The sequence below is a fragment of the Atractosteus spatula genome, chromosome 14 (genome assembly GCF_055471065.1).
Source record: "Atractosteus spatula isolate fAtrSpa1 chromosome 14, fAtrSpa1.hap1, whole genome shotgun sequence".
Classification (NCBI taxonomy): domain Eukaryota; kingdom Metazoa; phylum Chordata; class Actinopteri; order Semionotiformes; family Lepisosteidae; genus Atractosteus; species Atractosteus spatula.
In genome coordinates this window covers 2,938,589-3,055,672 of record NC_142719.1, presented here as the reverse complement: position 1 = coordinate 3,055,672, position 117,084 = coordinate 2,938,589, and the positions used below count along the sequence as shown (strand labels likewise).

The window sequence follows — 117,084 nt, the reverse complement described above, 5'->3', positions numbered from 1 at the left end:
TCAGCGGTTGAAAGTGCAAATGTTTACCCAAACCACACCTATTCTATTTAGCTTAATTCTAATTGACTTTCAATAGCAATCTAGCCCTAGATATACTGGTCATCTTAGAACAAAATCAATCGGTTTTGATTTGAGACCCTGAGCTGCCCTCTAGACCATTTTCCTCTTACTTTATGAGATCCCTCTCAGAGTTCATCATATTGTGAGTTCAGACATTCGGAATGTCACCAAAAAATTAGTTTCTGGTTTTGCTTGTTAAGAGCTTTAGATGCCAGACTAACATTAAGGCTGTATTTGGGTCTAGTGATTGTGCTCCTGTTTCTGAAATGGCTTTTGGGATAAGGTTATGATTAAATTCATCTGGTTTGAACTTCTATTCTAGTCCAGTGGCTGATAAAGACAGATTGAGTAACAGGACTGGCGTAGCTTGAAATTTCCATGTTTTTTTTTTGCTAACAATATCAAAACCAAGTACAGTTAACCAAGCAAGCTAAAAATTAAGTTGAAGCTCTTTCAGTGAAATGTCCAGAAAGCACTATACAATATAAGTGTAATGAATTATTATTATTATTATTATTATTATTATAGAACTACATTGAAATAAGTCAGAAATCGAAATGGGGCTAAAACGTTCAGAATTATTTAAAAAATATGGAAATACTATTGTTTGATCAGGAAAATGTTTTAAGCGTGAAGTTAAGTGATTTATTTTCTCCGTCTGTTCTTCTTAAAACATCAAAAGAAAATCATCAGTAATCAATCCGTGACCACAGTTCGCTAGCAGGCCCGTGTGTATCTCACAAACACCGAAACGAGAGCAATACGTTGACTGCTCTATACGCCGTCTTCTGCTATTCATAAGAAACTTTAGCGACGTTGGATAAAAGGTCGCTGCGCTTGAAAAACAGCAGCGAATTCCGTTCCCGCAGCTCATGAGAAACGTCCAGCTCAAACTACTCGTAAATCAAAAATACAAGTTGTATCATCACACAATAGGCCTACACAATAGTATTTGAAAGAAATAGAAAGTGTAGGTGACTTCATGCCGCAATCCTTTTTAACCCTGATGAATTAGGCAGTCATTTCACAACTTGTTTACAGAAACACGGCACACGGCGAACTTTTGGAAGGCTTTGATAACACATTCGGGGAGCGGGGCTCCCTGACAGGCGTAGCCTGCATTAGGAACATCCTCTTTACCGGGAAAGAGAAACGCGCCCTCTTTCCGTCTATTTAATTTTGAGACCTGACGGACACTGCGACTGCTCACTTTCCACTACAATACAACAATTTAGTCAGCTCTGGCAGAGCTCTGCCGGGAGATGAAAGGAGACCCCCAGGTGCTCACAATTAAGCCAGGACCCCGCCGCTCTGGAGCAGTTTGGAGAGGAGGGGGACAACAGTTCACCCACAGGACATGGAGAGAAAAGGCTGGTTTGAATCAAATTTTGTGAGGTTTCCTGCACAAATCCTGCAGAAACCTTCAGAATTCCTTTATCCTTCCTGTGAAAGGAGTCCTGCAAGGCATTTCTGAGTGTAGCCTACAGGACCCTGTGCGAAACTGGACATTCTGGGATTTCGTTTCCCTTGCTGTTTTTGAGCAGTCGTGCACACTTTTGTATTTGTCGAAGATGTAAGCCGAGAAAGCTACTAATATATCTTACACAAAGAAAAAAAGAACTTTATGAAAAACATTGACATTTTTTGTTTTCCCAAATAAACACTCTTAACTAAAGTCTGTGATCCACTGAAAGTCCACATTGTTGACAAGATGATTAGTTGTTTGTCCGAAATAACTCTTGCTCAGCAGTATTTCAAGTGGCTTTAATGACTGTTTACAAAAATCAAAACGCAATTTGCAGAGAACAGAAGGAGTCTTTTTTTTTTCCCAGAGAGGCCGAGCTGTGCTGTTGTCAGCGCATTGGTGACAAATGGCACTCCTGCCTGCTTGATGGATTGACAAACGATTACCAGAGGACATCCACACAGGCAGGGAGGAAGGGGGCCTGTGCCCGATCAATCATGGAACCGACAGGTCTCATGGCTCGGAGAAGTCGCCACTGATCCAGGAGAAGTCACAGCACTGTTGCAACACGGAAGTCACAGCCGACAGCCTGTCAGGGATGAAGCGAAGTGCACTCAGCATTCGTGCCACTCCTAGACAAATCTTGAGCAACCATTAACCTCAGTGCTGAGTTTGCATGTACAGCATCTAGTACTTTCTTCTGAATCCATCCACTGCTGGTGTCAAGGAAGCAAAGTCTCAGGCATGTAGTACAGGATGTGTGCTGATGTCTCACTCGTGAGGTCTGAATTAAAGTGCGATGAATTTTGTATAGTGCCCTCCCAAAGCGCATTTGATTAATAATAATTGCTTATACTTATATAGTGCTTTTCCGGACACTCCTCTCAAAGCACTTTACAGGTAATGGAGACTCCCCTCCACCCCCACCAGTGTGCAGCCCCACCTGGATGATGCACCAGAACGCTCCCCACACACAAGCTCTCAGTGGGGAGGAGAACAGAGTGATAACGCCAGTTCAGAGATGGGGGTTATGAGGAGGCCATGACTGGTAAAGGCCAGGGGAAGAATTTGGCCAGGACACCGGGGTTACACCCCTACTCTTTTCGAGCAACACCCCAGGATTTTTAATGACCACAGAGAGTCAGGACCTCGGTTTTACGTCTCATCCGAAGGACTTCGTCTTCACGTGATTTCTACTGGTGTCCTCTGGCTAATTTTTCACTGTTCGTTCTGAAGCAAGCTGAAGGGTTGATTTCGTCAGCACCTTTGGGGATCTTAAATGCGTGTGTCAGTTGGCCTCTTCTCCCCTGAAGAAACGTGATCTCCAGTAGTCTCGTCTACATTAACGCTCAGGTGCTCTGCTTGATTCTGCAGGATCGTGCCTCTTGCCACCCTGAGACACTGGGACTGGGCGTCAGCTGGGCGGTCTGGCTATCACTGTGTGGCAAGTCGAGGCTGACGGGTAAAAGCTGAGGACCGTACCCGTCTTTGCCAGACTTCGCCTCCGCTGCCAGGAACTTGGATCTCACACACAATTCATTAACCAGGGGTTTAAAGATGCAAGATCACTAAGGCATCCAGAGAGAGAGGGTCGTGAAGATGGAGACCATCTGTTAAGGGGACTAGTAGAGCGTTCATGCTATATTAATACATGGGAAGGCAAGACTGGTACTACTGGTACTACAGCTGAAAATGGAAGAGGAATTCTTCGTGATATTTGAAATGGCCGGTTACTCATCGTGGAAGACAATTTGAGCCGAGCTGAAGCCTGTGTGTGAACTCTTCACATGTGGCTGCTCTGACTCGTTGTGTCATATTTTGCTGTGTCTTGTTATTTCTGCTGCGGTGGCTGCCCCTGCCCTCCCGGACTCCTGCCGTTGTTGAAACCTGGCGTGATGCACTCGCTGCCTCCAGTGCCAGTGTCCGGCTCTTCAGGAGAACTGAGGCAGCTGTTTGCTGCTGCAAAGAGAAAACCATCCAGACTGGGCCTGCGTTTTTTGTTCCTGCAGTATCTTAGAGGACAGTGGCTTCTTGATGTTGGGACAAAAGGCAGGCTCACGCATTTCAATACAGTTAATACATCTCTTTTAAAAAGGACGTAATTGGAGGCACCCCAGAGGTAAATCTGTTTCAGATTATCCCTTGAGGGGGGTGTATGTGGTGTGGGAGAATGGCGGGGGGGGGGCAGTCTTCATTGATGAAGGAGATTCTCTGAATGGCTCGAATTCCTGCAGTGATGCTGCTCTTCACCCCTGTGTCCTCAATGGGTGCCCAGGAGGGGTTTGGATGACGGAGTGGGTGTTAATATGTGATGCTTGACTTCTCTCCAAAGGTGCATCTGTCACCCCCACTGTTTCACAAACATATTCTCCCTGGACAATTGAAGGCAATTGAAGCTAAGCCTGAGTTGACCAGAAGAATAATCTCTTGAAAGGAGCCATTGTTGGTGTTGGCATTGTTGTGCGCGCAATACAATTAAAAAGGACAACTATTTTAGGAGCTCCACTGGGTGTGGGGGGAGGGCCTCAGCGCTTTCATTCCTTCTCAGACTAATGAATATTCCTGCGCTGCTCTCAGCATAAAATCAGCTGTGCAAGAATCGGAGCAGGAATCTTATTCAAAGTGATCTAAATGTATTGGAAGTGTTTGATTTTCTCTCTTAGAGAGTGTGCTGTCTGCAGACAAATAGATTACACATGTAAAAGCACAAACATGTCTAATCATTAAAGTGGGTTTCTAATCTGATGCATAAACTATTTGATTCTTTATCATTGGTCATTAAATTTGTGATTTTTATCTCATTTCTACAGAGACCTGCCAGGATACAGATTCAAACACTTCAATGATAGAGATCACAAATGTCACCTAAAACTGACACCGCAAACACTGATTTTTGCTATTTTAAGGGGGGGGTATGTTAAAGGAGAACAGCCAAAACAACTAGCCTCCCATTTCACTCACAGACAGTTGAAAGAAACTGGATGTCTTTAGTCTTGAACAGAGCATGTTGTGGGGTGATCAGCAGCAAATCAGGGATGCATGGGCACAAGTGAAATGGAGAGAAGGTGCGTTTAGTGCTGGAAAGTGACGCCACATCTTGTGCAGGAGGAGCTATGGGGTGTCTGGGACAAGCAGGCCAGCTCTGGGTTTCCATAACTAGGCTCCATTCCAGATTTTGGGACAGATTTGCAGAGCAATTTCATGATCTGTACATAGCACACATGTAGGGATGTGCAGAGCTTTCCTTAACCTGGATATTGCACAGACATGCTGCTTTTCACAGCCCTTTGTGCAAAAAGTGCCTTCTTTCCTGGTTTTAAATGTACTTCCCCTTAGCTCCTATTTACGGTTTGTGTTTTACATTAGACTCTGAAAACATTCACTGGGTGGACTCTGTCAGTGATTTTAATGATTTTGAATGCAGGTCCTCTCATACATAGTCTGCTCTGTATAAGATTAAAAAGATTCGATTTCCATCAGTGTAAGACATTCCTTTACAGCTTAGAAATACATCCAACAGATTCTAAAGCTGCAATGCCATTTTAAACTGCACGTAATTGTAGCCAGCAAAACTTCTTGTGAATGCCTTGCCCAATCTTAACACAAATTCCCTCAATTTTAATTCTACCTTTTAAGCTTCTGAAAGAAGTCTGGACGAGAGTGTCCATTAGCAGGGAACAGGCAGGTTGACATGAGAGGCGATGAGTTACACTTCACCGGATAGAGTTCCAAATTCCAAATTACTGCATAAGACTGGCACTGCATGAGAATGGAGAGGGCCTGTAAAACACTCTACCTGGCTGGGGCTTTTGTATTTATTCAGAGGATTACTTATCAGATCTGTGACTGGAATGGCAGCTCTGACCACCTGGTGCTTTGCGCACAATTAACACTCATTAAGATGCAAAGTAGATTGTTTCTCCTACAGCGAAGCCCCGCCTGCCCCCCCCGGCCCCTGTGTCTTACCCACAGACTGCGTCATCAAAGACAGGATTGCTTCAATTAAAAAGACAGTGCTCATCATATGATTCTCTGACTCTTGGTTTGCTTTGGAAAAGACTCCAGTGAAGAAGGGGTTGTCTCAATTACGATACCCACGCGTCATCACCTATCTGCAATGCCCCCCTCCGTTTCTCTCTTCATTCTTTCGCTTCCTTGGTTTTTGTAAATCTTTCTCTCCACATCTCTCCTCAAGATCCTTCCTTATTCTTTCTCACCCTTCTCTTCCTCTTTGTCCCCTTCACTGGCCCCCTTACCCCCAATTCTGTGCTTCTCCACACAGTGTCTGTAGACTGCAGGATTGTGATACTGGAATCATATACAGTTTTGGACTACAGGTTTATACACTATCACTGCAGAAAAGGTACTATAAATGACACATGCATCGTGTCTTTACTAAATACACAATACATGCGTGAAGGCATGTCTCTATATGTCTTTTGATGTTTGTGTACACATTTTGTACAGTGTTGTGCAGCACTCATCCCCACCCATCCATTAACAGAGAGAAGGGTTACAGTAACCTGGAAGCAATCCCAGAAGCAAAGGGTGCAAGACAGAAACACACCCTGTGCTGAATGCCAGCCTGTCACAGGGCACAAACACAAGGACAATTTAGAGACAGCATGTCTTCTGGAGGCACCTGGCGAGAACCCATGCGAGCATTGGCGAGAACATGCAAACTCCACACAGAAGGTACCCCAGGCTGGACTCAAACCCGGGGCCCAAGAGCCATGACTTAACAGCACTAACCACAACTCCATGTCCCCATGGCGGTTTTTCACATCTACGTATTTTTTTAAGAGTAAAAATAGTTTCCAGTTCCAGTTCTAATTACAGTGTTACCCTGGCTGTTCTCTCTGCCCCACAGTCCAGCCCTGTATCCATCCAGGCACTAGCAGTGGCTGTGGAGCCCCAGGGGCTGGCAGGCCTCCTTCCCACTGCGCTCTCCATACATTAACCTACAAACGCCTCCTCATGCATTATTTACAGCCACTCTGCCGGCTGCACTTTTTAGTGTGCTGCAACACAGAGGTGTGTGGAGGGGGTGGGGGGGAGGCTGAAAATGTATTATTAAAAGTTGGGTTTTGAAGTCTGGCGCTGGTGAAAGGCAGAGGACTGTGACAGCTCCCAGCGGAGACGTTTTCCTGTCATTCCTCGTGTCTGGGATTAAAAAGGAAGGGAAAAAAAAACAAGTTAAAGACTTGGGCGGATCTTGTTATGTGATGAGTCAGAACTGGGCTGTGCTGCAGTGATTCTCTGTGTCCTGGAAAATGATTACACCCATGCATGATCCACGGTTAAATTATTTAATGTAATGCCCTGCTCTGTGGATCTGTGTTGATCTCCTTTCAGGCGTCGGATGCATGAGCTTCAGGGATCGATTATCTACTAACAACCAAATGAGCAAGTGAACCAAAGAGCCCCTGTCCCCCATCACAGCCTCTTGTGTCCCTGTGAGCAATGGGAAAGAGACCACTAGGGGTCATGCACTCACAGGCTCCCTTGCAGGTAACTGTACAGTGAAGCCTATTTTGTGTATCATTACATTTTCGATCACCTAAGGAGCGAGCACTTCCCGGCAGCGTCTCAGTGCTCAGTGCACTCTGCAAAGGACTCTGTGTAAATGCAGAACGAATTGCTAATGAAGCCATTCCAAAGCACTTCTGTGTGAAGGCCAATCTACCTTCCAGTAATAACATGCAGCTCAGTGCTCAGAGAGTCCAGTGACCGGCGGGATCACGAGTCTGTTACTGCAGCCCAGGTAAGGGACGGATGTATGAAGGATGGTTGGGCCCGCCGAGGCTGTGCGGATTGGGAGCAGATGCACAGGAACTCACTCGCAAAAGCAGGGTGGCTGGTGCCCTCGAGAGGCAGGACGACTCGGACAGGGACTGCAGAGGCGACAGATGCTCGTAGTTCGGCAGCAGAGGATAAAAGGGCTCCATGGGGAAGAGCCGCCTGCAGGGCAGGAGCTGTTTACAGCACTTTCTGCTGCACAATCCGTGATACTGGCCCGTGAGTCACCACATCTCTCTTCCCTTATGAAAGCATGAGTGTGTCCCACTTTCTATCATAAGCTTTCCTTATGGTTAACCACACCTTCCACTGCCTTTCCTGCCGGAGCAGGCTGCTGTGAACTATCCCAGAAGACGTTCAGAATTGATGCACCTCAGTGATCTGATAAACGCCGACTATGATTAACAGGTGCAGTGTAGAAAGGTTATAAAGCGCGGTAAGACTGGGAAGACTAAGAAATAAGCACACTGAAAACAATCTTAATTAGTGGAAACATGCATATTACCCAGAGTAAAGCCTTTGGTAACACAGCAAATATCAGCAACTGATCTGTGTAACAGAAGCCTGGTGTTCGCACTGGTACTCACAAGCACAAAGCAGCACGGAGAAACACAGATCACACCCCATTCATGCTAGTCGGCTGCAACAGAAATTGTGGAGGCTTCATGAACAACTAAGCATTTGTATGTTCAGCCAAATGTCTGGGGGAAGGGCAACAACACATTGATTGAGCTCATTTTCAACAACCAGCTAGTTTAGCTCAAGACAGGGGTCAGAAGATTGATTCACTGACTAAATGATTGATTTATTGGTGGTTGGATCAATAGACTGATTTATAACAGTTTAACTTTTTTGCAATCAATGTGTTTTAGCTCTTTGCACAGTCTGTCATTACTATCCAAAATTGCAGCGTAAAAGCACTACATTAAACCCTGAAATACTGCAAAACAAAGACACATTGTGTCAAAGGTTTTAGAGATTTATTTTAGAGATTTAGAGTTTACATTATCATTCCATTAATTTAATTTCTTTTTACCATACTGTACCTGGAGGATTGGATTCTTACATTTTTTGTTTTGCTATTTTGTTCAATTTCTATGTTGTTCTATGCTGTAGGTTGGGCTTTAGCCAAACAAAAAGAAGGGTTTTTTGCTCTGTTCCATATCTTCCCACAAGAGGTCGCTATTTTAAAAGCCTCCAAGCAGCAGCTCTACAGCACCAGGTGAGAATTGTCACTTTTTTTAAACTCTTCAAAAGGAGACCTGCAACCTTTTCTAAATCTTCAGGTCTGTGTCCATGCGATTTAGGGCTTTAATCAATTACTCGAGTAATTAAAGAAACACAGAACTGAACAATGGCAATGATTAACAATGGATTATGTAATGATGTCACGGTGAAGAGGATGGCTACTTGTTGGCAGATGAAGGTCAGTTTCTGATTTGCAGGGCTCTGTCTCTAATGCCGATGATGAGGATGAGGATGAAGGCAGTGATGATGGTGCAACACATGTTTTTGTTCTCCAAGCTCACAGGGCAACACGAGGAAGGTAACATTAAAGTTCTTCTTTGTGTGGTAGGTGCAGCAGAGCCTGCCTGTGTTTTCTCCCTAATTACGGGCTCAATGTGCACTTACAACAAGAGCCTCTCCAAGCCTCTCTTTTCTCCCTCTCTGCCTGTGTGCCAGCCTCCCCTCCCCTGTTTGTTAGCAAGTGCCATTACCTCAGGAAGAAGAGCGGCTTCTTCCACACAAAGGCGAAGGTTTCATTAGGAGGAATGGCTGTTCCCTTCAAACTGCCACTGAAAACACAGCCTGCACCGGAGCGGCCAAAGAGACCTAACACGGAGAACAAATAACAGCAAGGAACTCGGGCATCTCACATCTGAACCGAATGGCTGCCTTGAAGGAAAAATCATTTTTTTACCCCTGGTCTGTTCAAGAAAACATCCACTCTTATCACCCCGAGAAAAGCATTTCTGCCCATATACATCCGTCTTTCATCATAAAAATTTGAAGTATTCCCATTAGGAGCCTGTGCCAGGACAGAGACATAAGATTATTACCTAACCTTCCCTGAACCTCACACACACTCACTCAAATTGATGCCAAGCGGCAGCAAGCAACAAGTACACTCTGTACCACAAGCTGAAGCCTTAAACTTACTGGAATTATTTTCCAGGAAATGTAACAGAAACAGTCAGAACATGACTAACTGCTGTCTGCCATTCCCACTGCAGAACATTGCAAAAATTCAGTGTTGGATTGTTGTTTTGGTCTGAGCACAGGCGACAGAAGGCACAACGCAAATGGATAGTTACCCTATACGTGCTGCAAACAACTTTTTCCTTTAATCCAAGGCAGCAAAAAAACTCAGAGATTTGTGAATTGTTAAGTGTGCTATAACACAAACCAACTGGGGCAGAAGAACTGTGTTTGTTAAAAAATGACCAGCATAACATTACACATTATTTCTACTTTTTCCCTCTTAGTTTACAGTTGAATAAATAACATGCAGTTGTGCAATGTCATAATCAATGCACAACGGCAAGAACATAACAAGTGAGGTTACAAACAAGCCCGTGCAGCTCATTTGGTTTTCCGTACTTCATTAAGCTTTAATAAAGCTAGGAATTCCTATTCTATAATTTTACCATTCCTAATTCATTTGGTTTAGCGAGCGCAAAGGGAACTATTAAATATTTACCATGACACTCCAGATGAGGCACCGCAAGAAAACCTTTGATGAAATCGAAATTGAGGTGTGTTTTAAGAGGCTCACAGCTCTGTGGAGCTATATTGTAGATGTATCGATCTCCTTCCTGTTTGCAGGCCCCTCACAATTAACGACCCATGAGGGCAGGACAATTACCCACTGTGTGGTTCCATCCACTCTCTTGTTTAATGAGTGGAACAGACGGTAGTGCAGCTCAAAGCATGCTTGCAAACACAATGGAAGGGTCCCAGTGAATGGACGGGGTCTTACTGATTGACCATTGGCTGATGCCGGCCAGGCACAAGCTGTGATTGGCCAGGACACATTCAAACTCCAGCCAATAAAGGCCTGGAAAAACAAAGGCAACTGGCCCGGGCAGGGTAACCCATGTCTTGTGTCCACTTGTGATCGCTTTTTTCTTGGTGAGTTTCTAATGATAATTAGATTACCCAGATTTCCCTTTGTGGGACTCGACTGGAACAGGAGCCCAGAAACACACTGGACAGAAAGGAATCCGTGCTTTGCTTTGGAAATGTTAGAAAAAATGCTCCCAAAAACTACAACTTCAATTGAAGAAGCTCCTCTTGAGGAGCCAAATCTACACTATTACTGCAGCTATGACTAGTACAACTATTTATTCTTATACTACCATTATTGACATCTGTTATACCAGCTCTATTCATAATAACAGCTATCATAATTGCTACTATAAGTAATGCTGCATTGATGCTCTGTACGGATTTATTATTCCCGACAAACAAAATAAGAGATGTACATGCAGTAGTTTTTGCAATTCTGTACAGTGTTAATTGACAGATATAACAGCACAAAATTGACAGTAAAGCCTCTCATTTAAGTTCCATTTGTGGGGTTAATAAATGCCACAGTGGGGAAGACTGTCTTGAGCTCAGCGATGTGTATCAAAACAGATGTAGAGCACAAATTGATTATATTATTAAGGATGCGTCTGTTCACGGTCATGGGGACACCACAGCTTGAAATATTCAATTAAGGGGAGTGCAACTTTGGAGTGGGGGAAGGGTGCCAGTGAGCTCATCACCACAGGTGCTGGCTGGGCAATCATGCGCCCCAGAATCAGAAAGGGGACAGACAGGTCAGCCCCCGTCGAAGGTGTTAACAACTGCTACACTTGTTTCTGCAGGGGTCAGCATGCACAGCCCTCTGTTAACTCTTCCTCTGCAGGAGTTCGGCTCCATCAGTAGCTTGCATCGACCTTTCCCAGCTCCCCAGATCCTGGAACGGTTTTCAGGAATGAGGTGCTAATTGCTAGCGAAGTGCTAGGCAATGATTTTCGGAAGCACGGAGGGAATGTGAAATGTGCAAATCTTTTGGGGCACGGGCAGTGGAAAGTCCAGGGACGGCCAGATTAGCCCAGCATCCACACCGCCAATGTCATGAACACAACTGGTGTCATTTACTTCAATTAAAAAGTTGTGACTTTGTTTCCTTTTTTTCAAATTGAGTTTATCTCATGCTTTGCCTCTGAGAGTATCTTTACATCCCTATTTCTCTTTTGTGCTGTTCTGCCCTGCCTTTCACGAGTTGTTTCCTTCACAGGTCAACGCTAAGTGGATTATAGTATTCGTTCTTGATCAGGAAAGTAAAGAGGTGTGGTTTGCTTGTGATAGATGTTATGGAAGGAGTGTCTTGGAATTTGAAATCCCTTCAGGGTATCATTTTTTTCCCCTTTTGTTTTTCTGGAGCACCTTTCCATTACAGATCCATTTAACCTTTGTTTCTGTTTAGTTTAAATCCAGACGAGTCCCTCAGTAAACAGCTGTTAGGGCAGATGTTTCTTGATTAACGCTGTCAGCACACAAACACTACAAATCCTCAGGTCCCTTTGTTATAGATGTGCCTTACAAGACCCTTTGTTATAGATGTGCTGTACCTATCATCCCTGGTAATGAAGACAGCTGAGAATTGCTTTGATTCTCTTTATGTTAAACCACAAAAAGTAGGGATATTATAGTCTATGGAATTGTTTCAGCCAATCCCATCACATTGGCATAGCCTTTAGTGTTATAATAAAAAGAATTTCATGATTGGTAATGTTTTGATATTACAGAAAATCAATATGGAAAATTAACAACAAGGTTGCCTTTAAGCCCTGTAAGAACCATATCAGACTGTATCATCATTAATATTTCATCACAAAATCTCACATTATTTTGTGAGAAACGTGTCCCTGATTCACCGACAATTTCCTCTCCCAAAAGAACATTTCAGCATTTATTTACTAGCGGATCTCATTCAACTATTTCTTCGCCAGCTTTGATAATGTAGCCGGGTAGCTTGTTCCAGACACCCACCAACTTCTGTGTAAAAATGTTCTCTGTTTTAAATTCACTTCCCTGCTGCCACTGGTATTGCTTGCTTTGTGTTTCACTGTGCATTCTAAAGACCTGATCAGGTCAGTTACTCTCCCATTGAGGACTGCAGTCAACCCTATTGAAGCTTCTGGGCTGAGACCACCACAGATTCCTGAAACCGTTGGTCTGTTGTGCACTTTGAACAGCACAATATCTTTCTAGTTTTCTATTATATTTTGCACACAAATTAGTCGGTTTCTCACGCAAGACTTGTTTATATCATCTGATATATATTTCATGCAGTAAAGGCCATAATGGTTAACATCAAAAACCTACAAGCACGGGAAGAATAATTGGTATTTGACATCCTCACATCTGTTAAAATCTTAAACAAGGCCTCAGCAGGCTGTTTCAAAGTCAGCAGTCGCTGTAGTTTTCTGTGTGAGCCGTGCTGCCTGACTGCACTGCGTGAAGACGGGCTGAGGAGCGGTCAGCGCTGGGCTTCTGCCTCAGCTCCTGGAGGATGCGGATTCCCAGCGGGATTTATGGATCGGAGAGGGTGAAGAATCCAGGAACGCAAATACTGCAGGTTGGGGAGGAAAACTTTGAAAGGAGCATCTGTTCTGAAAGAACATGTGGTGTGAGGATCACAGCTCCTGTTGAGGAAAGGTTCTAACGTACTGCCCAACAGCAAACACATCTCAAAGTTAACTGGCACCTTCTTCTGATGGAAATCTAAGGTGTTTCTTGGGAATTGTAGCCATCAGTGGCGTAAGCTGTGCCTACAGCAGTAAACGGCAGACAGGTACTAATAAGGCACTTGTCCAAGTCTGTCCACAACACAAAAATATTGATGACTGTGACTGTTGGTTGTTGTTTTGATTTTGTTTATGGAGGGTTTAGCATGTAAAAGCAAAACACTGCCTGGTGCTGGAGGATCTGAGATCCTTATCACCCTTTCCGTACAGCACTGTACTTTTGTGATTCTTTATTCTTTAATGACTACTTCATTACCAGATTTTGTTCACATCTGATTTGTCATCTTCGTAATCGTATTTAAGCCAATGTTGTTGTGAAATGTGCCTCTTCGGAGTTTGCAAAGTACTTTGAGTTGATCGGTTTGAAATAGCGGGTTAACACGTCGCCGTGACTTCCAAAAGCAGACATCGCAGATGCCTCCCAAGCCTCCCCAGTTTGTAACTGAGCGGACACTGTTGGTAAACATCGAGACAGATGTGCGCGTAAAACTTATAGCTTCGGGACACCATCAAAGCGACACCATCTCTCACCAGCCCGGTCAGGTCGTGCGATACCACGGTCCTGTAGCTTTAAGAGAGGCGTGGTCACAGACCCTATCACCCGCCTTTTATGCAAATCAGGCCTACTCCTTCCCGGATCCCGGCTAATATAGCGCCGCAGTCCTTTTCACAGCTCACAGCTCGCCCAAGCTGCTGCCTGCACGCAGACCACCTCTGTGCACCCCGAGCACAGCACCACCCAGGCTCATGCATCAAGTTTTAGGGCAAAGGACTGATTAACTTTCCAGAGGGGAGCTGTCGCACCACATACGCGCAAAAGGAGAGACAAAAAAAATCGGTTTGAGAAACGGGGCTGTGAAATCAGATGTAATGAAAAAAGACATACCAAACTTTTGTTTTTTTGCCTGCAGGAAGTGGACGCCTGATGCAAATATAATTTGCTAAGATAAAAAAAAGAAAGCATTCTTTAAAAAAAATATATATATACTTGATTTGGTGATCTTTTTTTAACGCTTATCCGAAGCGTTAAGGAAGAATTTCGGATTTATTTTTCTCACACTTGTCCGAGTGCCCGCAGGAGCTGAGATAATCACCCATCTGGTTCTCCGTGACTTGTTTTTTTTTTAACTCGCGTGTTTTTATTTTTTTTAACTTTTTTCTTTTGTTCGGGGTTTTGAACACTTTGGAACAGCTTCTCGAAGCCGGTGAGTGTTGGTTTAAACGTCTCAAGCCCCACGCTGCGGTCTGCGTTTGCCCTGAATGACATCGACGGTAAAATTACTTTCCTAAATCCGTGCTGGTTACTCATTGCAGAGGGAATCGAGCAGGGTCGGGTCCGGTTGTGCATTTATTTAAGACAGAAACCTTTCGCCGGGCATTGCAATGTGCAGCCTTATGTAATTCGTTGCGAAACCTGGAGATTTACACTAACTGCATGCGTACGCTATTTACACTACTCGGACATCTTGCGCCTTCACCACATTTCTACCCCCTGTTCCTGTAACCTAGATATGGCTAGTAAGTGTAATTAAAATCTCTAATCTCATCTAATCTGCCGTGCACCGCCGTGGATCTGTAGCTGCCTGGCATACTCCGGTGACATGGGTGGGTTTGTTAGGGACAGTTTGGCACCGGGGGGGATCGCTTTGTTATTTTTGTATAGTTTCACGAGTTCGCTTCAGTTCAGATCGCTACTACTTGTAGTGTCGCCTTTTTTTTTTCCACGCCTCGTTGCGGGCTTCAGGGTTTCCTCGGACATGTAGGGCGGTGGACGGCTATTTAAAAGCAAGCCGATGCTCTCCGGCCGCGTCCCCCCCCGTATGATTTTTTTTAGTTTATATTTTTTTTCCATCCGCGGTTCTTTTTTTTTATCCTCCTCCTAGATCGCCGGAGAAGCGTCGCCCCCACTCTGTCCGCCGCTCTCCCTCACCAATGCCCGGGATCCATTCAAACGCGCAGCGTTATGACAGCTGTGAGATGGAATACGATCGCTACCAGCACTATTTCTACGACGACCACGACCTGAAGGAGGATTTTTACAAGTCCACGGCGCCCAGCGAGGACATCTGGAAGAAGTTCGAGCTGGTCCCCACCCCGCCCATGTCGCCCTCCCGGTCCGCGGCGCCCACGGCCGGCGACACGCTGGAGTGGGTCTCGCAGTTCCTGGGGCAGGACGAGGAGCAGGAGGGGCACTGCAAGATCGGCGCCCCGGAGATCGTGGGCAACCTCAGCTCCATCATCATCCAGGACTGCATGTGGAGTGGGTTCTCGGCCAGCCAGCGCCTGGAGAAAGTGGTCAACGAGCGGCTGTCTGGGTCGGCGCCGGCCAAAATGGGCCACACGGGACACCCCGCCGCCGGGGGCGTCAGAGCCCAGCCCGCTCACCAGGACGCGTCGGTGCTGAGCAGCTCGCCGGCGGACTGCGTGGACCCGGCAGCGGTTCTGACCTACCCCTACAACCCGGCCTGCAAGAAACAGGCTTATTCGGGATCCGAGTCCCGCACGGACTCTGGTAAGACATCTTTCATTCACGTTTTCTCTTTTTTAAATGTTGTTGCCGCCGCACATATCGGGGGGAGTGGGGGGGGGGGTGCCAGCCGGCTCCGACTGCCCAGAGGGTCAACTGGGATCAGCGAGGTGCCCCATAGCCCATCACTCACAGCCTCGGGGGACGTGGGGCCAAGATGAGGGACAAAACATCGCGCCACTGCGGTTTGTGTTGATCGAGGCTGAAATTGGACTCTTTGCAATTGGAGGCGAGCGTGTGACGTCTGCCTGCGCCGCAGACCGGGCGGTTTTGCCACCCCGCCGGTCGCTCTCCCAACTTTCACTGCCGCTTTAGCGTGATGCGGGGTTGCTTTGCAGTTATGAGCTCCGCCTGAGCGTTTCTGGGTCGTGAGGAGAGACGGCTCTGGTGTCCGCTAACTTTAGGATAATCTCACTCCCGACAGCCCGGGCATGACTCGCGCGACACGATTCAGCAGCGGCTGCGAGTGACGAAATAGTTGTTGTTGGTGTGCTTTGTGTGATTGCTGTACCTGGCGTGCTGGATAGTGAGTACAGGTACACGATAACAGGACAGTAACCAGCATTTGCAGAGCCCATAAAAGAAAAAAAAAACTAGTGCAACGCCTGCAAACGGAAGTTGCATAAGTACTGTGATTCGGTTGGGGGCACACTGTGTAAACAAAGTATTGAGCTGCTTCAGACACAGGACCGCCCGTGTAACATCTTCAACTGTCTGAGCTTGAAGCCGCGCTCACGCCGAATGCCTGTACTTCGTAAGCAAACATAAACAATCTTTTATTGTGGTTTTGCGCTGTTAACGTGCATTTCGAAAGTATTAATGTGATTATTATTATAATTGCATCATGCACAGCGTTTCTTTTGATTATGCAATGTTCTGCTCTACTCGTTTGGTCAGGGACTACAGCCGCGTGTTTTTGTTTTTAGATAGCAGAAGGTGGCTGTGGTCCAACTGCAGGCTACGGAGGTTTTGAAATATATATTTTTTGCGCCTTGATGGTCTTTATCGCAACACCTGTTACGCTGCCGTTATTAAAATGATCCAGCTTTTCTTGTCGTTTGTGTCTTTCCTTTTTTCCTGCTGTGTGACGGTTCCTTTTCATTTGCTCTGTGCCTTGTTGCATATTTGTGAGCCGCCCTATACAAGGACATCTTCTCAGCAAGCAATAATAAACTGGCGCAACAATAGAGGATTGTTTAGCAGACGGGGCGGGGCTGTGGGTTTGATGACAAGATAGGCAGCCAATTGAAACGCAAGATTCGAGGATTGGAACGTGGAGACAGCCAATCGGGTGAGGGTGAAGGCGGGGCTACAATGGTGCGAACCGGAGGCTGGCAGGAATCGCACAGGAGGAACCACGTGGGGTCCTTATAGCCCATTGACTGAACGTGAACTGCTATTTTAACTGAAATCCACTATTCCGTGTTTTTTTTTTAAATGTGACCGACATTCTTGGCTGCCTGACTTTAATATAACGAAATCATTTCTTTTCTGAAATAAAAGTTACGTGGCATCTTGCATTTTTATTGCAGTGGCTTTGGAACGTTTTAAGATTTAACGTGGGGTTCCCTAAATGTAGTGACTGCTTCAGGAAGGGAGACAAAGGGAACTTGGGCAGTGAATTACAGGTGCTATAGAAACGGCGTGATTTAAAGCCTTCTGTTAACCAAGCCGCGGGCTGCTGCCTGTAGATACTGTGGGGGTTGGGTTTAATTCCGGTTATTTCGGGTGATTGAACCTTTGCAGCGAGCTCCCCTTGTTGGGGATGCGATGCCCGTTGGGTGGTTACTTTGCCGGCTCCTGCTCGCCCTCTTTCAAAGGGCCGGCCGTGATTGAAGCAGGAAAGCTCCTGGGCGGGGCCAGTGGCTCCTTTCTGATTGATAGCCCGTGAAAGTGGCGCGTCAGCCGGCGCGAAGGGAGCTATTCAGGTTTTGAACAAAAACGGTGCTCGCCTGCTCACGCCAGCCCCAATCCCCCCCCCCCCCCCCCACACACACCAGGAGCTCCGCTCATTTCACATTCAGATTAACCCCATCGGCGCCGAACAAAAGCCGGAATTCCACCGCGCGTTTCCCGAGAAACCGCTGGACCAGATTGGGCGTCGCAGACTCGTCCCCTCGGGCTCCGGGGATCCCGGAACCGCGTTTCTTTGTGGCTTGAAGAATGCGTGATCGAAACAAAAGAATTCCACAGCGGAGGGCAGCGAGAGCTGCGTGTTTAAAAAAAAATCCCCATGAATTAATTTAAAAGAAAAAGGCTTTTTGCATCACTGATAGAAACATTAACAAATCAAAAGTGAAGATCCTTTAATTACTGCCTGCGTGTATTCACTTAATGGCCGGGGTAGAAAAAGAGCTTGACAGGAAACACTTTGCTGCCTTTAGTGGAAAGAATGTTTCTTTAAAATGGAGTGTGAAGGTGTGCTGATGTGGGACATAATGGGTTTATTCCCTTGCTGAAAAGAGAAGAGAGAAAACGCAACGTTTCAGGCTGTGAAGCCTTCTTCAGGTGTGAGGTTTGAGATGTGCGTGACTGCACCTGCAGGGGCTCTTTGCTGGAATAGCCTGTCTGGTGCTTGCAGTTTTCGGGGGGGTGTTTCTGCCCCAGGGCTACCTGTGCAGGTGTGCTTGCAGAGTCGGTAGAAAGTGGAATCTGGCAGAGGGAACTGAGGTGGGAATGGGCCTCAGCTGACTGAAACTCGCTTTAGAAGAGGGAAGGAGTGGGGAAAAAAATTCTCTCGCCTGGACAAAACCACTGTGGACGTTGTGGTCATCGTGCTGCCGGAGTTGGTTTATTTAGAGGTGCTGGGGTCTAACAGTGATGTCCTACGACACAGTCCCTGGACAGCGACTGACAGGGGGCTGTTTCACACGGGCGGGCGTCTCTTGCCTGTGGTCACCCTGGTGTAACGCAGGCTGAGATCTGCAGGATCATCTTACTCAGGTGGGAGTGATGATATTAAACGGAGAGGGTGGACGTCCTGTTTGTAGCTGGATTTACACACTGGGGGCACAAAATCTGGGCAGGAGTTTTGGACTTGTGGGATTTCCCGTTAATTCATTGCGTTTCATAAAAAGCGGACTAACTCCACGCTCGTGCTTGGACACGCACGGCGACCGGGCCAGGCCGCTGAAGCCAAGGGGTTGGGCTGGGCCCCAGCTCTGTGCTGACCGCGGTGTCGCGTGCTTTGTGTTGCAGAGGACGAGGAGATCGACGTGGTGACGGTGGAGAGCAAGCAGAACCGGCAGCTGGCGAGCGGGCGCAAGCCGGTGACCATCACGGTGCGCGCCGACCCCCACGACCCCTGCATGAAGCGCTTCCACATCTCCATCCACCAGCAGCAGCACAACTACGCCGCGCCCTCGCCCGACAGCCTGCCCGCGCTCGAGCCGCCGCCCAAGAGGCTCCGGCAGGGGCCCCCGCCCGAGGAGCCCGCCTGCCCGCCCCAGGACAGCCCCCGGGCCCTCTCCAGCAGCCCGCCCAGCTCGGACGCCGAGGACACGGACAAGAGGAAGACCCACAACTACCTGGAGCGGAAGAGGCGCAACGACCTGCGCTCGCGCTTCCTGGCCCTGCGGGATGAGATCCCCGGCCTGGTGGACTGCCCCAAGACCCCCAAGGTGGTCATCCTGACCAAGGCCGCGGAGTACCTGCGGCTGCTGCACTCCAGCGACAAGCACAAGGCCCAGGAGAGGAGGCAGCTCAAGTCGCAGCAGCAGCAGCTGCTGAGGAAGCTGGCCGACCTCAAGCGGTCATAAACGGGGCGGGGGCGCCTGTCGCTCGCTCTTTGCACATCGAGTGGCCTCGGACCGGCGACAGGGCGGTCGCCTGGAGAGACGGGGAACGGCGGGACCGGGTGCTGGGGGGCGCGGCTCAATCACGCCATCGCAGCGCCCCTCCGGAAACGGGACCCTTAGCGAACAGCGAGAGCGGGTGGTGGCTCTGCTATTATTGTAGTATCTGGTGATGTTTGCATTATTTCCATTCCACGTTTGTTTTTTAGGGGGGATCTCCCGAGTATATCCTCGCATGCACGGGGTGCTGAAATCCATCTGGGGGAGATCCGGCGGGCTCTCTGTGGGGAGGCTGGGGTGCGTCTCCGTTGTCGGTTTAGCATGCTGTTAAGAAGCCTTCTGCTTCGTCGCCACACACACACACACACACACACACGTGACCGGAGACGGGAAAAGACGTTTCTGATATCGCTTTTTGGCTGGAAAGGGAAACTGGGAGTGTGTGCTGTAGCGAAATACACGCAGGTGTAATTAACAGTTCAGCCCACCTGCGATGCTCATCTTGTATCGGGGGTGCGATTTGGCTTTTTAAGTAGCTCCTTCTTCTTCGCTTCGATTTCTCGATCCCAAAACAAAGAGAGACTCCACGGGTGGGACATGCTCGGCGGGGCGCGATGGCGAGATGACAGAGACCTGAGTGGAAGTCGCATCCCCAGGGGGTGTTTCTCACATGCAGCGCATGCTGGTTTTATGCACATCCCACTTTCGAATTCTGATTTTATTCAAGGTAAATCGGCGATCAACAGTAGCATTTCCTGACTGTTGCATCCGTGGAACAGTGTTTGACTCAGCTTTGCAGTGTAAATAGTCATTGATATGTCCTTGAAACTTTGTACATAGCTGTGAATGATCCTGCTGTATAGATTCTTATCTGCTGTAAATAGTAATACTCTACTTCAAGAGCCAAAATCAAATGTTGAAGGACCTTTCTTTAAATTTCTTTATTTTCATTTGATTTGAGTGGTTTTTTCCTAATGTTCTCAGACTTGGGGCTGACCTAACAGGCTCTCTAAGGTTTACTTCAGAGCTTCTATTTTTGTTAAAAAATAATAAAATGAAATAAAATAACACTACTGTACTTTACTTTAACTACACTCGTCACTTTTACGATACTGTCCTCACTGCCTGTACTTTTTTTTTGTTGTTGTTGATTTCTATACAGTATCTGGAAAAAAGAAAAGCAAAAGTTTATACTATATTTTCCTACAACGTTACGTTTGTGAAAGCTGGAGACTTGTTTTTTTTTTTAAGGTCATGAATTGTACGAGTAACAGGTGGTATGTGCTGGGATTTCTGTCAGTTCTCTCAGCTTGCCCTCGGGGGAATCGGTCCTGCGGTGCTCTGTGGAAACTAAACACAGCAGAACGTTTGGACCTGCGGACAGAAAAACGAATGTTTATCCGAGTAGGCGTGGCGGATCGGAGATGGATTTCTTCCTGGCGCAATTTAATTACTGGCTGTGGAGAAGATGGATGCATTGGGGAACAAAGGCCCAGACCAGATGCCTCTCTGATTTTATATTTGGAATCAGCCATTTGCTGTTCAGAAAAAAAAAATGACAAGTAAATCAGAATTAAAACTTGGTATGCACCAATTAAGGTTTATTAATTTGTCCGTTAAAGCAAACCCTTTAAAGGTTGAGACTTTTTAAAATGCCATCTACACTGAGAGAACAAAAAAGTTCTCCGTAGCCCTGTCTGTGAAAGAGCCCCGTCCTCTCGTTGAACAACCAATGGAAATTGAGTTTTTTTTTTAGAAAAGCTGATCTATTCAGTCTTCTAGTTTAGCTGAATGGTGACAGAGGTCAAGACACTTAGGTTTTTAGCCTCTCTGTTCCTGGCCTATTGTGCTCCTCCTTGGATCGGTATTGGCTTCCCTTTGTGTGGGTGTAAGACTCCTTCCCTTTGGAATTTGAGACGCTGTTTGCTTTTTTTGCTGTTGCATTGTCCAGCACATACCACCTCACTTTCTCTTTTATATTATCTGGGGAAAAAATAGCTTTATGAATGACTGATCTACACCGATTTCGGTCTGTCGTTAATACGTGCTGTCAACTTGTTCCTATGTTTCATTTGGAATGCCGATTCGGTTCTAGAATGGAATAGAACCTCAGTTCTGTTTAGCACTTTGTGTTCAGTACCTCATGAGAATAAGAATTAAATCAAACAAAAATCATTTTTCTGTCTCTCCTTTTTTGTGCTGTGTGTGGTGTGTGTGTAGGGGGTGGAACAGAACCACATATGGTTGCTGGATTTTCCCAGCTTGCACAGGTGACAACTGTGTGCCATTTAACCTGATGCAGATAAGTGGCTGTAACTATCTGAAACGCAATGACATCTCTCAGCGTCTGGATTTGAAGAACGTTTGTTAAAGGTAACATGGTTTCAGAATTGAAATTTAAAAACACCCAGCAGCGGTCTTAAAGACACTGATCAGCACTAAAATTGATGGGGGTAAAAGACTCTGGGACTAGCATTAATCTTTTAAAATGGATTCCCCAAGGTTGTCCTGTCACTGAAACAGATGTTGTATTTCACAAGCCCAATGATGTCGGGGAGCTTGATCCCTGTGAACAGCTGAGGGAGGAGAAAGAAAGTGTTTTAACCTGTTCTCATTTTGCAACAGTAGGACATGTCTGCCTCTTCTGCACACACAGGCTATATACCCTTTGTTTTTTTTTAAAAAAGAAAATAGTTTTGCCTTCACTAAAACTTTGGTCACAGAAATATAATCTTCAGACGAAAAGACAGACAAAAGCAAAAGCTACAAGCGCGGAGAAAGAAACGCCAGTCACGCCCGCAGCGGTACTCGTGTGAGCAGCCTGTGGGAGATCGCTGTCAATCTGTCAATGTGCTGCTGTGGGAGATCGCTGTCAATCCAGATCTCTGGAGTTCACCTGGCAGTTGCGTTTATGTTCATATCTGCCACACCCTGTTCTCGTCTCGGAGTGCTCGGCCCTTCAATAGGGCCTTTCGGAGTCTCTGAAGGGGATGGTGAAAAAAAGTCCTGTCCCGGTTAAAAAATATTTCTAGCATTTCAAGGTAGGATTGTCTTTAGAACATACCTCGAAGCGATGTTCTGTTAGCCTGCTCGATACGATGTCTGCAGAAATTCCGTTTTCGGAAGACAACAAGTGCTCTGTCTTCCTTACTAATCGTTTTAATTCGAGTTTAAAGTTCACTCAAGACGTCGTAAGGCGAATTTATAAATTTGCTAAATCGGAGTTGTTGTTATTATGATGCATTTGGGTAACTGACTCACTTTGCTATACAAACGTAATTCAAGATTCATGCTTGAATATTGAACAAAACGTACTACAAATATACAGTTTTCTAAGTAAAAAAAAATCAGAATAATAGGTGAGTTAAAAAAGTTAGTGTAAATTAAGTTATATTGGAAGGTGAATCTTAAAGAGCCCAGAGGCAATTACTCATCCAGCAGGATGGATTCTCTTTCCTTTCTGAGAGACAAAAGCATTGGTTTATTGTGTAACCATCCGCTTCTCTGATCTGCAACAGAATGCCTCGCCAGTAATTAACATCTCAGGGGCGAAGGACACAGAAATCGCGCAGATTAATCACCGGAGATGGCGAGGAAAAAAAACAACTAGTGTCCCTATCCTGTGACGTCTGCTCCAAGCGTCAAACAAACAAAGTCCTGTGAGGGGCATGAACCCATCATTTGATCGATTTAGTACTTATCTTAGGTGTCATATAACGGCACCTTCTAAAGTACTTTAATGCAAAGAGAATAAAATGATCAGAATCAAGACTCGTGAGTCAGGCTGTGGCGGTTGTGGTGTGGTGGTGTCTTTCTGGGTGAATTTCTGGTTAGTGCTTTGAGATGCCTAATACATTTCACAAATTCCATATTGTGATAAATATATATATATACATTTAAATCCACACACCAGTCCAAGAGTTACTGTTACGTAACGATAGTGGTCCGATTTGTGAGATGAAAATGAATTGTTGTTTTGGGTTGAGGAGTCACTGTGTTCTCCGGCAACACCTGTGTGGGCAGGTGTGTGTGAGCTGGTGATGGCAGGCAGCCCTTTCTCTTCCGCGCGGCCGTTTCCACGGAGATGCATCGTAGCCTCTCTTCGCCATGGCAACACCATCTTCCAGTTCCAGGGCTCGGATCTGTCAGTTTCCATAGCAACCGAGCTATTCGCTTCTCCTGCCTTTCCGAAGGTGTTAAACGCCGTTCCGCGGTTTGACACGTTAGAGCTGGGTGTGCAATATATCTGGCGGCTCCGAAATCGAACGACATGTTCTTGTAATAATGACATTATTTCCAACGCCATTCGACGGCGAAATCTACAGCTGACACACGAATATCCCAAAGGATATGTCCTGTTAAAATTATTTTACTTCTATATTTGTATTTTTTATTTGGTAACGGCTGAACCAGAATTCAGGAAGTACAGAACCCCAGTTTGGAGATAAAACCAAGAGAACGGCGTGCATCACGCAATCCAGTCTTAGGCTAGTCATTATGCACATAGCTAACGACTCACAGAGCGCTGTCTGGCTTGACGGTTAACATTTACATTCTTGGAGGGGGAGATCAATGAAAACTCATTTATTGGCATTGAACCGGCGCTGACAGTTATCGAATTGCAACCTTGGCTGAAGGTTCAAGACCTTCTGTCCCTTTTAAGGGCTTCGTTTTCATAGACGTCTGACATTGTTCCCAGACATCAATCGATGCCCCGGCCCCCCCGAGTTCCCGAGGCAACCGTCCCCATTTCCACGGCAACTGCTTCCTGGTTGCCTAGTAACCGTACCGAAGCTCCCGTGTCTCCTTCCGCCTCGCTCCGCGTGCTTGCTGCCGGAGCCGTCATGATGGCCGCGGCCTCGCTCGCCCTGCAGAACACGCTGAGGAAGGGGGTCGTGCCTCCGCTGGTTGTGATTCTCGGGGCCACCGGCACCGGCAAGTCCAAACTGGCCATAGAGATCGGACGGCGGATGCAGGGCGAAATCATCAGCGCCGACTCGATGCAGGTGAGCGATGAGCGCAAGCGGACCTGCCCGACGCGTGAGAACGGGGAAGGCCTAGAAGCCTGGGACTCACTTAGCTGAGCTAACCGGGGCTTACATCGCACAACGAGGCGCATGGGACAGAAGGACGCCCGCAGGAATAAACTAAGTACCTGCGAACAGTTTAGCAGCTGTGTTGCTCTATGTACTGTTGATCATCGTTTTAATCTCTTGCTTAGCATTTATAATGAAGTATTGTTATTGTGGTTGTTGTTCCTTTATGTAATACCTTAATAATCATACGCCAATGTAAAATGTGCACCAGCAACTACAGTTTCTTAAAATGATCGAGCGTTTTTCATTCCAAATGGCTCACAGCATAAGCTCGGGTAAAACTCGGGTCCAAGACTACAGTGATATTTCGAGAAGTCAGTAAAGGCGCAGAAACGCCTCGTCATTCTTGTGCTTTGAACATCCGAATTATTTTTTTGTTTTTGTTTTTAAAGTATTGCGTTGATACACGGACAGTTAATCTGTAATTATCAGGAGAAGGTCGTTTTCTTTCTAGCTTTACAGAATATAAAAGTGAAGTTATGATAAACACGAACCACGGCTGTATCAGAGCACATGTTGCTTTCTGGAATCGTAAAGCTTTTAGTGTCCTCTGGTCAAATGAGGAGATGGCTTCCCCATTACTGACTGCAGCAGGGCTGTCCATCTTAATTCCTGCAGGGTCTAGTGTCCTCTGAGTTTTAAACAGTTAGTCTCATAATGTAACAAACTGCAGGAGTGTAATACGTCGAAATGGGCTCTGGGGAGTTGTATAGGTAACTTTACCTCAAATGAAGCGAATGGTTTAAGTCATCAATTGCAGAAGATCTTTTAAAAAAAACCCTAGATAGATCTGAGAAATTAATTACAATTAAATAGATGATTGTTAATTGGAGGACACAAGTCGGAACAAAGCCCAGAAAACACCAGTCTGACACCCCTGGACTACAAGCAGAACAGGGATGCTGGAATGCAGAGTGCAGGGTGGCACATGTTCAGATCGTGTGGCAGCTCCAGAACAGCTGACCAAGCCTGGGTCTAACCCGGGACTCAGGGGCTGCTGTCCAGCAGGGCTCACTGGCCTCTTTAAATCTCTAGCTTCTCCAGAAAAAGGACAGGCTCCTATTTGTCCAGTTAAGCAGATGATTAGCTCAATCAGGTAATTAAGGCATCAGGTGGAAGGAAAACCAGTCACCTTCTGACTGTGCAGTAGGAAGCTCTCTGCTTAGATAAGATAAGAGATAAGATCACTTTATTGGCCAGATACAATTTCTTGCGTAAGGAATTTGTCTTTTCGCATACCCCAGCTTGCTCTCCATGAGACACACAGACAGGTCAGAGTGTAGGGTCACCAATTTATATAATAATAATTGCTTACACTTAGTGCTTTTCTGGACACTCCACTCAAAGCGCTTTACAGGTAATGGGGACTCCCCTCCACCACCACCATTGCTCACCACACATCAGCTGGAGGAGAGCAGAGTGATGAAGCCAATTCATAGATGGGGATTATTAGGAGGCCATGATTGGTAAGGCTTAACCTGGCCAGGACGCCAGGGTCACACCCCTACTCTTTTCAAGTATTTAATGAGAGAGGACCTCAGAGAGTCAGGACTTCGGTTTTACATCTCATCCGAAGGACAGCGCCTTTTTACAGTATAGTGTCCCCGTCACTATAATGGGGCATTAGGACCCACATGGACCGCAGGGTGAGCGCCCCCTGCTGGCCCCACTAACACCTCTTCCAGCAGCAGCCTTAGTTTTTCCCAGGAGGTCTCCCCAGGCTCACACCTGCTGAGCTTCAGTGGGCTGCCAGCGGTGAGTTGCAGAGTGATATGGCTGCTGGCAATTTATATGGCACCCCTGGAGCAGTTGGGGTTAAGGACCTTGCTCAGGGGCTCAACATAGTAGGATTCCTCTGCCGGCCACGGGATTCGAACCTGCAACCTTCCAGCCACAGGAGCAGCTCCTTAGCCACAGAGCCCCCGCACCGCTTGGATGAATTAGCTCCAAGGAGGAGCAACAGACTTAAGATGTTGTGGAAAAACTTACCAAAACAATCAAACACAACTCATAGGAAATTATGAAAAAACGAGAGGAGGCCATTCAGCCCGTCGAGCCTGTTTGTTAGTAAATTAATATCTCATCCAGCCATTTCCTGAAAGAAGCCATGGTATCTGATTCAGCAGCACAGCTGGGTGGCTTGTTCCATGCTTCTGCCACCCTTTGGGTATAGAAATGCTACTGATCTTGGTTTTAGTTTCAGTGATTCTTTTCTTTCTTTCCCTTATGCAGCTCTGCTTTACTGCTGTGGGGGTATTTTAGGGTGCTTCCTAAAATTGACACCTAAAAGCACGTGAGGTCTCGGTACAAATGTCAAATTGCTTTTTGTGAACCAAGTAAGCTGATGTGCTTATTCTTTTTAACAGTCGACACCTGTCCATGGTGGGGTGGTGACTGAGGTCTTGCTCACATTGAATGAGAGGCAATTAAGTTATAGTTTAATTAATTCTAGTTTCACCTTTTGGAACATTTTTGTGGTTTTTAATACATGTATGGATATATTCTGCCTCTGTTTTTGCTCCGACTTTGTGCTTTCAAAAGCAGGCAGAATTTGGAAGGCAAAACTGGAATACCCGTCTGTGAGGATAAGCAGCATAAATGGGTGTTGAGCTGTGTATGATGTTCAGTTTAACTTGATTCGTAATGTTGTTGTGCTGAACCTGGAGAAGTGTCCTTATTTCACCTTTGAAGTGCTTTTCTTGATCTTGGAGTGGAAATACTGTACTTTTGTTGAACGAGATTAAGATAAAGAGGTGACTTCGTGAGGTTGATCTGTGGAATCCTGGCTGCCCCAGGTTTGCAGACTTCAAAGTCAGGATTCATGGCTTTTCTGTGTCCGCTCAAATGACCTTCTGGAATGTTTACGGGCCGAAGCTGCATTCCTGTTGCTGCTGAGTAGCTTTTGTGGGAGTCTGGATCCAGTTCACTGTCTCTTCTTGATTAAGTGTTTGAGGAGCAGAAGACTTGAAGGACCTGCGATCAGTGTTTGTGATGGGCGGTAACTTAGTAAAGGAATTATTTCTGTTCTGCTGAACAAGAATTTTGCCGTGTGGCATGCTACATAGGGATAGCAGGACCTACCGGGGCATCAATGGCCTCTTTCTGCTCTGTAGTGTGTCTGCAGTGGAACGTGGAAAAGAAAATTCCTGTCCTGTAGCAGTTTGAGTCATTCCAGGGTTTATTAGCTTAGACAAGTCTGATCGTGTTGGCTTTGGAGCTCAAGTATGTTTAAATTTGCTTAGAAAATAAATACACAGAAGAAACAGACTCCCAGCAAAGAGAGTTTCCATCTCTTTTTTGTATTTGCCTCCAGTGTGAACTTAAAGAGTCTGGGGTGCTTATTTCTCTGAAGGGAGAACTGGGACCCCAAAGAAATGGCTCTTCCCTGGGTTTGTGCTGGAGGCTGTTATATAGAGAGGTGGGTGGCTTTGTGAGAGAGGACTGTGTTGTTTTCACTTGGTGTTCTCACACCGTGCACGCATGGTAAAGACATCTAGCATCCCCAGTGCCTTAATTCATCAGGAGCGCATTCATCAGAAAGGAAAGGCAGCAGGAAACTTCTTGTTACTTTTCAGTCAGAACTTCCGGAACTGACTGTGGAACCGGGAGCTGTGGACTGAAGTACAAAGAGACTGCTCGAGTCTTTCAAGCTGAAGAGGTTTTGGCTAGGCTGAGCCAAGACAAAAGGTTTTACAGCTCTGAACTGCAAACCCCTTTCTTAGCTAAGGAAGGAAATCCGAATTCCGCAGGTTATTTTGTGTTTTCAGCCCGTCCAGTCCAGTCAAGGTGAGAAGCGAGAGGCGGGGGTTTTGTGCCGGATGATTGCTGGTGCGCGACCCCGTGAGGGTGTGAAAGAGTCTCTGGCTGCACCGCCTCTGTTGTGAGCTCATTGCCCTCCCTCAGCTCTGCACCGTTCCCAGCTCCCTCCGGCGCGGAGATCAGGGATCAAAGCCCCTTCCCCTGCCCTTTGTCCCGCAGCCAGGCTGGGGCTCGGCAGGGCTGGAGGAGTTAACAGAAGGACACAAGAGAAACAAGACGAGTGGAAGAGCGTGTGTTTTCGTGATCGGCAAAGAAAAATGGGTTGCTAATCGGTAATAACGAGCAGGTAGTGGTTTAGATATCTTGCAGCATGTTAGTGGTGTATTTTATTGTCACTGAAAGGTCTTTAAGTAATTAAAACAGGGCCTTTACTTGGTGGACAGTAGACATGGGATGTGACAGACTCTGACAGAAAGAAATGTTTTGGGGCATGAAGTGACAGGTGATGAAGGCAGCTGCGGTAGTGCAAAAGTGTCTTTCCTAATTTCTGAGACGCCAGCCTACTGTTACAGGTTATGAAAACAAGCAACCACATGTATTTTGACAGCTGTTCTTTTCCTGTAGAACAGGCCTAACATTTGTTGTAGGACTGTAACACATTGATCACAAAAGGAAAAAGAGAAAAGAAATCTTGCACCTGGAGAAGCAATATTCTACATGCAAGCCCTTGAGTTGTTTTATACGTCAGTCAGCGGACTAGGGGAGGTAGATCAAAAGACAGAAACTGATATCGACAGACTCTCGTTCTTCGGAATCAACAATGAAGCCTGAGCCAGAGGACACAAGCGGAAGCAACACGCAAGAGCATTTAAAATTGAGAGCACCAGGCTCTTCTTTACATAAAGGGTTGTGGGAGTGTGGAACAAGCTGGCAACCTTTTTTTTTAAGCTGATTCCTTGGGTTCTTTTGAGATCCATTTGGATGAGATCCTCAAATTAATTACTGCCGAATTGTCTGGATGGGCTGAATGGCCTTCTCTTGTTAGTTATTTTCTCTTCTCTCTCTGTTGTTCCTTCCTGGAGATAGTTTGTCCTGGGAAGAGTTTCCTTAAAGATGTTGGCCTCGCCTGCGGCAGCAAACTAGGGTGCGCCAATCAAACTTAGGGGGGTGGGCGCTGTAGCGGCCTGTCTCTGGAGTCAGCTCGGCTCCTTTCCTTGGCTCTTGGCTGGGTGGGGGAATGGTGCAGCGCCTCTGGAGGAGAGGATGCATCCAGAGGGGGGCGTTGCTGCGCGCCCCGTCAGATTTCCCACGCCACTCTCCAAAGAACCGACAGGCCCTGCCCTGCCCCCCCCCCCCCGCCACACCCCGTCATTCCCAGGATCAGTGGGAGTCGGGAAAGGCTGGGAGAGGCCGCAGGGCTCGGGACAGGCTAGCAGAAGAACAGGCCGTGTGTGTCACCCTGTTGCGTGGGGTCTTCCCTCTAACTTTCTCAGAGGCCATTTAATGGGTCAGGAGGCAGGAATAATGGCAGGAGCTGAGAGCAGCTTAAACCGGCAGAGGAATTAGTTGGAACCTGGTGAAGGGGAACAGTGCTCATCCTGTGACTGCAGGGTCTCTTTAATTTCAGCTTTACGCCTTAAAAGTCACAGGCAGGTTTCCTGTCGAGGGCAGTCCATTTCTTTTTTTACAGATGGGAATTTGTTTTTACATCATGAGGAGGCTACAAGCTAGGAGCCACAGGTGAGACTGATCAAAATGCACCTTGGTTGCCTTCACACAACATGCCTTTCACATGTAGAACTTCCCTGCAAATGCCTTGAAGTCTTTAGGTGGGGAGCACCAGCTGCACTCTGTATTGCTGTATTGCATGGGCACACACAAAGGAGTGAATGCGCTTGTGGGATCCGTCTTGCATATGAGGCTGTGCCTTTCAGATCAGCTCTCTGTTTGTGGCCGTGGTGTAACATTATCTTTCTTTTTACTGTCCTCATGCTCTGTCTGTGTGTAGGTCGTGGCAGCTGAGGATTAACAACTGAGGATAAGTCTGGTTGCTTATTGTCAGGCAGTGGCTGCCCCCCTGCCCTGTGCCCTGAATGGAAGCATTCACAGGAGATTTTGGTATTTCCTCAGAAAGCCCAACAATACATGTAATTTACATGGGCAGCTGTTAAGCAAGTGGCCAGCGAACAGTCCTTTTGGGATGAGCACAGAAGTACAGTTGTGACGCACATGGCTGTCTTTGTTGTGTAGTCACAGCCTGTGTGTGTTTTACTCTTGCATGAAAGGATTTATTCGTTTTAAAAAGAATTCTAAAAAATGTGTTTTTTGTGTAATTGTGTAAAACCATCGGGCTGGTGACTCACTTACGCTACTCTCTCTGAATTCCTGGTTGCAGTAACGTCGTAACTGCACTGAAGTAGGCAGGAACTGCTTAATAAAGTCAACACTTTATCAATACATACTGGAACCAACATAGATCAGAGGAGCAGAAGCAACTGGTGGCTGAATGGGTACAGGAAAGCTGTGTTATTGCTGCTTTGCGTGACAGTTGGTTTATTTTTTGTGTTTTGGCCTAGATTTCATACACCTTCTTCCTGTACGGGTTTAAATTTTCCCTTCATCTGTCATCTGCAGACTCACGGCTCACAGTTAGCTGGCAGATATTAAAATGCGGATTAGGTGTTATTGAGTTGCAGGTGGTATCTGCTGCAGCAAGGGTATTGTCTAGGGTTAAAGCGTTTCCAGACAGCTCTCCTGATTTGAAATCGCAAAGCCGCGTCTGGATGACAAATTTGGAATGCATCACTTCTCTGACGAAGCGGGTGCATAGTTACCTCTCGTAAAAAAAAAAAAAAGAGAAGGTGGATTTCTTTCTCTTCCTGTTTATGAAACGGGACCTGATGAAGAATCTGGAATTGTGCTTTCTCGACTCGAGAAGACAGACTGAGCACCGTTTTCAGGGACCCGGGCGCCTCGCCACCACGCGGTGCGTGATTTGTCCGGTTCAGAGAGGGATTGCGTCTCATTTCAAGGCGAGCGCGCTGAGAATAATTCTAGTGAGGATCTAGCCTTTGGAGGGCCGGGTTCAAGAAAAAAAGCAAATTTAGACGCAAAGATGTTCCCCCGACAGTCCAGATTCCTCTGAGCTCCTGAGTCTCACATGAGGCCCCCCGAGCATCACCTCGAAACCATGTGAAGGTAAGAGTTCAGACTGGGGGGGGGGCCTGGCTGTCTGAAGTTTGTCCTGTAAATGCGTGCGAAAAGCTTGGGCGACTGCAAAAAGACAAGCCAGGTTCGTGCTGATTTACTAGACTTGCTTGACGGGGGGACTCCCACAGGAGGGCAGGACAGGAGACGAGGGTGGGGAGGTTCTGTCGCCCCTCCTGAGCGGCTCTGCTGAGCGGGCCAGGGTGTTGATTCCTGAGTGGGGCCGTGGGTCACGGTGAGGGCAGGCCGGCTCCTGGCGGTGGCGGCGGCGGCGGTGGCGGCGGCAGCTGTCTTGCGCAGAGCCCGAGGTCCAGTGTCTTTCAGGCGGGCGGGCGGGTGCTGTGGCGAGCACAGAGCTCTATTGTTCGGCCGGCTGTCTGGGGTGCTGCCCAAGCAGAGCTAGCGCAGCTCCTGGGTCCGCGAGCGAGCGGCTCTGGAGTCACAAAGAGAAGGGCAGAGGGGCGGCACAGCAGAGCTAATTCATCAGTCTGCTGTGCTCTTCTCAAGCGTGTGTGTGCGTGTGAAATGGAACGGAAACAAAGCCAGGCCCAGCTTAGGATTTTCCACACATACCCTGAGAGGCATGAAACACGCCACAGACGAATACTGGAAACAGTCGCATTTGTTTGCATTTTTAATGCTTCTCGTTATAGGTATATTTTAAATGCCTGCCTCGGGGCAAATAATCTTGAGAAATAAAAGGAAAATTCATCCACATCTTCCTACAGTTTGAATCGTTTTTTCCTTTGGCAAGCGTTTCGATTTCTGTCTTCCTCTGGGAGAGGTGGGAGGAGAGCTTGAGGACGGCCTGCTAGGACATTTCGTTTTTTAAAACAGCCAGAAGAAACTTACACTGTAAGTTTTAAAACCGCGAGGAGAGTAAATAATCCATTTTTTAATGTTTATAAAAAGATCAACTTTTTTGGTAGGAAAACCTTGTGGAGATGATATCCAAGGAAACAGAGAGGAATCGCAGCTGGTATTGTTTTTTAGTTTTTGCAGATTTTTTCAGAATAGGGCAGAAGGCCTGATGTATCCACCGCCTGCTGGTGCTGCAGTTTGTAGGATATGACCTGCTGTGCTGTTGGAGTTCAGTGGATATAGAGAAATGAGATCTGTCTGCTGAAGTTGCCTCATTGCAGCGCCTGTTTTCTCCATGGGGCTGCGCTCTCGGCAGGACATCAGAGTGCACCACCTGGCTGACAGTCTGTTACCCCACCTATGCACCCCGTCTCAGCGTTGCTCGTTTTCCCCTCCCTCCACTCCCCTCTCTCTTACACCCTGAGCGCGCGGTGTCATGGACTGGCGTGGCACTCAGTAGTGTGAGATCCCATCCGCGGCTGTGCTGGCACCCTGGCACCCCAGCCGCTCCTCCCGCACACATGCCCGCTGCGCCGCCGGCAGCCCGGGGTCGTTAGGTGGTCGTTTTCTTTCTCGTATGAAAGCAAAAACTGAGGGAGGAGATGGAGAGGGGCTGCTGCGGTTTCCCAGGTAAGTGTAGAACCGGAAGTCAGTGGGTTTTGGAACGCCAGGAGCAAAGGGAGCGAGCGTCCTGGGACTCTGCCTTCCTAAGTCTGGGAGCTCCCAGTCAGGGCACTCTGCCACCCAGTGGGTTTTCTGCATGTCTTTACCAGCGAGCGGCTGGTGTGAGGGAGTTAACCCCATCCCTCTACGTTGGAGCACTCCTCCTCAGTCGTTGGTGGCGCGGGAGGCTGAGACACGCCCCCTGTGTCTCTCTGAGGAGCAGAGCTGGGCCACCTGTGTGGTCACGGGTTCAGACTGGCGACGTGGGAATAACGACCCTGCAGAGCCTCTCTGTCTCTCCTCTTCTCTCCTCGGACACGCGGTTTGTTCCGAACGGGCGAGCTCTCCACCCGATAGTCCTTTTCTGCACAGGGCAGGTCCCAAACAAGAGGCCACTCTGCTCAGCTTGGTTTTTAGTAGCGAAGTGATGTGAGGATCTCAGCCGGTCTTTTCTTGAAACAAGCCAGGGTATTGGCTTCAGCAGCATGGCCTGTTCCACAATCCCACGACTCTCTGGGTAAAGACTTGCCTTCTGTTCTCAGATTTGATTTAGTTTCCACTTGGATCCTCTGGTTTATTGAATCCACCGATGAATCTGAAGAAGTCTGCTGTGTTGACTTGGTCAGTGTCTTTGAGGCTTCTGAACACTTGGATAGTGTTAATCAAGCAGACTGCGGTTTTAGTGCTCGTGTTTTGCTGTTAGTGGCTGTGGAGGATGCAGTTTTTCTTCAGCGCTTCAGTTAATGCTTAAATGCATAATTGCTAAAGTTCTACAAGAATTCATATTGCAAGTGAGGAGTCTGAGAGCTACTTTAATGATACGCCTTCTTCCTCTGCTGGATTTACCGCCCCTTTAAGTGCTTAAATCCTGCACAGGCTTTCTTGAATTTTTTTTGCTGATCCCACCGCTGCCCCCCCCCCCCCCCCCCCTCCCGGCTCCTCCCGGCTCCTCCCGGCTCCTCCCGCCTTTGGGTTTCTCTGTAATGATACCCCAGCTGCGGAGGAGGCTGTCTGTTGTTCTGGCGGACCTGGCGCGGGTCACCTTCAGAAAGGCTGAGTGTGTCCCTCCGGCTGAGAGTCTTTGCCATCCAGCAGAGGCAAAGTGTCGTGCAAGTTTTAGGAGGGTATTTTTTGGGCTTTGAACTGTAAGACCCAAGATTTGCTCCCCCTCAAAGTGCTTTCCTCTTCTGACTCCCGGAGGTTGTGTGCCAGTCGGAAGCACTCCTTGATGCTGGTTCTCCTGCGAGGTGGAGGCATGAAGCCTGTGAGTGCTGGGTTTGTGGTTGCCAGATCTATTCAGTTGTTGACTGTAATCTGGGTTTCAGTCCGAGTAAAGGAGCCTGCAGTTCCCGAAACCTGTAACGGCTCCAGGTGCTAAGGATTGGGAATCTTCTTTCCATTGCCCGTGGGCCTGCTGAACCGCTGTGTGTCCCGGCAGGTGTACAGAGGCCTGGACATCATTACCAACAAGGTGACGGCGGAGGAGCAGGAGCTGTGCCCCCATCACATGATCAGCTTCGTGGACCCCCTGGTCAGCAGCTTCACTGTGGTGGACTTCAGGAACAGGGCTCTGCCCCTCATATCCTCTCCGCCCGGGTGGGCTGTTGTCGGAGGCACAGCAGATGCCTGCTGGGGATTTATTCGCTCGCAGAGAGAGGGTGGCAAAGCTTTGCAACAGTACAAAAGCATGTAAACCCCAGGTAAAAGTGCAGGTGGACATGCGGGTGTATTTTCATAATCTTGCTCCCGATTTTGGCCTTTTTTCTTTTTTTTGTTTTTTTTGGGGGGTCCTTTTTGACGGATTGCGTTGGTTATATTCAATTTCGCCAGTCAAGCGAATTTCCGAGTGATGTTGCAGCACACACTGCTCCATTATGAGCCAGTGTATACACCCGCGTGTGTCAGTGTGAGAGGATGTGTCCTTATTTTTGTGTGGCCTGAGGCGTTGTGTTTTCCACTGCGCCGTGTGGAGTTAGATGCCACAGTCCTGTGCTTCTGTTTAGCTCTTACTGCTCTTACTGCCGTGCGTGCCTTACCTGATGCCCCTGGGCTGGCTGAATTATTCAGGGTATGGCTGCGTTATTGTCCAGGCTCAGAAACGGGTACAATGCTCGCTGCTCCTGCCCTTCCTTTTTAAAACCCTGCGTGCAAATCTGCTCCTCTCCCCTTGGTGCGGGTTTTTATTTTGCAGTGCATTATATTTGTTGGGCAAATTTTACATTAATTCCAGATACATTGAAGAGAAAACATTGTCAGTTATGTGGTCCCTTACAGGGGTTTGCATGAAAGCATGTGTGAATATATGAAATGGTAGATGCTGTCTAGGTGGTTATGCTATGAGGCTGCGTTGGGGATTGACTTGCACTCCAGATATGTGCTGTGCTAGCCTGCACATTGCTTGGATTTTGGTGTTAGCTGTTAACAAGGGACACTGAAGGTCTAGATATGTTTAAATCTTGCAGGAGCCTTATATAAGTGCTTCTAGGGGGAGCAATGTGGAAGATGATGATGGAGCATCCTTATTTTTAGGGAGCTGCAGAGGTGGGAGTATGCGTCTGAGCCGAACAGCACAGAGCGATATTAATAGACAGGGGAGGCTGCTACTGTAATAGCAGGGTGCTGAGCACGCAATCCGTCTGACAGGGCTGCAGCTGTGCACAGCCTTGGAACGGCACTAGAGGAGTGTAAATAACAGGACACCAGCCACTCGCGGTAACTGGAGCAGAAGGCAGGCTAAGAATAGGAACAGGCCTCCACTGCATTTCTGTGGGTGGCAAGGTATGACAGTCGCTGACAGGTAGTCAGTGGACAGGCTAGCGCAGGGATCAGGAGGACAGATGCGTCAGGGGATATTAGCACTCCCTCTTATTCTGTTGTTGCATTTAAGACGTGCGGCAGAGAGCGGTGTTTCACAGTGATCTAGAGCACTTGTCAGGATAAAACTTGAGTTGAGAATATCAGGGCTATTACACTCAGTTGCGCCACGTTTTGATTTCAGTGGCATCCTACAGAAGAGGACACACAGCTGTTCATAACCAGAATAACAGAGTGCATTTTGTAAGAGAGAATCCATGTCAGTGTGCAGCTACCAAGTCTGTTTCCTTCCATGTTTGGTAATCTGCTTCTAAATAAAATAGTTATTTTTTGTGAAATTGCATGAATGCAGCTCTGCTCTTGTGGAGTCAGAGGAACAGTTGGACTTATTGATCTTGGACTTTGGGGGTTTTTGATTCTTGGTTTAAGTGTTCTCTAACTTCTCTGTCTGTGAGGTTGCAAAGGGTAAGAAAAACTGGGCTGCATTCTAAGAGGTATAATTTCAAACCCTTCCTGTTTTTCACAACCAGCCCTTGATAAGGTGTATGCGTGTGTGATGGTGTGGGTCTTTCTGTAGAATCTAAGGAAAGTGTTGCATGCATGCCATGCCAGTTCACCAGCTTCAAAATTCAGAGATGGCAAATTAAAATGTTACTTTGGGGTTTTCAGTATCCTGCCTAGTCTATCTGTAAAAAAACAAGGTGTGAATACAGAACAAGGGGCCAGCAAACAGGGCAGTCCAGTCCCACTCCTGGAAGGCCCAGTACGTCTGCAGACTTTCATTCCTCCTCAGCTGTTAACAACTTAACTCAGCTCATTACTGGCTGAATCGGACCAGTTTAACAACTTCTGCCATCTGTTCCTCTATTAACTGTTCACTGGTACTTTAAAGAGACCTAAAATCTTGCAGAGATACCAGGATGAAGAACGTACGTATTCCAAAATACTCTAAGTTTTCCAATTTTGCTCATCATTAATTATAAGCAGCTACACCAGTAGTGGCCTTTGCTGTTTCCTTCTGTATTAAACCCAGAATGTTTTATGCATCTCTTATATATATATCTTATATATGCTCTCGATGCACCAGTAGACATTGCTCCTGTATGTTTTCTGTCTTTCAAAACCCCCTGTGTAGTGAGTGAAAGCTGTCCTTTTCACATGTCATGCATATTGATTTTCCTTAATGAGACACATTGAAGACATGCACCAGAGGGAGAAGATGCCCATAATTGTAGGAGGCACCAACTACTACATCGAATCCATACTGTGGAAAGTGCTCTTGGACACCAAGGTAAGGAGTACCACTAAGCAGTACTACCCAGCTTTTATCCAAGCCTGACTTTTGCACCCATTTATAGAGCTGGGCATTTACTGCATCGGTCTGACGGAGATGCCTTGCTCAAGGGTACAACAGTAGCCGGCTAGTCCCAGGCTACCAGGGCTCACCTTAGGAGGGTTATCTACTGAACGGTAGAGGAATTCAGTAATTTAAATTTAAATTTAAAGTAATTTAAAAAAATAGGCAATTGGGAAAATGTTGTTTTATCTGGGAGTGGGGCTTGATGTTTTCACGAATGGGCAAGACTCGAAGAACTGAGAATTGAGAGATGGGCTGCAGGGGTGTAACACGCAGAGGGCTCTGATGTGTGCAGAGGTGCAGAGGGGGATGGGGGGCTGGAATCTCTAACGCAAGATTAAACTGGGAGGGGAGGGGGGAGGGCTCTGCTGGTGGTGTTAGCGAACAGGAATGATGGAAGTGGGAAGAGGAAAGCAGAGGTGTGTGAGGAATGTAAAAAGCATCAGGGTGTGGATTAGCAGCGCAGTGAGAGAGGCTCTTGTAGGTGAGTGAGGCTGACGGCTGGGAGCTGCTGTGCTGAGGTGCAAGGGATAGGAATCTAGACCGCCAGTCAACTCAACTCCAGCTCAGAACGAGCTTTATTGGCGTTGCATATTGCACACAGGCCACCAGAGCATCATATAATACAGCAGTTATGTCCCTTCGTAACAAGCAAAAAGAATTCACCAGGCAAGTGAGCACTCTGGTATCTTATTGTAGTGTTTGTGCAGCGCTGTTAGTGGAGTTTGGGGACGATCCATGCAAAACGTTTCCTGCCTCAGTGTTACCTTTCCCTGCTTCAGTGTTGCCATTCCCCTTATGGAATTGTTTGTGGTGCAGGCCATGGTAAACATCAGCTGCGCATGGTAAAGCTTAGTGAAGCTGTATTAAAAAGGTTTGCCATGGAGAGCCATGGAAACATTTAATTAAAACATTGCTGTTTGACAAGTGGTGTTTCAGTGACACACATGGTGCAAAGACCTGTCATGTTAAAAGAGCATAAATCTCCTTTCTGCGTGAGCACCTGCATCAGGTCCTGCATTTTTCCCAATGCAGGCTGTAGGATGTTGCTGAACAGGGTATCTGCTCATGCCGGTGATGGCTGGGTCTCCGAGTCAGCTGTGTGCTGCTGTCTTCCCCCAGCAGGACGACGGACAGGGGAACGGGGCGGGTGACTCACCCTGCAGGAGAGCGGAGCTGGAGAAGCTAGGGGGCCCAGAGCTGCACCGGAGACTGGCGGAGGTGGACCCAGACATGGCGTCCATGCTGCACCCCCACAACACTCGCAAGATCGCCAGGTACTGCACCTCGGCGGGACACGCGTACCGAGGTCCTGAGAAACCGACTCACTCTACCGTCTATAATCCTTTTTAACTGTGGGTAAACCAGGTTTTCAGTAGTCTTAAGATCAGAACCGTGGAAAAATGTGTGTTCATCTTGCATCTCTAGGCGATAGAGTCAAGTTATGAATTAATTGATGCTTCGTGACCTCAAACCTGTTCCTTGTCTTGATCCTGCGACCAGTATGTCTCCTTTTCTGTCTTGATTTAGAAGCACCCTGTCTTCTTTTTTTTTTTGTCCGATCTGCAGCTGTAATGCCTAGATGTCTGGGATTTGCTCAGAACTGCTGGACTCATTAGAATTTCACTCACTGCCTCTCTTTGTGTTATAACCATGGCTCCTGGCATTTTGCTTAGACTTCACAATCCTGCTTAACGACCCTTTGATGTGCATCAGACACCTTTCTTTTGATAATTTCTTTTTATTGCACTGTTTTCCAGCCGCCCCACTCACACACAATCCCCCCTTCCCTGTTTAGGGCATTGGTCCTGCCAGTGTCTGACTGAGGGACCCGGAATATAGATTGCGTGGCAATGCGTGCAGCGAGCTAACGTTCTGTTCGATTTGAAAAAGTGAGAAATTTGCATCTGTTACACTGTTGCACACAATGCAAAGCAGCTAGGATTTTAAATTACACGTTGATGTGATGTTCTAGTCATGTTAAAAACCTGGTGGGGGTAGATGGGTGGGGGGGGCGGTTCAGGACCTGCAGTGCTTGTGCTTATGAAACAACACGGCAGGTGATCAGAGCACAGCATGTGCACGTGGCTCGCGGTTAATTGAGTGCATTGGGATCGTCTCCCTCAGAGCCGTTTTAACCAGGTGCTTGCCCAGTCCTTCGGGGAGGGCCACAGCCCAGCAGGTCGGGGTCCTGTAATTAGCTGTCAGGTGACCCCGGGTTCGTGTGCAGGAGCCTGCAGGTCCTCCAGGAGATGGGGATTCCCCACAGCCGGCTGCTGCAGGAGCAGAGGGAGCAGGAGGGGGCGGACGGCCTCGGGGGGCCCCTGCGGTTCGAAGGCCCCTGCATCTTCTGGCTGCACGCCGAGCTGCCAGGTGAGCACCCCCCTCTCCCCCTGGCGGGCTCCCCCCCATCCGGCAGGAGCCAGTGCACCTCCACCTGGGCCGCTGGGGAACTTCAGTGTCCTCTTCGTGTCTCAGCTGTGAAAGAGGTGCTTTAGAGCAGCGTTGTTCCTCAGCGCTGGTTCTGAATGCACTCTCAGTTAAAGTCATTCTGAGTGTCACCTCTGCGCCTGCCCTAAAGTGTCCTGGAACACGCGCTGCATTGTGGCTCCCGAGAGCCCCTGTCCTCATATTTCTTTTTATTTTCAGAAGCAGCTTTTATAACACCCCTGTGTAGCATGTAGGAAGTTTCAGCTTTTTTATTTTAGAATTTGATTATTTTTCTTAAAAGCATGATAAGCCACATTTAGTATGAAAGGGGGAGAAGGCATCAGCTTAGCTGTTTCTCAGAAATTGATGGGGTGTGTACTTTTTGAAAGTTTTTTTTTCCTACAGTCAGGCGTGTGATTCCTGGGACAGGAGGTTTTCCTAAGCCTTTCCCAATGTGCTTTTCCTAGAGGACTCTTCCAGCCGCATTTAGAGCAGCGTAGAACAACTCCTGCATGTAAAAATCAGATATTTCATGCCGTTAGTGCGCTGTTTAATATTTGAGATTAGTTTGCTTCTCACCACTATGCTCCTGCCTTCCGTCTAGTCAAGTCTGTTTAGAGCTAAAGTTGTAATTCGTGCCCGATTACACGATTGCGATAACTTAGAAGGTAATGGATGGCGATATCAAAGCTCCAAGTTTCTCATACTGAATTGACGTGTCGTTTCTGTCCCCTCTGAGGGGATCGGGGTGTTGCTGAGGTGTCCGTTTCCTGTCTGTCCTTGCAGCCCTGGACGCGAGGCTGGAGGAGCGCGTGAACGACATGCTGTCTGCAGGCCTGCTCGAGGAGCTGAAGGACTTCCACCAGCGGTACAACGAGCGGAAAGTCCAGGACAGCGGGTGAGAAAGCCGGGCCGGGAGCTGGGGCGGGCGAGATCCTCATTCCCACACGGCTGGATCGCATCCCGGAATGCCAAACAGGTGTGAAAAGGAGGAGAGGGTGAAACGCAGCTCACGGGACAGGGATGTTGTAAGAAAGTGCTTATGGGAAGAGAAGAGCAGAAAAAACAGAGCAAAACCTGTTCTGAAACAGCAGTTAGTGCATTTGTCAAGCGTGCTCCAACAAGATTTGAACAGGATGTTCAAAAAACCGCCAGAGGGGATTACTAATGAAAATCAGTTAACAGATACCGGTTAGGCAGTCCTGTTTAATGCTGAGGTGAGGCGTATCATTCATTTATTCATTTTCTGGGCTCTTCTGTTTAGCAACGAAGAGAAAACTGAAGCCGCTTCGACTCTGAAAGTCACTGTAACTTTGCTGTAGATCGCGGCGATCAAGAAAAACGTGATGTTCCTGCGTGTCAGTGGCGACCTTAAACTAAAAAGATTCAGAAAAAGACATCGGAACTGCGATACCATCTAGAAAAAGTTGATCTTTGTAAAGCCCCAAGTGTTTCGGGCTAGATCAGGCGGCAGTTGTGCTGATATTTCTCTTTTAGTCAGCCTTGGTGAATAATGACACACAGCTCTTCAGTATAGGAAGTGTGTGGTCATCAGGGGGTTCCTGAGAGAAAAAAAGAAATCTACTCTACTTGTAAACCTATGAGAAATAAACACATCAGCTTGCATTTCTTAATTCAGTATCAGAACGCCCAAGACCATAATTGCACGAGTGTTTCGGTCCCTTTATGAACAATATTTTGCATCTGATCAAGATTCATGTTCCTTAAATTCTAGAAAGTAAGAATTGATTCTGTGCTGCAGATGCGAAAAGTAAGGATTTCTTTTGCATAGATGAAAAGGCCATTCCAAACACCGAACCATCAAATCTGATGTTGTTAGGTTTCAGGAATACATGGTTTTCCTGAGGGAATTTTTGCTTAATTATGCGGTAGGAAAATGTGAACAAATAGATTTCTAAGCTGCTGGAGGCCTTTGTTTCATGAACTCCTATAGCCTTTATCACTATATGGAAAAAAACTGGTAAATTTCCAGTGCTTTATGCTTTGCGTGGACAGCTGTTAAACTCTCCATGGTGAGGTAATTGTTACAATAGCCGGTTTACAGGTGATGGTTGTCAGCATGATTGTGTACCCTGAACAAGAAAAGCCAGTTTGCAGTTCCAAGCAGCCTGTCTAACGAGAATAGATACATTATGTCATGTCAGGTATCTTAACCGTTGTGCAGAACTGTGATGTGTAAACAGTACCACTGCTGTCTTCTGCAGTTCATATCAGCAAATCGGTTACTTCTTAAAAGATGTTAATCTCCTCGGGCTTGAGCAGAAAGAACATCTGAGGGCACGTAATGCATAGAATCAGAATGGCGAAAAGTTGTGAAAAAAGGTTAATCCGGTGGATTACTTCCGGATCATTAAGAAATGGATTGAGAAGAGGAGTCGTGTCTTGCCATAGAGGGTTGGTCAGTGTGTGGAAGAGGCTGTGTTGTTGAAGCTGATTCCATTGTGTCTTTTCATCGAACAGGGGCGATTCACACATCATTTACCTTCTAGTATCTATGCAAGCGAGGTAGGCCTCTCCTTCAGACCCTCAGACTCTGTCGCCAGTAGAGTTAACACTATTTATTAATTAACCAGAACATCTTAACTGCCTCTTGCTAAGATGGTCCCAGGGGTTTGATGATGCTAGAAGGGGTGCCACTCTCCTATAAGAGCTGCCACATCTGTTACACATACCAAAGGCAAGAAATGACTGAGCTGCTTCAAGCACAGGATGGAGAGAGTATCATTGAGCTCTCATTCATTCTTACAAGTGGCTGTTAAGAGATTCTAGACTCGCTGGGTTTAGGTTGAAGGGAATAAATACCAATGGAGCTGTACACGCACACACCCATCTGTATGCATTGCTTCTGAATCCGGCTGAGGGATTTCTCTCGCTGTGGACATGGAGTGCAGATGTGCTGGTGGCTCCGTGCCTGGCTCTTGCCCTTCCTTCAGACAGTGTGATCGATCCTCTGTCAGCAGCACGCACCAGGAAAAGTTCTGACACAGCTTTTCTGTAGTCTTCTCTCCCCCCACCGAATGCAACAACCTCTCGCCACCGAGCAGCAAGGTCACGCCGCAACCCCCCCACTGTCTGTGTAGCGCCATGAGCGTTCGTTCGGCGGGGACAGGAGTGGGCGTCACTCTGCAAGACTGAATCTCATCCTCCCCTCTCCCCAGAGACTGCCCCTCCCCCCGAACTGAACGACACAGACTTGCTGCCACAGCGGTTTTAAATGTATTCTCCTCTCCTGAGCTGAAGCGCGGACATGGGCCCTCACTCACCCTGTCTGACCTGTCGATGTGCTGTCAGTGTCCTGCATCGGGGCTGCTTGTTGAGGCAGGGCTGACCGGCAGTACGGACACCTGCGCATTTGTAGGCCACGGACTCTGTTACTGAAAATCAGAAGCTCAGTGCTGCTGTTCACATGCTGCAAAACTCTAGTATGGTTCAGAATGAGAGGAGGACATTTGTCCTGTCTTGAGCTTTTGACTGTTATGAGCTGATATATCAAGGGTCTGGTCCTGTTGCATCTAGGACATCAGCTTATAAAACATGGCTGGGCAGCTGGGTCATGACACCCAGGGTCCTCCAGTTCTCAGGCCTAAATACTCTTCCCTGTCAACGTCTGTCTCGGCTCTTGTGCGCTTGTTTCGTCACTGAGCTTCGAGCAGTCCAGTCGGAATGACTGTCGGTACCTTTACATTTTTTTAAACATTTCCCTCTTGATTCCAGTGAAGCCCCTTTCTTGAAAGATGTGTGGTGTTTCTATTCAGGGCGGAACAGCGGCTCTGTGGTTTCATGTCAGGCAGGAAGAGGCAATGGCTTTTCCACCTGCTGGGGCAGATTCAGGATAAAGGAACAAGCGCTGCACGTTCGCGAGGCTTGCAGAGCCTGGATCCTGGGGCAGTTGAGCTTGTTGCCCCAGCTCCAGCCCCTTGTTATCCCGACGAACACTCACACAAAACTGGGCTTGTGAGTTAGTTTTCAGTCCAGGGATCTCATCTCATCCTCTTAAAAGAAGCCAAGTTATCGGCTGTGTAAAGATGGCTGGGTAGCTTGTTCCATGTTGCCTCATCTCTTTGTGTTACCCTCTGGGAATGGTATAAGAGGTTGAGGCTGTTGCACCTCTGTTCACAGATTCCTGACCACCGCAGCAGCGCAACTTCACAAACTGGTAGAGCTAGCTAAGGAGTTCACATGGACGCCCTTAACCTTTCTCGCAAACACGCCAGGCAGCTCAGGAGAAGCCGAAAGAATGTTCCTTGTAAACGTTCCTCTTGTTCTTTGTCATATTTTCACCTTTTTCTTTTTTTCCTTTTTCCTGATCGATTGTGAGTAATAATTCTGTGTGTGTTTTGTGTCCAACATGCAGCCAAGACTACCAGCATGGTATCTTCCAGTCTATCGGCTTCAAAGAGTTTCACGAGTACCTGACAGCTGGCACAGACTGCAGTGAGGAGGAGCGACAGAAGCTGATGAGCAAAGGTAGGCAGGGCACAGGCACATTCCCATGATGCCCCTGTGATTAGCCTGCGCTAGAAGGAGAGGCAGTTCTGCATTGATCCTCCTCCTTCAGAAATCTACAGAGCCCCATCGCATCCCCCCAGATGCGTCTTGTGTTTCTGTGCAGGAAAAAGAAATGTTCGGCTTCATTTATTCGTATCTGTGCGACAGTACTGGTGGGAAGCAGGGAATGAAGGGAACGGACCCCTCCTATATGTCTCGGGTGAATGCCGTGCTGCATGTTCACAGGGTGTCGCACCATTCAGGTGTGCTGTGTCATTTGGATCCAGGGCTCCTTAACCTAGTCCTCAAGGGCCACAGAGCAGTGTGTCTTATAGCTCTCTCTAAAGCTACTGCCAGCACTCGTTTAATCCTTCATTGGGCTAGTATAACCCTCCTTCACAGGGCTTAAGATGCGGGTGATCCAAACTGAAAAAGCCCGTCGGGTTCTGGACCGTGGAGGCTCGAGCTGGGCAAGCCTGTTTTGGTTGGACTAGCAGCTGAGATCTCTTGGGCTACTGGGATAAGAAAAAAAAAAGTGATGAAATGCGCAGACAGTCATAGCCTGGGCCTGAGGGACAGCTCAGGCTTTTGCTACATTTCAGGAATTTCAATGAGATCGGATTGATTTTTTTTTTTTGTAGAGGAGTGAAGAAGAATGGATGCTTGCTTGCTTTGATAATCTTCAATACTTCCCTGAAAGGAGGGTACAGGCTCAGCAAATCTAGTTCCCACTGGGGTTCTGCAGTAGGGCTGCCATTAGAGGTTTTTCTTGGAAGTCGTTAGGTAACACTTTTGATTTTCAGGGTGAACCGATCTGGCTGTATTTTTTATGTTTACAAAAAGGGAAGGGGGTGGAATGCAGGTTGTTCGCAAAACAGGCCCTTGCTTTTAGGTTTTCATTTTGCGGTCTAATCCTGTCGACCACAGCTTTGCCACCTTGAAGTCTGGTCTCTCCAGGTCTCAGAAACCCAGCAAGGGTGGGCCTGGTCAGCACTGCGATGGGAGACTTCTAAGGAAAACCAGGTTGCTGTTGTAAAAGGTGTTTGTGAACCAGTAGGTGGCGCTCTTCTTGGCCCAAGAATGTGTAGCCCAGTGCCTCAGTATTGCAATGAAGAAGGCAGGAAGTGGCACCCATGGGGCGAGATGTAAATCCCCGGATCCTGAGTACTTGATCATTAAAGATCCCCAGACTTTATTTCTAATAGTGGTGTTAACCGTAGTCTCCTGGCTAGATTCCACTCTGGTCTCATAAAATCTGGCCACCCTCAAGTTCCCCCTTAATGCAGTGGGTCAAGCTGTTTCTCACTCCCCCATCTGGTCTGCTGCTGGCTGATCATGGCTGCCACACGTCACCCAGCAGGGAACAAAGTGGGTCCCCTCCGTTATGTAAAGCACTTGATAAATTTAAAGAAAGTACTGCCTCTTTTTTTTTGTTATTGGCAGCAGTACACCATGAAAGAACCTGTCAGTTTCAACTGGCTGCCAAGACCTTTGTGTGCAGTATGGTCACCCAGTAAATATATTCACAGTCAAGTGAAGAAGCGACATTGATACTGTCTGCTGCCGGGTCACGCGCTGCACCGATGCCGCATCCGTATTGACAGGGCTCTAGGAAAAGTACAAGTTCTGAATGCAATACTGAATGTGCACTAAGGGTCTTCTTTATATTTCCTTAAGTGCAACTTTCTGAGCCTCGTGTGCAGTATCCTTAAAAGATGCCCCCCCCATTATGAGAATCCCCACCCTGCAATTTTTCTCATTACCATTTTCTTTTGAGCACATCTGCAACGTGAGAACAGAAAATTAGAGTGTGCTGCTTTAAACGGAGCTGCTGTAAAAAGCCGCAGCACGATTCTGCTCGAGCAGGATTCTCCGAGGTCCAGCAGAATGTGGCAGAGGGGTGAGCTACTGGCCGCCAGCCTGGCATGGTGGGGCTGCAGCCCTTCCTCGTGTCACCTGCTCGTTGATGACGGCCCCCAGCCCCATTCTGACCACAGACTCCAGCTCGATTTCCTCTGGAAGACTGTTTCGAGGGTAATGAAGTGCTTGGGGAAGCATCTCGGTGTTGCGCAGATTCCTCATGCGGTGGGCTTCGGTGTTGTGGGGCGCTGTTCAAGAACGTTGAAGCAGCTGCAACGTGGCAGAGGGCCGAGGAACAGGGAGCCGGAGAGCAAGCAGGGATGTGGAGGCAGCAGGATAAAAACGGACTCTGTGAAGCGGTTTTGGCAGATCTTCCAGTTTGTAATAACAGGACTGGCCCTGTCTGTTACAGCTTTATCTCACAAGATAGGAGGTTCAGTGAGCAGCAATAAAAAGTGATAAAAAAGCTGTCAAACTAAAAAGTAACCCTCCCCTCTTTTCTCTGATATAGGCATCGAAGCTTTGAAACAGGCGACCAAGCGCTACGCCAGGAAGCAGAACAAATGGGTCCGAAACCGCTTTCTCAAACGTAAGTTGGATTTTTTTTGTCATTTGTTCTCCATCTGTTTTTAGCAGTTTAAAGGTTCTCACAGGTTGTACAGCCTTCCAGGGAGCTGTGAGGCAGAGGTTTGAGTCTTTCATTCTCCCCTCTACTTCTGGGTGTAAAACAGCTTGTGGGGTCCTTCATGGTGGGGTCCCAGCAGCTAAAAGCAGGGTGCCCACGACGATGTTTTCGGAAGACAGCTGACTGGTTATTGCTGCGAGTCACGTGCATGTCAGCTTCCAGGTCACTGCGGATCTGCCTCCCAATCATATGTCCGCCAGCAAACGCATGTGCATTCTCATTTCCTTGCAGTTTTAGGCGGTGAATGCGTTTTTTTTTCTTGCATTTGACGAGACGTTTATGGCCGCGACGGCGTTTGCAAAGACAAAGAAAAGCAGGGGAACAAATCGGGCTGCAGACTCCTGTCGGCCAGCACCCAGATCAATAAATTGACCCTCCTGTTTTCCTGTTCTTGTAAACGAGAAGGTACATAAAATGTTACTGCAGTTTGGAGCCCTGTTCCATAGCGTCCTGGGCTTCTCTCAGCTTTAGTGACATGAATAACCTCCTCAATAAACCCTGCATTGTGGGAACAGCTCGTTAGGGGCTTTTAGTCCTGCACACCATTTCTGTCTCCCAGCGTCTATGTGTGAATTGACAGTTTGTTCCTCGGGGAGGGGCCGAAAAACAGGAGGTGATCGCAGTTCGGGGGTGGAGAGGGCTCGGTTGTAAACTAAAACCTGCTAATTACTTTTCCTGGGGGGTTGTGGAATGGGGGGAACGGGGGTGGGGATGGGTGCGGGTGCTGTGGCCTCTGTTGTGAAATGTCCTGGTTTTCTCCAACAGCTCATTGTGTAGTGGTCTGGACGGGCCCCCCCAGCGTAAGCCTTTGAAGTTCCTTTGGCCCCCCTGAGGGTGTGTCTTCAGCCCCTCTGCCCAGTTTTTCCCTGCTCAGCTCCCAGAACACTCTGCCTCTTCAGAGCGAGCCTCCCCTTGTTCTGCCTCTGCCTTCCAGAACCACACGCTTTTTAAAAGGTTCCGGTGCCAAGTCTTTATTAACCCCAACACGAGGTAGAATCATCCACGCCTTCAGCTGAGTCTTTCTGAAGGCATCCCAGAATGGACTGAGGTTTGGCGTGAGTATTTTTTAATCCTGCCCTATGATTGGTACAAGTATGAGCGCAGGTACGTCTACATCGGTGAGGACCTCACAAAGACAGGATCTCCTGAGAAACAGGCCTTTGTGAGGTATCTGTGGGGCAGCGCTCACGAGGCAGATGAATTTAAAAAAAATTAGAAGCCAAATGAAACCTTCTCATAAAATTCACAAGCCCCAGTGCGATTTTGTTTGATTTCCTTTCACCCCTTGTTAAGTCACCATTTCAACAGAGTAGAGAAAAATTGTTAAAAATACAATCGGATGTAATGGGAGTTCTTTACAGGTATAGAATTACAAATATGTTTGTCATTTTCTCTTCGCGTGGCAAGGATAAGTCTCAAACTTGCGTACTGTGATACTGGCAAAACTTTTCCTACTGATTATATAAGGATATCTGTTTTTAAGGATTTTGTAAGTGAATGAAGATTAATGTTGGCTCTTGCCATGGGAGAAATCTCAGAAAAGCAGAACACTCTGGCTTGGGCTGTGTTAGAAAGTAGTTTTGCAAGCAGATGGGGTTGGAAGTTTGGGACTTGAGTTGGGGGCGGACAGACTGTTTCAAGGCTTTAACTCCAGATCCACAAAGTAAAGGTTTTCAAAATCAGAATCTTGCATTACCAGCTGATGATTTGATTATAACTGCAGCAAGGAGGCTTTTATCAGTGAATCGATTAATCATTCAGTCAGTCTTTTATTTGTTGTTCACCACAGTTTGCCACAGAGTGCCATACAGATTTCTGTAGCAGTTCCATTTTAACCATGTGGGCGCAGAGGAGAGGAGATTCTAGAGTAGTAGAGGAGTTTATTGGCATGTGTACACGTACAGTGGAATTCTTTCCCATGCTGATCTCTCGAGACATACACAGTACAGCACACAATGTAGACAGCCCATTAAAAACATAATCAATAATACAGCCAGAACAATAAATATGTTGTGGGAAACAGTACATTTTTAGCACTGGAAAAGAAAACATGGAAACATGGTAGAACATGTAAAGTGCCCAGTGCAGACGTGCCTTGAGTCTGAGGCTTTGCAGTTAGCTGTTAAGGATGCGCACTGCAGCAGGGTCGAAAATGCTCAATACGAGTTTTTTGTTTCCTTCTGTGCTTTAGCTCTCTTCCCCCTAGTTGTTGAGGTTGCCGCCTCTCTGCTGTGTTTGCAGAGCCGGCGCCTCCCTCCACCCTGACCCCAGAGTGCCCTGCTCCGCCGCCGAGGTCACGTCAGGCCCCCCTCCTGCTGCTGCCCCTCTGGCCTGTCGGCTCCCCTCTGACCCCGGTAATCCTCGGTGGAGTGAGCCGCTGGGAATCTTTCCCGCGCGTCTGACCTGCGAGAGCGACAGAACCGGCAGCAAGGGAAGCACGAGTTTCCCGGAGATTCCCGGGCTCTTGAGTGTTCTCTCCCCTCTCCCTCCCGCATACCGATTCAGGGTGCCGATGACGTGAGCTGAGCCGGCAGTTCGGTCAGATGTGTAGTGAGTTCCCGCAGCGTGGAGCAGAGATATCCGGACCACATTCCAGCGTCCTGCAGCTCCGCACTGTGCCCCACCCGGCGTGCCCGCCAGGCAACACGCTCACAGCGAGCTGAAGCGGCACCCTCTGGTGTTCGCGGTCGTTGTCCGTCCAGCTCCAGAGAGCACCAAGCAGGGCCTGTGCTTGCAGCGGATGTTTAAGCCCTGTTTTCCATTTTCAGAAAAAAACCCAGAATCGGTGTGAATTGACAGTTTGGTCCTGTCATTGCTGCACAGCTTGGGAGTGAATCGGTCAACCAATCAGTCAGGTTATTTGCTGTAGTGCTCTTGGCAACAGTTTGCCACAGGGCGCCTTGCAAATTTCTGTCAGAGTTTAACAATGTAGCAACGGTTTGGCCACATGGGCACAGAGGAGAGGAAAGCAAATACTCTCACTGGGAGAAATTAAAACTCTGGGGGCCTCAAGCCCGATGGCTGTCCTCCCCGCAGGCAATGGGTCTGTGGTCCAGTTATGATAATAAATCTTGGACGATTGTTATTGTGCAGGTGTTATCCAGCTGTCCTGGGTTCTGTGGTCAGGGAGTGAAGTAGCTGAGGTTCCCCTCTCAGGTCTAAGGGTCCATGTTCGGAGGTCATGAAACGTCAGGACATCCAGGAATCGGAGTAGGAGCCCGGCGCCGCGCTCCATGCAGTGGGGAAAAGCAAAAGATTAGACAGCGGGTTCCAGTAGCTGGCTGGAAGGTCAGGGCTTTAGGCACGTAACCTCACGAAACACCCCCTGAACATGAGCAGCTGTTTCTAGGATGATGTTCACTGTCTCCACCCTGCTGTGGGTTTTTCCACAGATGAGCAGGCTACTTCTTCGGCCCCCATTCCCCCCTTGTGGCTGTTTGCTCAGCGGTGCAGAAGTCTACAGTCCGTTTGTCCCCCAACATCTTGAGAATACATGTCACTGACTGGACCCGCATGAAATCGAAGGGCGCATTATATCACCCTGGTGCCTTGTGTCTTTATCGTAGGCGAAGGAAGAAGCAAACATTTTGTTTTTGCATCACAAGGCGTATTGATTTTATTGTGGAGTACACAGATTAAAGATCAAACTGCCATTGCAATTAGAAACACAAAACAGCTTCCTGGCTTCAGTCCTGTGCAGCTGCAGCTGCCTCTTCGCTCTGGGGCTGAATCGCAGTGTCCTTCCCTGCTGTACTGTGTCTTTGGGATCTGCAGTCCCTGCTGCTTTGACACCAGTGAGTTAAGATGTGAAAAACCTAGCCCTCCCTATTGAGTTACAGGGCTAATGCTCTGTGTCCTACAGCCGCGGTCTTTCGCCTTATTGAATTTCCATGTCTGAAAAGGCTCCTGGTACGGCGCTTCGCAGAGTGAATTTTAATTTTTTTGAAGTCCCTCTGCTGCAGTGCCTAGCGCACGCGTGTCCGGTCGCAGCCCTGGGCTAACGCCACACATATCGAATGCCCCATCCTGCCTGGTGCCGGCTCCAGTATTGTACCTTTTGTTACATGTGGGAGACCCGTTACAGAATACCCAGCTTGTTCCTCTGCCAGCTCCAGCCACTTCGCCCCAGCCAGCTTTAAATAGTTTCTCTCCCAGCTGCAGCAGTGGGGGGACAAAAGGCTCTGTTATTCTGATACAGTTTCACCAATTAGATTTACTGCTTCTTCCGAGGAAACAAAAACCGTTTTTCTCTTTAGAAGGACGAAAATGTCCTCTCCTGATTTCTTACCGCGGTCTCACAAGCTCATTTTCACACCCCTGAGGGTACAGTGGTCTCCCGTGGCTCGTCCTTGCTCGCTTTCTTTGCAGTTCTGCTTTGGCTGGTGCTGTTTTGTGCTTTACTTATGGGGGCCACTAGCTCCAGTCTTGTCCCCCAAAGTTGGGAGGTGTTAATCAGTTCAGCATGTAATTTGCTCAGTTAAGAGAGCTCTGGTACTTGAGGGCTGAAGAGGATTCCTGTTTTGTTCCAAAGTGATCTCTAAATTGCTTAATTTCACATATTACCCACTGTGTTGCTCATGGTAAACTTTAATCCAATTCTTTAGGAGTTAATGATTTAATGGTTAGCTTGGAAACGTGCTGGGTTGGGGCTTTCTAGTAAAGCAGTATTTGCATAACCCGCTTCAAAGAAAAATAAGCTGTTAATTGGCTGAGTTTTAAGTAACGCACTCTGGATCTTCAGACGGCAGGAAGTAACATGATACTCTCAGGCGACAGGTGTGAGTAAGCGAGCTGTGACACAGAAGTGTCCTCTTACACCAACTTCTGCTTTGAACCTTTTGTGGAGATTTCCAAAAGCGTTAAAAAGTATGCAAAGAAGGGGGAAACTGTCATGAAACGTGTAATGCAGGCCAGGTGGAGCGGTTCAACTCCTGTTGACCCTGCATTTGGAGAGAGTGGGAACCCCCGTGCGCCCGCCATAGGAGCCCGGGGGGATGGCTCGTCTACCCTGGCCTCGGGTGCGATTTGCACCCGTTGGGGGCAGGAGAGGAAGTGCTGAGCCCTGGAACCGGGCCAGCCAGGCACAAGGCACCTTTTCAGAGGGGAGGAAAGGGCAGGGAAGGAGATAAGGGGGGGCGTGCCACGCCCCGGCAGGTGTGCGGCGTGCTGTGGGACAGGTGTGCACTGGCTGTGCCGCCCGCTCCGCTTTCCCAGAGCGCGCACACACAGACACGCTCGCGCGCGTGCGGGCTGTGTGTCTCGCCTCCCCGCCCGCAGCCGCGGACAGCAGCAGGTGCGAGGCAGGTGCGAGCTGGGGCCCCCGCGCCCCCGGAGGAGATGATGAAATTGCAGCTGGCCGGGACGTCTGCCCCTAGGGGCGGCTCGGCTTGCGCGCCGCGGGGGCGACCTTTCATCCTGTTCGTCCAGCGGGGCAGGAATCCGGCGGGATAAAGGCAGCAGTGTTTCTGGCTTCTGTCGCGGGGCCACTCGTCTGCTGTGTCATGGGCCGGGCGACTGGAAAGACTCTTAAACACCCCCCCCCCCGGAAAGCCCTGTGGGGTTTTTTTTCTACAGAAGCTGGGATTATTTACCAAGATTTCAAATTGCTCCCGTTCCACATCTGTCTGCCCTGGGGCCTCCCGTTTCTCTGTAGTGTAGATTTCTTTTCAGGGGCGTCTGATAGGGTCCCACTTACTGCGAACAGAGCCCACCACGGCGCATATGGCCCCAGCACACACGTTTTCACACTCCTGTCTCGGAACAGAGGAATAACAGTTGTAACGCCAAGGGCAGGAAATTCCGGGCACGTTAATCGCAGGCAGGGGATTGGGCATTGGAATGCGTCTCCTCAGATCTGTAGTGCTACATAAGCCCCATGCGGATAGTCTTGGATATTTGTAGTATTGTAAAAGAGAAATGTTTTTTTGTTCAGGTGGATTTTCAGAGCCTTCCCAGGCAAAAGGTGTTCCTTGTTTTCTTAAAGTAATTTGTGAGGTTTAAGGATGAAACGTTTATCGCAAGACAGTGTAAAGCAGGGCTCTCCAGCCCGGGTCCTGGGGAGCCCCCTGTCCAGCTAGTCCCGTAGGTCACCCTAAAATCACCTGGATTTCACGATGAGCAGGACCCGGAACTATAGAGCATGCTTGAAACCGAAGGAGGGTTTCTTTTCAAAACTCTTTAATTGTCAGTTTGGAAAATTATCCGAAGTGTATTTAAAATCCGTAAAAAAGGAAAGCAACTCCCTACACTGCAGGGAAAAAAACATCTGGAAGTTCATCCTGTTACTATGTGTTAGGGGAGGGATGATAGAATTAAAAACATGCGCCACAGTATCTCAGATGTTCCAGATTTGATGTATTCCAGTAATGGACCATTTTGATCCGTGTTTTTCATTATTTTTACCTTTGACTTTTTTGTTACCAGGTTTGTAGTTTGTAGAGGACAGCCAGAGCTTGTGACACTTGTGGTCAGCTTTCTTGGGGTGGGCAGTATCCCTCAAAGTATTCATAAGGAGGTGGTCGCTGATTGGATGTAATAAGATCAAATTCTCTTTCAGCTGTCCACCACGTCGGGGTCAGCTGGTTCTGGTGTTAGAGCAAGGGCGGTGTACAGAAGGATCACTGTATGTTGCGAGCAGACTCCTTGCCAAGGAAGACGGGCTGTATCTGAAAAAGGGAAAGGGCATTATAAAGGGTGGCAAATGTGCTTGCTCTGATTTGAGCATTCTAGCTCGCAGAATTTTATCTTATAAAGGCTGTTCTTGCGATTAAGACATAACATTAATGGAACAGAGGAATGTAAATGATAATGCAGAACAGATGGTAAATCTCAATAAAAATATTTTTTGTCAGGAAACCGCTCATAGGCAGTACAGTTCAAAGCACAGTATTTTACAACCTTAGCAGTTACACAAGGCTTTTTGAGGAGCTGAAACTTTCTGAGGTCTTAACACAACACACACACCAGAATTGGAAATTACCCAAAGTGAAGGGAGATCTCGAATAGCCAATGAAAGAATTAAAAATAATGACACTTAAGTCACAAGCGTACAATATCATGACAGTTTGACCCACTTCGTTAATGTCATCAAGGGAAATATCACAAGGAGTGAGGAAGCAGTGCATCGCCCTGCCCTGCCATGTGTGTAGCATTTTCAGCTGCTTGTGTGTCAGCTGTGGTTTCAGTCTGGGGCACGTCTCGGGGGAGGTTGGAAGTCTGCCACCCCTCTTGTTGGCAGTAGTGCCTGCAGATAAAGACGGACCAGGTGATCTGGCAGGCTTCGTCAGATGTGGTGTCGTAACATGCCATAGCTGTGGCCGTGCCCAGTGCGTTGCCCCACTGCACCCTGAGGCTGGCTCCTTCGCCCTACGATCGCAGAACGATCTGGCGCCTTCAAGCCTCACTTCGTCAGATCGCGGAAGCTACGCGAGGCTGGGCCTGATCAGGGACGACCCGGCCTTTAAAGGTCCAACGACACTTTTCCAAGAGAGTATGAACCCTGGAGCCCTAGTGGAATCCCATCTTGAGCTTGCTCCGTCCGCACGCCCTCAAATCCGCCCTTAATTTAACTGGTGAAACAGAGTCTCGCTCCTCCTCCCCGGTCTGCTCAGTGGAGTGCAGTGGGGCCATGTCACCCAGATGGAAGTTGCTCTGAGAACCTTGATTGATGTAGAGCACTATATAAATACAGTGAATCTATAAGTGCAAGGCACCAGATGCTCTGACTGGTTCCTTGCTGTGGAGACCAGGAATATAGATTCCAATCCACTGGCTTGGCTCACCGCGCTGATGGCACATGTTTCAAAACAACAAAGTACATCTAAAAAATAATTTACAACCACAGACTTGAGTGTTTTAGTTGCATGGCACTGAACTGTGGACTGTTGATGATCCAGATGTTGTGAGCTATAGGATGCCTACGTGGCGAAGGGTTCAGAAGACTGTATTGATTCAGTGTCATACTGAGCAAATTACTGAACCTGCTCATGCTCTGCTTCTTGTGATGGGGAGACTGAGACCCTGTTTAAAGTGATTCTGCAGCAGCCGTTAACGAATTTCTCCCGCCCAAAGCATCTGTCATTCGCTTTGAATAGCAGTGTCAGCTGAATGACGTGATGATAATGATTCATGATACTCTTGAGCTTTAAAACTGCTTCTCTGCTTTTGTCTTAGCATTGCAGTAGAGGATTGTACCCGGTGTGGACAAGCGCCTGTGTGTCTGTGCCTGTGTGTGTGTGTGAGTGTGTGTGTCTCTGTCTGTGCCTTTCCGAACGAATTGATACCCAGGCAGCACAGCTCAGCTCAGTGCGGGCAGGCAGGCTGGCCAGGACTGCTGACAGTGTCAGAACGGGGAGATTATCGAGCGTCTGTGAGTCAGCAGCTTTGCAGTTCCGCAGGGACCCTCCACTCTGCTCGCCACTTAACCCTCGCTCCGCCACGACACAGAGCTCTTCCCCGTCCCCAGCGGGGCTGCACTGGATGTCTGAGAAACTAGCGGTGCTCTCTGTCTCCATTATCCCCTTCTGACGTTTGCAATAGTACCTGTAAGTTGACCTGTGAAATACCTTATGTATTTTGTACGGCTCAGAGAAATTGACTGGAGGTTGTTGTTAACGCTTCCTTCCCAACTGTCCTTTATGTGTGGCTCCGTGGCCCTTAAACAAATTGTATTGCGTGTTGGGCTTTGCATGGAGACATAAACAGAAAAAAAAGGAAATGCAAAAAACTGAAACTGGACTGGAAAGCTACGGATTGTTGTTTATGAAGAAAATCAAAATTGGTGTAAAGTTTTTGTTCTTAGATATTGTGTTGGTGCCAGAGACACAAAATCTGAAGTGCTACGCCGTATAAAAATGGGTGCTCTTCTTCCCAAACCAGTGAAATTGCTCAGTTTTCCTGCCGCGCTGCTGTATATGTTCTGTCTGGCTTTCTGCTTCAGGCTCTGCTTGCCCAGCAAGGTTCAGCTGTAGCAGTGTTTGTGTCCACTGTTTTGTGCTTTTTTTGCAGTTTTGTGGGTTGTTTTACCTAATGTTGAGGCTGCACGCTTTATCACAGTAAAAGGCCTGCTCGCTGAACGGAGCCACAGGGACTCCTCAGATGAGACCGTGTGCTGGTTATCAGGGCTGTCAGGGTTTAACGTGTCGCATTAACAAGTGGGGAGCATATTTTCACCCTGTCCTGCTCTTTTCGCCGTGCAGTGTGGCAGCAGAAGCAGTGCAGGCCGGCTGGCTGGCGTGGCTGGCTTGACGTGATCGTGTATGTGTGTTTGCAGGGCCGGGGGCCAACGCGCCTCCTGTGTATGGGCTGGATGTCACCGATGTGTCTCACTGGGACGAGACGGTCCTCGCGCCGGCCCTGCAGATTCTGGACAGCCTGCGCAAGGTATCAGCGGTGATCAGGCCCTAGCAGCCCCACCTCCCCACAAGCAGCTCTATCCCCAGGGGTGAACCGATCGAGCGGGCCAGCCAAGCCTACTCTGAGCAGTACGTTAGTGGATAAATTGTAGAGCTGAATCTCCCAGCTGTGCAGACAGGCAACATGGAATAGAGTGGCATGTTCTCACTTGGGAAGGGGGTCTGTCAGCACAATGCAGGAGTTCACTGGAGTATGCGCTAGTGTAGAGTTCTCTAGCTGTACTCTTTATAGCCCAGGAAGGAGGTTAAATGATCAAATGCCATTTTCATTGTTCTTCCTGTAAACCAGCTGTGTCTGCTATTGCATGTGTTTCTGCACAAGCTAATGCCTTTTTTTAAGAACATAGATGCGTATACCTAATATACATGTATTTTTAGCCCTGTTGTCTGTTTTTAACATTGTTTTATATTCCAAAAAGCTTTAAACAAGGACACACAAAAACAGCAGGAGCTTCAGCACAAGAACGAAGGAAAGGGCAGGAGGTTACGCAGGCCTAAGATGAGAGCAGGCTGGTGCAGCTTGCACATGTACCCAGCCAAGCGCAGTTCTCACAGGGGCAGGCTCTGTGCACGCAGCTGAGCGCTTCAGGGACTTGTAGGGACCAGTGATGAGGTCCTCCCTGCGATCTGTAGAAAAGCCGAGGAAATGAACGGAATTAAAAAATGAAACGGTTCCCCGGTCGGCGTGGGGAGATATGTGACGCTCTGGGTGAGCGTGCACAGGCTGGTTTTTGTTTTGCTTTGCCCTCCCGATGGCTCAGCGCTGCTTTGCCCTCCTCTCCCCGCAGGGGCAGCGGCCGGCCGCCCAGCCTCTCGCGCCCGGGGCCGAGGAGCGGGGCAGCAAGCGCCGCCGGCACGCCTGCGAGCTGTGTGAGCGGGTCATCATCGGAGACCTGGAGTGGACAGGTGGGCGGCGGCTCTCGGCTTTGTTTTTCCTCCTCTTCCTCGGGGGGGTTTCTTTCGCACTTTCCGCCATCTGACCCGTTTTTTATTTATTTATGTTTTTGAAACCTGACGGAAGCCGCCGTCGTCTGAAATGCATGCTGGCGGGGTGGTGGAGTGTGGTCTGTGGTTTGCACTTTTTTTTGCAGCTGAAATACCTGACGCTGCAGCATTTTAAATGAAAGTCGGTCTTGCTCTTTCACGCGCACGGCGACGGCGCGCCTCGGTGCAGGGACAGAACGTGGTTGCCGCCGTGGAGCGAAAGCTAAGAACTTGTCTTTGTCTTTTTAAAGCCCACTTGAAGTCCAAGAGCCACCTGCACCAGGTGAGGAAGAAGAAGAAGCTGGAATCGGCTTCGGGCTCCCAGGGGTCCTCCTGTGTCTCTCCTCGCCAGGCTGGTGTCGCTAACGTACACCCAGGTTCTGACCCGGCCTGCCGGACGGACAGCGCGGCTGGCACCGCGGTGTGACTGGCGGGACTCTCCTGAAATTGCCTGGGCCGTGGCCGCGGGGGGCCCTAGGTCAGTCAGTGTTTGTCTCGCCTGCGTTCGCGGCGGAGAAGCAGAGCCGGGCACTGACCCGTCCCGGGCCCCTCCTTCTGAAAGTGCCCCGGACTGGATTGCCGTTCCTCTGCACCATCCCAGGTCGAGCGGTTCGCAAGCCGGCTCGCAGGAAGTCTCATGGGAGGAGGCTGACGTCCCGGCTCAGCGTAGCGGAATTTCCCAAGAGAGGGCAGTAGCCGGGGGTTGAGTCTGACAGCCCGCTCTCGTGCCGCGAGAGGTTAGAGGTGTTTTTTCAACTGAATCAGGTATTCTGTGGGATTCTTCTCGCAGTGGATTCTGGGGAATCCCCTTCTGCAGAAGCAGCTGTGTGTCATGAAAGTCACAAATCAGGGGGGAAACACTGGGGAATCCACAGTGGGTGGCAGTGGATGGGTTTTCACCGGCAAGGCGGGGCCGAATCCACTGTAACTCAGCCCTAGAACCCTCTTTCTCCTGGCCTGGGATTCCCGCAGTGACATGACACAGTATTTGTATGACCTGGCCCCAAAAACCACCCGTGACAGCATCCACCGCCAGGACAGCCAGCACCTTCCCCTGCCCTGGGGGACCTCTCAGTGACCTCTGAGGATACAGGGATCCCTACAGCTGAGCCTGAAAACCTCTGCCTGGACCAGCAAAATCTGATTTTCAGATAGTGCCATGGATTTACTGAAGAAACTGTTCTGATTATGATTGCGCCTTCTGTTTTTTCGCTTTACCCTGGACCCCTTGACAGAGGAAAGTGGTTGTATTAGGCTGTTTCCTATTGCCTGGCCTCTCCTGTAAACCTATTCTATACAAAGCATAGCACTCAGCTCCCCTGTACACATACCTCACTCCATTATTTGGTGCCTTAAAACATACCTGTCAGTTGGAGTAGAAGCTCCTGTCTGTACTGGGACCCGCACTGCTGCAGGATCTGGATGAAGTGTGCTGTTGTTCTGTGAAGGGAATACCAGGCACTGTATTAAAGTCAAGAAATTGATCCTGGCTTTTTTAAATATGACTGTGTGGAGTTAACGGACTATCATGAAGCACAGCTGGACAGAGAAACCGAAGCCTCGAGAACTTTTAAGAGAGATAAATACGTTTTTAATAGAGCACATGGACTGTGCCATATCTTATTTGGGGGTTGTTTGAAATGATTTAATTTCTGTTGTTTGAACATTAATACACATGTCTTATTTTCATTTCTGTGAGAAAGGGATTCTTAATTGTTAATTCTTTAACCAAAAATGATTAAAAAAATGATTAAATGATTAAGTGAAATTATGATTTCACTTCAGCATGGTTTTAATAGTTCCAGACAAAGGCATACCTGTTCTAAATGTCAGTACACAAGGATGGGAGTTTAATGGAAATGATTTTAATTCACTTTCCTCCCACGTTCTGGTAGGCGGTACTTGAGGGAAGCACACATCTTGAACAGTGCTTTCTATCTATGAACTCCTGGTTTTCCTCTTCAGGTGCAAATCCCTGCTTTCTCAGAACAAACTATAAATTGAAACAGACCATTCTCAGAGCAGTGACGAGCTTTAAGTAAAAAAAATCATTATTGTAGTTGTGCTGTTTTTCATCAGTATGCTTCCAAATTATAGCATGCCAAGCACAAGAGTGCATAGTTAAACCTTCAGAAATGCATCTTTTTTAAATAAAAATTGTTTAACACTTTGATTTCTGCTAGCTGCCAGACTCCTGGTTTTAAAAAATTCAAAATTGAAAAGTAAAATTTTTGTCCGTCTTTGTCATCTTATTTCTAAGAGCTCTCTCTCTCTGCCTAGGGGCAGGCAGCTGAGAGCTCAGTGTGTTGGGTATGCTTATAGAGGAAACTCGCACAATTCTTGAAAATAGCAGCCTATAAATCAAACGTGGGCAACGCTGCTGTTGTTTGGGTAAGTTCAGCAAAGGCAAAGCCGCTGTAGTAACACGCCAATTGATCATCTATTTATAGCCCCAGAACTTTGGTAAATTGCTGCTATGGAAGAAAACGCAAATAGGAAAACAGGAGTGATGAACCAGCGTTGTTTCTGTGGAGAAAAGGAAGTAAAGACACGTGTTCGCAGTTCTGTCTGTTGCCTTGCGGATTAAAGTGCACAGGCCAGAGCTCGTCAGGGGGCAGCGCAGGAGCTGGCCAGCTTCGTCCCACTGTTAGAAAAACCAGTGCCCCAGGCTGTCTTCTGAACCGTGGGGCTCCGTGTTTGACTCGCTGCCTGCTAACCGGGTGCTGTGTGCCGGTACTCAGTCTGAGATTTAATGTAACGGGTTTTGAGGCCCGACTTTAGTGACGATGAATATGAGCAACAGCACTTGTTGTGTCACTAGCAAAAAAAAGGACATCTGTGCTAAAGCTTTCTTCAGGTGTTTTCCTGGTGTGTGTGTGTGTGTGTGAGTGCATGGATTATCAGGAAGTAGGTCACTGTAACCATGGCTAACCCTGTGCTAGTTTGGGTCCTGGATTACACGACGTGAGCAATTCGGATTATATTCTCTTTCCTATTGTCGGCTAACCAGACAGCTCAGCAGGGGGTAGTTAGCATCAACAGTGAAGATCAGCCCCTGCTTTCCCCTGTCAAAGGAGTGCTAGTCGAGCGCTGGAGCTCTTAATTGTTATCAGTATTTATAATGCATAAATCCCTGCTCTTGATATGGAAAGCGGAGTGTACTGTGCAGTCGGTGGTTTTGAGTATCAAAACGTGTTCAGTAGCTTCACTTGGAGGAATTAAAAGCTGCCCCTGTACACCCTTGTAAAGAAGAGCTCTTATTTGGTTTGCTCCTGTGTGTTTTCGCCAGCAAGGATGGTGTTTTCTTTTCGAACTGGTTACCTTCTTTTTTTTATTTAAGACTAGATCCCCTGGAAATATATAGAAAAGACAGAAATTTCATACAGTAGGTTTCACAGAAGCATTTAAAATGAACAAATCTTCAGGCGCTGATGGTGTTCCAGTCACACTATGGGAAGGGAGTGGTTATTTATAGACCAGTGGCTCTCTGTCCTGGTCCTGAAGAACTGTGTCCTCTGGTCTCTGCTCCAGCTGAGTTTTTAATCGCAGGATAATTAATTTTGTTTTAGATTTCAGAAGCTGAATGGGGTTGGTAGTTAGTATCGGCCGTGTGCTAGTTTGGGAGTTTCAGAACTGCCCTCGTTCCGGTTCGTCAGCTTCAGGGAGACCAGCTGGACTTGGTTGGTGTGTCTGATATTGTGTCGTTTCCACTCATTAGGAGCATTTTAATCAGAAATAAAGGAGAAAATTCTGCCAGCCAAATGCTGGTGATGAAGGGCTCAGGTGAAACAAAAACCTGCAGGTACCGGCGTCCTCCGTGTTGAGAACCACCGTTATAGACCATAAACAAAACCGTTTCAGCTGTTCAATACACACATCAGATGTAATGAAGCATAAGCAGAGTGTTAAAAGCATGGCAGAAAAAACATAAACTATCAGAACGTAAGGGTAGTTTCAGTCGAGACCGGGCCATTTGGCCCATCATCTTTACCCGGAGGGTTGTGGGAGAAGGGAGAAGACTGCACAGCCATGTTGTTGAAGCTGACACATGGCTTTCTGCAAGAAACAGATGGGTGAGACTCCTGGATCCGTTAGCAACTAACATCCAGAACGGGCCAAACGGTCTCCTCTGATTTGTGCCTCTTCTTATGTTCTTGCGTAATGATAAATACTTGCTAAAGCATGCAGTGCACAGCCCCACCCACTGCAGGATTCTCAGCAGGCCCAGCGCACTTATCTGCGTGCCTTTAAATGAAACGCTTCTGGTAAAGAGGTTTTGTTGGCCACCTGTGATCCGCGTGTGTTTGCACGTATATATGCCCACTTGTAGCAGGAGGTCGCTGCACGGATTGCGATGGCAAGGCTAACGAGCTCATTGTATCTTCCTATCCCGACTCTCGCGGAGAGCTGGAGTGAACCATACAACGAAGGCTGTGGGGGGCAGGGAGGGGCGTGTGTGTGTGTGTGTGTGTGTGTGTGTTGGGGGGGGGGGGGGCCTTAAACTCATCTGTCGAATCTGCAGATAATCCTAATCCTGTTTGACAAAACACTGAAGCCATCTGTGCCTGGCGGGATGGGAGTGCTGTTGAGAGGCTAATCAAGCCCCGGGCAGCTCCCCCCACTCGTCTTAATGGACCCCGTCTCCCACGACTTCACTCCCCCTGACACGTTTGTCGGCCGGAGCGCAAGCCCTTCTGCGGCGCCAAACTGGGAGATTCCGAGTGAGCAGGTCGATGTTAATCCAATAGAGAGAGCGTGGAGCGGATTTGATCTTCTCTGAAAATAATTAATTCCAACTAATGAATAACTGTTATAAGGATAACATTATTATTTACATATAGGGCGCTTTATCCACAGCTCCTTACATTTGCATCTCTTTATCCAGTATTTACTGCGGTATTTTACTGCTGCAGTTTTTACTGGGGGCTGGCTTCCTGGGAGCCCCACCTGGGATTTCAACTCACAACCTTCCAGGTATGAGTCCAGAGCTGTAGCCTCTCCTCATGGGGCAGAGGAGTGTTTTTAGTACTGGAACCCTGTCTACACAGTGGTCAGCCTGGCCAGTCCATAGTAAAGTAATTACTTTTACTTTAGTAAGGGGATTAAAGAGATTTATGCCGTTACTGTCCTTATTGTTATGACCTATTTTGTATAGTAGTACACCTTATAATAATGTCATTTAAATAATTTCCATATTAAACTGGTAATGTAATAAATGACCTGAAGGCTTTTGGAGCACAAATGTAGAACAGGAATATAAAGCAAATTGAATGATTATTAGATGATAGTGCTGACAGTCATAAAAGAGTAATAAAAGGGGGGGACATTTCCAGTGAATAGAGACAGATGCTGGGTGGCTGAGACCTGGAAGTTTCTTTCTTGTCCGAATGTGGAACAGGAGAGTTGGTAAAAGGAAGTATTCCTCTGAATTCAGGAACAGGTGGTCAGAGTGGCCACACTCACTCAGGAAACTGGAACTGCGTGAGCAGCGTCAGTGTTCCTTCTGCGCTCCGAGCAAAGCTGAACGGCCGCATTTCTTTTGTTTTTTCAGGTTTATTAGTAGTGTTATTGAGGTGTCTTTCCCCCTTGGGGTGTATTCATTGTAAAGCAGCAGAGGATGAGCGAGAATGAGGATCTGAGTCTATCACCCAGCAGGCCCCTCTATTCTTGACCACTTACACCACCTCCAGGAGAAGCCCAGCTCCTCGACCTCAGGTTTCACTTTCAGTCCATGTGTCTCCACGCGGTTGACTTGTTGCAATGTCACGGCTCGTGTTTTACGTCTCTCTCTCTCTCTCAGGCGCCAGAATGAGAGCAGTGTTCGTGAATGGAAGGGGCCCGCCCGCTTTCTCAGAACTCTCGCGCGACACCTCCGAGGGGCTCGGGCCTTGTGGGCTGTTACAGCGGCGCCCTCGCCCTGCAGCACAAAGCGTGCGGCTTCCTGCCTGACACCTCTCACAGCTCCTTTCTTGTCCTGAAGTGACTGATGAGGTCCTGGCGCCATCTTTTTACATTTAAAGAATTCACATTGTATTTTACGTCCTGAGAAAAACACAGGCTAGCTGGCCTAGAGTTTCAGGAAAGGGTCTCGCTGTGAGGACACTCCTGGATCAAGCCTCAGTGTGGACAGTCAGTGTTTGTGACCCCGAGGCAGTTGCCTGACCTCTTTGTTCTCCGTCTTTTAGATGAGATAAGATGGAGCAGAGCTGTCCGTGACTGGACAGTGGCAGTTGTCGATGCATAGGTCTCTGTCTCTTGCTGTCTGCAGAAGATGGATAAAGGCTTCTGCTACATAATCCAACACAATAATGCACAAATGCACCTAATGCACAAAATAAAGGCTGATGCTGCCTGCACTTGTGCCTTTTTTTAAAAAAAAAAGCATGTGTCCTAGTGCAGAGGACTGTTTATCCACACAGATAGAAGGAGCCTTGTAACCTCTCACCTTTCTGGCTGATGCAGAATTCAGAATTCTACCAGAGCAGATGCCACAGGGCCAGTTTGCTCTTTGCCTTTGATAACGCGACTGACAAACACTTGCAACAGTTTCTAATTAGGGGATCCTGTTTCGCATGTGAATGGCTCCTATTGTCCCCTGCTCTATGTGTGCGTACACGTGTTTGCTGTGCTGATTGTCATAGGCGCGTCACAACAGGAAAAAAAAAAGAAGCTCCAGTTAGTTTTAAAGATGCCTAAAAAGGCCAACATGTCTCCTACTAAGTGAGGAATTCATATTTAAATTGACACTACATTCTGCTGGAGCCCAGTGCTGCGAGTCTGTATCTAAGCCCGAAAGCTGGAACTTAAGACCGTACGTTTGCAATCCGATAGGAGGCCATTTGGCCCATCTTGCTTGCTTGGTTGGTGATAGCTAATCAATCCCATAACGTCAGCCAGCTGTTCCTTGAAAGCTCCCAGCGAGCGCAAACGGATCAGGCTAGCATCAAAGCCCAAGACCCCAAGGGGGCTGAAAGCTTTTATCTCTTTCGGGACTTTTTTTTTTTTAGGTGGCGTTGTTGTCTTTCAGCTTCATCTGCTTGGAAAAATAAGGTTTTGGTGCTCACGTTTCTGGGAAAGAAAAGCGATGCGGAAAGCTTGCTGTCGACAGGCCGCAGCTATGGACAGATCAGTCACCGCAAAACGCTCCTCCGTCTCCGGGGCCTGGTGTAGTGTGTGCTGTTTGTTTTTGCATGTGATGGGAGACCGTGAGAGTGCGGGATCTTTGCCCAGCAGATTCCTGCCTTTTCCTCTCGGGACGCAGCGGGGCGCTTGCAGTGGGAATGTGTGGCTGACGAGCCTCCTGGCAGCTCAGCGGCCTGCCGTTGGCTGTTATCAGCCACAGGCCCTTCAGGCAGAGTCGGAACACGTTGTTCCCTCACTGTCATTTCCACTGCCTGGTGCTGGAAATGCAAAGATGGGTGTCGCTGTTTGCATATCCCTGATAAGAGCAGCGAAAAAGCCCTTTCTCCTGTCTGACAGGAGTGGAGGAGACACGAGGCCAGTAACGCTCCGGAGAGGCTGGTGGTCTCTGATGCTACACAGTTGTTACCCCAGGTTCCTACTGCCCCTGGGCTGATCTCAGTGGCTCTAGTCACATGGACATTCCCCACCTTTTTTTATCATGCAGGGTGTGAGTGATGGAGTGGGGGATTGAAAGGGGGCTGAGGAGGTCTCCGCGTGTGGATTCAGCTCTTCTCTTCCATGCTTGTTATGTACGTTGTTTAATACGTTTTCAGTACACTTCATCGCAAAAGAAACCCCACAGACATTCCCCATAGTTCCTGGTGTATCGGTCATAGTATTTTAACAATCATCTTTGCATATTTACATGCCTGGAATTCGTTCCTGTTAATGGATCAAATTCTAAATTAATTTTTGCCCTTTTTTTATTTTTGTAGCACTACAGTTTGAAATACTTTCAATTTAATCAAACTGACATAGGAGCTCAGCAAGATATTGTGGAAGAGATGCTTGTAATGAATGTCTCTTTGTAAGCTGTTTTTAGAAATTAAAAATGCAGGTTATTAATAATATTTCTAGTAATGGTATAGTTGAACTATTGATGTTTTTACCTGTGTTAAAGTCATATTTGCACTACCACAGGGTGGCGCTCCAGAACACTCGAGGACATTGTTTCACAACCCTGGTACTGAAATGCCTCTATGCCTCTGGTATTCAGTCCAGTTGAGATTGTAATTAATTAATTTAAAAAAAGGCTAATTGATGCCTTTGATTGATTTGATTGTGTCTGTGCACTGTACCTGATTTAACAAATACACGTCTTCGGCTTTTTGTTCCATTTCAGCCATTACAGAACATTAACAAGCCTGTCCTCAAGGTGTTAATCAGCAAGCTTATTGAAAAGACGTTGCTCTCTTCTTTCTGTCTAAACAGCTTGTAATAGGTGATAGCTTTAATGTGAGCTTTCTCACGTGGCAACCACAGGGTTTCAAACACTCTCACAGTCAGCTTTTGTTCTTCCTGAAGAGGTCCAGTTGGTTGCATTCCGGCTAAAATGTCAAATCGAGTTCTTTCTGAAGCTCAGAAGCTCTGGTTCAGGCTGATATTGGTTATAAAACCCATTCACCTTCTTAGGAGCTAAAAGCAAGTATAAAAATGTGACTCAAATAGAAGATTGAAATTGGGAACCCCTGTGATTAAGAACCCGGCAGGGACAAAACCCAGAATAGACAGGGGTCCCCCAGGGGTCCCCCCGGACCACAGCCGCTCTCCTAGGACAGAATAAAAACCGTGCACTTCCCCGTGGCACTCCTTTCCTTGTCCCAGTGCTGAGTTTTAAAAAGAGCTTGCAGGTTTATTTCCAACTCGGAGAAGCTGCTGGGGAATGCTGTCGGTTGAGTTTCTGCGGCTCAGCCTGTTATCTGAGTCTCTCACATCTGCGGAGGAGAAAAATGCTGCTTCCCTGGACTTCCTGACACCTCTCTGAGCTGGAGCTGGGAGTGGGGGGGGGGGGTGAGAATAGCGCTGCTGGAGTAACGCTGTGTTGCTTCGTATGACGTCACCCTGCTGGAGTCATGGCCTTGACCTGCAGCGAGACGCTGGCCACAGAGTGGGGAGGGCACAGGCACGTCCGAATCCTGTAGCAGGGCCTTGTGTGAGAGGCTGATGTGGAGAATGGGAACCAAGAAAGATTATGAAAGCCAGGCAGCCGTTCCGCGCAGCCTGGGTGGACGTTAGCAGCTAGTTGAAGAGAGGATCTCTCCCAGTCTTCTCTGGACAGCTGGGCAGCTTGTCCCAGACTCCCCTGTTTGAGCTCCTTTCCTGGGGAAGAAGGCTAAGGTGGATCAAATCTAGAACAGACTGGCTCCGCCTGCCCTGAAGCTATCCGGTCTCTTAACAGTGTTACAAAAGTATTGATACATTTGTGTATTCTGTCTTCACTGTAATGCAGCATCATTGCCACATGATACAAGGTAATGCTATCTTGCGTCTGTTATGTGAATGTTTTTTAGGATTTTTTTATCTTTTTTTATCTGTTGTTTCAAACCCACCACAAAAAAATCAAGACAGCCTGAAGGGTTGATTTAACAATAATGTTCACTTTAACTTTGACAGCCCTCTGAAACCAATAATGCCGGCAGCGAAGTATGCCAGCATTGGATAATTCCCCCCTTTTCCTGATTTTTGTTTTTTGTGCTTTGTTTTGGAAGGGGTCGATGTGGAGAGACCTGTGCGACTCCTTTAAACTCCCCATGATTAATGCGGTGCTGTTTAATAAAGGCGGGGATGTCCACCGTGGAGGTGCTTGTCCCCTTTCCTCAGCTTGGAGGCCGTGCTGGGATACTTTATTCCAAGCTGACAGGCGGTGTAATTGCCTGAGAGAGAAGCTCTCCGTTCCTGTGCCCGGACTGAGAAGCACAAGGTCATCCGTCTTATTTGTTTTTCCGAGGATACTGTCTGCTCGTGACATGTTGCCTGCCAGCGCCTGTGGACAGTTCCTGCTCATTAAGAAAAGGGGCTTGAACCTACAGGTCACCAGTGCCGTACCGAAATTAAAACACTGCTTTCATCTCCAGAAACAGGACAGGAGGGGATTTTTTTTCTTCCTTCTCCCTATAAGTACGAGATCACCAGGGCAAGATTGTTAATCCAGCAGTTCCTGAGTTTGTGATATTAAGATCCCTTCTCCTTGGAAGACTTTTAAGTTTTTAAAAGACAGGGAAAGATTTGCACATTGTTATTTTAGGATTTAAGTTCCTGGACAATAAAATACTGGTGTGCCAATGAACCGCCTTTAAACACCAGTTTCATCAGCAGTGAGGGTTCATCATTATTCCGGATCTGTATACGGCTTTTGCACTGTTTTCTCTTCTCTATGATTTCCACCTCTGTGCTGTAACTCTACAGGTAAAGTCTGTCGTTGTGTGCCAGCATGAGCTTTGCAGGGCTTTCATTAGGACATCCTCCAGGTATAGCCACCAAGATACCCAGCTCCCACAGCAAGAACCCGGAGCTCCCAGACCAAAGCTTCAGACCTTGGTCCTGCAGGGCCTTCTGAGGTAAGAACATGAGAAAGGATACAGATGAGAGGAGGCCATGCGGCCCATCTAACTCATTTATTAGTTAAAGGTTCATTGATCTAGGGGTCTTATCCCAATGTTTTGTGAATGTTGCCAGGGTATGCACTTCAACAGCAGGGCTGGGTTGTTCACGGATGTCCCACAATCCTTTCCAGCTGTCAGTTTTCAGCGCCCGTCAGTGTGGTTTCCACTGGTGTCCTCTTGTCCACTGTGGACACTGGACACTCCACCGTGTAGGTTGTCTGTGGGTCTCAACAGCGGAGCTAAGGAAACGCAAGCTATGTCTGTGTGGCCGTGCTGTGGGCTGGGTCTGCTGGCCAGGGAGGGACACGCTGTGGTTGATCTGTCCGCGACACCTCGGAGGGCACAGCGGAAATCCCCTCCAGGCCAGCTTCCACGAGCATGGGGAAAAATGCAGAGAGCTTCCCAGCAAAGCGTGGAGCGGATGTCTGGCCCTTTGTTCAGTGGTGCGGGTGCGCTTGGCCTGTGTGCAGCCGGCCGGCGTGTGAGCGCTTTGTCAGAGACTGCCGTTTCTCTCCTGCTGGTTTCCTGTCATGTTATGTAACAGTGCATTTAGCCTTTTCTTCCTATGCTGCTGCTGTTTGTAATCAGCTTCTTTAACCCTTACTGGATGAGCTTTGTGATATTTTTTCTCCAGGACTGTACATTTTCATGTGAGGCACATAGAGTAGAACAGTGGAGGCAACAGGTCATGAATGCTTGAATACTACAGTGTTGCATTAAAAAAGTGTTCAGTTTGACTGATTAAGCAAAACACTTTTGTTTACAGAAAACTGTGCAAAAAGCTCTCTGCGTCTGGAATGGCTTTCCACTGACCTCTGGAACAGCCCAGCCTCACAGTGCACACATACCTGCACAGCGTGCCTCACCACTGTGCCGTTGACAGACACATTTAATTAAAGCTGAAACAAACAGGAAAAGGTCACGCCAGCTGAAGACCACACCTGAATAATTGTGGAGTGAGCTAATTGAGAGCTTGCAGCTCAGGGATTTTAAAACTATCCCTCTAGGGACTGTCAGCACTTGCTGCTTCTCTGTGAAACAGTCGGATCACAGAGGGGGTGGGAAAAAAAAGCCTGCATTACATTCCTCCTGTGAGTATCCTCTGTGGTGCACTGTGATTGGGGCTAAAACATTGTCCTTTTGTGCGCTGGTTTGTTTGAGGTTTTGTTTTTACTGATGGCTTTATTATGACCCCCAAAAGGCATATGTTGCAGATTCTCGTGTTGTGCCTTGTTAAAAAAAAACCTAATCAAGTTATCTGGGACAAGATCTAATTGCAGCAGGCTGGCTGAAGCTGATGCTCACATGCTGGGGGGTGGATCAGTAACCTGTTTTGTCAACAACCCACACACCTTTTGCCCCCCTTTCACGCAACCCCCCCCCCCCCCCACAGAATGGCTCAATAGTGTTCATTCAGCAACATGTCTTTCAGCGAAGCGAGGAAGCCCAGGCACCGTGCTCTGACTGCGCGTGAGAGTGTGAGAGCTAATGGCATTGAATCCTTACAGCCTGTTACCGGTCAATCCAGCGGACTTCTTCAGTATCCGCAGGGAAACACAAACCGGAGGACGCAAGTGACACAGGTGGGAACCAGGAGCCACCTCTCTGCACCGAGGGTGGTGGGAGGCTGGAACAAGCTAAGAAGCCATGTTGTTCGAAGCCCAGACCCTGGCTTCGTTCTGGCGAGATCTTCGGATCGATTGTCAGCCCCCCAGTGGGGTAGGTGGGCAAACAGCCTCCCCTGTACTGTAACCTTTCTCATGTTCTTGCGTTCTTGTGTTCTCCGCTAGTTGCTAAGCAACAGTGCCTGGCAGAGGGCCCGCTGATGTCTGGCTGTGCTGATAAAAGCAGGAAGCGGAGACAGAGAGGAGAGCGCTGCAGCTCTCGCAGTGAGAGAGAGAGAGAGCCTAGTCAAGTATCATTTCCCGCCATTCGAGCAGCGCGAGGAGGGCGGGGGGGCTGACTCAGTCCGCACAAAGAAAAGAGGCTTCCCGCCAAACGGCAGAAATTATGCAAACTGCCTGCTGGGAGGGGCCAGCCGGCCCCTTGAGCTGCTGTTAACCGTTTCACTGCCGGTGGGAGGGCGGCTGCTCTGGTCCTGCCAGGGCACTCCGACACGGGTCCAAAGACAAACCTTGCCACTGCAGGAAGCGGGTCTTCAGAGGATTTTAGCCATGTGGGCTGTTTCCGTGAATGAATGAGGTTTTATCAAGATCAGGACCGAGTTCAACAGATACACGAGATGTGAAGCGGTCCTACAGAATGGCCCAAAATCTTTTATAAGTTGATTATTATGATCATTTGTTAGTATTAGTTTATTAGTTAGCTTCTAAAAATTGACATTCAGACTAAGAATTTGGCCTTCATCAGCAGTGGAAAACTAATATTTGTTTCCAATAAGCACGTTTTTTAATCGTTTTAAAGGGTGAAATATGTCAGATTAAAAAATGTGCAGCTATCAAAGTTTGTATTTATGTATTTTAGTGTTGTGTTGCTTTGCCTAGACATGAATTAAGACCTGCGATTTTTTTTTTAACTTATAAACTGTTTTCTTTTTGAGTGTCTTCCGGCCTTAAAGAGCAGATTCCGAGATGGACCTGTGACTCCACGGAGACTGTCCTACACTGCCGTGAATCCGCAGGCTAGGGTCTTGTCCCTGTTGTCCCACTCTGAGGTCCTGAATTGGGCTCAGGAGGGACAAAGGATGTAGGCGGTTCTGTCTCTGAGATTGGGTTTTGTGAGGAGCTCAGGAGCTGTGCAGTGGGTGTCCCAGCTTTGGATTCTGCTGGGACAAAAAATAGGATTTCCCCAATATCATTTCCTCAAGGATTTGTATCTTTTTTCTTGGATGCAAAAGAAGTTCCTCTGTAACAGTTTCCTTCCTGAAACGTTAATGCCCCCTGTCAGATTTAACTCCGTGGGTTTTTCAGTTGGTGCAGGGTTGGATCTTCAGGCTAGAGCAAGGCTGGTTCAGTCTCGGCGTACTGCTGCCTTAAGAACCTGTGAGGTTAATAGGTGCTTTTTAATTCATAAGCTCGCTGCTTGCCTGGTACAGAGGGCTGCGGTGCCCAGCCAGGACCTGTGAGCTCAGAGATTGTTTGTTCAGGTGCCGAGCCCAGCCCTCCCTGGCCTTGGCTGTGGTCTGTTTCACCTCGAGTTGGCAGCAAGGTGCCGGTTTTTCCTGTGGTTTTCCTTGTGTTCTTTTCTGTCGTTCACTACGTAAAGAACAGAGCTCCTCAGCTCAAGAGGAGACAATCCAGCCCACCAAGCTTCTTTCTCCCTAGAAGGCATGTGGCCCTAGATCTCATCCAGTCGAAGGATCTCAGGGATTCGGCTTCAAGAGCAAAGCTGGACGGCCTGTTCCATTCTCCCACTGCCCTTTGTGTAAAGAAGTACCTCCTGTTTTCAGATCTAAATGCACTTCCTTGTAACTTCATCTTCCATTTTCACTTTCTTGCTGGTTTTCCTGCTGAGCACATGGTAATCCCTTGAGCTGGCTTTGTCAGTATCTTTCCCCTGGAATCCTGTGACGTCACTCCGATGAGCAACGTCAGTTCTATAAAAAGCGATGTACTGTACTTCAACTTCAACACTGACATTTCTTACGCTGACACATTAATCAGCCTTGCCTACCCAGTAATTTGCCCTTGCCCGCTCAGAGGCCTTCACAAGTCCAGTTGTCTCTTATATATAGATGGCCGTGGTAAATTAGCCTGCTGCATCCCTTGCCTGTGCGGACATTTGAGTGGGGCAGATTCATTCTTTCTAACAATCGCCACCCGGGGGAGTATTTGGTAGCTGCTTGCAGAACTGGAGTGAAAGCCATTTGTCCAGGAACATAAGGGCAATGGGCCCAGACCCTGTTCAGTGCCGGTCGCCCTGTACACTCAAGTTTTTGCTGGGAGGTGTGTCCGATACCTGCTGCTCTCGGAGGGCCTGCCGCTCGCCCGCTCGGCCGCTCAGGCTCCTGTTGAAGTTGAGGTGGGAGGGGCTGTCGGAGCTGTGTGCAACAGGACGGCCGTTAGTAAACCGCACTTCAATGTGGAAGTTAAGGTTTATCGCTGACTCTTGCCGGGGGGGGAGGAGGAGGGAAGTTTAGGAAAAGTGAAGTCGCTGCACAAGTGGGACTGCGGGGTCCCGCGCTGTTCGAGTGTCTTTGTTAGCAGAGGGTGTGTGTGGGCATTCACCTGACAAACGAGCCTCACCTGCTTTATTCAAATGAGCCTGGCCGCTCTCCACAGGCTCACAGTTTACATCGACCTCTGGGGGACATCGAAAAAATGAAATGGTAAATTGGAGAAAACACCGCAGCACCTACAGGAGAGCACGCAACTCACAGCTCTCCAAAAACGGACGGGGTGTGATTTGTTCACCTCGAGGTGCCAGCCAGCACGTAACTTTCACGCTCAGGAAAATGAAAGAAATAAAAAAACCCACTAAAACAGAACTGAGGGGGGAGGCTATTTCTTCACCACCCCCTCAAAGCTGTTAAGTACGTTCTTATTCCACGGCTGTGGAATTAAACATTTTGGGTCAAGGAAACGCCTAATTACTGCGATTACTGAATTGCTTTGCTCTTCATCATTCCTGAGGTGCCGTTTAGATGGTGTGCGGCTCCGGCGACTCATTCGCCGGGTAATTCGCCTGCGGTGCGGCCGAGCCGAGCGGCGCACGCCGGCAGCAGCTGTCGGTGCCGACCGCGGCGTGATCGAACCGGCCGCCGACGGCAGGCGGCACGTTGTGTGGACACCGTGCTGCGATTGAGTGAAAGGGGTTCAATAGCAACGTTAAAATACTCATTTAAAGAACGCTAAGGACGAGTTCAACACTAAAGGAGGCGGACTAATGCTTATACAGGCGTGAGAGGTGTCCAGAGTGTCTGCACATGAAGGTGACCAGTTTCACACCGGCCTGACACCAGTTTGGCTACTAGGCAAAGAAGTCACGGCGGAAGACTTGATTCAGCACCCCAGCATTTCTTTTTTTTTTAGTCTTTAGAAAACAAGCTCGTTTTTTTTAACTGTTCTTCTGCTTTTACCATTCGATTGCGTGATTAGCAGTTCTTGGTCAAGCGCGGAAAGGCTTGTCCAGAATGAACAGGATGTCAGTTCAGAGGAACGCTGGCTGAGGAGGTTATATATTTTACATGGAACTTTTTTTTTTAAACCGTCGATCTTAAGTGCCAGCAAATCTTCTGCATTTCAGAAAAAAAAAAACAATCAGGAAAATCCCTTGAAATAGTGTGTGTTAAGGGATTCTAATAAGCGGTGTAGTGAGGAACAGGTTCAAGTAGTCCAAACTCTTAAAGGTACACAGTCTATTCAGAGGGCTCCCTGAGGACTGAAGACACAGATGGAAGAGTATGTGCACATCAAACTGAAAACAGGAGCACAAGGGGTTGTGGTTGTTTGTACCAGTTACAGTCCTTTATGAAACAGAGGGATTTGACGTCTGAACCTTTCTTAGCTTTGTGTGCACAGGCCTGCAGATCGGTCACTTTTACTGTTCACTCCGGAGGCGCGGCTCCTCACTGAAATGTCTGACGCCCCTTCTTGGTCTTGCGTATTCCCTGCTCTGCGGCGAGCGGGGCGCGTTTGGCCCCAGCCCGCGGTAACGTGTGCTTCTCCAAACAAACAGGAGGAGAAGGAAAGAGCTGCCCGTTCGCGCCTTGTGCCGACTCCCGCCAGCATTCCTGCGCTGGCGGCGGGCTCGGACAACGGCTGCCTTTCATCTCCAGCACAAAGGAGCCCAGAGCACTGTGCTGAGTGGGAGTGGGAGTGGGGGAGCCGGTTCTGCAAACAAGCGCTGCGGCTTTATCAACCGCGGCTCAAGCGTGCGCGCCGATCTCCCGTGTGTTCTTGCGCTGTTCCCGGGGAAAAGTCCTGCCTGAATGTGTGCAATCCCTGTTTCTGGATGGGGACACTTTTCCAAGACCTGGCCAGTATAACGTAGTCCTCACATTAGGGACAGCTTATCTGTTGTAAGTAAATTCCTTACGCCTTTATATATATACAGTTCCACTTTTCTGGACCCTCCTCAGCCACCAGTGTGCGGCCCCACCTGGATGATGCGCCAGTCCGCTCCCCACACACCAGCTCTCAGTGGGGAGGAGAGCAGTGATGAAGCCAGTTCAGAGAGGGGGGTTATTAGGAGGCCATGATTGGTAAAGCCAATGGGAAATTCAGCCAGCGCACTGTGATAACACCTTTACTCTTTTTGAGAAATGCCCTGGAATTTTTAATGACCACAGAGGTCAGACTTTTACGTCTCATCTGAAGGACGGCACTCGATACTGGTCTCTCTAACACCTCTTCCAGCAGCAGCCTCAGCTTTCCCAGGAGTCTCCCATCCAGGTCATGACCAGGTTCACACCTGCTGAGCTCCAGTGTGTTGCCAGTTTTCAGTTGCAGGGTGATATATCTGATGAAAGTGTTCACATTTGATCAGATAGATTTCTGAGGAGTGTTCCAAGTGTTGATTTAGAGAGCTCCTAGTGCAGCCTTATAGTCAAGCCAGCTGCCCTTGTACACCCTGACCCTCAAAGCTGTGCTACAAAGGACCTTTAAATTATGATGTCAAAATACAAATGAAATCCAGTTTGAGGCTTGTCCTTCATGTTAACGGGCCTATTGAACCTGGTGATGTGGGTGACAGCCCTTTTAAAAATCACGTTTGGTACAAGTTGTGATATTTCAGTAATAATAATAATAATATTCTAAAACTTTATTTACATGGAACTTTTCCAACAAGGAAAAATGAAATCATCGTGAACTATTCAAGCCCTGGCGTATTGAGTGTTATTTAGACACATTTTTACAGAATCTAACATTAGACACTTTAGTCACTTTAAACTCTCATGCAACGACTGAATAGTTTCATTACCCTACAAATTTCACAAAATTGCAGTCTAATACTGCCACCTGCTGGTCTAAGCTGTTAAATCTAACAGAATCGATGCTTTACCGTGCATGGAATGCCTTTACTGAAAAGATGCCGGTATATGTTTAACACACAAGAACTCTTGCTGTAACTGGGATCAAGGCAAACAGCAGCCCATGTTTGCCAGTTCCCCTGGTCTTGAGGTTACTATGCCAATAACATTCTGAAGCACATCAGAGGTGTGCATCTCTAGGAAGAATATTTCTCTCTGAACCAGAGACACCAGGGCAGTATTTCACAAGGAGGGAATACTCAGTTAACCGGGATTACTTTAGTAAATATGTAGACAATATTTGGGTTTTTCCCCAAATATTCCCCTTCATGTAGGAAGATCATATTGTATCCTGTTAATTGTATGTGTGCGGTAGCAACACCTTCCCTACTCCTAACCTGTTCCGTGCAGGATTGTTCAAATGTAGCCTGGCAGTGTGGTTAAGAGCAGGACACCAGCCAATCAGACCTCCACACAACAATGACATCACCTTTCTTAATGGAGCTAGTCGACATTGAAGCAAATATCACAACAGTTTTGTGGCGAGATCCCATGGCTAATTTTTAATTTGAAAGATAGTCTGAATAGACTGGGTATAATTTACATTCACAATCCATTTAGCCTGTACACTGTTAATACTGCTTGTCGTAGCTCAGCTCTGTGATGTACGCTGAGATTCCTTGCGACTGGTTCAGTTTTTTTAAGTGTGATGTGACCTGGAGCGCTTCAGCCAAGTGCCAGTGTGCCATGCAATAGGGGAGTGATTTTTGAACTACAACAGTATTTGTAGGTATTCATAAGCCTTAGATCCAGGCTATGCTTTAGTCACAACCCTGAAAGAGGGGTTTGATGTAATACAATGAAGCTTCTGTTCTCTGTAGCTATGCACCAAGATCTCTTGCAGGAATTTTTACTTTAATAGGTGTTCTGGGTGGCACCGACATTAAAAGTCCCAACAGGGTCAAATGAGGCTGATTTTGTTAACAGAAAATCAGTTTGCAGAATTAATGGACCGTTGGAAAAATCATTTTTAATTAAAAAAAATATGAACTACACAAACATTAGTTACACAAAAGAAACAATAAAAAGTGTAAGTCATTTCCATCAAAAGACGTTTTTGAATGTGTGTGCCTACTTTAGGTGTTACCCATCACCACAATGTTCCCTATGTTCTCAGATGATCTGCAACACATAGTTTCACATCAGCAACATGTACACGGCCCTCGGATATCCACAGAGTCCTCATTGTGATATACATTCGATCACGGTATTGAACACAATCAGTTCAAGTAGGTGGCGGTGTCAGCATGTGTAGGCTGCAAAAGGTTTATTCCCTGCCGAAAAAAGAAGAAAGAAAACACAACGTTTCGGCCGTGGAGCCTTCTTGGGGTGGCTGACACAAACATTGAGTTTCCTTTCTTCTCTTTTCAGCAGAGAATAAACCTTTTGCTTGTTCCTTGAACACAAGCAGGCATTGATCTCAAATACAACGTGTTGTGAAGCAGTTACGTTCTGCTTCATTCATCTGTGCTGCAGGTCACTTTGACAGAGAGAGATGGAGTCAGCATTTCCTCGTCTCACTGGTCTAAGGGTGTCTCCCGATGGGACACGTGACGTCGTTGTCGCTGGGGCTGCGCTGCACAACGTCTCCACCCTCGGGAAGCAGAGAGCTTCTCCGCACCACCTGGGCCCTACGATGCCCTTCCTCCCCAGCATCCGGATCGACTGAAAGGCAGAGCCGTGACGGACATCAGAGCAGAACACTGTTCTAGTGTGAATGCTGATCAGCTTCTTTTAGGATATATTTCATTTGAGAGATATTACGTTTTTTTCCTCATTGTGTTTAGGTTACAATTCTTCCAGTTATATTTAGGTCACATTTTAGTGACCTTGAGGGGGAAAGAGCTTTGCCTGTGCTAGACGTATCTCTAGTACACATGAGCACTCTGTTTGAACCCTTAATAACTCTGCACCTGAACTCCTCGAACGCTACAGCGCTTTGTGTTCCACTCTTAAAACACACAGGAGGTTCACTGCTGCGCTTCTTAAGTAACATGAAGTCAGTGAAAATTTCCCAGGCTCTTCCTGCAGAAAAAGGAACTGTGAAGCCAGGGCTCTGACTTAACTCCTTGCTGGTTCAGTCAAAGAGCCCTTTTAGTAAGGAGCTCTGCTGCAAGAGAAACCAGCAGGTGTGTGGGGGAACCCTAGAGCAGACTGGGAACCCCTGATTTACAGCACCCTCCCCCCCAGCTCCCGTTGGAGCCGAAAACACAGGGCGTATTATTATTAATTCATAGTTTGGTAACTGTAATGCAAACGTGTCTTTGAACTCCATTTATATGGCTGGGCCTTTTACTGGAGCAAGAAAGAGCTGTCTGGTCTTCATTAAGATGCTTAGTTTCCATCTGGGCCAGAAGATGGCGCTATGGCATCACAAGTACTAGGTTCTGGGCAGCAATAGGAACAATAATTGCAATAGGAGATTTCTGAACCCACAGAATGACAGCATGACATCTACTGTGTCAACTAGAAAGACTTGCTCTCTATTCCATTCCTTGTAAATAAAAAACATATTTTGCCCCCAAATTAGGTTGCACTGAATAAGGCAAAGGGTGATGCAATATTGCATTTGCACTTGTATGTAATTTTACTGGTGATGGAGATTTATTCATTTTGGCCAAAGTTGGTTGGGAGAGGGATGGTGCAGAGAGCTGAAAAGGGATACAAATTCAGCCATTTGCTGAAAAGGGAGTGCTTTAATCAGATTGGGAATTTACTTTGCTCTGAAGAGCTGATGAGCTCCTGAGATCCCTGGACACATGAGGGTTTTTCAGTTTTGTCGCAGAGAAATACGGGCAAGACTGAATCCCTAACGTCGTGTTAGCTGCTCATATATCACAGTTATTTGTTTCCTCTTTCCTTTCTGGTGTCTTGATCCAAAGCAACATACACATTTATACAGCTGGGCATTTTACTGAAGCGATGTGAGTGTTGCTCAAGGGTACAACAGCTGTACCACAGTTGGGATCTGAACCTGCAAACTGCCACTCCTGAGTCCAGAACTCCATCGGCTGCTCCACACTCCTGCTCTGCATCTGTGTGCCAGGCGGCAGTGTTGGCACGTCACGTCAGTCAAACACAGGGAGCCAGGGTTGAATGTATTAAATGACAAGTTTATTGTTGCACAGAATGTACAAAATAACAAGCAAATGGACACTTTTCTCTGTTCTGTCATCAATTATGATTAGAAATCTAAAACCCTATGACTAAAGACTGTGATCAGAGGTCCAAGGCAATCCATGAGTTAGAAAGACAATACCTACTCCATCCAGATTTACTTGAACAATAAAAATGAATAAAAACACATTATTTACAAGATCTGCCAGGACTTTTACAACATGCCATCTATATATTTATACAGTATATGAATGTACACATATACGTGTATATAAAATATATTATAAGATCAATTTAAACTTTCTAGGGCTATGCACATCCACGGTACAGTACTGCTTCATCTCCTTCGATTTTTTTCCAGTTAATCTTTGCCTCTGCTGTTTTGCAATCTCATAAGCATGCTTTTAATTGCAGTCAGAGCCTTGGTCTTGAGCTTTTTTTTTTTCAACAGATTGTGTAAACAGTTTGTGGAATAATGTCAAGCCTGAGAGTCTGCTCTCTCTACTCACACCAGTCATGTCCTGTGAAAGGACTGGCGTGGAGGTCAGGGGTCAGGGAAGTTGTGCTGATATTGGTAGAAAACCTGTTGTCAATTTGCCATCTTGGCACGCTGGAACTTATTCAACTCTCCTGATTGAAGAAATAACCTGCCTGCTTCTATATTAGCAGTTCCACATGACTGCTTCTATATTATTGTTGTTTCAAATGCCTTTACTTCTATGAGGTAAAAGTTTGATGGATTTAATGGTTTGGATTTGGGTGTGCTCTATGCCATGACTGCTTCATACCAGGGCAGTGACCCTAGGTTTCCCTATGAATGCCCCTCAGAGGTGAGAGGCACGGCCCACACAGGTCTCTAGCTATTAAGTGATCAGAACTGCTAGCACCCGTTCAGAAAGGGCTCCCAACACTCCTGCACCTTGTAATACTGTAGCCCCACTAAGGCCTAACTCAGACCATTTCTGGTCTCAAACTGAGCAGGTCAGGACATTCCAGCAACAATAATCTAGCGATAAAGTAAATGAGCTCTTAACAGAAACCTCTAATTTTAGTCTTTCTGCAGTATATTGATCACATCTGTTGCATTTATAATGAGGTCATTTTTCTATTTGTAATTGTTCTTCTGTCCCCAAATTCTCCATTGCATTGCATCACTCTACAGCCTCTTCTTAGGGCCTACAGTTACATCACTTAGCTAACAGTGCCAAAACCAGGAACGTCTGTACTGAAAGCCAGAGACAATGAAGTGTGATCCCCAAGGGCTTGCTCTGATAACCTCTTTTTTTTGTCTTAAATCAAAAGCTCTTAACAATATTCCAGTACATTTCGAAGACTTTTAAACCGTTTCATAGCCTTACCAGCAGAATGCACATTATTAAAAAGCCTGATTGCTCTACAAGTGTTTTTCTTGGTGAGAATGTAGTGGTGTACCTGTCTTAAGGGAAACTGGGGGCCTGTGGGCTTGTGGGCAGGGCTGGAGGGCCAGGTCTCTCACCTGCGCAATCTGCACTGAACAGTGACCAGTGGAGGCTGCAGGGCTTCCTAAATGAGGCAATGGCTCGAAATCAAAAGGATTAAATGCAGTTGTGTTGAGACTGACTGTACACTTCCTTCTAGCTCTTCACAGCGAGATCAGGCGATGGCATTTCCACTGAGTGCAAAAATACTCTTCACGCTTACCTATCATACTGATGCAGGAACCAAGTATATGGACTTTTTAAAAAGTTTAAACTTTTAATATACTTTAATTTCTCTTATCTATTTTCATTTTGTACCTTTTTTTAATTATTTTGTTTTTTACAAAATGAGAGACATGGAGATGAGCAATACACAATATACTGTTTTTCTTCTTCTTCCTTTTCAGGTTATTGACATTGAAATTATCTTGCATTTAAATTTATGTAAACAAACACGCTTGTGAGGTCGGGGTGCAGAGACCTGCCGCGCTGCTTGTCCCCTGGCGGTCTCCCAGGAACCTCTCTCCTGTCGTTTCTTCCTCCCTCTCCTCCTCCCTCCCCCTCACTGCAGCATGGCCCTTATTTGTTTGGAGGTGCTGTCGTCGTTTAGATGCCGTGTGGTGTACCTGCAGGAAGGAGAGCTGCAGCTGTTAATGCTGTGAACAAAAGGTTATCAGTGGCTGCCAGACAAGCATGAGCCTTTCCAGACAAAATGCAAAAACCAGCTGGCATTCTGACAGATGAGCGTGTGATCTTATTTACACCACTGGAGACAGTCCTGTTTATATACAAGCACACTTCCAGCCTGTTAGGTGCTTAGTAGTTAAATGATTCAAGAATCTCATCCAGCTGTTCCTTGAAAGAATCCAGAGTATCAGCTTCCACTTAATTGCCACTTGTGCCTTGTGGTTTGTGTTTCATGAACAAACCAGTTGCAGTTTTACAGGGGTTTCGTCGGACACATCCAGTGTGAGGTTTGTTGATCTGTCGGGTTGGCGCTGCCGACAGCTTGTCCCAAGGCAGGAATGACTGGCATTGCATGACCGATGACTGCGGAGAGATAGAGTCAAGGGCTTGGGTGGGCTGTAGAAGGCTGGAGGGGGGGATTTATTCCCTGGTGAAGGCTATTTTGTCCTTGGCAGAGCGGAGGGGAGATTCTGTGCGAGGAGGCACTGAGGTGTGCTGCACGCTGCTCGAGGCAGCCAGCGACGCAGTGTGAGGGCGATGACGAGGACAGGAATCTCCTCCAGCACAGTGCCGCCTCGGGCGCAGACTGAGGGCAAACCCGCCCGCTCAGCAGCACATGCAAGAAGCACCAACGGTTTTCCCAGTCCAGCAAAACTTACATTTTCCAGCAGGAAGAGCGAATGTGCGAATATAAATATGTATTGCCTCAAAGTTCTACTCTAATTCCTCCATCCATTTTCTAAACTGCTTCTTCCAGTACAAGGTCATGGCAGAGCAGCAGCATATCCCAGCAAGCAATGGGCACAAGGCAGATACAGTACAGCCTGGACAGGACACCAGTCCATCACAGGACACACACAGACACTGACTCGAACACACTCACACCAGGCCAGTCTTCCCAGAAGCCAATTAACCTAGCTTTATGGTTTTGGACTGTGGGAGGAAACCCACACAGACATGGGGAGAACATACAAACTCCACACAGACAGCACCCCATGTTTGGAATTGAGCCCCAGGGCCCCGGGGCTGCAATACAGCACCATAAATCTCATTAAGTATGTGTGGGCTCTCCTTGGCCAGTCCCTGCCATGTGTCCAAGCAAACCCACTCTGGATATTCAGGTAGGGATCTTGTCCCTCAGGGTGACACCTTGAGGTTTTAATTTTTTAATCAGGAGGATGAAACCTGCTCAGTCATGAGGATGGTTTCAGCTTTGGGCTTTGGGTGTTTGCAGATGTTGTGCATGTTTCCAGATCCAGCAGGTGTTGCTTACATCAGCTGTACACCTGGCCCCTAACGGCCTGCTCTGTTTTTTGTTTTTCAATTGAGCTTCTGCTCAAGCTCAAAACCTAAAAGCCTGCCGCCCCATTCCAGCCCTCCCCCGTCCGCACAGCCTCCCCCAGAGCGACCAGCGTGCACCCCATGCCCCCCAGCACCCACCTCAGGGCATTCAGCAGTCCCTCCACGCTGTTTGAAGGTTGCTCTTTCAGCACCTTGATGCAGCCTTTCATCTGCAGAGAACAGAGGCACAGACAGGGCTCTTCAGAGTAAAGGTCAGCCATGCCCGACTCCCGCCCCCTCACCGCGCTCATCAAAAGCACAGCACAGTGGCACAGTCATATACACCGGCAATTTGCTTTGAATAGACATTTATCTATAGAACTATAGGTCACCAGCACCTCAGTTTCATACCTGATGCATATAAAGGGTTGAGGCTCTGAGGCTTAAAGCCTTATTTTGCTCACATTAATTAAATCAGACCCATTATTGCCTAAACTGTGACACAACGTAATAGCCAGTACAGCATGATGCCAACTTCTTTTCCCCCTTTAAAGCTGTGTGATCATGTCATGGTGTAGCTGTCTTTTGACTCATGACATGACACATTAGTGTGCAATGGCTGCCATGTTCCATTCCGGTTCAACATGACAAGCTTTATTTTTCAACACGAGGCAATCTCAAGCTTGGCCGGAATTCATTTTCAGATCATTTTTTAGTTCTGGAAGCCCAGTTCACACTACTTTGGAGTTTAAAAACATTGTCTGACCAGTCAAGGTCACATGATTCACGTCACTCTGTGGATTGACCATGATTGGGCTGGCTCGAACGTTTTTGGGTGTTTCTCTTTTGGAAGATTAGGTCTTCCACAGTTCTTAAAATACTTTGCTCATTCTTTCTGAAGGCTAGTCTCATCAGGCAGCAAGCCTGAAAGCTCTGCGGGAGCCGGACTTGAAGTGCAGTGGGGGGCGAATGCAGGGAGAGGCAGGAGGAGGACTCACGTCGATCTTTGAGGTCTTGGCGAAGGCGCCCACAGGATGGACGTGGTCGTACAGGATGATGACTCCCACCATGACCCGCATGCAGAACAGCATGGTGTCCGTGTTGGTGAAACGGCATCTGTACTCCCTGGCGGAAACACAGGAGCCCTATCGGATCAGCACTGATATCACAGCTCACAGCTACCACATGTCCACTGCTGCTACCACCACATCACTGGGACACTACCGTGACCTCTCAGGTAGGAAACATGCCAACCCTGCTAAGAAGACATAAATAAAAGCACTGGCATAGCTGATGACTTCTTTCTGTTTTCTTCTAGCTCATCTGCATTGAAAAAAGCACTGGGTTTCTGCAGTTAATTACAAACGAGTCCAGGATTAACAAGCTGGAGTGCTGCAGTTTCCCCAGAAGTCTCCCTGATTCCACAGTTTGTTGGCTTAACTGGACAAACTGAACCACCTTCCCTCAGTTCTTCTGGTCCTGGTGACTGACGAGACCGGACTGCAGACGCCCCCCCGAGACAGGAGCTGGACTAAAGAAGTGAGTAAACGTGCGTCGAGACGGACTGAACGGGCAGGTCGGGCAAAGGTAACTCACGGAGTCTCCAGCATGACTCGGCACACACACGCCATGGTACTCAAGCAGTCCGTCGTGTCCTCGATGGGCAGGGTTTTGTTCTGCAACGACACCCAAAGGCTACCAGGTCAGCCTCTCAGTAACACCGGAACCGAACCCTCAGGAGGAGGGTCATGCAGCTGCAAGACAGGCGCTTTCAACACTCCTGGCAAGAGGTGGCAGAGACCCCAACCTGTGCCATCAGTTGATTGAATTAGGTGATTATACAACTTTTATCACTGACAGGGAAAAGCGATTTTAAAAACTAGCTCGCCTCACTGAGAGACAAACAAGGACACTGTATCTCTCTCACAGAGCAGCACGCGAACAGTCATGGAGTGGAGGTTTTTTTTCCTTCAGAACAGCAGGCCGCGGGACGTGTGGGGTCGCACCTCAGACACGAACTTGGTGGTCGCGTTGCTAAGCGTCTTCAGCATGGGCGTGGCCTCCGCGTAGAACAGCGACATCCGATTGGCCATCTCGTTGTTGACCTCATTCTCCGCGTCCAGCTGGAGGAAGAGAGGAGAAAGAACGGGGGCCCGGTCAGTCAGCCGACAAGGCACCTTAGCAGTAATGCAGGAAGCAGAAGAACCACTGCCAGATCAGAGTTCATCGTCTTCCACTCCAGTAGTCCAACTTACCTGCTGGTTGTTTAGTCGGTTTCTGCTGATGGTCCTCCTGTAGTAGCTGAAATCATTCTGAATGGCTGGGTTTGTCATCTGAAGGACAAATTAAAAAGAGTTAGAGTCAATGTTTTGTTTTGAGGGCGTGGACGCCTCTGAATGAGCTAACAGAAAGACCAGGGCCCATTAAGAACAGTATTCACTTACTTAAGACGAGTGTTTGGCGGTGATCTGTGTTGCTCGTGAGTCCTGTGTTTTAGGGGTGATCTGTGTTGCTCGTGAGTCCTGTTTTAGGGGTGATCTGTGTTGCTCGTGAGTCCTGTGTTTTAGGGGTGATCTGTGTTGCTCATGAGTCCTGTGTTTTAGGGGTGATCTGTGTTGCTCGAGAGTCCTGTGTTTTAGGGGTGATCTGTGTTGCTCGTGAGTCCTGTGTTTTAGGGGTGATCTGTGTTGCTCATGAATCCTGTGTTTGGGGGTGATCATAGTTCTGCTCACAAGCCCTGTTTTGGGGGTGCTGCTGCGGTACCTTGAGCTCATCGAAGCTGAGTGTGAAGTGAAGGATCTCGGCGAACTGCTTGGCCAGGGCCTGCTCTCGCTCCAGGTGCTGCATGGGCGCATAAGGTGGGCTCGTCAGCGCCTCCAACAGGCTGCGCAGGGCATTCTCTGAAAAAAGAGCACCCCACCCAGCTTGTAAGTGTGGGTTTCAATAAGGCACAATTGTTGAACTGTGGTTTGCTCTAATCTGACTCTTGTAAAGTGCATTGAGGTGGCTCCCAGTGTAAAATCAGACACCAAAAGAAAAGAAAAATCAAAAATCAAATTAATTTTTGGGTGGCAAGGTCGCTAGTGCTGTTCCCTCACAGCTCTTGGGTCATTAGTTTGTGTAATTAGTTTGTGTAAATAAAACCTTGCACAGTTTTGTGTAGTAAAACTTGCTTTCTATTCATTTTCAACCTTTTTTCTCCCAGGGTTCTCACACTAAGGGTTATCCTCAACACTGCTGTGTCTGTTATCAGTTACTTCATATGGGAACGCTGTTTCATTAATCCCGGAATAAAGAACCACGCACTGTACAGCATTCTGTCTGGATAATTATAGGCTAGTAAGTAGAAGACTCATCACGAAGGAGTGTCATTATTCTTGCACTAACAAATGCATGTCATGCAGATGTTTATACTTTCATAGTCCCTTTTTCTTGGCACAGTCCCGTATTTAAGGTCTCCTTAAAATAGCATTCTAACTTTAAAAATAAATTCAGTATGGATCCTGTATTTTGAAACGCAAAAAAAAGGAGCAAGATGAAGAAAAAATCTTTCCTAAAATATGAAGGTATCCTACTATACATTTCTAAATCTTCTATTTTAATTTCCAGGATTGCATCTTCTCATTTTTTCTTTCGTATCGGGAGGACTGGGCGTATGGAGGACTGCTATGAGAGAGTTCGCTGTGATATTCTTCACTGGGTCAGGGAATTGGGAATCCCCTCTCCAGCTGTTTTGTAGAAAAGTATGTGGCTGATCTTTTCACATGAAGTGTAGCACCAGCAACCTGATTCCTTGTGACTATCAGGGTACCAAGCTGACTAAAAAAATATTCAGAAAGTAGGCTTCTTTAAAAATGGTGGTGTTTTTCTTCCTCTACGATGGGTGCTTATTTTATTGCCAGCATTCAGCATGCCCATTAGGAAGTAATCGGTTCTCCCTGGGTAGCACAGCAGGGCAGGTATAGGTGTGACAGAGGGACACAAGCAGGTATCATCATTATTCCGAACTCCACTGGGCCCTGGAGGAGGGAACAGGCATGTGCCACATCTGAGAACAGCAGCTCAGCTGTCGCCATGGGAACGGTGCAGCGAGGGCTGATGAGCAGAGAGGCCAGGCCCAGCAGCTCCTTACAGAGAACATACCCAGCCGGAGAGAGAACTCGTAGAAGCGCTTCAGCTTCGCCACAAGGGGGCAGACTGCATTCCAGGCCTTCTCCTGGAGCTGGAGGTCATTGGGATTTTGTATGGCCTGTGAATGAGCAGTGCAGTGAATGAGTGTCATTGATGCAGCATGACAATACTGGTATCAGTAAGATACTGGTCACAAAGAGACGAGGCTGAACCTGTCTAAATTCAACACGACTCAGCACTTGAACAAGAAACACAATGAGCTTCACAATGCCATTTCAAAGAAGACTCCAGCTCCAGGTTATCTCATTAACTCACAGTGCGTTGAGCCCAACTAACACAGCTTTTCAAAAAATATTTTCAAATGCCAGCTAAGAAGACTTGGTCCTAAAATTAATCTTTTTTTTTTTTTTGAGCAGCAGAGGACCGAAACTACAACTTTGATAAAGGTTTCAGCACACCATCAAACTGCCATTTAGATGACATTTCAAAGCACATCCTTTAGAGCAGCGCAATGTCTAAAACACTGTTAGAAAAAGCTTCCAAAAGATATCCTTGAGGTCTTGTGGGGTTTTTATCTGTGATAGGGATACTTCTATCTCAGCAGACGCTCAATGCAGATCTAATCTCTCCCAGTGATTACCGGTCCCCTTATTCAGTGTTAGCAGTTTGGTGTTTAATAGTTCAGAAACGAACGGCTCAGCGGTGGCAGGGCGGGGCGCTCTCACCTCTCTTATCTCCTGTCCCGCTCCGTTGTACGACTGCAGCTCCGCCAGTATCCCATGAGCCTCCTCCAGCACCGCGCTCACCTGGTTCCACACGGCGGTCTCCGCCTCGGTGGGCTGGGCGTCTGCATGGACGGGAGTGGGGATGAGGCTGGGTGAGTGGGAGGTGGTATCTGAACAATCCCAGCAGTGGGAGTGAGCTGAAGGCCTTTTTGTGTTTTTGTAAGGATGGGACGACCCCTGCAGCTGGGTGCTGACCGAAAGGCAGAGTATTGGGAAGTATTGGGAAGGCAGAGAGTACCGTGGGCGTCTGAAACTCTGCCATTTATTATAGAGGCGACTGCAGTGGGGAATATGTTGTCGGCTGAGCTCAGATCAGCTTTTCTCATACAGATTCACTGCAGTTGAGTTGCAAATATGAAGCAAGATTGGTCCAGAGATGCAGGGGGAATTTCGCTGCTTCTTCAAAACGGAGCACGTCCTCTACTGGAAAGACACACCAGCCTGCAAGACCGGGAGATGTGTGCTGTATGGGATATGCATGCCGGCTACATGGTAGATTGTGTCTTAAGACTCTCCCAGTCTCGTCAGACAAGAACACACAGCTGTTGGCCTGCGTGCCTTGAGCCTCCTTCTATTAACAATCAGTCGTGCCCAAACGTGTCAGAAGGAGACGAATGTGAGAAAAGTCACACTTAACTCCCATACCAGCACTGTGCTTGGACAACTGGAGAGCGTGATCCTGCATTTCTGACACTCAGTTCTGTCTGTGAGTCTCACATGACATGAATGAGATGTGGACTCATAGACCTCTGTACTTGTGGACTCATGGACCTCTGTACTTGTGGACTCATGGACCTCTGTACTTGTGGACTCACCAGATACAGAAAAGGCACACAATTTAGTAGTAGAAGTAGTAGAAAACTACTCATCTGCGTAATAGGATCCCAGTGTGACTGAACTGATGTTCATTGAGAGTGTTGTATAAAGTAATTTATTGATGATTTTTAGCTTTGATTGGAGTTTCCCTTTGTGTGATGTATCAGTTAGGGGGTGCATGATTGTAGAGCAATGTTCCAGCATTAGTCCTGATTACTCTGTGCCTATTAATGTGAATTAATAAATCATTAAGTCTTCACTCCTGACGGCTGTTGTTTAGCCAGCTGAGCAAGCAGAGATCTCTCTAGACTGTGCTGTGCACAGTCAATTAGTCAACAATTAATGAATTAATGCAGCCCAGCCATAACAGTGCTTTCCTTGTGCCTTGGCAGTTCCTGAAAGACTAGCCAGGCCCCTGGACTCCTGCGATAACCAGGAAGGGTTAACAAGGTGGATTCTCCGAAACCGGGAAAGGATAACCCCGAGGAGTGAAACAGGCTAAACCGGCTTGTCTTCCTGTTTTTTTAACAGGCTGCTGCCTGTTTTCAACCGACTCTACTGGAAAAAAAAACGACTGAAAGACAGGAAAATGTTTTGCATAAAAGATGTTCAGTCCTCTTTCCCATCTTCTGACCTGGATTATATTCCGCAAAGCAGTGTCTGATGTTTTTAACTACTTTGGGAGTCCTGGGAAGAGAGTTATTTCTCTATCTATTTGCCTTTCCCGTCTCTGCTCACTCCAGCTCTCTCTGACGGCTCTTACTTGATTGGATTTGGTTATTCTGACAACTTGCATTCCCCTTAGACTGTTTCTGGGGGGGTTGTGATTTCGATTGCCGTGATCTCCACTACGTGGACTTTCCCACAGAGCTACTCATCTCCCACAGACCCTGCAGATCGTGCTGCAGATCAGCCCGTCTCTGCTGGTCCAAGGCTCCCGGAGATGAACTGGCAGTGCTCAGCAATCTCAGTCTTAGTACTGGGGCGCAGGCCAGTCCACCAGGAAAATAAAAATGTGGGCGAATTAACTGCGCTTATTACTTCAAAATTGCTAGGCCATATTTTTAACATTTGTCATTTGTGCATGTGGTTTGCTGGGAAGACGTGTGAGTGAATAAGTAAAACAGCGAAGTTCTATTTACTAATGCAGTCGGGTCTTCACACCCCTGTGGGCAACGGAACAGCCTGTTTTATCTTGGTGTCACTCAGGTCTCCGCCAGCCTATCCTGGGTGGGAGGAGGGCTCTTGGAGTCCTCAGCTGGGAAGTTTGGTGCCTTCTGGGCCTGGCTGGCACACTGGGGACCTCATCTGGAGTCTAAACAGTGTGTTAACCTGAGCGTGAGAGGCTGTGTGGGAGGAGACAGCTGTCCTGCACAGCATGATGATGACACAAGGACAGTCAGCAAACCAGGGGAAGCATCGCCCAAAAGTGAAGAACTGAAAACCACTGTGAAGGGTTCCGAAAGGAGAAAGGGTTAGCAGATTAGGCGAGAGTGACAGAAACACAGTAGTGTGGTTTAAGACGAGGAAAATCAGAATAATTACTCAGGGATAGTAGCAGCAATGTTATTTCAAACCAGTGGCTCCAGAATTCAAAAGCTTCTCTAGCACAAACACAGAAAAAAAATGCATGACAAGCAAAAGAGCACAAACTATGAGCAGTTTGCAAATAATTAAAAATATAGCTCTAGCGTCATGATGGTTAGAATTTTAACAAACCCCTTCGCAACATGAAAAACAGCAATTGCACAGCAAAAACAGGCATGTCATTCAAAAATGAATGAGGAAAAAAAAAACTTCACACCTGGAAATAAGTGTCAGGATTTCGTGCCGCAGAGTTTGCTAGACTATAAAAATGCCATATCGAGAGAAGATATGGTCTCGGGCCCTATGGAGCCCATGCCTGTAGGAGTGGAAAACTGAAGTGCTGATCGCTCCAGGCGGGAAGGCTGACACTTATCTACAAGGGTGTTGAGCTGTGTCATCCAGCGCATTTATCCCAGCTGTGAGTTTGCATCAGATTTTCATTTTGAGACGATTCAGTAATGATGCTTTGCATGCCAGAAATGAAACATTGGAGTCACCTTCATAGTCCACTCACCACTCTTTGGTGGGATTCAGACTGTGGCAGTAAAATTTACCAACACTGTCGTACATAATTCTTAGACAGCTTCTAAACAGGCTGGACTTACTGTATCCATATGCTGAGAGAATCAACAGTTTACTCAGAGCCAGCTATTAGAATAACTGTGGCTGTTAGCTTACAAATGGCTGAAAGACAGCACAGAATTGGGTTTCTGTATATAGAAGAAAGAAAATCAATAAAAAAAGAAGTATATACATGTCTAAGACATTTGCCCAGTAATGTACATCTATAATTACATCAGTGTTGTGTTCTATAACTACACAATTAGATAAATTATACAATAATGCAGTTCTATAAAGATACTCAAACATGTTTATAATGTACACATACAAGTGATGTAGAGTGACCTCCACATCTTTCTAAAGAAGCAATAAATAGTGCAATTTTTTTAAATTTGAAAAGAAAATATGATTCCTCTAGACATGATAAATATTCCAATAATGGAGGCAAAAAACCGTTCAAGATCAGGGTGAAAATCTGGTGCAAAGTGGAGACTAAATGCTTCTGAAATGCTGGATCAAAACGAACCAAAAGAAAAAAAAAGAAAAAATAAGAAGCCAATGGTCTCACGTTCAAAGTCAAGGAAAAATATTTGGCCATGCTCAAGTTCGGTGCAAGCCAGCACTTTCAGGAGATTCCCCATGAGCGCCCTGGAACAGAAGAAGGAGAAGCGTGTGGGTGATGGAATGGGCGTGTGGGCAGGGCGGATGGCAGGGGTGGCTGTGGCAGCGGGCCGAGGGCTGGGGGCGTGCCCTGGATGATGCAGACGGAGCGACACAGACACACAGACGCTCTCCCTCTCCCCTCTCTCGGCGTCCCACGAGCCTCTCCGTCCCGCTGCCCTCCCAGGCAAAGCCACCACAGAGCCAGGGTCGGGGGGAGCAGGGGTGGGCATTGGCGTGGTATTCTCACACAGCCCCCCGAGGTGAGGACAGACGTCCCAGCGGGTGCTCCTCGCCTGCAGGAGACGAGGGCTGGGTAATGAGGGGGCGAGGCTGGACACAAAGTCAGAGTGGACCAACCAAGGTGTGCGGAGAACTGGGACGAACGCCGGGTCATAACGAAATCCGTGTGGCTTTGATCAAGGCCTGTGCAGTGGGCAGAGCCATTTTACAGGCACACATCTACATGGGCCACAGCTGGGGCTAGGAAGAACTTTAAAATTCTGAATTTGTCTCAAATCATGTTCTTGAATGGGTATATATACACCTGAGATTGAGCAAATGTGCCCTTGATTTGTGTGGAGAGTAGAGTCTGCTCTGCTAGAGATTCTGTAGAGGTCCAGGGTGGAGAGGGATGGGATGGGTTCGAGAAGGACAGGAGAGCGTCTGAAGAACCGCACCACAACATCAACACCCCCCTCCCACCCTCACACTGCACAGTCCTCTGCCCCACCCCCCTCACATACAGACTTACTTTCGAAGTCCAGGAAAAAATGTGGACAGTTCTCTAAATCCTTGCCAAGGACCTTAATGAGGTTCCCCATGACCAGCACACCTGGGCAGGAGAAACAACAGACACATACAGTACACCACCACAGCAGACCTGGCCTCTCCCCTGCTGCGTGGGAGCTGCCAGTGTTGGCCACGCAAGCACAGTCAGCTCTGAGTGCTGCTTTATAATACCTGGCAATATCTTTTAAAAGAGAGCTTTAAACGAGTCACAGCCAACAACGTTTTGGTTTTCAAACTTCATGGAGTCAGGATATTTGCAAGCTCTAAAATGAATGACTTTGGGAGGACTGTCTACCCTCTACAGTCCCGGTCTCATTGGCATGGTATTGTGAAGGCTTCTTGGAAACGGCAACCAGAGACCTAAAGTGGACCTGATCCATCAAAATGAGCTGGTTTAGGTCCTTAGGAGCAGATAAGGTTAAAAAACCTGCAGATACACCGATTCTCCAGGACTAGCATTGTGCCACCCTGGTGAAGACAACAGGTTCCAATTAAATCAAAGCATCCAGCCTCTTGCCTCCTGGTGTGACACCAAGCCAGGACCTGATGGGGGCTTCTAGACCTGGCCGCCAAGTTCTGGGGGTGTAATTTGCCGTTAAAGAGTTGGTCTCAGCCTTCAATTGCTTCGCTTCTCACCTGGTATGATTACTGCAGAGAGAACTGAAGCACTGAAGGAGGCCTTAAACCAGGACTCAGCTGAGGGGCAGGGAGGGCTTCGGTGAGGTTTTCAGTGGGATTGCAGTTAAGTGTTCAAGCTCCATCAGTCTTAAAAACAAAGAAGCTGCTGCTCCTCTAAAATGGCAAAACCGAAAAGACAGTTTGGTAGATCACAGGACGAGAGAAGCCAGTTGCTCTCCTCAAGCAGTGCCCTACGAACCTCGAGCAAAACTGGCAAATGCAGAATCCCTCCCTTCAACATTCGTCAGGGCGGATGATCATTATTCAGTTGAAGCCGCACCAGTCATATAAATGCTCACTGTGTTAAATTTGAACAGTACATTCATGGTTTGTGCTTTTTCTCACAAATTTACACTCCATGTTTGTTTTCTCGTGATTCATCTTGGTGCTTTACTCTGTTTTACTCTGTTCCCTGCTGCTCCTCTAATGGATTCCATGATGTCAGCGTGCTGTGTATTTACCGGGGTACAGCGCACGGCACTGGCACGAGGGAAGTGTGCTGTTCTTCTCGGAGACCTTAAAGACACAGGTGACAGCAGCGCGGCGTTCACCTGCTGGTGCTGGGGCTGCTGACACAAGAATCCGCCCTGGAGCAGAGTCCCTGACTGGGGAGGGGAAAGGAATGAGGAGGCTGGAAATGAGCAACGCAAGGCGGGAGGTAGAGAGAGGGGCAGGGGGGCATGAGGCTGCCGCTGGGGGGGAAGCTGAGTGCCTCTGCGGTTCAGCAGGAGATGAGAATGCAGCACAGAGAGGCAATGCAAGGGTCTGAGGCTCTGCGGCCTTGTCAAACAGCAGCCAGTCTCAGGAAAGAGAGGGCCTTTTGAATCCTGGGGATGTGTGGGCTCAGCAGTGGAGGGTCTCGATAACAGGGACTCTAAAAGCAGGGGAAAGAAAGGGGAGTGCTTTGAATTGAGCTGTGAATAGCTGCCTTATGTCTAATAGAGAGCCTGTGACAAGCAGCCTTAGTTAGGTCACAGGAGGCTGCGGGCTCTCTCCGGCTCTTTTGTGGAGCAGGGCAATTCGGTACAAGTCATTCCAGAAGTGAACGCCGTGCCAGGGAGAGCAGAGCTCACATCTGAAGAGAGCGTGCAGGCAGAACGCCTTTGCAGAAATGAATAAGGGATGTTTGTGCTCTAGTGTGACAGGGGTACCGTGAGTCTATCCCCTGTCCCTCTGTAATGAAAGTGGCTCTGGAGGATTTTACTCTCTACAGGAAATTCAGATTGAGAGCTGTGTCATGTTCTTACATTAACAGAGTAAAACATTATTTACCAATAAAACTTATTTTACGTTTACGGAACACTTATCCGTCAAAGCCAGTGGTAGTCATCCCAAATTAGCCAAGTTAGGGTAAAGGGTGCCGATGACTTGTATGTGCAACTGTACATAGTTAACACATCTTGGGTGGTGTTGGGAAATGAGATCTTTTTTGGGGCTGTGGGATAGGAAACCATTCTTTGAGCATAATTTATCTACTAAGCATAAGGTATATTATACAAACTTCAAAATAAAAAGATCACTGCAATACAAAGAGTGGGGTTCTCAAATAACATTTTGCTGACAAATTTATGTTTTTGTCAATAACAGGCTGCAAAACAGGCTTAGCTCCAGTCATTTCACATACAACATGTAGGAGTAATTCACTGTTAAGACTTACTCAGAGTTAATAGAATGCTTTAAACACATTCATACAGCTCTGCACCTGGGCCCACTGAAGACCGGGGCAGTGGACGACAACCCAGTAAGACACAGAAGAACCCAGACACGCAGTCAGTCTTGAGACTCTGCAATATGTGTTCACTCTAATATATCGTAAATACTAGGATCGCTCCCTCCAATGAGTGCATGCTGAATAACACTAGAAAACAGCAGTTCTTTCCAAAATTTAATAATTTCATTTGTTAAAAATTAGATGTAACTTGTTTGAGGTACTGGTTGCTGATATGTAAATCCATAAACAGCACTGCAGCGCTTGAAGCTGTATTATAACTCCGTGTGCAGCTGTTGCATGCAGCACAGAAGGACAGCCTGAAGAATATAGGTGCGCGACAAGGTCGACGCATGACTCAGCCCAGTTAAACACAGAGAAGAATCCACTTAACAGCAGCCCAGCCCCACAACCAACAAAATCCCCCCACGCCTGAAGAAAACCCTCTGGCAGAAAGCGCGAGGGGTAGCCCTTTCACTTTCACTGTGCAGACAGGATGTGAGGCTGAGGAAGGCCATTTCAAGTGGGAGGGAGAGAAACTAGAAAGTGCCTTCCATTTCCTTCTGGGTATGTAAAACCGTGAGATTGGGCCGCGTTACTCAGGAAAAGGCACTTATGCTGTCTTTAACCGTGAGATTTCAAATCTGTCACATTCAAATTCATACACAATTAGCCCACAGGCACCAGACGTAGTCCTAGCAGTGACCCTCAGGTCCAGCAAACAGAATACATGCCTCACTGTTTTCTGCGTCAAAACTCCAAAACCGGGCAACTGCACTTGGCCTGGTTTCCCTTGTGATAACTCAGCCGAATCACCATTATCTGCTGAGCCAGTGTTGACTGTAAGTCAGCTTGGCTCTGGGCAACTGAAAGGAGAGCTTTTGCTGCTCGACACAACGCAGGCCTGGTGCCCCTTCGGAGAGCTCTAAACTACTGCTTGAGTTCCAGCGTTTGAAATGCAAGCACGCTTTCTTCATTAATGCCCCATCTGTCAAGCACCTCCGAAGGCCTCAGCCATTCTGAGACGATGGAGATGATTCACTCTGTGAGAGGGGAGGGGTGGAGGGGGGAGTTCCCACGCTAAGCGCCGAACCCCCCCAGAGCTGCGGAGCCAGGTCAGCGCACGGCGAGGTGAGAGGGGAAGCCCTGAGCTCTCCCCCGATCACACCAACGCCCCAGCCCTCAGCCCACAGTGGTGGGCAGCTCCTGGGAGAAGCGCCGCTGTTCTCAGCACCACCAGCACAATGAAAACCACCAGAAGCACCAGAGTGGTGATCTCCCACCAAAATCAATTCAGAGAGAAACTTAAAACCTTTTTCTCTTTTACCGTTTGAGCCTGAGAGCAAGAGCACTCCTCCAAACGCGGTTCCTTTGTCTCGGTTTGCGTCACTTACTCTCCTCTCTGGCCCTTCTCCTTCCTTGTCCTTCTGTCCTCTCCCCCCTCCGCGATTCCCCTTTCCCGGTGAATCCCAGCGAGTGTCCGAAGGTGCCGCTGGCAGTGTCTGAGGAGCGAGTACTAGGCGCCAGAGGCACTGACGGTCACTGTGAGAGCTGGCTGGGTGCTGAGCTCTCAGCGCAGACCAAAGTCCCACTCGCAACAATCCTTCGCACTTCTCTTTTTCTGGCAACTATTTTTAAAAGGCTGAGCTGCTAGCACAAGCTCTTTTTTTCTGTGCTGTTAATGAAAGGAGGGGTGTGGGTGGGTGGGTGGTTGCCTAGTGGACCGTGTGCACCCGATTTTAGATGTGGCTTCCTGTGTTCAGTTCTGAATCATTTATTTCACATCAAATACGTCACCTTCAAGTTCCTCAAAACTACAAGCAGCAGTTCTCTCTTTTCCTTAAAGGACAAATAACGAGCATGCATGTGCATTTGAAATTGTGGCTCCGCTGTTTTCCACTTCTGGTTAGTCAGACACGTTTCTGGTGTGCAGCGTGGGAGGTTACACTGGCTGCCCGTTTGACAATTAGCTGTCCGAAAAAGGGACAGCTCCAAATTAACCTGCACATTCTGGACCCCGCAGCGAAAAGAGGTCCCGTGCCTCGCTGAGACACACCGAAAACCACCGGCAACAAGAAAGAAGGAAGTGAAGAAGGAGGACAGAGGACATTTTTTTTACACTAAGGCCTGTTCCCTCCCCGAAATTAGCTTTGCACAATACTTGTGCTCTTAATAACTCAGACACCAGTGTGCCAGCAACTTCAACAGCAGAGGCCCTGTCAGTGACTGGGATTTTGACAGTGCACAGACTCTTCTATGGGCAGTTGCAGGAGTCAGCACAAGCTGTCATTACCCCGCAGGGGAAATTTAAACGTGATTGTGGGTCAGGATGCATCACTGCAATGCTACAGGCACACTGAGCCATACCGCGTTGGCAAAGTTTGTTTGTGTCTTGGCTCTGATTGCTCTCAACTCTTTCTCTAGCCCTTGATCCTAACAGAACCATGACTCTGATGTTTTCAGTTTCTTCCACGTCTGAATTTCCTGTAGAGGCAAGGGGAGGCTGCAGGGGTTTAGCTACCTTGCTCGTGATATTCTGAACGATCGCTTCACTGCATCAACCGGGGCTGTCTGTGCTGAGTCAGTCACTGCATCAGCTCTGCACAACCTGTAGCCAGCAGGGAGAAAGAGACAGGGAGAAACATGAGACTAAAAATAGAGCGAGAAAATTCAAACGTTACCTTTCTTTGCCTGCACTGCTGTCAGTGTCCTTGCTTGAAGGAGAATGCATATTCCTGGGTGAGCCCCTAAGTCACTGCACCAACCAGACAGGAACAGAAGCCATTCTTCAAGCTTTAAGATTTGTAGAGCGTATTAAAGCATGATCTATTAGCTAGTGCAAATGGGTGTTTTTGCCTTGTGTTTCTAAAGGCTTTGATTTCATAGATGCCTTTACATAAAAAAGTATATATTGGAACAAAGACCTTTTGCAACAGCAGTTCCAGAGCTGCCACTGCTGCACTCCATATGTCTTTCACAAGGGGAGGTCAGGCCAGTCCATGGATCTGAACACGAGCTCTGATCCAAGAAATACTGCAAAGAGAGGTTTCCTGTTTTCCTCTGTCCTGATCTGTAAAGAGGCACCAAAATGTTCTTTTGTGTTTTTTAGACCCAGGATGCCTTCAGAGTTCACAGATGCACACGTGCGTTGAGCTTGCTCACCAATTTATTGAGGCTGGTGAATATTGTTTGTTAAAATTACACTTGAGTGTTATTGTAACAAATGCAGTCTAGCTTTGTCAAGTTATGGTTCAGATTTTCCAGTAAAGTAACTAATCTACACTGGGGGGTGCCAGTACAGGGCCTATGTCGTAATCTCTGCCTACACAGCGCTCATGAATGTCTTGTCATGCTTGCTGACCTGCGATACTCCTTCCTCCAGACCTGCCTCTTGCCTCTCCGTTTTCACTCCAGGATATCCAAAGCACGTTTCACCCACTCCCAGATCCCCGCCACCGTGTTGTCTAGTCCTCCGGCTGTGTCCAGGGATCCACGGGGAGAGTGTGGGAAGACTCAGATTCCGCTGGGAAGTGCGCCGCAGTTCTGGCTACCTTGCTAACGGACAGGGACAGGGGATGGGCACCGACATCCTTTCAAAATGCAGCCCTACCATCTAGATTCCAGGGAGCCAGGGAATGGTTTCAGCAGATATTTCAAAGCCAAGCTGCAAGCTGTTTCAACACAAGCCCCCCTGGTACCCGATAAGCCCAGGAATCTTCTCCCACCAAAGCTGGAATTAGTGCCACACGTGGAATTGATGAACAGTGCATCCGACCCCTTTCAATGAATCCCATCCCTGGTACATCCAAGCCAGCAGACGCACAGAAAAACTGGAGTGATCCAGATGTGCAGGTCGCAGAATAACCTGCACTGCAGTCTGGTTTTTAATGACATCCTCCCAGCCGGGTGGGAATGACACACACTCACACAGTCAGAATGATCCAAGATTGTTAAGCAACTTACATTTTTGTATTTGTTTTCAAAAACCCAAGGAACTTAGTTTTTTTTTTATGAACCAGGGAGGTTTTGCTGCCTAAAAAAAGGGATTCATTTTCAGTTTTGCTGATTCCACTGATCAGAACAGAGGAATTGTTGTATTCTTCTGAAACACTTTCACATTCTCATGAAATTCTTGTTAGATACACAACAATCCTCAGGACATTTTCTCATGGTGATTATCAATGGAATTTTTCCAGTTATCACAGCACTCTGTGCTTTTACCTTGACTTTATGTTTTTTTTCTACATTTTACAATGATTTTACTACAGTATACCACTGTAAACAATTATAAAAGAAAGTGCTTCCAGCTCTGTTTTTACTCAGCTGGCGGGTTTCTGATCCTTAGCGTTCCAAATCTCGGTCAACCAGAACAAAGGCGCAATTTGAGACGTGGTAATTGGCTCAGATATTCTCCACCTGCCTCTCGCACACACAGACACTGCCAGTGCCAGGCCTGTGATAAGATTTGATAATCCTTTTAATTGCAAATGCAGGCAGGCAAGACGGCATTTAAAGACCGATGAGGCCAAAGCCCAGTTAAGAAGTAGCACTCGCAGGGCTGATAAAGCGAGTGAAAGCCAGCTGTGGATTCAGCTGGGACAAAAGGGCTCAGATTTGATTTTTAAAATTGCAGAAGAAGCTGAGATCTCGTCACAGCAGAAATCCCGCCTGACAAAACCTCTGCTCCCGACACTTTTATTCCAAACTGAGGTTCTGCGAAATTGCTCCCTTGACTCATTCCTCCCGCAATCTGTTTCTATTGTGATACTTGGTAATGACGTCACAGTGCGTCATTTTAATGTAGATTTCTTAGTGCAGTGGGTTCGGGTTTGCCTTTTTTGAAACACGAAGAGTGCTATTTTTATCCTAAAAGCTCTGCTGCCCATCTCATTATCAGATGAGATCTCTCCTTTTCTGTAGTTTGGAAATACGTGGAGCTCAGCCGCCACATTCGATGAAGAGCAGGTGGTTTCAATTGGTCCTTCTTTCCCCAGATGCTGTGCTCAAGCTCAGAATACTCTTGGAATTGTTATGTCCGTGGTTCAGAGCTCCCTCTGTCTAAGCCAAAAAGCATAATTTTTCAGTCCAGGCGTTCGACAGGCCCACACACCCAAGCTCTTATAGCTCTTCTGTTCCTTCTGTTTTGATTATGCAGCACAGAGGCAAAGGTTTCTTTGTATTCTGAAATGCTATGTGTTGCTCGCCTCCCACTCCACTGACCAAGACCTGCAGAAGATCCTCACTGGGATCCTCAAGACCTGCAGAAAATCTGCCCAGACCCTTTCCAGGAAGAGTGGGTCCTCATCACGGTCCTGGGTTTCCAAGCTGGTGGGCTCGTTCAGACGTGCACTTGTGTCTTCCACCCCGGATGACGCTTGTGCTTCCCTGCTCGCTGCCTGGGTCCAAGCGTAGAGTCGGCTGAGTGGGTCTCAGCCTCACAGTAGCACTGTGGCCTGAGAAGCCACAGAGACACAGAGCCTGCCTTGCGGAGGAGTCCCTGAGGGCCACAGCTCTTCAGATCTCCAGCACCATGAGTAGAGCAGGGTAGTGTTTAACGCAAATGCTGAGAATGCATGGTAAAACAATGAGGAATACAGTACAACATGATGCAACAAACCATGGATTTAAAGTAAAAGGATGGAACTGTGAATACTCTGAACAAAGTCATCTCGTACAGCTCCCTAAGGGAAAAGTGAAATTGGACCTTGTGAGTAAAGTTAGTGCTAATGTCCTGTGGACCTTGAAGAGAGTGCCGGTCACCTCTGGACTATGGTGTCCTCCACAAGGAAAGAAGATTCTCGAAACATCAGCTTTTAAATTAGGGACATACTGGATAGTGTTGCGTCAGCTAGTTTAAATAAACCCCCCAAAAGTAGATGACGATTTTAGGAAACCACTGTCTGAACATCCTCATTTAAATCTACCAGAGCCAGTCTGAGCTGTACTGCAGGGCAGCATTAGTGAGATATCAGTCCACCTCTTTCATCCTAAGGGTATTTATAACACACACGAAAATGGGAGGATATTTTTTAAGGAAAACACAAAAAGAGCATAAAACAAACAACAAGTTTCATTCTAGGACAGCTTAGCCCATTCTGGGCAGAGCCTTTTATAGCAACGCAGTAAGAAATTTTGTAACTCACACCCCATTACTCAACATAAAGTCACACATGCATTCAAACAATTCCTCTGAATGACACGTACAGAAGAATGATACCATGCACGTGTGGTCATTCATGAACATATATGGCTCACACCTGCATAACATTACTTTTGAAGAACAAAGGTCATTGAAGATAACATACAAGCTGCAAGATGTCTGCAGGACAGGAAATGGCAGGACAGACAAAGGCTTATAGACCTGGTCATTTTGTTGATGTTGTTTCGTGATGTACTATCAATATAATACATCCCCCCTCTTTCTGAAAGGGTGTACTTCTAAAGCAGGCTGGTGTGTCACGGAGCTATCCTGAAAAAATCAATTTCTCTGTACAGAAAAGGCCAGAAGAAGAGAGCAAATAACCCCACTCATCCAGCAGAGAACAAAGTGGAACTGGGGGGGTCACTGTTGTCTGTCTGTGGCACTTTACTCAGATTAATTCTGGTCAGCGAACAAGATTTTTTTCCGAGAGAGAGCAGCTCTGATTTTTTCCTGTAATTTGCCCTTTGACGCAGACTGCCATCCCGGCTAGCGCCCGGCCATCGGAAGTGTTCCCGGGAGGCGTTGTGGCATGCCGGCCAGGGAGCCCAGCTCTGATGTGCGTGTGGTGTGGCAGTGTCGGGGCCAGCGAGCTCTATACTCGGTCGGCCGCACCCTCAGAGCTGTCGCTGGGACCGACTCCGGCCGGGTCGCACTGTGCCTCCACTCCAGAACCTGCTGGTTAAACAAGCGATGACACGGAGCAGGCAAGAGCTAAGAGCTCAAGCCACTGGCCCTGGCAAGCAACACCGTGCTCAAGAGGAGCTCCTGAGATAGTCAGTTTTCCAAACGGTTACGCTGCAGAAATGTGTGGTTTGAACCCATGGGTGGGATGGGTTTGAAAATGGAAGGCATGGACTAATCCGTGTGGGTTTGGGTGTTTCTGAAGCAGCCGCTGGTTTTCATGACCCCTCACAGCCTTTTCTCCTCCTGGACCACACATTCACGCAGTAAGCGATTTATTGCAACATACTCCCCAAAACAACCACTGTCTCAACCACCGATGGCCTGTTTCAATCATACAGTTGGTTGTTCGTTTTGTTACGGCAGAATTACATTCTTATTACACAAACACACATGCTCGCAGTCTCTCTGGGCTGCAACAAAAACCAGCCCAATGGTTTAGGCAGAGAGCAGAAGAGAGGCGACTCATTTCTCTTTCCAATCAGAGGCGTTAGCGTTGTAACGGCTGAAGAGAAACAACCTTTAACCATTTATCAAGCTAAACCTCTACTTCCTGTGTACCAGCTTCGGAGTCTCTACTATTGTTACATACAAGCTAAAGGTGAGCAAGTGCCTTTGTGGCATGAGATTCAACAGGACCCGTCTAGAACACAGTCGAGCAGGTCTGTGTCTCACCTCATCGCCTCATCACACTTCCTAAAGCGCTAAAGCTCACAAGGCAGCCAGCCTTGCACAGGTACACTCTGTATTGTTTCCTTTTTAAATTCACCATGGCCAATAAAACCATGCAGTTAGATGAAAGAAACCACGAAAGAAAGGGTGAAAGATGACAAAGCTCATCACGGGCTGCTGTTTGTGTCAGGGGTGGACGTGACCATGTGCTTCACGGAAGGATTTCCTGCAGGTTTCCTGAGGTTCTTTTCAACTGGCCCCTGGCTTGGAACTAAAGAGAAGGGTGACTGAACAATCCATATCAGAAATGGAGCACACACCAGTAGCCCCTACTTTCCCCAAGGGTTGGACTATATATAGTCGGACGTCATCACGTGATCTACTGTGGACACCAGCCCTGGTGTCCTTTGTTGCCTTCACCTTGGACACACCAGGAGTCAAACTGCACAGAGACCTAGAGCTGGAGCGCAGAGTGGGTGGAGGCTGAACACCTGACAAGCATCATGTACCTGATGATCACCCAGAACAACATGTGGGGATGGATGTGCCGGAGGAAGGCCGTCGGACGTTGCCAATCATATTTAAATAGCCCAGTATTTGAAAACACTGGAGATGAGATGAGGTCCACAGACATCATAGGTGGATCCCGGTGTTTTTTGAAAAGAACAGGGTGGTTTTGGCCTTTAGGACCTCTCTAGTTGTTAGGCAGAGCGATCTCTGGGGTGAGACGAGTTTAGTTCGGAGGGATCTGAAGCATTAGCTAAAACCTTTAGCTTCCCTGGTGGGCCGAACTACTCACATCAGAAAGTCTGAGTAGTTGACTGATCGAAGGCTTGGCAGGGGAGGGGTGAGTGAAAGAGGCTCCCTCTAGTGGTGGTAACGTCTCAAAGCTACGCTAGCAATTGCAATGGAGAATGATTTGTAGACCATGAAACCGTCATGCAATGCCCACTTCGGCTCCTTCGAGTCTGACAAGTTACACTCCGGCAGTTCCTAAACCAGCAGGGTCTCTTCACTTCTCAGTTGTGCCTGATGTCCATTCATTTGTTAGCCTGATTACTGGAGGCCTGAGTGAATCTCTGCCATGTCTCTGCTCGGTGCTACAGCTGTTACCTTTATGCAGAACATCATGAGTTTCTGTAACGCAAGACGTGTGCTGCTAATGACAAAAACTGCAAAGAGGTTTGTTTGTTTCCAGCCAAGAAATTGGAGAAGGGAAAGAAATGCATGATTCTGGACAAATTCCAGGGCGGAAATTACTAAAACAAAGCCTGCCTGCCAACCTTATGATTAGGGCTTTTCGATATTTAATTTTAGTCGTGTGACATTCCTTTAAACTTATCACGGAGTGGTTCTGTTTGATATGTAAAACTGCTAAAACTCTACTATTTATGAAACAAAGCCTGACATGCTTTTTACTTTAACATATCAGCCACTGATCACTCACCCTAGAGCCCGATTAACCTGCAGATCCATCTGATTTAAGCTAAAGTGGATTTTCAATGGCTGCTGATTTATTTTCCCCAGCAGTTAAAGGAGACATCCAGACAAATACTTGTAGCGGCGAGGCTTAATAATAAGGCAGAATTAAGTGTTTCTGAGCTTCCCAAATGAGGCCCCATTTCTCTGTTCATCTCTGTGGTGCAGCCACAGAGAAACTATTCATGCAAGATGATTTAAGGTTTCCTAGGACAGCTCCCAAAGGGGGATGCACTTAGCTAAGTCTGGCTATCATGATCAATGGTCATCCACTGGCGCCTATCAGTCTAGGGAGTGCCGGATGGACATCTGGACTGCATTACTAAGTGTCAGGACTAAGTGACTCATATCTCACCTTGATCAACCAATCAGGGACTGGTAGGGCTGAGTAACCCACGTGGGACTCTGATGCCCATGGAACTTTCAGCCAATCAACGAGCTGAAGTTCCTCCAGGTAAAAACAGGCAACACAGAGAGCCTGAAAGATTCAACAAGATTGAGATTCAACGAGATTCAGATTCGGGAGATTCAGTAAGATTCTGGAGAGGATTCTGTGGACTGTTCTAAAGGGAATTCAAAGGAGAATTCCAGGGCAGGACGGCCCAGGAGCAGAAGGCTCCCAAGGGCAGGACATTCTCGCAGCGCGCCTCCTGACCATCCCGAGACTCAGCCCGGACAACCACGGAACGGCCAGTGTGTCCGAGTGCCAGAACTTTCCTTTGTTCTAAGAGTCTAGAGTGGAGGTTGCCAGAGAGTAACCAGCAGCAGGCCTCGTGGACAGGTCAGAACTGTGGACAGCTGAATCACTATTCAGAACTAGCTCTTCATCAGGAACGAACCGGTCCTCTTCCTGACTTGCTGGGATCCACAGTCATCTTTTCTCCTGTGCACAAACTTTGCTAGTTAAAGCCAACACTAACTAGCCGGTCAGTGAGCATCTGCAGCGCACCGTCGCAAGCCGCACAGCACAGCCTGGCACGGAGCCAGAGAGCGCGGATTGGACAGCAACAAGCCTGCAGCTGATTGTTTGTGCCTGCAGGAGATCTGAATCCCCAGAAATTGGATGAGTATTCAACTTCAATGCATTACAGCTCGAGAATTCAATTGTTATCCCAACCAGTTGATATCAATTTAATTCCTAAGAGTTATGTACTTGTTTTGAGTATCTAATGTAGAAGTTGTAACCAAGTTCACTTTACGAAACGGTCTTAATGAATGATATACTGAACGTATGTCCTCTTGATGTGTAACACTTCGTAACTGATTGAATATATACCTTTTGTATTCTGATAACCCTCTCGATAAGATCTGTTAGGTTTACATGCATATTCTATGTATTAATAAATGTATCCTCGTGTATTAGTACCTGTGTGTGCGCGTTGTTTGAGTTATGTCGCGTGGTTGGATTCTAAAGCCATCAAAAGAATCAACTTTGTGATTTACTGCTACAATTAATAATTGTCTCAGTAAATGCCCAAACCCTACAGAACTGGTGCCTTCAGAGAGCCACTATGATTACATATTTGGCGTCCCTGAACGGCTATGAAACACTACATACTGTTTACTGGGATTTAAAAATATAAAAAAAGGTTATAAAGGAGAAGGCCATTCAGCTAATCTCCGGTAGCTTGTTTGCAGCAGTTTTCTGAAAGAAGCTTTGAAAACCTGGCTGTGTGAGGTTCATCCAGATTCCCACCACACACCACACACCACACACCACAAGATCCCAAAGCCTTTTGCATGTGGTAGAGCAGCCATTACACCCAACAACCAAGTGCAGTGTCCAATGGGAAGCCATTGTGCTCCAGTGGCTCCACCACAAAATAGATCAAAACACCCTTGTTCTTACGAACAAAGTCACGGGATCTTTAATGATCAAGTAGACAGAACCTCAGTTTAATGCCTCATCTGAAATACGGGCCCCCCTACAGCACCATTCATTGGAATGGAATCTCTGGACCAGAGGAAAAAGTGCCATGAACACCATGTACAGAAAGGTAGTTTATAGTAATCCCCAAATCTTCTAACTCAGTACTGACCAGGCCCTGTTTAGCTTCTGAGATTTTATGAGATTAGACTACATGGTGGTAAGGATTTTCACTAAATTGGGAAATCGTGCTTACTCAGTCACTGCTTATTGAAGCCAATCAAAAGTAAATTAAAGAAAATAAAATTGTGATATTCTAATACCTCCCAAATATGGGGGCAGTCAAATGTGGCTTCAAATCCATCCTATGTCAGCAGTTCCATCATTATGCAAAGTGATTGCTAATTCATCAAGCAAATAGAGAGCTAGATGTACCCAAGTACTGCAATACAGAAGACTGGGAGTTCTTGCAATCGACTAACTTTTTTTCTGAGTTGCCAGTTTAGACCAGCCAATTTTTGGTTCCGAACTAGAGCTGCTGCGATTCTGCATCAGCGTTGCCCTGTACCCTAATAACAGCAAGCTAGCAGCTCCTGAGTGAGCACAGCTGCCCCTGCATCTCAGCCCCAGTCTGTCTGTTCAGTAGTAAAATAAAATAGGTCAGCACCGCTCAGATCTGCAGGCCCTTATCTACCTGCTCGCTCTCCACAATGCTAGGCAACAGACTGCCACTTGTGCATAAAAATGCACTGCAGCTACAGAGCTGCAAGATGGTGGAGACAGATAGACAGACAAAACTGCATGCTGACAGACAGCACGTCTTCGAATTACTCGTACCCTCACTCACTTCCCATGCTTCTCCTGCCTCTGTGTGGGGGATTTAGCCCTTGTGCTTGAATGTGAGAATACGAAACGGTACGAGACTGATACCAATTCAGGAAGGTAGAATGCACCAAAAAAGAGACCGACATGGAAGTGGCCAGAAAAACAGATAGATTGGGAGAGGCCCCCCCTCTAAGTGTGGCTGATCGTGCTGGAGCTGTTTCTGGTTATACTGGCTGATATTACTTTGGCTTGGTGTGGAATGGAAAAAACCAGAACAACTGCCTCCACAGTTTTTGGGTTTTGGCACCGCATTATAATGGATGGAAGCATTGATAATAACAATTGCTTACACTTATATAGCGCTTTTCTGGACACTCCACTCAAAGCGCTTTACAGGTAATGGGGATCCCCTCCACCACCACCAGTGTGCTGCACCAAGCTGAATGATGCGACATAGTGCGCCAGTACACTCCCCACACACCAGCTCTCAGTGGAGAGGATGACAGAGTAATAACGCAAGTTCAGAGATGGGGATTATTAGGAGGCCATGATGTGTAAAGGCCATGGGAAATCCGGGCAGGACGCCGGGGTTAGACTCCTACTCTTTTCGAGAAACACCTTGGGATTTTTACAGACCACAGAGAGTCAGGACCTCAGTTTTATGTCTCATCTGAAGGACGGCACCTGTTTACAGTATAGTGTCCCTGTCAAAATACTGGGCATTAGAAACCACACAGGGTGAGCGCCCCCTGCTGGCCACACTAACACCTCTTCAAGCAGCAACCTTAGTTTTTCCCAGGAGGTCTCCCCTCCAGGTATTGACCAGGCTCACACCTTCTGAGCTTCAGTGGGCTGCCAGGTGTGAATTGCAGGGTGACATGGCTGCTGGGCCATTCGTTGGGCTTTTAAACCTCAGCCCCCATGATGGGAGAGAGACCTGGCCTCAGGGCTGCTCAATATCACAGCCTACAGAGCCCGGTCACCTGTGTGTCCCATACAGGGTCAGCCACAGCCCTAGAGTAGCATGACAAGCAGGCCATGGGGAACTGCTCCCCCTGACTCCACTGCACTGGATTTCCTGCAGCCCAGCAGCTCCTTTTAAAATGTGCTGAACTTACTATGGTAAAATAGTCTGAATCCTGGAACCTGGTGTCCTCAGCCCTACAGCACATTCAAGCCATCGGAGCTGCCTGGTTCCTCACTGTTCCTGGCTCTCCTTGAGTCTGGCCGCTCAAGGTTCTCTCTCAAACAGACAGACATTTAGTGTCCTGACTTTAGAAGGCCATAGCTGTTAAACAAATACAGATCCAGACGTCAGCTCTGGCGCTTGTAAGGCTTTCTTTTGAAAAGCATGTCAATACGTCAGAAAAAAAACAACACGAAACAGCTCCAGTCAGAACAGGCCATGGTCACATATTTGTATATAAAACAGCACTGAACTAGAGGCGTGCTGATGTGCTTTTTGATTTAAGAATGACAAAGCCCCGAGACATGCACAATGTTTAAAGTAATCGATTTTGGTAGAGTGTAATGCAAAGCATAACACACTTCTGGCTCATGAGTAAAGGGAGTTCCTTTTGAGACAGGACTCCAGATGGCAGACAGGCTGAAATACTGCCTGACTGGTGGGGAGATAAAGGTAGGCATTCAGACTAGCTTCATTCCTGGATGTTATAGATTATTCCTAGAGCGTTGTTTTGTCATTGCGATAAGTTAACACCTGTGATCAAATACAGATTTCAACACTCTAAAAAACAGCTTTTTGCAATTTTACAGAACAGGCTGCAGGAGAAGCTTTCATAGTGTGATATCGTCTGGTTTACTAAGACACCTTTACATAACTGTCTCACATCAATCTGGTTTGACTGGATACAATTTGGGGCTTTAAAAAAGACTTTCAAGATTAAAAGATGATGTTTCTATTTATGCCACAATTCTCATATCTTGTAAACCCTGGTGTTGTGTTTTACGATTCCAGCCTCTCGCTGCGTTCATAACCAGTATGGCACAGTCCATGAGCCAGTCAGTTTCTGCTCAGTAATAATTCCCTGAGCTAAACCAGTCCTAACGGCAGCTCCACTTCCATCATGTGAACACAATAGGACTGGACTGGATAATGAATCCTTCAAAACGACCCTTGGAAATCTTTGCTGAGGGATACCAAGGTAGAAGCAGTATAAGTTGTAGTAAAACACAGGAGAAAGCTGAGACAAAGCACAGAGAAGCGTAATGAAGAGATCAGACAAATCAGACCACTGTGATGGGACACTCAAATAAGCACATGGTCTTAGTAGGATAAAATTGTGTGGACACTCAGGGAACAGTGTGCATATCTATTGGGGAAAATCTTCATATGGAAGAAAAACATTAATGACAACAAAGGCATTACACAGCATTGTCCCTATTGTCTGAACAAGTTAAATAAAATGCAGGCACCGAGCACACTCAGGTGCCTCCTAGAGCAATTTCTTTCCCCTTATGTAAACACACCAGGACAAACACACAGATTCTGCACAAACTTAATTTTTGAAGACAAAGCATTAAAAACACTAGCCTGAAGAAATATATTTTTACGTGACATTTAAGGACAGATGAAAGATGTGGGATTTTTTGCATTATTCAGATTTTAATGTCATTTTTCCCCTAATCTACTCCTTACATGCAAAAAAATGTCTCAGACCAGCTCTGCAAGTACCAGTTCCTGTGCAAATTGTCAGAAATTGTCTGGCCACCCTGCTTCGTAATGGAAGCCACTTTGTCCACTTAGTGGACCTATGACAAGCAACAACTTTTTAGATCATCTTTCTTTTCACAATTTGTCAGAAGAGATGGGCATTTGACAGCAATCTTGATGAAAAATGTTACTGCTGTAGACTCGGGTAAATACAGAGTAAGATGCAGAACAGCACAACAGAGGCATTCTCCCTTTTCAAATGCTCATCCCTGCCTTTTTCTGTGAAGAGGTCTCATCTAGAGACTCCCAATGCTCCATCGCTGTTTTCAGGAGCCACATGTTCTTGTTTATAAGCCAACCAGCTGCTGGTTACTTTACATTTGTTGAGGTGAAATATCTGATGTGCTTGATTTCTGCTTAACCGGTGCGTGTTGTGGAAGAGCCTAACCTCGGAAGCTGAAATGACTCTAAAATCATTTCGTTGTAAAATGGGAGACGTACTCCAGGAACTGCCGTGAAAACAGGGAACAAATTAGAGCTGTTGTGGGCTGAGGATTATCAGTGTCTTATCTCTGTGCTAATTGGATCAGATCTGAGCCAAAGCAAAGATACTGGATTCTCCTCTTCTCTGGGGACAGAGGCAGTAATTGACACTTGGGATTAGTAGATCAGACCTCATGTCTACAGTCAGCGAGGACTGCAATCCTTGACCTATGACCCCCCCCCCCCAACACCCATATTGAAACAAACAAAAATGACACAGAAAAGCCCAGATTTCTCTTGCTGCTTTGCATTTCTCAGCAGAGCTCCTGTAAATCCGTCATGGCCAGGTGAAAGCAAGGTTGACTGAGCTCACTGCATAAAAGCCAGACATGGAACAGTGCATCTTCATTGTTGTGACTGTACACAGTGTTGTGAAAGTACAACCCCAGGTTATAAGACGAATGTGAAGAATTCTCCTAAATTACTGTATTATTCATTCTATTTCCGCACTGTTTTTGTCGCATGTTATTTATGAGGCTGTACAGCTATTAATGGCAGAACATGAAGTTCTAAGACAGCAACAATCATTCTCAAAGGCAGTCAGAAAGTACACTGTTTTCTGCCACCTTTCACCAGGCTGTGAAGACCGTGTTGCTAGACAACATCATGGCAGGAATCAGGATCACAGCCACCCCACCTCCAACCTGGGAGGGGGCAACTATGGCACAACATTCCACTAAAACATTACCAAGGTCCCGGCCACTTTGCTCCTCTTGGGTTTGTGTGCAAAGATGCTGACCCAGTCCAGGGCTGCTCACACAAGAGCTTCTGTGAACAAATTGAATGGGTTTCTCAGGGGTGTGGGAACTGGAAACCCAGCACCTGTTCAGCAAGTTCTCCCGCGCAGTGACAATGTTGTGCTGAATTCATTAGAAGGAACCTTAGGAGCATGGGCTGCCTTGTGCCAGACGCCCTGCATCGCTGATTGACATCCCGCTACTGCCCACATTATTGTGGAGCTAACAGAACATTAACTGCTGTGAATAACTCAGATTCCAGGCTTACCAACAGGACTCCACTGCTGAAGAATAAAAATGCGTTGTTAACATGCAATTAGCTGCTAGGGATGTGTTTAATGAACGAGCATTCACAATTCTTCCTAAATCTCCCGTTCTGATCACGTGGTGCCATCGCAGTTCAGAGTGTCAAACGAAACTGTCCCAGGTTTGGAAGAAGACTGCGGTCGCCGTTTCTCCCAAGGGCACTCCAGTCCTCTACAAAGCTCCCCTGTCCCACCTACGCCCTCCACCCCTGGAGTCTCTTCCGCCAAGCCCTTAGCGCCTTTACCTTTGCCCCCTCCCTGCAGCAGAAGCAGCTGGGCAATGGAGTCTCAAGGTTAAGAAAGACACACAGTCAGATACACAGCCCCTTCACCCCTCCCCCCTTCCTTTCTGTCGCCGCGAGAGCCCTTGCTGGATCGCGTCACCTCGGAGCCCGAACCCTGACGACAGACGCTCGTGGGTTAAATTCATTGCTGGTTTTGCAATTGCAAACAAAACGGCTGAGCTGACTGCCGGCTGCGGCGGCACTGGTGTGGGAAAATTAAAAATAACGCCGCATCTGGGCCTCTTCCTGCACACAATAGAGGGCGACCGCTCGAAACAGAAAGAAAGACCTCTTGCAGCTTTGCCCCTGTACCACAGGGGGATGGTGTGAAGAACCACAGCCATGTCCGCTGTGAAGTGGAGGGAAGGCTGTGATATCAAACTGGGACATCGCAATACCTGTCCACAAGACCCAGAAACTGCAGGACTCAGCCTAACAGGGTCACCTGAGTTTTGAGATACATGCTACATGGCTGGGGAAATGAGAGATAGAAAACAAAGACCAGCACAAAAAAACAGGCAGCATGCAAATAAAGGATGTTTCTAATTTTCGGATGAAAGCACGTTCAGTATTGAAAAAGAAAACCTGATGAACAGACAAACCAAGGCGGTCAGAGGGACAGGTAATCATGTTTTCACAGGCACATAGAGAAATTTGGGGTGAGCGCTTGCATCATCACAGTCAGCCAATGACAGTCTTGCTTTAAAATGTTCAAAGGGAGTGTCCTAGCAACAGAGGGGCTACATACAACCCACCAAAAAACGAGAAAGAAGAAATGAAAAATTTAAAGACAAATCGGACTCCAGCCCCGTATTACCCCAGCTCTGCTCTGCTGTCTTTCTTGACAGCTGGAGAGAAATCTAAGAACATTTCCCAGCACTGGCATCCCTTTCTCTTGTCAGACCTCGCGCACTATGGAGGCACACAAGTGTGGCAATGTCACACCAGCGCTTTACAGTGCCGTACCCTTGAATCCAGGAGTGCACATATAAACGGGTCATCACTGCACGTTTCCCTCAACTGTCCCTGCCCTTCACCCCCACCCCGAAAAACAAATCAATAGACTACAAAAAAAGCCAGCAAGCCAATAGCAGGTTGCCTGACAGAGACTGAGATCTGGCCATGAGAAGCAAGCGAATGATTCTTGTGTGTTATCATTCACAGCCAAGCCCTTATAAATCCATTAAGCTGCAGGGATTACTGGCAACACCATGTCCAGAATGGGCTATTTCTGACACCTAGTCCTTGCAGTCTTCTGTATCCACTAAAGAAAGCTCTTTCACACACACACACACACACACACACACACTCACACATCAAAACACAACTAAATCCCAAGGGCTGAGCAGCATTAAACACAGCTATCAGTCTTAATGCCCCTGAATGTTTCAGTGTTCATACATGTACGAATCAGCAGTGCCACTGACTGAGCCCAGCCTTTCATTCATTCTTTTGCTCACTCATTTACAGCCTGCCATCCAGCCATTCTCCCGGCCACTGGTGCAGATCGGGTCCCTTGACTGGGTTGTTTTCGTGTGTTTGCATGAACACAAATGCACACGTATGGTACATATGGATATCCCGCCACCAAGATGAAGTGGTAAAAAAAATTGGCATTTAATATTTTAACGCACAGATCTGGTCATTTGCTTCCACCTCCAGAAAATGCACAAGCAGAAGGGTTTTACGTGGATGCAGAGGATGACAGACCAGATTAATAATTATGTGAGGCGTGTATAAATGCCACATCTGCATAAAAAAAAGTGTGTGCAGGCTCGCACGTTTTTGGAATATTAACATATTCCTAATTGGCAATATCAGCCTCGTCAACGATGGATGCAGATGCTCAGATGGACGATAAGTGTGAGACACTAAGACGTGCAGATCCACCTTAACATACTTCGGCAATGCAATACATAAATACAGTACTGGTGGGTTTGTCTACTGCAGCTTTGCCCAGATCGACTGACCTACTGCCGCCCGTGAAGGATGCGCTGCTCCTGTGTAGATTTTGCTGCCTCTGCCTCTTCCCTAGTCTACTGTAATACCGTCCTGTGGAAGCACTAGTGCTGCTGCCTGGCTGCTCAGCCGCACACAATACTGAGGGCAAAGGAGGCAGTGCAGCAGCAGCTACCTCTCCTGCAGGAGCCCTTCTCCTGGCGGGCTGGCGGGGTGCAGAGCGAGCCCAGAAGGAATGGGGCACAGCGAAGGCAAGGGGAGAGCCGGTGACACTTACCGCCAGGCAAGCCGTGGAAATAGCGCTGTCCTGCTTCCTTCTGTCACACAGGGAGAAGGGAGGGCTGTGTGCGAGGACACGGCGGAGACTGGTGGCTCTTTTCTGTTGTTGTTTTTTTAAAAAAAAACACCACAAAACAAAAACGTGAAATGAAATCGCCCTTCCGATTGTGCTGGCTTATCCAAATGAGCCCGTTCCGAGTGAATTTCGAATGTCCGCTTACTGCTGCTACTACAACCTCAAACCGTGCCTCTCTCTCTCTCTCTCTCGCTCTCGCTGTGCTCAAGACAGTCTCTGCCCAACAGCTGCCGTTCTGTGTGAAATAAAATGCAGTGTTCTTCTACTCCGGCTCTCTCTCGCTCTCTCTCTCACAAAGACCACCAACCCCCCCCCCCCCACCTCCTCCCACTGACTAACAACTGACGTCTCAAATGAGCTTGCTGGCACAAGAAAGGGGGTTGGTAGAAGTGGTGGGGGGCTGTTAACCCTTTCCGTGCTGCATCCAGCTCATACATCTCAGCAGGTGTCCACAAACACTAGTGCAAGTGTGGAGCCCCATGCCTGCTAGTTGGCTCCAGCAGCTCCAGCAGCAGTAGACGGTCAATGGCCCATGGCTAACAGCATTGTAGCACATTAACAGAATGGCCGTTGTTAATCCCCTCTGTTAGTCACACAGTTGCCTGCAGTCGCCTGGAGTGACTTATCCAGCCCCCGACACCATCAGGAATCCCTGCTTAAGGATCTGGGAAGAATGCTTTCTGCGTGGGGCCGCCTGTTCTCCGCTGGAGCATTGTGTGCAAATCTTGATGGGAAAGTGCCGAAGGACTGGCTTCTTACTGCCTGCAGTCCTTACCCCGGCCTTCACACCGGGCTACACGCCGGTATCTCCTCGTGTGAACCATGCAGACGTAGACCACAAGTCCGTGAACGCCAGCAGTATTTGCAATCATTCAAATTCAAATTCGAAAATACTTCAGTGGCACGACTTACTGGAAAAGTATGGTTATAGCATTAATTCAATAGAGTAAATATATACATAAATATACATATATAATTCTGCTTTCTCTCATTTAATATATCTATGATCCCAAAGATAAGACTTGGAAATGTAAAAATGCTATATTCCCCTTTAAATTGCAGGTAGTGCCCAATCTGAGCAGTTTACACAAATTTAGTTCAAATCTCATTGATGTAATGTGGACATTAAGACACAACAGCTCCCTTTTTTTTAACAGAATTTCTTTAAAATCACCCCTTATTGTGTACATGTATAGGTGTTGATACAGATACAGCCCTGGAAATACAATATTGTAACGCAACGGGGGCTCAGGCGGGCGCCCTTGCCGCATCAGGTCGGCCCCACACCGTCCGGGGCTCGAACCCGGGACTCCCGCGTCTCTCTGCAGCGACCTAGCCCCGTGAGCTAAAGAGAGATCTCTCTACAGCCCAGTAGCTGTAGTCCTGCTATCACAGGGAAGGGCGGTGACGTCACCTGCTCTGGTACGCCGGCTCTTACACAGTGCCTGTCGGCCGTAAGCGTTACAATATATTTAATTCCCTAACATAGGAATACTATATATACTATATAGTGAGAGTGGATCACCGTCTTCTTTACCCAGATAGGGCTCACAAATGAAATTATTCCCAATTCAGGCACCAGTGACATACAGATTAACTAAAAAGTACATTTTTAAAGCCTGATTGAGCAGCTGAGGAGTCTAGAACAAGCTACCCAGGCATGGTGTCAAAGCAGATATCCAGGCTCTTTCAAGAAGGGGCTGGAAGGGATGACTTCAGATGCCTTAGAATGGCCTTATCCTGCTTGTAACTATTGTGCTCTTATGTGAAGTGACCCAATAATGGACAAAGATACAGTTCCCGTTTCTTTTCTCTGTCCTTTCCCTTTGACTGACATTGCAGTCACTTGGGGGAACAGTGTACATCAACAGGAAAGTTTTTAAACTTTTCTGCTCAAGAGCTCAATCTGCTTCTCCTGAAAGTAACGAGTCACACTCTGTAGACTCCTGCAGGCAACCGGTATCTCTGACAGGAGGCGCCCACCTGCCTGAATTAGAAGGAGTGGTCACTGCTGGGGTCAGCCTGGCCATCTGACTCGTGCTGCACATCAGTTCACAGCTGCTGCACAACCAGCTTCAGCAGAGAAGCACATTATTTACACACGTAAGAAAGTAATCCAGCATCAGAACATGGGGGAAAACAAGGACACAGACTCTGAAGCCCATTAAGGTAAGAATGATGTTGTTTCTTAAAGAGGTGTCTTTGAGACCATTTACCAACGAGCATGGTCATGTAAAGGAAGCCTACTTGTTCCTCCGACGCCTCTGGTTGCTGCTTTTGAATGTCTGCCTGAAAATGCGTCTTTTTTTTAACTGATAATTCATCATGGCAAATTGACAACACTAACAGTGGTCCCATGGTGGACAATTTCACAGCACAGCAGATCACTTGCTATTTCTCAGCGAGGATAATGAGATGATATCACCATTCCCACATGCTGCTACCAAAACGCTGCAACGGTAGAGTTCAGGGTGCTCACCTGACAAAATCAATCTGTTCCCTTTCTCAGGTGCGTTTCAGTAGCTCGCCTGCAAAGTGCAAAAGAGCAATGCGTCTAATTATACAAACGAGACGCTTTGCTGCTATTTTAAAGGGTGTCTGTTTTTTAGACTTCCTGGATTAAAACTTCTTTTTCTGCTGTGTTTTGCTGAAGACTGTGGCAGGCCGGTGCGAAAGAGGCGCTCTAATAATAGTCCAGGGCCTTCCTGTAAACACCAGACCCCAAACGCAGTTCTGAAGCGCGTCTGTCACTTTAAGGCACTTTCAGTTCTCTCAAAGGTCAAGAGTGGCAGCCCTCGATACTGCTTTTACAGACATCAACCAAAAGCCCGAGTAACTGCTCTGATCTTCACCGTACCAGCAGCACATATTAAAATAACGTATTAATGATTCGATGGGCTGCGAACACGGAAAGACGGGGCGCTGTTTTTCCGCAGTATGGATAGCCACATCAGAAAGAACCTGGTTCGGCCCTCTCGGTTCCTGAACCACAGAAATTTAAAGCTTCGATATATTGATAAGGACACAAAGAAAATACAAAAAAAAACATTTTTTGACGTTTAAAACAGTGTATTAGTTTGGCACTCCATATCATCTTCGAATGCCAATTTATTGAAGGATGACATTGGCCTCAGTTGAAGATTCTCTCTGAAGGACTGGTAGACATTTGCTGCATGGTTTGTTGTTGACAACTAGCAGAGCTCAGTTTTCATTTTTTAGACTTGCTTAAGTACATAGGCTATGTTTAAACACACTAGATACAGGGGTGCATCAGTACTGCACTTCAGTGGTGGGTAAAATAAGTCCTATCCTGTATTTAGAGCACTCTGGAATCCCTTGGGATGAAAAGCTTGCTAGAAATATAAGGAAGTATTAACCATCACCCAGGGTCCTATATTCAATTGTGACTTTTAAAGTGAACTCATGTGTCCAGCCGTGATTTTAATGTGTCTTTTTCTCAGGGAAGTATCAGGAAAATCTACAGTCAAGCACATCCAGATGACGACATAGAAGGGTGTTAACATCCTTATGCCTTGGTGAAGCCTTGCAATACCTGCCTGCTGACTATATAATATAATGTCTTTTACCTTCAGCTGAAACAAAACACCCCTTTTCTGAGATGTCATATCTTCTGGAATCAGTGTTGAAAAATCAGGGTGTTCAGCCTGAGTGTATCTGAAATGCTGGTGAGAAAGCTCAACCTTCTAATTGGTCAATATTTGTCACTTGGTTACCTTTTTTTGGGAATTCTACTTTTTTTAAAGACTACACCTACCCGTATGCAGTACAGACTACAACTACCACAATGCATTGCGAATCAGTGCGCACTGTGCTAGACAGACGAGAACAGCTGCAGCGATCCATGAATCCGAAGGGATCTGATCTGCAGGATGTATGGTGTGATGCACTGCTGTCACAAGCAGGGCTGGGAGTTTCTGGTGACATACAAATCTTTGCTCTGGGTTTGGTTGAAACCCATTCGTTTGTATCCTGTTGCACTGAGTTGCATCATTTTGATGAAAATAAGAAAGAAATGTGAAAAGACTTCCACCCTGACAGCCTAGACTCTTCCCCCAGCTTTTTCACACGAGTATTGCGAGTCATGTCTGAGTCTAGAGGCAAGAAGGAATGACTTAGCCAAATGCTGTTGAGCTCCACATTGCAGATGCCATGGGTTCGAGCCTCGCTCATGTTCCTAGCTGACCAAGACTGGCAATCGCCAAGCAGTAATACACAATTATTAGAGGTGGGCAGGGTAAGGGTTGGGATTTAACAAACAGAGTTCTATCTGTATGTCTCTGCAAAACACTAACCTCTGAGATTTCCTGCATACCTTTGGGCTGTGGGCTTCTTGAGTCATTGCTGTCTGCTGAGATATGTATTGATATATACAGTACTGATGCATGTTAGCCAGCGGTTATTTTATTTTGTATTGTGGGCCGCTATCTTGTATAGGTACGTGTATAGATCCTCTTAGCGACACCCGTATCCACCCACACAGAAAACTACGTTCTGTGTTTGGTTACCTGAATAAAACCTTCTGATAAAGGAGTAACAAAAACAATTCCATAGACTACCACATCACCCCTAGAAAAAAACAAACTTTGATGCCGTTCAATAAGCTGCCCATCTCTGCATTTGCACTTAATTTTACAGTGCTTCTCCTATCAATTACTGAAAGCAGAATGGTTAACAATGATGTACTATGGTATGTTTGTGAATCTGAGAGAGGATTGTTTGTTCACATCTACAGCACTTAATAAGAAAGCTTGACCCAGAATCCTTTGGGATTCCTCGTTTGGCGAGGCTGGGTGGCTGGCCAGCCGGTGGGTTCATTATTTTAAATGGGTTTTATTTATTTAAACTTCTCTCTCACTCTCTTTCCCAAGAGCACTCTGCCCAATCCACAATCCATTCCGCTGCCTCTCCTGGGCTGTGCCTGTGCAGGTGCCAGACAGGAGAGGGGAAAGGACTTCTTCGTTTTAAGGACGCATGCTTCCAGAGCAGAGGACCACAGAAACCAAACAGTGCACGTGTGAAACACACCTTGTTTCTTCATTTAACCCAACTACAAACACGTTCATAAACACAGCACACAGAAGGAGTTTAGACTGTCTGAGTGGATTTTGGCTGACAAGTCTTCAGCTTTGATTTGAAATACAAAAAACAGTCTATGAAACATAAAAGAAACAAACTTTTTTAGGCTCAAGACAGGACTGCTTCTTTTGCCTATGAGGCAATCAGTGTCCTGACAGATGTTCAAAGGAAACTAAACATCCTTATGAATGTGTCACCTAACACGACTGATTCTCCTGTGCCTTCTGAAATTGGGAAAGTAGGTGCTGGATGGCCTGTGTGGAAGGTGGGCCACACATTTCTGCAGAAGCAGCAGTTTGAGTGTGTTTGCCGGGCCGAGCTCGAGTCCAGAGCGCCCCGACTGCTGCGGGGGTTCGACCGACAGGCGGAGGGGGCGGCACCAGTTAACAGGGCGTGGCGTCACACCGAGGGGCGCAGTCTGGATCGTGCTGCATGCAGCAGCCTTCTGAGCGATGGCAACGTTCACATCCAGGAGTCATCTGGAGGAGAGCTTCAAAACGCACA

The 117,084-nt window shown here is 47.4% G+C and overlaps 3 protein-coding genes across 7 annotated transcripts; 2 read left to right on the top strand and 1 right to left on the bottom strand.

The window, feature by feature from the left end:
• Positions 1-13,794: 13,794 nt before the first annotated feature.
• On the top strand, positions 13,795-21,618 carry myclb (MYCL proto-oncogene, bHLH transcription factor b). Its single transcript, XM_088931804.1, has 3 exons — positions 13,795-14,330; positions 15,009-15,637; positions 18,851-21,618. Exons 2-3 carry the CDS (start codon positions 15,058-15,060, stop codon positions 19,408-19,410), a joined length of 1,140 nt encoding a protein of 379 aa, XP_088787930.1. The 5' UTR covers positions 13,795-14,330; positions 15,009-15,057; the 3' UTR covers positions 19,411-21,618.
• Positions 21,619-24,258: 2,640 nt separating this feature from the next.
• On the top strand, positions 24,259-58,843 carry trit1 (tRNA isopentenyltransferase 1). The gene is made up of 11 exons (XM_088932911.1): positions 24,259-24,452; positions 34,471-34,613; positions 37,041-37,137; positions 38,326-38,480; positions 39,434-39,576; positions 40,420-40,531; positions 44,009-44,121; positions 46,514-46,591; positions 55,959-56,068; positions 56,889-57,006; positions 57,336-58,843. The coding sequence occupies exons 1-11, from the start codon at positions 24,291-24,293 to the stop codon at positions 57,509-57,511; spliced, it is 1,407 nt and encodes a 468-aa protein (XP_088789037.1). The 5' UTR covers positions 24,259-24,290; the 3' UTR covers positions 57,512-58,843.
• Positions 58,844-77,732: 18,889 nt separating this feature from the next.
• Positions 77,733-111,789, bottom strand: fam49al (family with sequence similarity 49 member A, like). Of its 5 annotated transcripts, none has more exons than XM_088931726.1 (12): positions 111,406-111,789; positions 95,422-95,508; positions 90,477-90,557; positions 86,039-86,160; positions 85,326-85,431; positions 83,946-84,082; positions 83,438-83,515; positions 83,189-83,305; positions 82,779-82,858; positions 82,181-82,307; positions 81,342-81,412; positions 77,733-79,840 (listed from the first exon to the last, which is right to left on the bottom strand). In XM_088931726.1, the coding sequence occupies exons 3-12, from the start codon at positions 90,544-90,546 to the stop codon at positions 79,777-79,779; spliced, it is 972 nt and encodes a 323-aa protein (XP_088787852.1). In that variant the 5' UTR covers positions 90,547-90,557; positions 95,422-95,508; positions 111,406-111,789; the 3' UTR covers positions 77,733-79,776. The 5 variants fall into 5 exon arrangements, with proteins under 5 accessions (XP_088787852.1, XP_088787850.1, XP_088787853.1 ...); XM_088931724.1 differs by lacking the exon at positions 90,477-90,557 and adding an exon at positions 89,631-89,710 and having other exon boundaries at positions 111,406-111,618; XM_088931727.1 differs by lacking the exons at positions 90,477-90,557; positions 111,406-111,789 and adding exons at positions 89,631-89,710; positions 96,262-96,284.
• Between the last annotated feature and the right edge of the window lie 5,295 nt (positions 111,790-117,084).

Coding starts and splice junctions, on each gene's coding strand:
- myclb (XM_088931804.1), top strand. CDS start 15,058: ATGCCCGGGATCCATTCAAACGCGCAGCGTTATGACAGCTGTGAGATG. Junction 15,638..18,850: donor CGAGTCCCGCACGGACTCTG/GTAAGACATCTT, acceptor TTTGTGTTGCAG/AGGACGAGGAGATCGACGTG.
- trit1 (XM_088932911.1), top strand. CDS start 24,291: ATGATGGCCGCGGCCTCGCTCGCCCTGCAGAACACGCTGAGGAAGGGG. Junction 38,481..39,433: donor AACACTCGCAAGATCGCCAG/GTACTGCACCTC, acceptor GTTCGTGTGCAG/GAGCCTGCAGGTCCTCCAGG. Junction 57,007..57,335: donor CGGAGACCTGGAGTGGACAG/GTGGGCGGCGGC, acceptor GTCTTTTTAAAG/CCCACTTGAAGTCCAAGAGC.
- fam49al (XM_088931724.1), bottom strand. CDS start 89,703: ATGGGGAATCTCCTGAAAGTGCTGGCTTGCACCGAACTTGAGCATGGC. Junction 84,083..85,325: donor CGAGTTCTCTCTCCGGCTGG/GTATGTTCTCTG, acceptor CTCTTTTTTCAG/AGAATGCCCTGCGCAGCCTG. Junction 81,413..82,180: donor CCAAGACCTCAAAGATCGAC/GTGAGTCCTCCT, acceptor TGTTCTCTGCAG/ATGAAAGGCTGCATCAAGGT.